This window comes from Castor canadensis, chromosome 2, assembly GCF_047511655.1.
Source record: "Castor canadensis chromosome 2, mCasCan1.hap1v2, whole genome shotgun sequence".
NCBI classification, from domain to species: Eukaryota; Metazoa; Chordata; class Mammalia; order Rodentia; family Castoridae; genus Castor; species Castor canadensis.
Window position 1 is genome coordinate 80,321,987 of NC_133387.1, and position 101,891 is coordinate 80,423,877.

At 36.3% G+C, this 101,891-nt stretch overlaps 1 protein-coding gene across 1 annotated transcript; it reads left to right on the forward strand.

Annotated features, from left to right (window-relative positions):
• Nucleotides 1-11,155: 11,155 nt before the first annotated feature.
• Itgb8 (integrin subunit beta 8) lies at nucleotides 11,156-95,075 on the forward strand. The gene is made up of 14 exons (XM_074065138.1): nucleotides 11,156-11,287; nucleotides 43,196-43,281; nucleotides 48,752-48,926; nucleotides 58,925-59,171; nucleotides 60,842-61,007; nucleotides 61,588-61,746; nucleotides 71,174-71,269; nucleotides 73,616-73,705; nucleotides 76,845-76,979; nucleotides 79,410-79,815; nucleotides 85,117-85,342; nucleotides 86,193-86,299; nucleotides 89,458-89,621; nucleotides 89,722-95,075. The coding sequence occupies exons 1-14, from the start codon at nucleotides 11,161-11,163 to the stop codon at nucleotides 89,842-89,844; spliced, it is 2,307 nt and encodes a 768-aa protein (XP_073921239.1). The 5' UTR covers nucleotides 11,156-11,160; the 3' UTR covers nucleotides 89,845-95,075.
• The last annotated feature ends 6,816 nt before the right edge of the window (nucleotides 95,076-101,891 follow it).

Here is a 101,891-nt window from a genome sequence, read left to right on the forward strand (position 1 = left end):
TAAGCAACTGCACACGAGGTTATAGTTTTACTGGGTCCTGGGGACTCAACACAGAATTAAATAAACTTCTACTCTTCTAGTAACTCAGAGACTTGGAAAACAGGATATTCAAAGGCTTGACTATGTAGTTAAAAATGAAGCACAGTAGAAATGTATGCAGTCCACACGGTTGGGAAGGGCAAATTCAGGACAAGCAAATATACCAGGAAGTCATAGTCATGCCATGAAGAATGGCTGAAGCTTACATTGGAAGTGAGAAGTTTGGGGCAGGATGTGAAGAAAAACATTTTCCAGAAAATTGTGTGAGTAAAAGTGGAGAAGTAGGAAAATCCATGGTGAATTTGGGGAGCAGCAAAGAGTTCTGTGTAAGAGGAGAGGCAGCCTTGTGATGTTTGGAAGGTGGTTATTCTTCAAGTTATAAGGAGTGGGCTGGGCTAGGTCTGATTGTGAAATGGGTGTGGAATTTTACTATGACTAATGGATTTCCACCTTTGCATTTTAAGTATAGGAAAAAGAACATGTTTACATTTTAAAATATGGTTTTTCTTTAACATCTAATTTAAGGTTAAATCAATAGTTGATGATAATAAGATCTTTATTATAGAAGGATTGGAGATGGCAAATGTGAGCTTTGGGCTTATACAACACATACCTATAAAAGAGGAAAATAATAACTGCAGTACACATTAAAAACTTGATAATCTTTCTTGCTACTTTACCTTGAAAAATGTTCTAATGAACAAAAATACTGTTTCTATCTTTTGTTGCAATTGTATATCATGCCAAAATGCACATCTTTGTAAATAAATTTCTTAGGTTTCTTCTAAATCATTAAAAGATTGACTTCTCAGACAGAATTTTATCACATCAACAACTGATTATAAGAAAGAGACAATTTATAGTTCCATCATAAATGAGTTCTTATTTCAATGCTTTATTGCTAGCATTAAGCATTATCATTTTGAAAGTCTGAGCATTTGATACATAAAAATGACATCTCATTTTTTTATCAGTATTTTTGATAACTAATGAAGCTGAAACTTTTCCCATATGTCTATAATTATTTGCATTCCTTATCATTCTTATATATTTATCTATTGTAGACGAAATGTTTTCTGATCTATTTCTATGAATATATTCTATGGTTTGCATTTTTACCCTTGCCTGTAATATTTAAACATAAAGTTTTATAAAAAATAATAAAATTTATTGATTTGTCCTTTTGCAATGGAGTAAATTATTTTTATATTTATAAAGAATGTCTATTATCAGTACCAAAAAGCAATATATATGGCCTTACAGTTTTACATTAAGCCATTTACTTCATCATAAGTGTATTTTGGTATGAAGTAAGTTTCTACAGTAAGTATCTTTTCCAAATAACAGAGAATCATCCCAACATCAATTATTAAATTATTTATCCTCTCTCCACTGATTTCTGAAACATGTTTTGTGTTGCACTGTTATTATTGATATTAGAGTCTGTTCCTGGAACCATGCTTTTTACCAATTTAGCAATCAAGTCATCTTTTTTCCAAGTCAGAATATATGATCTTTGAGGAAAAGGATTAGGTTTCACTAATGCTTTTATTTTCCACAGGGCCTATCACCTTACACATAGTAAATGCTCAATAAATATTTATATGTTTATTAAATGAATGCTTAAATTATATATCCTGTGACTAATTCACAAAGAATTTCCTCACTATGTTAAGAGGTCACATTCTTCAAGGTGAAACATGAAGTAATGTTGAAATTGGAGAAGGGGGCTAAGAATGGCAGTATTCCAAGTATAAAAATTCCATGTGAATTTGATTAGAATAATTTAAATTTTCGGGTGACTTCACTCTCCAGAGGCCATGTGATCATGAGAAAATGCTGAGAGGGAGAATTTCAGTCCCAAGCTCACTGAGTTATTCAGGTTCAGAAAGACCTTTAGCTGTGTAATCATGTGCAAATCAGTTCACATACCACAGAAGCTCAACAGATGAGCCATGTCAATGATGAAATGTTGTCTTTATAATGTCTGCAGATATTCTATGTGGGAGAACCAGCTGTGGGCCTTTAAAACTACTATCCATTTAAAGCAGTAACATTTAATACTTAATACATGTTCATTTATCTTCCTAACTACATATAAGTTTAAACATGTTAAATTTTAATTAAAAGGCAATATTAACTATACACATCCCTATCGTGGACATGTAAGTGAAGTCATCACATAACTGTACACCACACTGTATCAGGATGACTTCAGGCTGAAAAAATTACAGGATAATTTTGCTTGATTAAGAAGACATAAAACTAGATTATCACTAAGAATCCTAGGGGTACAGTCATGTATATAAAGACATGCTTACTGTATCTATTAGTGCGAGTAAAGAATTACACAGTTACTAGAAAAGGACAGTCATGTTTCAGCAAAACCCAAGATATTTGTTGCTATTGTTTGACAATATGCAAGTGTGGAAATAAGTATTTCTATATTCTCAATGTTGTGTATTTTTTGAAATTAAAATAATCCTAGTTACCACTGTAAAAATACTTGAGCTTTGTTAGTGATCTCCCTTCTGATTTTTACAAGAATCTTATTGGGCAGTTTTATGTGTGGAATGTGTATGTTTTTTATAGCCTAATTCTTAGATCAGATTTAGATTCACACCAAAATTAAGGAGGAAATACAGAGAGTTTCTCTATATCCTTGCCCCCATGGTTTTCCCTGCTATCAACATCCCACACTACAGTGGTACATTTGTTATTGTAAATGACACTACATACCATCTCATCACCAAAAGTTCATATTTTACACAAGGATTCACTCTTCCTGTTGTATAATCTATGATTTTGGACAACTGTATAGTGTTATCTACTCACCATTGTAATATTGCATTGGAGCGTTTATTACCCTAAAAATGCTTGCTTTCTCTTCTGCCTATTCATCTTTCCAGCATGCCCAGCCTTTGCCAACCACTGATACTTGTTTTTTCTCTATACTTTTGCCTTTTCTAGAATGTCATATAATTGGAGTCATACAGTATGTAGCCTTTTCAGGTTGTCTTCTTTCACTCAGTAACATGCATTTAAACTTCATCCATGTCTTTTCATAGCTTGAGAGTTCATTTCTTTTTAGTGCTGAATAATATTCCATTGTCTGGATATACTGTAATTTCCTATCCATTCACCTATTGAAGGACATCTTGATTGCGTCCAAGTTTGGACAATTATGATTTAAAATGGTATAAACACCCATATATAGGTTTTTATGTGGTCATGGTTTTCAACTCCTTCAGATAAATACCGAGGAGTATGATTGCTGGATCATTTAGCTTCTTAAGAAATTGCCAAAGTACCTTTCACAGTGGCTGCATCAATTTGCATTCACACAGCAGTGAATGATGGTTCCTGTTTTTCCACATGCTGGACAGAATTTGGTGCTATCAGTATTTTAGATTGTGGCCATTCTATCTCATTTTAATATGCAATTTTGGCAGTCATTTTAATATCATCATTGCATAAATAAATAAACCAAGACCAAGGGAAATTCTACAGCCAAACTTAATTTTCTCATACTTCAAAGCCCTTCTTTTTATTCTCTGGTTGCCTTATTGCTAGACAAGAGTAAAACCCAAATTTGCATATGCAAGACAGCAAAGGTTAATTTCCAGTCACATTTATTATTTGCTTTGGTTTTGGTTCCACCCAAAGAAGACCCTGAGACAAGGAAATACCAGAGAGCAGTGGGGAAATGGAGGAGGGAAAAGCAGCCCATGAGATATATTTGGATCCAGTTATCATTGTATGCAATTACAACTTGTTCCTATGGGGGAATTTGGGGGAAAAGTGATCAAAATTACTCAAAATGTGATGTGTGACAAGACCAGTTCTTCTACTGCTTCAGACTGGTCCAAGAAGGCCATTCTTCCTGGTTCAGAAAGAATCTATAAAGATTAAAAGTATTCCACAGCAGGAATACATTGAGAAATCCCTTTGAACATCAATTTAAATATTAGTAATGAAAGACGGGACTATAAAATTGGGAAGTACTAGTGAAGGGGGAAGGGTAAATGAAGGAGATTAAGGTAAGGGTATATGATTGGTGGACTTTATATACTTACATGAAATAGAACAAGAAATCTCTTGCAATTGCTTTAAATGTTGCGGGGATGGGGTTGAAGGGGAAAGACAAGGGGGTGATGTAACTAATGTACAATATAGATCTAATTGGAATTGTCACTACGAATGCCCCTCCTGTATAAAAAATACATCCTAATGAATTTTTTTATAATTAAAAAAGTGAATGTAAAAAATTTAAAGTATTTAGAAACTTTTATAGCAATTTGACATCTTTATGGCTTTTATGTTTCTACTAATTCATTTTATGTTATTTTCAAAGAATCAATACATAGAAAATAGATTCAAAAGGTAAACATATACACAAAAAGAAGCATAAACAAACTCATATATAAAACACATTTGTAATAATGGAACTACTCTGTGGAACTCAGGGAAGGAGGGAAAGGAAAAGAGAATGACAGAGCATCAACAATATTGTAAAACATAACATCTGTCAAGGTAGAGGATGTAAGGATATGTAGTGAAAGCTGTTGAAAAATGAGGGGTGGGAGGAAAACAGGTAAAGGAGAGTAATGGAAGGGTTTTGAACAAACCAAAGTAAAGTATACATTGAGAAAGTCCTCTGAACATAAACTTAGATATTAATAATGAAAGACAAGACTGTAAATATGGTATAGTGTGTATGGGGGTTACTTGTGGGAGGGGAGAGGGTGAACGAAGAAGATTAAGATGAGAGAATATGATTGTTGGGCTTCATAGACTTATCTGAAATAGAACAAAAAAACCTCTTGCAATTGCTGTAAGTGAGGTGGAAAGGTGGTTGAGGGGAAGAGCAGTGGGGGTAATCTAACCAATGTATAATGTAAGCCTATTTGGGATTGTCACAATGAATCACGCTTGTACAATGAATATATCCTAATAAAAATTAATGGAAAAAATTGTGATAGATTGAAAATAAATACAAACCTAGACCAAAAATGGTGTAGCATATGAGGTCTAAAGTAATTCCATACAAAGAGAAAGGGAACTGGGGTATTTTTATCCCTCTCTCCATCTGATTAGCATGTCATTGAGGCAGCATCCAGGAATGTTTATTGCCCAGCACTTGAGGCTATGTGCAATGAAGTAGGGGCTGGCTCAGATGACATAATGCCCTAAAAGCATCTGCTACAGACTTGGCTCAATGAAGAATTTCACAAAGCTAAGAAATTAATTCAAACATCATTACATCTCTACAATCATTGTGAAGATGAATTAAAAGGCTAAGTAAGCATCACAGTACACCTGCCTTATTTGAGGATTTATTATACATAATTTTGACCAAGACTGGTCAAAAACTAATAAATAAAAAATCAAAAGGAATTTCAAAATCAAAATTTTTTAATTCCTGTATGCATTCCACAGCATAGTTGATGCAGAGAGGCTCTTGGTCATTACCATCCCTTTCATTTAAGTTGTTGTGCGATCTGTTGTTTCCCTGGCCTTAGTTTTGTAAAAATATGCCTCCCAAAAAAGCAAATGTTGCCAACAGAGAGCAAAGTAAAAGATAATGTGTTTAATTTAAATGACACGGTGAGAATTTGAGATTTGTTGACAGGCCATGTGTCTTTAGTAGGAGTTGGGCTACATTATAGGAAAAATGAATCAAGCACCCGCAGTATTTCAAAATATACAACATGAAATAAGATCAATTTTTGGTGAGTAATATTATTGTGTACAACAGTAACTTTGTGACAGTAACTCCATGTGGTTCCAAGTTATGGATGCTCAGACTTATTGTATGACTGGTCTATTTAAATTTAGAGTAATTTTAGAGTACTGAACTCTGTAAACCCTGAACATTCTCAGTTTTTCCTCGGCAAGGGTCTCCTTGGAACCACATACCCAAGTCTACTGTAGTGGGTTTTGTACTATGAAAGGATAAATGAAAGCTGGGGTTACAGTATGCACAGATAAATGTCTCATTCAGAGGACCCATATTTTTCATGGAGGAAGCCAAAGACTACTACTTTCTAGGCTTCCAATAAGCAAAGTTCTGAAAATTAGATAATCCCACCAGGATTCTGAACCTTGATCAAGTGGTCCAAAGATGAAGAGAAGATTACAATTCATTCTTAAGAACTAGATACTTCCTCTTGGGGTTTATGCCTGCTTTGTTTTCCGGTCTTATCCTGGTCTCCTTATTCAATCCTGCTGATTCTGTGGGCTCCCAATTCCCTTCCAATAATTTTTTAAAACTATAACAGCTACAATAGGACTCTATTACTTGAAACCAAAAAAAAAAAATCATTGCTGATATGTAACTGTTGAAGATAATCAGAGATCTGATTCATGCTTCTCAGGATTTCTCTTAAAGTAAGGCTGCTCTCTTTGTCAGTCTGAACCTCAGTTTTCACATATGTAAAATGGGACCATCTTAGATGTGTAATTCATGGAAAAATTAGCCTGTGAGATGTTCCATGAACAAAGAAACGGTTCTTCATGAGACTCTAATTAATGTATGTTGGCCTGCTTGAGTTTCTGGAAATTTCTCCAGGAAGGGACACAATTTAACTTTAATCCAGTATTTACTAAGCCTAATCATGCAGGTCTTGTTTCAGAAAACATCAGTATCTCATAAACTCAACCATCCATAGACTATCTTGGCAAGAGACATTGACTCCAACAGCACTTTTAGAAATATTGCACCTGACACTGTACTTTGTCAGTGAACACTCACGAAGACTTGGAGAAATCTCTGTATTAATCCATTATTGTAGGGAGTTCTTATACTTCCATACATGTAAGAAACATTTAAGGAGCTTGTGATAATGCAGGTTGCTGGGCACTATATAAGACCTAATCAGAATTTCCTGGAATAATGACTGAAACTTAGATCTCAGAAGTAGGTGCTTATGTTGTAGACAGTCTTTATTACATGGTATGATGAAAAACACTATCTTATAGAATACTTCAGTGAAAAGTATCTTTCAGTGTCTTCTGTTCTTCATCACTGAAGAACAATAATATATAGCCCACTTGTCTTGTCACTCCTCATCTCTTACGAGTTGTAGACGAAGCAAACTCATAGAAACTTATGACCGTCCACTAAAAAGCTATTGAGTAGTAGCTCTGATCTCAACTTCAGAAAGTCATATTAAAATGTGAATACTACTCTAGGTACAACTATGAAGTCAATACTGTTGGCAAGATCAGGTGAAAGTGTGCATATTGAATAAAAGAAATAGTCTCTCAGATGTCTCTGTCACTATAAATTGAAGTAGTGAAAAATCAAGGTCAAAGAAGTAGGGAAGAAAGAAATCATCTAATTTTATGATGTTATTAGCTCAAAGAATCTAATGAGAGTAAGGCTGAAATGAATACCTAAACTGTTATTTTTAGACTATCTGGGAATTTCATTTGCTGTCATTACCACAAATGATGAAAAATCAGCTGTCAGAAATTTCAAAGCAAGACAGCAGAACACAATAGAAAAACAGAAATTAGTCATCATTTTGAACTTTTTTTCTCCATTAAATTCTCTAGGTAATATGGTGAAGATAATACTGTAAACTTTCACAATATTTTGTACATTTCTTACAGAAAGACAGATGAGTTATGGTGATCAATGACATTTATTGGAAACAAGCAAAAATTTTGTTCCTAGGTCACTAGTTATATTTACTGTAACAAGACCCATACATGAATTGCAGGATTTCAGGTACATTTACTTTTGTCTTTATAGCTCAAAATGTGCAGATAACTTGTTGGTAGATAACTTTTAGGATTCTAGTCTAACATGTAGAACACAGTATCTTATTTTATTTTGAAAACCTGGGCTACAACCTCTCCCTAACTTGGAAGTGGTAATAAACAGTGCTATGTTTATTCTTCAACAATTCCACAAAACTGGCATCATGACAGTTATTCCCTTGCACTCCACATTATTCTAAAAAGGTTCAAATTTTCCTGAAACAGATTTGTGACCTTCATTTTCTCCATCTCCCTACACAGTTGTTTTGACTTGGTATATAGAACATATCAACACCTAACAATACAGAGCTCTTAAATCAGTGCATACATCATCAATTTTATAAAGTTTCATCTGTTCTTATTTTCATAAGCTTATATTTTATTTAATATTGTAACTGCCACTTAAAATCAGCATCAAAAGTTAAATTTCAAAATATGTCATGAAACTTTGATGTGATAGTCACATGACAGTGTGAGTGGACTTTGATACACATCCTATGGGAGTTAGGGATTTATTTCTGTTTATTTAGTTAGCTAGTTTTTTGGTAGTACTGGAGTTTGAACTAAGGGCTTGTTAAGCAGGTACTCTGCAACGAGTCACACCTCCAGCCTTATTTATTATTTTTCTTAATGGCAGTACTATACTTTCTCAAGGGTGACTGCACTCTTTAGGCCTATGACATATCTCTGGAAAATACACATGCTGCCCAAGTGTAGAGGCACTAATCAGATCCTGAATATGCCACTCTTGTATTCAAGTTTTCAAGTCCTCACCCCCATCCAACTACTTTTCATGCCCTTCCTTTTAAACCTCCAAAAACAAAGCCATAGACGTTTGAACTCTAACCAAGGAAAGACAGTTTTTAAAAGAAGCCCAGCGGGACTGAGTTCTGTTTATTTAGAGTACATTGCCTGTGGCAGAACTGTGTTACCAGCATCAGTTTGTAGATCCAGGGCCTTCTTCCAACTAGATTCCTAATTTGCTTACCTTATTCTGTGCACCCCAATGCATAGTCCACACCTGTAAAAAAGGGGAGTTTTGATGCTGTGGTTTATTAACCAGGTACTTTCCATTTAGTTGGTTAATAATTAGAAAACAGAAAGAAAAAAGAAGAGAGCCTCCCACTTGTTTTGTTTTGTTTTGTTTCTTTCTTTCTTTTTTCTTTTTTAACTCCAGATAAGAAGATGGAAACTATTGAATAAGGAGGGAAACTCCTGCATATTTCACCTTGACCTGGTTAGACTGGTCTGATGCCTGCAAGAGGCGAGTGCTCTATTACACACATCGGGTAAGTTACTAGTGGAAAAAATAGGAGGTCAGACTTCAAGACGGGGAAATCACCCCTGCCCTGAGAGGAAAAGGGGAACCACTATCATCCTGTTTCAAATTGGAAAGAGTGTTGGTTTCCAATCCAGGGGACTGGGTTCCCTCCCTCGGTTTACAGTGGTAGTGACAGGACTCAGGGAGGCACACTACTCCCTCAGTTGCCCAACACAGCACTGCTCCCCGCCTGCACCTAAGTTTCTGGGTGGCAAGCAGGCAGAAATACCTCCTCTCCTTAGCTTCTCGCTCACCCCTTTGCTGCAGTCTGTAATTTCTTTGTTCCTTTTACTGAATGGTGACGTTTAAGGTCAAAAGACCCACTGCAACCAACAAAAGCCCAAAGCCACTACCAGACCCTGGGAAAAAAAACTAGGCAGTCCAGCCTAGGGTTGAGGCTCTGCGACTCGAAATCTCGGTCAGTGGCTCTGGGATCAGCCCCTACGGACTCGCCCAAACTTTCCAGAGGCTTGGGAGAGCCGGGACAGCCTTTGGATGGGACATAGGGCAAGATCCTAACTCTGCAAAGTGGTCAGTGCACACCCCGGGAGCCAAGAGTGTTGGGGGCGGGGAGAGGACCCTGGACTCCACTTTGTATGCAGCAGCTGTGGGGCAGTGAGTATCTCTGAACAAAGGAGCGCCTAGTGTGGGGGTGAGAGATTGGGGTTTGCTCACAGCTGCTACTCGTGCTGAGCGAGTCTCCCACCACACCCGCTAGGCGAGCGTTGGGGCGCAGCGTTCCGGGGAGGAGGGAAAAGGGAACTCAGCTTGTGATTCCTGTTGCGCAGCTACGCACCAGGAGTTCTTGTGAACGGTGTTACTGGCAACATCAGATCCAAGGGGGAGAAAAGGAGCTGGAGTGAGCAAAACAAAGAGCGAGTGTGGGCCGCGGTGACTTCATGCCTCACCAATGTCCCGCCCACGCTGCTCCGCGATCTTGCTGCTGCTGGGGTAGCCGCGGCGCCTGCAGGCTACCAGGGCGAGGCGCACTATAGCGTTGAGCGGTTTCCTAGCAACTCGAGGCTAGGAGCTCCCCCAGTTACCAGCAGGTTGAGAGCCCCCGGGGGCAGGACCAGGACCACCCCACCCCCGCCCATCGCCAGCCTCGCCCCCCCTCGTATCCTTGCCGAGTGTAGCCCAGAGCTCGCCAGCTGCCAGGGCTCTGGGTTACGGGACTCCTGAGTCGCGCACTGGAGCCCAAAGGACCAGGGCACGAAGCCCCCGCCCCGCAAGGCCGGGCTCCCGCACCCCAGTGGAACCTTCCCTCCTGCGCTAGCGGCCGTGCACTCCACTCCTGGCCCGGCAGGGAGCTGCGATGCCTCCCTCCTCGCCCGCGGACGTCTAGGGCGCTCCAGGAGCCGCCTCCCCAGCCGCTGGCACCCCAAGCCTCCTTCCTCGCCAGTCGGGACGCTGTTGCCTGGTCCTTGCCCGCTGCTCCCCGATGAGGCTGCGAAGCTGCAACTAAGTGGAGTTGGCCTCCCTGTCCACCTGTGGAAGAAGCTCGCGCTGATTGATGCGCCATCGACTTCCCCCACCCCCACCCTTGACTTTCTAGGAGTACCCTCCCTCAAATACAGCATCACCCAGTGAATTACATGAGGGTGACTTTCTCCCCAGCTTCGGGCTTTGTTTGGGTTTGATTGTGTTTGGCTCTTCGCTAAGCTGATTTATGCAGCAGAGCCCCATCGGCTGGAGAGAAACAAAAGCTCTTTTCTTTGTCCCGGGGCGGACTCTGGAGCCCTCGCTCGCGTCGCCGCCGCGGGCCATCGGCCGTCTGTCCGAGGAGGTGTTTTTCGCCGAAATCGCAGGCACCGCGGTGCAGAGCTGGAAGGGCCGCGGGGGCCCTGAGATGCGGAGCGGTGCCCCGGCCCGCATACCTGCACTGCTCGCTCCGAGCTGCGGGGGCCGCCTGCCGGGCCTGCGGGAAAGGTCCTAGCGACTCTCGGCCCGCGGGCCCCGAGGTGCGCCCTGAAAGCGCGAACGCGCGCCAGCAAGCGGCCAGGCGGCGGGCGCGGGGCGGGCTGCTTTGCATTATGTGCGGCTCGGCCCTGGCTTTTTTTACTGCTGCATTTGTCTGCCTGCAAAACTGCCAGCGAGGTCCTGCCTCGTTTCTCCAGGCGGCCTGGGTGTTTTCACTTGTTCTTGGACTGGGCCAAAGCGGTAAGTTATTTTGTTTTTTGTTTTCTTCTCTTGGCCCAAAGACTTGGGCTGGCACAAAGATTCCTGGCCAGAGCATCTTGGGACAGGTAAGTGGCAGATGTCAGTTTCCATCAGTCCTGAGACCAGGAGGGTGGGTCTGTGTGTGGCAGAGTTAGTTCTCCATCGCAGGGGGCCTCAGAGAGTCCAGGTGTCAAGCATTTCCGCTCTGGGGTGACAGCAATAGCTAGCTCTTTAGGACACACTGTCTGTTGCTCCAGGGTGGTGGGAAGGCAGTGCTCGAATGAAAGTTTGGAATAGAAGGTGTTGAATTTACAGAAGCCAATTTAGGGGTTCCAGTACATCCTTGAGGACATTTCTGCATCTTTCTAGTATTTGGGTTCTCAAGCCACTAACTTGCATTTGACCCGAGGCTATGGATAAACTGGTTTATAATGGGAACAAGTCTTATTTTTTTAGTCCATGAAAGGAAAGAACAGAAACATACAAGTTTCTTCTATCATAGGGTTCAATCTGAATGAATTACATGCTATTGAAGAATATTTGGGTTTTAAGTCACCATCTTAAAAAATTTTTTTTAATTTTAAAAAATTTTAAATTAAAAAAAAAATTGATCCCCCATTGAACTCAATCTGAGAAGCAGAGAACCCTGGAGCAAGATTGACAGGAAGCCACTTTTGTGAGAGTTACCTTGATTAGAAGAGGTTACCTCTTTATAAACTTCAAAGTCCTCATCTGTAATATGGGGATAATACCTGCCCTCCCTAAGTCACAAAAGAAAGTTCAAGTCAAAGGCTGTGTAAGAAGGGCTTCAGGTACTTTTTATTTATGTATTCAAAGTCAAATGTAAGGTGGCAACGATGTATTGTTAGCAAGCCATAATACAAAGTAAGTAATGCTAATAATTATCAATTTAGGGTGGAGTTTTCCATATACGTCAAATATTTATTTTTGCAAATACAGTGACTACTGCCATACTTTAAAAATTTTCACTTTTTCTCTGTTTGGTTATCAAGTCCTTAAATTCTTTTAGAGCCTTACTTTAACCTCTCCAAGTCTAGGAGAATTTAATGAATAATGACAATTCTTTTGTATTCTAAAATTTATTCCCATGCTTTGACTTGACCTATCAAGTCTCTACCTGAAACTAATTAAAATAGTTAAGTCATAACCTTATAAATAAGGGTTTAGAATGGAAACAACCAGCTAATTCCACTTAATTGTTACATAAATAGTTGTCTAATATTTGTTTCAGAAAAATTTACCTAGTTATCTGAAACAGGGTCAATTAGAGTAAATATTTATCTTGTGGTTATTTTGTGGCTTACATATCAATTTCAAAATAAGTGAAACTTAATGCAAAGGAAAAAGTCACATTATTATCATTTATCTCTTAAATGGAACATGTATTTGTGCAGCAGATTTTCCACCAAGCATAATTCCATCCTGTTTGAATAAGTAATAGAATGTTTTTCTAGATTTAGTAAACATACACTTAAGTCAACAGATATTTTGTTCCTAATACACAAAGAAAAAAGTCCCACTTGCCTCTAGAATTTGCTCATAATACTTTTTTTTTAATTCGCTGTGCTTGTAAGGATTACTTGGGTTCTCATGTACTAGCATTGTATTTTCATCTGGCAATCTAACTAATTTGAGGCAAGTATTATGAATGGGCTGCCTTGCACCTGCAGACTTGAAAAGGGAATGCTTATCTGAGATGAGAACAAGGCATCCTTTTCCCGGTTTCTGTCAATACGCAAAGGTTTCTGATGCATACTGATTTGCATGGCAGTTTAGAACATGCAAAAAATTTAAATTATAGCCAGTAGAACTCAGAAAATTAGAGATCAGAGTAAACCATTGTACTTTTGTGATATAGCTACAAGCCTTAAATTACATGTCTTTACAGTACAAATTAGATGCTTAAAGCAGAACAGAAATTTAGGTATCAATTACAAAGGAAATCTTGTTCCCATGCTCAGTAGTTTACACCAAGAAAATGTTGAGGGCAATAAAGCCATGCACAAGAACCCATACACTTCAAAAGAAAAATATAACTTTGGATTGAATTTTTGAAGTAGAATTAGATCTCCAATACATAGGTTTCAAATACATCGCAGACTTTTAGTAATTAGTCTATAGTGAATGACAGGTGTTACGTATAAAATACAAAGATTTCTTGTGTGCAAAAACATTATTGCAGTTTGTTTTTTTAACTTTCCCTGTTAGAAATGGTCAGCAATTAGTGACAACTATAGTGAATGGAAATAACACTGTAAAATCATCAGTGAGTAGTTAATAAGCAAGAATACCTATTCACTCTTACTTGAAAAGTTAATGTAACTGTGCTCTTATTTCTACATTTGCTTATTTTAAAAGCTTAAGAAAGACCTTTTGTTACCTAAATTCTTATAGCAGAATAGAATGACTCAGTTTCTAAACAAATGTAACTATTGTTGAGTGAAATTTCATCTTCTATTTACTGAACTATTTGTTCTCTTTTGGCAGCACTAGGGTTTGAACTCAGAGCCTCACACTTACAAGTCTTGCTGGACAGGTGCTCTATCACTTGAGCCACTCTGACTGCCCTGTTTTGTATTGGGTTTTTCCAAGATAGGGTCTCTTGAACTGTTTGCCTAAGACTATCTTCAAACTGCAGTCCTCCTGATCTCTGCCTCCTGAGTAACTAGGATTACAGGAGTGAGACCCTAGCTTCTGACTAAGTATTCTTTTAGATTACAATCCACTGGATTAGCATTTGCTTTGTGACTATAGTGACTGTAGTATTACTTTCCCTCAAATTATATTTCAAAACATTACATGTTTTCAGAATTCTTCATGCTTACCTAAAATGACCAGATATTTAAGAGAACCAAGGGTTCAGTTAAAAAAATAAATCCAATCTTCCAAATTGCTAACATACAACATATCTGGATCAATCCTATCTTAAAGCAACAGAGACACTTTGAGATCTATTAAAATGTCATCAATGCTTGCCTTGTTTATGAAAGCAAGTAGCTGATATGATTTGAAAAATGTCAAAAATTTTTCTGTGCTCCAAAATAGCTCCTCATCCTGATATGAAATTATCTGAAATTTTGCCACCTAATGGATTCCTTTGGGTTAGGCATAGTATTATTTCTATGCTTCTTTTAATCTTGAACATTGTATGGACATTTTTGGAAGCAGGCAGAATGACTTTAAGGAGCTATCATAATAACAATCACATGGCTTTCTCAACTATCAACTCAAAACCACCTTCTCTCGTCCTACTCCCACCTAACTAAATTATTTTGAAGCAAATCTCTCATGTCAATTTATCCAAAAATCTTTCAATAAATATCTCCAGAAGCACTACCAAAGGAGAAACACGCTGTCAGTAATCCCAGAGCATGAATTTTTAAAAGAAATTTAGGGCCATAAGAACGTTCACAATCTTTTCCTCTAAGGAGGGATTGAGGAAGAGTGGTACAAGATATTATTCTTAAAATATATACATATGTAACAGTTTTTTTATGTACATCTGTACATGAAGAGGAAAAAAAATCACATGAATCAATGTACTTTCAAGACAAGCATTAATTGCTTTAGTGCAGCTGACTCACAGGAAGTATACTTCCTAAGTTCTGGCTAGCAATGTGCATCTATGCTAGAATATCTCTCATCTTCTACTTCTCACTTGCCTTTTGTTATAAATCTGTGGGAGAGTTGTCCATACTTTTCTCCAGTTCTTCACTTTATCTCTCTGAATCTTTGCAGCTAGACTTTCTTTGTCCCTCTTGAGTTCGCTCTGTTCAGATCAGGTGACTTCCCCATTGTCAGATCTTTTAGCCCACTCCTAGTCTTCACTAGGTTTGATTTATCACCTAGGTGTGAGTTGGCACCATGGACTTTCCCTGCTTGGAAATGCTTCTTCCCTTAAACAATCTCTTCGCTTAAGCTCTTTCTCTATCTCTGATGTTGTTTCTTCATCTACTGAACATCAAAGGTAGGAGTGGCCCAGAATTCACTCCTTGGAATTCTTTTCTCTGTGTATACTGAGTCTTCAAGTGGATTGATCCAGTCTTGGATTTTAAGTACCATGTCTATGCTGAAAACACACAGTCTTGACCTCTCATCTAATCTCCAGAGGATATACGAAACTGCCCTTTCACACTCACTATGTGTTGAAAAGCAAAATTGGCCCTAACGTATTTAAGGTATTTAAGATCAAACTCCCTACCTTCCCCCCCTAAGCTTGCTCCTGTCACACCCTGTCAACCCAGTCAGTGGTGAGTCAGCCTCCAGTAGTTCATGTGACACTTTGGTGGCATTCTGGATTCCTTTCTTTCCCTCACATTCCACGATCCTTTTACCATCTCCCTGCCATCACTCCAATCTATGCAGCCATTTTTTCTTATTTATTTATTTATTTTTTGCCCATAGCCTACTTTATGGCTTCCCTGTTCCAGAGCAGTCAGACCTACTTTTCAAACATGCACATAAGGTCTATCCTATCACTCTACCACTCATAACTGCAGAGCTTTTCATCTGCCTCAAAAATATCAAAGCCTTTAGTCTATAACCTTCACGATCCTACATGAGCTATTCCATGCTGACTACCTGGCATTATCTTCTTACCATCTTTCCCTCTCCCATTTTGTTCCAGTGATACTGGTCCTTGCTGTGTCTTGGATGAACCAAGCATGATCTTATCCCCAACCTTTTTTTTTTTTTGTAGCTAATGAGGTTTGAACTCAGGGCCTTGTGCTTGCTAGACAGCAGTTCTACCATTTGAGCCATGCCCCCATCCCTTTTTATTTTAGTTATTTTTTTGGTAGTATCTTGCATTTTTGCCCAGGACTTTAATCTTCCTACCTATGCCTCCTGCCTCGTTGTGATTACAGGTAGTAACCACCATATCCTACTTATTTGTTGACATGGGGTCTCGCAAATGTTTTGCCTAGCTGGCTTGAACCATGATCCTCGTGATCCTGCGTAGCTGAGATTGCAGGAGCTCACCACATTTGGCCCTCTACCTCCAATCTTGAATGTGCTGTTCCCTATCCCTGGAATGCTCCTCCCTGAGGTGTATTGCTGACTCCTTTTCCCTCCTTACATTGCCTTACAGGAGAGGGCCTCTCTGTCTTCTCTCCAACCCTGTCTAGCCTTTTATTCTCTTTTTCTTTCATAATTGTTACCCTTCCCTGGTATATTATGTATAGGTTTGCTTACTGTTCTCCCCTCCTCCCAACTGCAAAACTAGAATGCAGCTAAGGAGGGAAAATACTTTGTGCTCTTTGAAAAATGCCAACCATGTAAAAAGCACTCAATAAACACTTATTGAAGAATGAGAGAGTAAATAAACAAGTTTCTTATGGATTGAGTCTTGGGTTGATTCCCTGATCTTTTCAAAACAGAGCTTCATTTACTTTCTCTCTATCTTTCTTCTCTTTTTGACAAACCAACAAACTTAAGTATTGAGGTCTATTATATTTTAATAGAAAGTAACAGAATCTTTCAAAAAATAATAAATGCATTTCTACATTTAGTATAAACATGGAGAAAAAAGATTTCCCTAAGAATGCCAATTTTGTTTTGACTGTTTTGTCCATTTAAATTTAAGAAAAACTGAATTAAATTCTGTTTTGGAGAATTAAGAAAAGTATAAGATATTTTCATGGATAGAACCAAATAGGGAATCCTACAAAGCAGGAGGACTGATGAGGTAAAAAACATTCTCAGAATAATTTTACCAACTGATAATTTTTTTAAATGCATGTTTAAGTTTGGTATCATTTATCCATGGGAGATAAATAAATAAATAAATATATATATATATCTGCCAAGTTAATTATGCCTTGATTATAGACTGAAAACAAAATTAGTTAGCATTATAACATACCAAGAAAATTCAGATATAACCCTGAAAATGAGGAGAAAATTTTAATGATCTAAGACAGGAAATTAACAAGATATATGTGATAGTTTTCACTCCAACTGAGCTTTTAAGAAATCTGAGAAATATCATGACATAACACTGTATTACTTTTCCAATTGTCCCATGCATCTTTTAAAATGAAACTTTTTTATGGAAAATATGACACTTGAGGTAATCTCATCTTGTCGTTTAACAATTTAGAGTCTTCTCTGCTTCTACTGACTAAATTGAATATATCCAGGTATAAATAGCTCGGTGTTAAGTTCCTCACATGGGGAATTCTCCCCAAGGCCATTTTATGGACTACTGAAATGGATGTCAGAGAGTACTGTTTTGATCTAAGTTTCTTTAAACTTTAACAAATAGGACCTGACCCTATTCACCATTCAGTTTTCTTAAAAAGCAGCAAACTGTTTGCCTTTGATGCAGTCTTTATTGTGTTTGTACTTATTAAGCAAAGACGCTCACAGCATCCTTGTTAAAAGTGACCATTACCCATCATCCTCAGTCATTGAAATGCTGTCCTTTTTGCTGGCTTGACAAGTCTTATAAGTAAATAAGTAAATGATATAAAAACTGTGTTTTTTCTGATATTCTTGAATCTTGTCTTGCCAAACTAACCCAGGGAAATAGTGTTTTAATATGTTTATTGAATAACCTAACAACCTCATAGCCATTCTGTATTTGCTCAATCTTTCCTGTCCTCAAAATTCTAGCCTGTTGCAGTGCTGATGACAGTCTGCACCTGTCAAATTTTGTCATCACATGATTTTGAGACCCTTTGTATGTTCTCCAATTACATGTGAAATATATTCTATAAACCACATATTGGCTATAACAAAAGGGTCTGTAACAAATGTCATTTTATGCCACTTGCAATAGAATGTATCAAATTGAACTAAATCCTGAGCTTGTAAAGTAAGTGGCCTAATTGTTACTTTTTAAAAATGTAACTTTTGTAATTATATACCAAAGATGTAAATATGACTTCTTGGCTCTTGTTCTATGCCACACATTGACCTAAATGATGTAATGTATTAATTTAATCTTCACAATATCACAATGAGATAAGTAGAATTAAAATCAGGTGGGGTTGTGTGTGTGTGTGTGTGTGTATTTCACTACTCAGCATTGAATCAGGGCCTCAGGGTTGCTAGGCAAGTGTCCTACCACTTGAGCAACACCCTTGTCCCCTAATCACTATTTTAGAAATGAGGAAACTGAAGACCAGAGCAGATAAGCAACTTGCCCAACATTACATAGCTAGTAAGGAGGAGAGCTGGGATTTGAACTCATGTATATTGCCTCACAATTTCTTCAAGTCATTTCTGGATGTTGTAGTCAGTGTGTCTGCCAGATGACAGAGGATCTTGCCACATATGACTCACCTGATTATGCCTGGGCTCCCCCTATAATGTAGGTAATTGTAGGAGCCTTGTTGCCCAGTCAGAGTAACCACAGAGGGGAGGATTCAGATTTGTGAATCATGGGTATGGCCACGTCATGGAAGCCTCCAGAAACTCTCAGCTCACCTTACATACAGCTCCATGTGGAAGTTTTCACATTTGAGTGAGAAAGGAAGAGAAAAGGTGTGGCTTTAAGGGGAGCTACCCGGGGAAATCTCTGCCTCCCCATAGCATACTGGATTTCCAAGGTGTCATCAATGTGTATGACTTGTGGTTATGAGAGAAAAACCAAAGGAGGAAGAGACCAACTAAGTAGCTGGTTACAAGTTCAGTCAAAAGTGCTCAAAAGGAAAATTTATGATCAACATATGGCTACTCATATTCCTAACTGCTTGGAGCCTCTGTATTATACATTGAAGTTCTGTATTTTTAATGAATGCATGATTTTTATCCCAGACATTTTTTATTAAATTAAGCATTCCTTTGATTGTTAAGTATTTGCAATGATTAGTCATGTCTAGCTGGATGTGTTACTTGAAGCCTGGCATTTCCAGTATATGCTGGGCTAAAGACATGGTACCGTGCCTTCTTCAAGCTGCAGCTTGATGCTAAAATATCAGCAGCTCTGTGCCCAGCACTGGGAATACAGCAAAGAGCAGAACAAAGTCCTACTCTCATGAGACTCACATTCTATTTGTGGAGGACAAGTTTATGCACACATGCATATATGTATATGTGAGTATGTGTGTGTGTGTGTGTGTGTGTGTGTGTGTGTGTGTGTGGCAAAAAGAAGAAAAAATAAAGCAAAGAGACTGAATTGACATGAGAAGGGCTGCTATTATAGATACAATAGTCACAGCAGAATATTCTCATAAGATGACATTAACCTTCTTTACCTTTTGCTTCTATGGTCCGCTTGAGGCATTTCACAATTTTTCCTAAAGTTTAACTTCTTCTGGAAAAGGAAGGTGGGGAATATACATTAGAATTTTCAAGTTGATAACTATAATAAGATTTACCCTTTCTTTTGCTATTAAAGATAGTAAAATTTAGGGGTGACAAAACAATAAGGCAGAGGTTAATATTAGATAAAATTATTAGAGTCTTCACATGTATCTTAACATGAAGGTTTTTTTCCCCACAAGTGTTTTTCAGATCTACCCCTGCCTTTTAACACAAAAACACCAGACTGAGACAACTTGCAGTCCCCCTCATTATATAAACTTCCTAAGCAATCTCCTCATTTCAAAGCTTTGTCCACATTTTCCCTCTCTATTCAAAATCTGCCCATGGCTTCCCTTTGTCTTCAGGGTCCTCATCACAGCTTCCAACTCCTTCCCAGGGTCCCAAATGCCTAAGCCTTATCTCCTATCTCCATACCCACCTGTGACCTCCTTAAGGGGAGACACTGTGCCTGTTGTTTTTGTGTCTCCAATGCCTGGCACACAGTAGGACCTAATAAATCACTTGGAGTAAATGACCTCATGAATGATGTGAGGACAAATTGGGCAGCTAAGCAAATAAGCCTAATCAGCTCTAATCCTTACTGGAATTTGAACATCAAAAAATAGTTTTCTTTTAAAAGTGGGTTGCACCATGAAAGGCATTTGTTTTTGCTCTCCATCCACTCTGGAAAGCAGTCCCTTGACTTTCTAAGGCAAATCATGAATGAAGATCAAAAGCTGAGACTTTGCATTCTTGAATCTCATCTTCTCTAGTGTTGCTTTGGTTCAAAAAATATCTGTAATGATTATTTCCATCGTTGGCAAATAAGCATGAAAAGTAATTCTGATAGTGGCCCTCAGTGGTGATTTTAAAATGATTTCTATTTAGAATACATAAACTGGAACTATAGTCATTGAAAACCAAATATTAATAAATAAATACTCAAGCTTTTCAGATTCATTTAATCACTATTAGTTCAGGCTTTCTTGACTTTATGACAAGCTCTGTACTAGAATTTACACGTGAGTCTTCAAGGGATCTTTCAGATCGAAACCACAAAAAACTCATTTTACTTAATGATTTCTTAGCCTAGTTTGTAACTGTTAAAAATTTAGTCATGTTTTGCCCTTTGCTATTTGTACTCTTGCACTTGGCCTTGAAAAAGAGGGCAGTCTTGTCTACAAGTTTAAATATTATTAGAGGATAGGGAAGACAGACAAGAAGCATCAGTAACATTTGAATAAGGAGAACAATCTTGCATCAAGGAGCTTTTATCTTTCAGTAAATAAACTCCAAAATGTGAACAGATTACACTGAGTTCTACCCTCTTGTGTTATAATGAATACTAGTATATGCATAGTCTTATTTTAGGTTTTCTTTTTCTTTTTGCCACTGATTTAAAACTTGTCACAGGAGAAAACATTTTACTGACATTAATGAGCTAAATTTGGTCAAATTATTTAACTGCATATATTTAAAATCAATAAGTGAAATAATATGTAGATAAACACCTAATACTGCCTCCGTGTAGTAAAAGGACTATTTTTCAGTTTAAAAGTCAGTCCTTATGTGACCTTCTTTCTACTTTCATAATGAGTAATTAGTGTCATTTACACACCAAAGAAAACTGTAATGAAAGTAAAAATGGTTTCCACTGGCATTTTATGATTTAATTAAAACAATTTCACCCTTCAGCAAAAGTGCAGGGGTCAGTTCTCAATAGGAAATTATAATACTAAACAGATATATTAAAATTATCTTCCCTGCATTATTTAGAAATGTTCTCAACTAAACTTAATTTAAGAAATACAATTAAGATAATTAAAACAATGTCAAACTAATGAAGTCTTATCAAATGTATACTCTTGAGATGATTTTAAAAGATGATCTTATTTTGAGTGCTGCTATCCAGAGTAAAAAACAAAAAGATCATATTTTAAAACAGAATATAAGGTCTTAAATGTAGTCTTTCATGCCCACCTTAGCAGTGAGCCACCTGTCATTATTATAATGGTTTCAGAATGTGTTACCTCTCTTTGTAAGGTGTTTCATGATTTTGTTTTATTTTACCTGACAAATTCTGTTATATTTGTCAGAGTCTGTTATTATCCCAGATAGTGTTGGTATAGTTTAATTAGAGTATTGCACAAAACATCACAGTAAGAAACAAGAGACACTGTCAAGGGCTAGTCTGAGCCAAGGCCCTGAGAAGGATTGTGTTTAGACAAGAGGATGGGAGATGAGAAGGATTGTGCCAAATTATCTTACTGGGTATGTGATACGTGCACTGAATTTTGTCCAGCAATGTTTTGATGTTTTACGTAGCTTTGGACTCCCACTGATACTTCAAGATAGAACAATATTAATTGAAGCCACAGTGGAAAATACTGCTGATGTACATGTACATGTGCTTCTAAGGTCGTTTTCTGGGAAACTGAACCACAAAATTTTCCCAGGTACAAGCGTTTTACCTGACTTAAGGGAGGATCATATGTTCATTATAATTCTTTAGTTAACTATTGCAGGTGCTTAGTAGAGAAAGGGTCTGGATGGAAAGCTTCATTCTTAGGGAATGAGGGATTACCACTAGGCTGTAAAGAAGCTTTAGAGTATTCTAGAGTCAAAATTTCTTTACAAGAACCGGGTTGACAGAATGTACCTTAAGGAGTGCCAAACTAGGGAATGTCTTTCCTATTTGCCTGCTAGAGAGAAGCTAAAAGGTCAGGCTGGCTATGCCTAGTCATGTAAGGTATTTATTGATTGCAGTAGAACAAAGAGGCAAGAAAGTTGTGGAGTGGCCAGCAATTGCTGTAGAACTGGATGTTCTACTTGGAAACAAAGAAGTCATTGTTGCAAACTGCATTGTTGGCAGAAAAACGATGGAGTGGGTCTCTTTCTTAGCACACGGCACAAGGCATACCTCCCAAGGTATTGCTCCATTGTCATTTGGTGCATTTGGTTTGGATTTTTATAGTGAATTGAACACAAGTGGATCAAATTTGCACAAGAGAATTCTCTAAAAATGATGGATGGACATAGCCCAATTTCCAAGAAAATTCATCTGGATGGTGGTAACATTGAAAGCAAGCAAGCAAACAAATAGTCTAGAAAGAAGTCACAGCTTCAGAGATCTTGAGTTTTGTATAAAAAGATCCCTTTTGATGAGCATTTTTATTACAGCCAGCTGGAATGAGAGACCTAACGTGAAGGACAATATATACACCACAGTGCTGGACTTCTAAGGTTGGTAGTAGAAATGTAAAGACTAAATATCTATTCATACCAACTTTAGTTCAGATGCCTTATGAAGACTCAAAGGCCACATGGTACTTGGTAACATATACTGGAACTGTGAAGTTGTAGAAGAGGAGGGGACTCATGAGTTCTGTGTGGATCCTTTTGAAAGCAACATAGTAGGACTGGAGGAGGAGGCCCAGCACCCCAACTAGGGTGCTTACGTCCAGGGCTGACCTTGTCTGCCTGGGGGTCAGTGTAGCATCGATGGCGGAGCTCACTGCTCTGTGAGGCCAGATTCTCATATCAACATTATGAAAAGTCAGACATCAGGGCTTTGGGACAAAATTCTGCCTCCCAGGGATGTGTATGATTTTAAAACCAAAAACAGACAAGAGCTACTTCTGACTGAACTTGATAGTGTAGAAATCTTTGGCCACTTAGAACTGTCACTGGATGATACACTCCTCTTCTTCACATATAAAATGCTTTAATATTGCCCAGAAACATGGAATTTTTTCTTGTATATTAGATAATTATACTTCCTTTGGGTTCAATTTTTTCCAAGAAAAAAAAATTCCATGTGCCATCTTGCCTTCTGTAAGAACTAGATATTTCTAGCCCTATATTAATAAGGAGCACACAGCTACAAAATATACCAGAATTGGGCCTTAAATTCTGTAAAAGTGCCACGGTGGCAGAAGACCTACTAAATAGTCAGTCCACCTGGATATCTTCATTAAGGGTGCTTTTTGGAAACTAGGGCACTAAACACTTCTGAAAAATTCCAAGAAAATACTAAATTCCTTCAATATTTGAAGGCTTTCCTTTCCAACATAGTGTCGCTCTAGTATATGACTTTCCTGGGAGTAATTTGGATGCCCAAGAACTTTATCCTCAACTGTACAAGCTCACCTTTCTAGAGCTCACCTTTGTTTGGGGATGTTGTATAGTAAGTGGTCCAGGATAGTCCAAAATGAATTGGGCATCAAAGACCAGGTTTTTGAATGTTGCCCAGATATAGCAACCTCCTCCATCGAAAAGATGACAGGAAATGCAGCATGATGCTGAGATACTGGCAGGAAATCCCGAAATCTGAGAGGACCCTGCCAATCATGTACACTCCCATGGCATTTTTGGAAAGAGGTCTTTTATCCGTATCTTTTCTAAATCGTTGGCATACGAAAGTGAAGCATGGTGGAGTTCTGGATGCTTCTGGGTCTTTCAGGAGGCAAGGAATCAATAGTCCCAGGCACTCATGCTACATGTGAGAGTGCGGAAGCCTAGAAATGCTGTTTGGAGTTGGGGGTGTCATGTGTTTGGGTATAGAGCAGAAGGGGTAAACACAGCCATTTCTGCATGGATCAAATGACCTGCTAGGTGGTTCTGAAAAGGTGAGGAGGCATCCTGTAGCTCCAGTCATGGTAAAAGAGTCATTCCTATATTGCCATTTAAATATGATTTGTTTATGTAGTTTTAAAAACAGTTTGGACTCTTTAGCAAAGCACTGGGCTTGAATCTGAAAGGGGTCGTTAAGTGTTAGGAAACAAAAAGACTTGAAGTCTGAGGTGAATCTTAGTAGGAACTAGAGGGGTTCATGAATCAAAGATGAAATTAGGAGTGTTGGATGTGGGCAATGATTTCCTGTCTCTGAATAGGTCACTGCTGTTTTGTCAATTAGTACTGATCCAGCTAGATGGACTGACTCTTACTGGCAAGTTAACAGTATGGTATGATTTTTCACAGACAGCATGTATACTGGGAGCCAGGGAGATCAGAGGTGCAATCATGTAATAAAACGCCCAGGACATTACTCAAAGAAGTTTTCTCTCACCCTTCTTATCTCCCCTTGAGGTGACATCCTCCTGTTTTTTGACCCCACAGCACCCTGCCTGTTTCTTTTCATGGCACACTTTTTAAAGTTTTGCCTTATATCAAGTTTTGCTGTGACCCCATAAGCTTCATGCAGGCAGCTTATCCTGAGATCTTATCCTGAGATCCTGCACAGTGCTCTGACTTATTGGTAGGTATTAAATAATTATCAGAAAAGTCATGGATGGAGAAATGACATCAAAATCATTACAACTCCAAGATTCCTAAGGAAGTGGAATTCTCTGCCCTCTATACCCAAAAGACAATGGTATTCCTCTTTTGACTAGATCCAGGCCCATTTGTTACTTCTAATCAAGAAGCTTTTAACAATACTAACAGAGCTGCCCACAAGAAAGTCAAACCAGTTTTAGGAAAACTAGTTAGTTGGAGTACATGTGAAAAGTGGGTCTCTTCATTAAATTCTATGGTCATTCATAATCTGACTCTTTCTTTTGAAAACTTTTTTCAGATGTATGTATGTACATACTCTTTCCTGTCATGGCAAATACATCATTTAAATTTCCTTTGCTAACTGGGAAAAATCAGTCATCATTAGATCAGATTGGCAAAATCACAGGGTTACCACTTAATAAGTCAGAAAGTATCACTTGAATACCTTCTCAGTGCATGTGGCATTGGACTAGCTGCTGTATGGACAGAGAACAGTCCATTCAGCAGGACAACTGCCTGCCCAGAGGGTCTGTGTGTGCACACAGTATAAGACAGTGATGTGAAGCTGGAGAGGAGTCTTTGGTTCTTAGTGTTGCAGCACTTCAGATTTCTGAATCGGACAAGATATAGGGAAAATGTGTTCTGATTGCAAGACAGAACCTCAAAGTCTCTTATAAATAGTAATAATTAGTTTTAGTTTTCCCACTCCTTTAGCAGAAGAAAAAATATTAAAGAATCTTAGTTAATGGAAGGTTCCAAATATTTCAGTTTTGCAATACATACAGTCTACCTTTTTAGGTGCAGTACATCCCTAGAGACTACCATAAAATACATCAACATTAAGTAGAAGTGAAGTTATACATCCTGTACCCTAAAAATACTCACGATGACTTGCATTGCTTTTATCCATTAGAAGAAACTGTTCAATGTGTGTAAAAATAGAAAGAACAAAAGTAGGAGGATTAATTTTTCAAATGAGTAGAGTAGGGATGTCAAAAAGACAAAATTTAGGGACTACCTAAAGAAAAAAATTATGATGGTGTGTGTGTGTGTGTGTGTGTGTGTGTGTGTTGGGTAGCAATGCACAACAGCCGGAGGGGCAAGTGTAGTGTCCAGACAAAGCTTCTCCAAGGCGGGCAATCTGAGTTCCTGAGTTCCTGAGATGATTGAGATATGAGGACAAACTTGGAAAAAGTTCACATGTATGACACAGAAGTAAACATATCAAGTGAAAGAGAGAGTGTGTGTGTGTATGTACACAAAGAGGGCATTTTCATCATCCATTCATCCTCTCATTCAACAAATATGTACTGAGTCTTTGTAATGTACCTGATATTTCTCTAAGCCCTGGGGATGAGGCAGTGAACATAATGGACAAAATTATCTGCCCTCTTGGAGGTTACATTCTCTACAGTCATGACTCACATAATGGACAAAATAAAAAGTTAGAATGTACAGTACACTAGAGAGTGTAATACGTCCAGCAAGTTCTACAGAGAAAAACAAATCCCAATGGGGAGTACAGAGTGTAGGAAAGGAGGTGGTTAGAGAAACTCATTGAGAGGCTGATATCTGAGTCAGCACTTAAACATGCCTTATAATCTAGGCAAATCCTATAGTTTCCATTGAATATAATAAACTAATAATTTAGTAGTAGTTTTTCAACAATGACTGTGTACCAAGCACTGTTCAAGGTACATTAAAAAATTAGGAAATGAAAGGGCAAAAGCCCTGGTTTTATATATTTGAGTTTTATATTTTGGGAAAGGGGAGAAAAACTTAGCAATAGACATGTAGTTATAAGTGATTATCTACTATGTTAGAAGGTAAAAAGTGCAATGGGAAAAAATAGAGAAGGGTTGGGGGACTGTTAGGAATTGGCATTTCAAGAGGATTAAATTAGGCTTTCCTCATGAGTAAAGGTGACATTTGAATAAGGACTTGAAGGCAGTGAGAGAGTTATAACAGGAAGAACAGGGAGAAGAGGGGGTATCAAGTTATGTGAGAGACATTCAATAGGTGGAACAAATAAAGGAATGGAGGTGGCAAATTGTTGGTGTCTGGGTGCTTGAGCGAGTGAGTTAGATTGAAAGAAAGGAAGTGGTGATTGGACAGGGTGATAGCAGTTACTGGTAATCTAAAGTTCTAAAGCTGTGACATGGAGAAAGTGACAAAATCAGGGAAGTAGACAAAATAAGTAAAGGAAAAGAGCACAGGGATGAAGGCCTATAAGTATTGCAAAGATGGTCTGCATATATACTGAAACTACTAAGATTTTCAATAGGGGTAGTTTAACAGAGAGGGAGAGTAAGCAAATAGTCACAGTTTCCTGGAAATGAGATGGGGTTATGTTGGAGTCAGTGAATGCCTGCAACAATTGAGGGTAGTTGATGACATAACTTGACTTATAAGGGTCTAAGTTGGGTGGGGTGTTTGAAGGTGAGGAAGGGAGAATGCTCTTAAGTGGTGATGAGGGAGACACCTCCATCTCCAGGCCTGGCCTTGAGTCCTATTGGAGAAACACCAGTCATTGCTAATGAGGTCACAGTGGTCAGCAGTGGAAGCTGAGTCCTCAAGGAAGAGCTAGGATTCTGTTGGAAAAAGAAGATAAAGGGAAGAGTCAGAGAAGAAACTGAGATATAGGCAGTTCTTCTGGAAATGCAGTATGAATTTCAGGGGACCCAAGGGATGGCTTTTTGGAGTTAAAAAGGAAATTGGGGAGAGGGATGGGATGGTTCAGAGCCTTATGGGGTTAGAATGTGGTGGGTAAGGGCAAAATAGGGAGCCCTGGGCATCTTGTAGGGACTGATGTAAACAAGGATCAGTGAGATTAGCATTAAGGAGCTTAAAGTAGATAGTGGTGATGTTCCTGTGGGTAGCAAGGGGGAAGAGGAGGTCTGGGGCTTGCTCTTGATTCCTGTACAAGAGGCCTAGGGATACCTGACTTTATTCCACTATAACAGGTTTACTCCACCCTGTCTTGTCCCTATGAAGAGATGGGTTTTCTTTGGGTGTTATGGACTGCTCAAGTCCAGGTGGTGAAGCTGACTGAGGAGGTGTACAATACATGAAGTTATAACTGAAGGTGGTACAAACTAGTAGTACTTTGGGAATGAAGGTATCTAGGAAAGACACTCCAAATATTGTCTTCTCCCTTGAGGAATTTGCTACTTGATAAATATATGTATATATGTAAATTACAGACACATACATAATATATAAATGACTAAATAAATAAAACACAAATACTAAATAGCATACATGCAATAACTATGCAGAATTTAAGGATTACAATTCAAATTCTATAAGGATTTCAAAGTGAAGAGGTGAACTATACCTGAAAGGAAGAGAGGTGATTTTGTGGTGGAAATATGATAGAAGGGACATAAGTGTCAAAACTGGGTGCTGAAGAACTGGCAGGATTGTAACAGATGGAAATGCACAAGATGGTTCTGCAGGCAGAAAAGAATATTGACCATGACCTAGGGCATCAGAGCAGTAGTGAAAGTAATAGATAAAGAGTTGGAAATAGACTTTTTAGAATTTTATGCTGTGGTCTGAATGTATCCTTATAAAATTCACATGTTAAAATCTAACCCTCAATATGATTGTTTTACAAGGTGGGGGCTGGGTGTAGTGGTTCATGCCTGTAATCCCATCTACTTGGAGGTGGAAATCAGGAGGATGGTGATTTAAGGCCAGCTCTGGCAAAGTTAGGGAGACCCCATCTCAACCAATAAAAAAAGCTGTTCGTGGTAGTTCACACTGTCATCCAATTATGCTGGAAGCATATAAAAGATCACAGTCCAGGCTGGCCGGGCATAACCGTGAGACTCTGTTTGAAAAATAACTAAAGCAAAAAGGTCAAGGGGTGTGGCACAAGACACTGCAAAAAAACCAAGAGATTTGCCTCTGGGAGGCAGGCAACTAGGCTGTAAGAGCAGAGCCCTTGTGAATGGCATCAGAGTCCTTATAAAGAGAGATCCAAGGAAGCTTGTTTTCCCTTTGTTTCTTTCCTTCCGTCCAATGAGAAAATAGCAAGAAGGAGCCATCTGTTAGGCAGGGACCTCACTAGACACCAAATCTGTAGTCACCTTGATCTTGTATTTCTCTGCCTGTAGAACAGGGAACAATAAATTCTCTTGGTTCACACATTACCCAGTCTGAGATATTTTGTTACAGCAAGTTGAATAGACTGGTATACTTTACTACTTCTCTGGTGGTGGGAAATCATCCAAAGTTTTTGTTTTTGTTGTCATTCATTTGTTTGAGGTTTTTAAAATTATTATTAAGTAGGATAATAATGTAATCACACTGCATGAGGAAGTAGATCCGGCAGCAATATGTATAATGGCACTTAGTGCAAATACTGGTTTTAAGAGACTTAAGAACGTTGTTACAGCAGAGCAAATGATAAATAATGCACTTGTGGGAAGAGGGAGAAGTGAATGCTAAAGATTTGAGGTAAACGCAGAGTCTCGATTACTGATGGGATTATGGTAGAGGGAAGAAAAAAAATAGACTGACCACAAAGATTGCAATCATAATAAATGGGGAAAATGGGCAATTAACAGAAATAGTTCACCCAAGTCAGTAGAGAACACGACCTTTTTTGAAACTTGGGGATTTTCAAGATATATCAGGAATCTAAAAGAGATGTCCACCAGACTGTTGAAAATCTAAGACACAAACTTGGGTGAGTTTGGAATTGAAAACACTAATTTGGTGGTCATGTGTGAGCAGGTACATCTTAGTCTTGTTAGCTCACAGAACCTCAAGGTGTGGAGTCTAAAGAAAGTTGTGGAAATAGACAAAGTCACAAAAAGAAAAGTTGTGAGAATTGGACAAGTGCACCATTAAACCATTGGGTGCTGGTGGCTCACACCTGCAATCCTAGCTACTTAGGAGATAGAAATCACCACGAGGATCGGGTTCAAAGTTAGCCCAGGCAAGTCCCTATCTGGAAAAATCCATCAAAAGAAAGGGTTAAGATGTAGGCTCTGAGTTCAAGCCCCAGTAGGGGAAAAAATAATTGCTAAATGCTGGTGGCTAAACACAATTGAGAAAATATTGTTTATTATCTTTAAAGGAGTCATTCACTAGATGAACAGAGGAAATGACCTTGACAAGGAATAGAGCTCTTATTCTTCCAAAAAAGAAAACAAAGAGATTTTGAGTTGAGAAGAAGGAAAGTTACTTACATATTCTCTGTTAAACAAACAAGAGGTTAGAATCATACCTTAAATGAGAAGACTGGGCAAAAATACCTGGGGTTTAAGTAGAAAGAATCAGAATAATGAATGTGAAAAAAAACTACGACTGAAAATCAACCAAAGATGAATAAAAGAAGGGTATAGGAGATAGGTGAAAGAAATTTGTAGGGGACTCAGTCTTTCATAGACTCACAGACCCATAAAGCAGCTTCAGAAACTAAGATTGAAGCTGTTGCTTGGGATGCATTGCCCCACATGTATCTGATCTACTTCTATTTACTTTCAAGTCCATGTTTTAGTGTTCTTGACTCAATAGCCTGACCCTGCCCCATCCTCTGACTCCTCTTGAATTTGTCACTTATTCTGCTTCTCTTTAGTTTTTCATGACTAAGAGCTCTTCCTGCTTTCGTGTTCCATTGCCCCTCCCCCAGAGCCCATGAGATTCTCACTGTGGTCCCTGCCATCAGGGATTTCTAATGACTTGTTGGAGGTGATCTGAATAAGGCAAAGCAAACCTTGGGCAAGGTTTGAATACATTGCAAAATTTAGAAAAGTTTCTGGTGATGATAAAGATAGTGAGAGGTTAAATCAGAGCTGTAAACCTGAAAAGAATAGGAGTGTTGGGAGATGGAGCAAAATTCTGTAAGTAGCCAGTGAAAGCAAAGAGAATATTAAAACCCTGTTTGAAACTTTCTCCAAGGAATGGTGAATTCTGGGTGAAACTGAACTACGATAAAGGAAAAACAGTAGTTGGACTACTTTTGGGACATATGGGGAATATGAAATAAGAATTTCAAAGGATAATATGGACATAGTCCATAGTATCAATAATAAATTTCCTGACTGTACCAACTCTACTATCATCTACAAATATATGTAGTTTTATATATGTATAGTTTTTTTCAAATCCCAGCCAATCAAATTAAATTGAACAAATAATAATTGAAAAGTTTAAGTGTTGGGGGCATGGTTCAAATTGTACAGTATTGTCTAGCAAGCTCAAGACTCTGAGTTCAACCCCAAGTAACACCTCCAAAAAACAAAAAATGTTTAAGGTAATTTAAGAATTATAGAAGATTAAGTATCTATTGTATAAGATATAGTTAGGTTAAAATCTTTTGATTACAGTTCAGAATTTCCTTTTGCCTGAGCCCCTAAATAAAATGAACTTTAGAATTTAGAATCATCCTTGGCGTTGAGGCTAGAAGAGAATTTATTTTAGAGAACAGAATATAATATGTTATTAATGTGCAGTTCAAATTATATTTGTATTACTAGTGATAATAATAGTAATAATTTCTATGATAATCTTACATTGGTAGCACTATCAACTATGCTGCCAAGAGTTTGCAAGAAATTTCAAGTAGAATATGATTTTTTTTAATTTGAAGAGATTTGTATCATCTCACCATCTGAGTTCAAGCTATATAAAGGAGCAGTAGAGTATCTTAACTAATACTCTGAATGAGAGAATACATAAATCAGTCAAATACCATGTAGGGATAAACAACTTTAATTAACCACTAAGTATCTGTAAGCCAAAAAAACCATGTGATGTAGCAAGTGCTTTTCTGTATACTGTCAGGAGAAAAACTGTATTTTTTCACTAAGGCATGGATTATCCTTTATCTAACAAGTAATATTCATCTAAGTTAATTTACAGTGTTAATTGTAAACAGGTTTTATTGATATAATTTAATCAATAAACCATCCTTTGAAAGTGTCAGTGCACGGGTGTTGACAGAACATACCTGTGAAACTATTGCTGCAATGGACAAGCAGAACCCTCCCATCCCCCAAAAGTTTGCTCCTGCCTCTTTGTAGACAATGTTAAAACATAAAACACAACCATTCCTTTTATGGACAACTGTTATAGCTCCAAGTATAGGGATTTTGGTGGCCTTTTAAAATAAATCTTGCATATTATCAATAGGATCTTAAAACAGTCCTGTAAGTTAACAGAATTGTGCATGCTGTAAAGCAAATGCTCTCCACTGATTATGTCATTTTAACTCAAACTCTGCTTTTTAAAAAGTTCGCAGCTCAGTGAATGAGCACAGGCCTGATGAGGGAGAGCAGTTTCCCTTCTCATCAATAAGGAAGCAGAGAGCCTCAGCAGAGTTCAATTACGAAGTCAAGGTCAGCAGAACAGCAGGGTTAGGACAAGAACAAGTTGCCTTCTTCCCTGTTCCAAATTTGGCTTCCCAGGGCAGAACTGGAAATTCACAAATGGAAATAGCCAACATGAACACCATTTTAGGTGCTTCTTCCTAATTAACATGCAGCTCGGAGCCATCTCCTTTGTCCCCTGGCAAGACTTTGAGAAAACACAGTTGTAAAAGGAGCCACTCTCCCCCAGCTGAGCAAGTGCCAGCCAATCAGATTCACGCATTCAGTGAGCCGTTCAGACCTGGACTTTCACGCTAAAACCCAGCGTTTCCCTGTACATAGAAATAACATGATTTTTGAAAAAGGCACTGAAATATTTAGGGAGATCTTTGGCCCTTACATAACAAAATAATCCTACTGGGGAGCGGGAAAGTGAGATTATTTTAGCTGGATGATAAAGTAATGACATGCTACTTGTATTAAAGCATTATCTTGCTGGAGGTGTGGCTCAAGAGGTACAGTGCTTGCCTAGCAGGCATGAAGACCTAGGTTCAAACTTCCAGACTGCAAAAAAAAAATTGTCTTGAGGTTCATGTCAATCATAATTGAGCTATCACTTAAAGACTAATCACAGCACTAATAATAACAACAGGAAGGGGTTTTCTGTCAGACTTTGGAATAATTGTCTTTATGCCATTCTCTATTATGGGTGGGACAGTGTTCATAAGAAAGGACTCTAGTCAGAACTTGGACCCTACACTTACCAGACTTGGTCTCTAAATGTTAGTTCCCCATCTGCAAAATGGGCACAGAGGTGTTTTCCTCAGAGGACTTTTACAAACTTCAATGAAACAATACATTATAAAGTGCTTTGTATGAGGCCTAACACAGAGTAATCTTGTGATAAATATACGTTTTTAAATTTTCCCTTATTTTATCCTTTTGGGTATATGGATTTGATTTTTCAAGGGGCAGTGTCAAGTTTTTCAAACATTTTTGAACTTTAAAATGTAATCCAAAGAAAACCAATTTCTAAGTGAACCAAAATTCATCTTGCCTTTTATTCATTAATTTATTTTACTTAAATTAAATCTCTTACAATTTAGGCTATCTTTTTGTAGCTCTAATCAAGTACACACCTGTAAAAGATACAGTGTAAAAGAATGCCTTAACTAAGGTGTATAAATTTGGGGGCATGAAAAACAGTGGGTTTTGTTGTTGTTTTGATGTTGTTGTTGTTTTAAGTAGAACAAAGGAAATTCCTACCTGCCAAGAGTTGGAGAGGAAAATAGGAAGAGCCTCTGGAACTTTCAATCTAGTATGTTAAATTGAAAACATTATTTAGAGGAACAGACTGGGAAACCAGTGAATACTTTGGCTTTTATAGAAAGGGAGTGTGCCTCATAAACAGGACAGTTGGAATGTATGGAAAGGTTCCAGTTAAAACAAGACACAAAGCACATGACTAATATTGCTTTTCCAAGTTAGACAAATGCAGCTTTAAGCAGAATTTACCTCAGAGGGGCCTCAGGAGTCTCCTTGAGTCTTGAGACATCGATGGTTCTTGAAGTCCAAGTCTAAAGTCAAAAGGCTAAGCTTAGAGATGCTGTGGTCTCCCTCACCGCCACCCCCATCTTTCTTCCTGAGCTCTCTCATTCCCTCACAAATTTCCACCAGATGAGTGCTAGAAGATAAGCTGATGTGCTCAGGTAAGCAACCAGCTGCAAAACTGAATTGGATACTCTTATGTGTTGGGTGTTCACTAGGCCCACCCAAGAAACTTCATGACCTAAGGAAAAATAGGAACTGAACAGTCATTTTCAAGGGCAGATGACGGTTATTCTTTATGCTCTTTTTATCTGCTTTACACATCAAATAATATACATCAAGATGTACATTGTATGTGATCAAAAATTATCAAAAAATATTTCAGATTTCTACATTTACCTGTTCTTCAGAACCAGCTCCAGGCCAGCCTATATATAGAGAGAGCTTTATCACTAACATCTGAGGTTCTTTTTCTCCTCTCAGATTTTTTTTAAGTCAGTACATAAATTGCCTTGTTTAGTGTTTTCATTTCGCATTTCATACCACCAAAATGCCATGCATTCAGGGCGATGCTGGCCTTCAGCCTGTCTGAGGAGTTCCAGTCCACATTGGTTATACTAGTATAATGAATAGTGCCTCTTTCAAGGTAAAAAATGACCAGGATAAAGCATAAATTATCTAGGCAAACAATGTGTACTACAGTCAGAGATTTTTCTAAACAAGATTGAGCATACTGTGCATAAATGAATTACAACAAAAAGTTCTGATATGATCCCATCTACTGGGCTTCTTGTGGTTGCCAGTTTCAACACAAATGAATGTCATTCATGGCTACATAGTGGTCCTTTTTGCAAAACCCATCATGAACGAGAGTTCTGAATTATGCCATCCCAGTCACTTAAACTCTGACTCATGTTGGGAGTGCCCCAAAGAGGGCAGGACAGACAAGAGGAATGTGTAGCATTGCCTTAACATTTCCTAACCTGCCCAAAATTAAAAGCCTTCTTTTGTTTTCTCTTTTACTCTCCAAAATGTTTTATGCCAGCAAGCATCCTATTACAATCACATGCATTATTTGCCATAACAGAGAAGGTTGAAATTTGTCCCTGAAACATAAAGGGTATATATAATGAAACCCTAAAAAGCCTGGCTTAAAGAAGCAAAGATATCAGAGCTATGTCCTAACACTGCCGTTATAAGAAAATTTTACTCAGTAAGAAATTACTCAGATTTAGAAAGGGAAAGCAACATTTGCTGGATTAAGATTTGGTTTAGATCTGATCAAGAACCATGTAAGTGAATAAGTGACTTTGCATCTGATGAAAGTAGCATTGAAAAGTGCTATTTCAACTTAGTGTCTTTTCAGCAAATACTCAGATATTTAAAAAAAAATGTGTGTAAGGCCTGTGTTCCCATAACTTATGATGTAGTAATCTTACCATTGCCAAGGAAAGCTAGCAAACAAAACATGAAAAATACATCTCTTCGATGTGGATGGTTTATTTTATGTAGAATAATCTTAGGTTTAACAGTTCTTTTAAAAACATTTGCCTGAATTCTGGTTGTCTTTTTCTTAATTAATCTTTCAAAGCTCAAATGAAAATTTATTAGTTAATAATTGTGTTCATCTTCTAACAAGAGGATTTTTTTTAAACAATGGATTAATTAAGATTGGGTTAAATTTCTTTTCACCATTGGAAGCACTTCTGAGAATCCCCATGGACAGGCCCACCAAGGTATGGTGAAAGGCTTGGGCCTTTTTCTTTCTACATGGGTTAGACTTGACATGAGACAAGTTCCCTCAGATCTGAATATAGCTGCTGCAGGTTGAAACAGCACATCCACGTACTAGGCAGAAAGGAATAAGATAGACAAAGGGCAAATAGCCCTTATTCCGAGAAGCTTTTACTGAAGCTCCATTAAGCAACTTACAGCTTCGTCCCAATCATTGGAAATAGCCATACAACCATCATTATCACAAAAGAGACTGAAAATCATGGCTTTCTAATTCTTTTCAATGCTGTCTTCAACAAATCTCAGATACTGTTATTTAAAAAAAAATAAAAAAGAAAGAAAGGAACAGGTAGGCAAATAGCAACCTCTGCCACAATAACGGATCATCACTCTCCAGGGTAGTGCATTATAGTACATGTGGGTGTCTCTCACCCAGATTTCTGGATGGAGCCCCTGATCCCAGCTCCTCTGAGTTCAGGCTGTTTGTGGCCCACAGCTGCCACCTCCTCAGAAGAATTGCTCTCCACCAAAAGGAACTACATTGTTCAGAAATGTCTGGGAGGCCAGCCCACTCCAACTCCACTCTACTATCCAATGGGCTGCCTCTAGCCTAAGCCTATCTGATAAGAGTTGAAAATCAGAAACCCTTGTCTCAAGGTGGAACAACAATGTAGCCTAATTTTTGTTCATAACTCTGGATGGAATAGAGATGAGGCCAGATTTCAAAGGCACTAAAGTCTTTGCCTAACTCCTTCGCCTTCTCCTGATGGTCTTACTTTACTTCCCTTCTCAGTAATCACTTGGCAGGAGTCTCTATCTCAAGTTCTTCCTTTGGGAAACTAAGATGACTATTTCTTCTTATGGCGTCCTTCTGCCATCATCCTTCCTTTCCCTTGAACTACTCTGTAAGAACTGAACGTTATCATAACATCTCTTCGTCCAAATACACCTTCAGACTACCAGACTTAAAAACTGAAACAGGTAACAGAGAAGCCAAAAAAGAAAAGAATCCAGTTGTGTTTTCACTAAATGTACATACTATTATAAGTTTTCTCAAGTAAAAAAAGAGGAAAAATTATTTAGATAAAATGATTTTCCCTGTTATGATACTCATTTTTCCTTGCTATGATGGGCTAAGTGTTTATTTGCTACAAGTTTGAAACAAACAGTACAAGAGAGAAAAAGGAAAGGAATTTTCTAAGTGATACTGCTAGATAGTATTTTCTGATTCCATAACTTAGAAGCAACCTACAAACATTAAAGTGAATATGGGCACAAGTGAAATATTCACTTGTTGCCTGAAAATCATTTCGGTAGTTAAAGCTTTGCCACAGATACAATTCTTTTAATTATATCTGCTTCTTAGTCTATTCCAATAGTAGAGTTACATTCCCTATATTCTAAACTCTAAGTAAAATAGCAAATGAAAAAAATGCTAGTAAGTGATGTGATTTGTACTTTGTATCTATAAAGTCTAAGGATAAAGGTAGAGGAAAAAGAGAAATGGAAATAGCTGTACGATTTCCCTGTCCTCCTTATTTTGAGATAATGTGGCACTAACTTGCTCATAACACATCTTTAGTTCCTTAGAGCTTCCCCATTCACATCTGCCTTGTCCAAAGAGCTTTTTGTGTTTTCTCCTTTTCTGTAATGCCCCTGTTAAAAATCCCTATTAAAATTTTGCTTCTGTACATTCATCTTCAGAGAAGTAGGCTGAACTACCCACTCCCTCCTTTTATTTTTGGTGGAAACTTTAGCAAACTTCAAATTAAACTTTGGAATAATTAGATAATTGCATGATTAGAACACCAATTTATTTCTTTTTTTCTTAATTTTTATATTGAATGATAGCATATATTAAATTTTTGTGTAAAAGAAAGCTTTACTGATCAGTTCTGTATTTTGAAGGTAGCTATAGCATTTATAAGACCATTATATAAGATCATTGTACATATGTATACACATATATATACAATGTATATGTTGTTTTATATAAAACAAAAAACCCCTAAAATTGCATGTATTCAATTTGTCTGGTTTTGACTGTTATCAAAGTAGAATATATATTAATTATTGCAGTGTTTACTTTGCTTTTTTTTAAAATGGAAGTAGTTTTATATAATTATCCAAGTTTAATTTAATTTGTTCAGTAAATGCAACTAGGAAAAAGGATACTGCCTGGAAAAAAAATGCATTTCTCACAAATTATTCTGCCTAAGAGAAATAGGAGAATCTAGAATAATAAATTCTGACTATCAGGGACTATAGTCTTTTCAGTCTTATTTATTCTTTATGCCAGATAATGTTTATAGACATCCTTTCAATCATGTTGGAAGTTGATGTAAAGACTTTATACAGAAAAAAGCCTGGAGTGTTTCTTATAATTTTCACTTGATTGGTCATTTGACAGGGAAAGATCCCAGTATAAGCACAGAAACTTCTGTTGTTATGTTTTAGATTTGGAGAGGTGTTTTGTTATCATTGTTATGTTTTATGTTGTGTTGGGGTTTTTCTGTCCATGGGTTTCTCCTCAGCACTACAGACTAACTATTCATAAAATGAAATGAATAAATAATATCATCTAAAACAAAACATACCTAAGTGAGTGTGATGAATATGAAGTTTCCTGATTTTTGTGTGCTCTGTCCTGTTGATGATGGATATTTATTACTTTTTATGGCAGGCAGTAATAGAGGTCATTTCACATGTGTCACTGGCATTTAATTCTGGGAAATAATTCAAAAATTATTCAGCTTCAGTCAATATTTACATCACAAAATATGAAGAAAATGAAGGTGTGTGAAGGGATTTTCAGTAATCCAATTCATTGTCATGCCAAAAATTGCGTTTGTAATAGATTAGACAGATATATGTTTGTTTAACTTAGAGTTACCATAAAGAACTAGACTAAATGCAATAACTTTTTATTTAATAGCTATTGTTATGTATTAGTTACATTTTTTATATTTTAACTTTATGACCCAAGAGACTTTCACAATGACAAGTTTTATTTATTGCAAATTTGAAGACACATAACATCTTCTGTGTTTTGAACCTAAACTAAACAATCAAACACACATATAAAAGTATACATGCATACAAGTATATATGTGTACCTAATATAACTAAATGTGAATTACAATAACACTGTAACAGTTCTTCTGTTGAATGTCTGCATACGCTGACATGCTTCACCTCACTCCATCCTCATGTAAACAATTGGACATGGTTACAGCTTGCGCTGTGTTACAGTGGAGGAAATGAAGGCTTGGAGATTGTAAGAATGGCCTAAGGCACATGGCTATTCAGTGGCAGTGCTATGAAAACCTGGAGTTCCCTCCCAGTAACCATTCAGTGATGTTACCTCATCACATCTGCTACCCACAGCATAACTTAAATGAGAAAAAGTGAGACTCCAGCTTATGCTCATAGATCAAGGAACAGAATTATTTAGAATGTGTGCACTTATTGGAAATAGGCTATTGAAATATTTACTGACTTCTGTCAAGGCAGCACATTTTTAATGACATGGGGTTCATGAAGACTAAAACAGAAGAGCACAAAAGAAGGATTTGAAATTATGCAATTTAAAACACTATCATTCTGCTTTCAGCGGCTTACTAATTTTCATTAGGATTAATAAAAATACTATCCTTCATAAAAACTCAATTCTAGAAAACAAAGAATAAGATGTCTAATGCAACATCCCTGGACAAATGACAAATGACTGAATAGGCAGCCACCACAATCATAGAGTAGGCAGAAGAAACACTGAGGCCCACGCTGTAGTGAGATGTCAGGGCAGGGCGGAGGGCTGCTAGGAAACCACTGCTGGGAAAGGGGCCTCCCTGCATTCTTGCATCAGGGATGGGAGGGCAAAGGACCTGAACAGCCCAGGAGATTGATGACAAATGCCAGCGTCTATAAACGGCAGTTGTGCATTGATCTGTGTGCAGTGTGTAAAGATTTCTTCTCTCATAGAAGGATGTGTGTGTGAGAGAGAGAGAGAGAGAGAGAATGCCTGGTACATACTAATAGCATTCATAATATAATTTGTCCATTCAGTGACAAGAATTGCCATAATTGGTATGATATTTGCATGCTGGGTATTTTACTCACTTGCATATTTTAAAATTACAAAGAAAACCCTTAAAATTCTGCATGTCAAAGTGTATCTGGCATGTCTTCTGTGAAGTGTAACCATGACACTCTCCAGAAATAATGTTTGACACTGTTCCCATGGAGTTCAATTTATGGCCTTCCTCTAGTTCTGTGGAACTGTAAGGCTACCTCCTCCAGATACATTTATGGGATCTGTAGTTATGTAGATGCTGAGAAATGTCAGCCCTTGAAACTGGTAATTATTGACAGGTCCAAAGTCCATATCAAACATTTAGGTGTCTGAAGTTTGAGGCTGGCTCTGGAACTTTTTTGAAAAAGAGGATACAGAGAAAAGTTTGGTTTGTGAATTTTTTATGTACCATGTGTGCTGTGGAAACAAGATCTTGACTTGAGCTTGAATCTGGGCTAACTTAGGACAGAAGCCAACAACCATCAGAAACAAAAGCCAGAGTCCTAGGCTCTGCAGCTTCCCTCCCATAATTCTGCAGTCTTGATAGGCAATGCACAAATTTTGCCAGCTGAGTGAGAGGCTTGTTCACATCTGAACTGAAATCGACTTCACTCCTTTTTCCAGTGGGATCAAGACCACCAGCTAGTAAATGCCAAGTTAGGTGTATGTCATGGTTCTATCATGCTGTAACAAATTACCAGACACTGAACCATCCACAGAAATTTGTTTCTTACAGTTCTGGAGACTAGGAAGACCAAGATAAAGGGGCTGGCATCTAGGTATATATGGTGAGGACCTTCTGTGTTCACATGGCAGAAAAGCAGCAGGTCATAAAAGGCCAATTGCTGTGTGGTTGCTTCTTTTATAAGGGCTGAGTTCCATTCACAGAAAAGGAGCTTCAGACCCAACAACCTCCTTTTAATACTCTTATAATATTGGAGATAGGTTTCAACATATGAATTTCAGGGACACAGTCAGACCATACATTCTGCCAGTGTGCTGATTTCCAGACCTACATTGGTTTTCTTTCTGGGAACAAAACTGAAAAGGTCACTCATTCTTCCTAGTATTTTAGGCATAAGCAGTTTTTACTTTTTGCAGGCTATGCCAGATGGAAGAGTTTTAGGTTAGGGAGTCTTCGTATTTAGGTGGCCAAGCTGGTAGTGAAGGGAGCCCAAAACATAAGTTATTTTTAGTTCCTGAAATTCTAGGCCAGATCTGGAAAGATCAGTGAACAACTTTTGGATACTGCATATAGAAATTGTTATAAAGCCAAGGACAAAGGGTAGGAGGGGACACAGACAGTAAATAGACATCAGGGGTGTTAGGAAAGGATGTGTTCAGCTTAATCCAAACCAGGCCTTGGGACACACAGGGAAGGGAGCTCACTGCCCTGTATCTCTACTATAGTTCTCTCTCTCTGTCTCTCCCACCACTGCCCACATCCAAGTGATAACTGTCTTTTCCTGGATTCCAGAATATTGGGGAAAATTGAGAGAAAAGAAAAGAGAAACCAATTAAGTAGGAGTTTGTGGTCCTGCCCCTTTAAACTAACACATCTGTATGTGATTGTGTACACAGATGCACACACTTTTCTTTAATGCCCATTACATTTTAAAGGGAGAAACACAAGTCAGATGGCACTCATTTTAGGGAGCTATCCTTAATGATACCTTTCTTACCCACCTCTACTCACTGTTCTAAAGCAGAATTAGAAGCATCTTCCTCAGTATTCCCACAGTGACTTGGGGAAATCTCTCTAATGCTTGTCACACAGTATTTGATGAGGTGCTCTCCTCACCTGGACTGTGAGCAACTTATAGCCTGGATGTCCACTTCATTTATTGTGTGAGATGAATGGAATCACACTGTGATTTCCAGTGTCCTTAGGACATCTTGTGCTAAAGGATAAACTCTAGAAATATGTGACTGATCCACTAAAATATGAGTAAAAATGATGTTTGACTTATTCTGCATTGTAGTTTGTGTGTGTAAGTCTATAATACTGAATCTTGTTTTAATTGTTTAAGGAGTCAGTAATGGAAGGGCAAAGGTAAATAATTCCCAGGTGTACCTATGCTATTAAAATATAGTCTATTCTTAAAAATCTAAACATAGACTTGCCATTTGATCCAGCAATACCACTCTTGGGGATATACCAAAGGAATGGGACACAGGTTACTCCAGGGGTACATGTACACCCATGTTTATTGCAGCACTATTCACAATAGTCAAGTTATGGAAACAGCCAAGATGCCCCACTACTGACGAATGGATTAAGAAAATGTGGTATTTATACACAATGGAATTTTATGCAGCCATGAAGAAGAATGAAATCTAATCATTCGCCAGTAAATGTATGGAACTGGAGAACATCATCCTGAGCGAGGTTAGCCAGGCCCAGAAGACCAAAAATCATATGTTCTCCCTCATATGCAGACTTTCGATCAAGGGCAAACACAACAAGGGGATTGGACTTTGTTCACATGATAAGGCAAGTGCACACAAAGGAGATATGAGGATAGGTAGGTAACTCCCCCCCCAAAAAAGATAGCATTTGATGTCTTCAATGCAAAGGAACTAATGCAGAAACTTTAAAGCAACAGAGGATAATAGGAGAAGGGGACTAAGAACTAGAGAAAAGGTTAGTTTGAGGAGAATCAAACTAGAAAGTAACACATATGTACATGGAAGCAATACTAGGAATCTCCCTATATAGCTATCCTTACCTCAACTAGCAAAAACCGGTGGTCCTCCTTATTATTGCTTATATTCTCTCTTCAACAAAATTAGAGATAAGGGCAAAACAGTTTCTGCCTGGAAGCAAGGGAGTGGGGGGAAAAGGGAGGGGGTGGGGGGAAAAGGAGGGTGGGGAAGAATGGAGGGGTTGGGAGCAGGGGGAAAGGGAGGGGGCGGGGGGGGGAACGAGGGAGTAATGACCCAAACATTGTATGTACATATGAATAAAGGAAATTTAAAAAAAGTAAAGTTTTAGGGAGATGAAAAAAAATAAATAAATAAAATATAGCCTAGCATAGAAATATATGGAAAAGGGGATTGTTCATAATCCTAATGTGATACAATCTGAGAAATTAAATTGGATTAATTAAACAAATCATCCAGTTTAACCACTTTACTTTTAAAATACTGAAGTTATGTCTTGTTTTGTTGTTCTTCATACCAAAACAATCAACATTAACACAATCAGAATTTCCACTTTAACTATTTTAAAGGTTTGAGAATTCTCAGAAACTTCATTCACTATGACTCCACAAAGCTTTGTACATTAAGTTTATGTCTGTATATGCTAATTTTTACAGGAAAAACTTTAGAACAAAAAAACACCTACTTGGCTCAGACAATATGAAATACAAGACTCCAACATACTAAAAAAGTTTAAAGATCCCCTAGTGTTGCAGCAGAATTCAAGACAAACTAAAAAATCTGACTAAAATCACATTTTTCATCATGCTCCTTTCTCCCAACCTTATAAAACTAGTAGCTATCTAGGTTAATAATTAACCTGCTATGAGCAGATTTACTCTAAAGAAATACATTTGATGCCATGTACTGAAAAAAAGGTCATTTTGTTTCAGTTTTCAAAGTGTATTTTGGTTAGAATTGTATATACCTTCTAAATTGAGAGTAAAACGTGACAATGGCTTATCTTATCCTCCATTTCAGAAGACAACAGATGTGCATCGTCAAACGTAGCATCATGTGCCAGGTGCCTTGCGCTGGGTCCGGAATGTGGATGGTGTGTTCAAGAGGTGTGCCTTTTTTGTTGTTGTTATTTTCTTTTTCTCATGCTTGACTTTCTCTCTGGCATGATTTCATTGCACCAATATTCTGTGCCTTGAAGGTGCATCAGGGAAAAAAAAGATAGCACTGAGCGTAAGGAAAATTTTATTTGGTTTTTATGCTTGGAAACAGCAAAACTGGCTGAATATAGAATCAAGTATAACTTTTTTATTAGGAAAACTATGGTAATTTTGAAATGAAGTGCAAGCCATTTTATGTTTTCCATCTGTTCTATAGAGAACATTGGCAAACACAGAAAGTAATTTTTCATAGTTCAGTAGGCTTTGGCGTGAAATTCTTGCTGCAGCTTGAGCCATAAGGTATATATCCCATCCACTCAAGTTGGATTGTTCTCTTATACTTGCTTATTAAAGAAAGGCAAGATGATTTATTGGGCAATTTTATTGGTTTTTATTTTAAATACTTGAAGTTGCATGATTTGCTTCACTTCCTATCATTGCACAGCAAATTTTCACTTACATATAAAAAATGTGAGGCTTTTCTTTTGACACCTTACGCTGTTAATGAGAAACTGTACAATTAAGTTCTACGGAATAGAGAATAATTCAGAATATATTTGTTGTTCAAAATTAGTGTTTTTATATTCTATGAAGAGAAACAAGTTCTAATGACAGTATTCTCAGTGAAACAATTATAATTCATTCCTTCTTTTTTGGCTCAAAACTTGTGAGGTTTTTTTTTAAAACAATAATCTTCAATCAGAGCTATCTGTACATAAGTCTCAACGAAGAAGCCATCTACTAAATTGGAGTTCCTTTTTAATGAGATTCTCCAGTAATTTTTCCATTACTCATGTAGCCCCTGGAAATTGAAACAGATAGGTTTTTAAGGGCTTTTTGCTTGACATAAACATAAATTCCTAGCTTTTGTATCCTCTGATTTAACCAATAGCTGCACTTATATCTCCTTTCCACCCTCTCTTGTTACTGCTTGTCTTAATGTATCCCTAAGGACAAAAAAAAAAAGCTGAAAAGTTGCCAAGGATGGTGGGCATTAAATTCTTCTATGAAGTATGTCAGGGTGGAGACTAGGAAGGGATTTACCAAACAGTAGCCATGTCTGGAAATCAACCTTTCTCACTGACAGCCTGAAACTCCCTAGAAGGGTACAATGTTGTAGAGAGGAAAACTCTAGACTTCTTAGGTCAAATCCCATCACTTCCTTTGAGTCAAAGATCAGACAGAATTAACTCCATTCTTCAAGCCTCTTTTTAAATTATCTCTATAATCTTCAATTTGGAGTTTACCTGTTGGTTTCACTATGTCAGGAATGTTTCCTGGATTGCTATTTCATGATCCTACACCAGTACTTCACTTTAGATCTTGCTGAATCACTGAGGAAAAACCCTAGAGCCCTGCAATTTGTACCAATCTGACCTTGGCTAATGAGTGCTCTAGTGAGAACAGTTTGGAGGAACTTTCAAAAGATGGTTCAGAAGCCCAGTTATCAAGCAGTTGTAATATCAGGTTCTACCTTATAGTTGTGACTGTCAGGAAAGTCACAGCTCGGGAATAACAGTCAGTCCTGCCACAGAAAGAGGGATTGTTAATATTCAGAGGGATAGGTAATCAGATGGAAAGAGATAAACCAAAGGGAAAAAGGTGGCTACTGGAAGGGCAGAGGCAAACCTATTTCAACTGATGGTAAAATCCTTGAGACAGGGACCCTGAGGAAAGCATTGAAAAATTCACTTAGCTATTCTTGTCCTAAAATATTCCCTCACACACTACACTGTAGTACAAGTTATGTTTTGAAAAACCAGGCTCTGAAGAGAGACAAACTGGGATTCAAACCCAAGTTCACCAGTTTCTAAGTGTGTGAACTTGGACATATTAATTCCTCTGAAACTCAGTTTTCCCATTCTCTAAAGTGGAAATACTGATTATACCTCCCCCACATTACTGGGGAGATGTAAAGAAGCAATGTGTGAGACATATGTGACACGCAGTCATTGTTTAACAAACAGGAGTTTAACTGTAGAGAACTTTGGGGAGATTTAGGAAAATAGGAGGAGTTAATAGCCCAATCTCAGGGAAGCAAGCAGTGTTACGTCTTGGCTACTATCCCTATCACCAACAGGAGGAGCAGTCCACTCTCTGCAGGCTGACCTGACATCACAGGGAGGCAAACTGTCTTGTGGAGTTTTGGAAGCTCAACAATCATGTTGGCACAGATACAGCTGGTACTCCTGAGTTCTCAGGCAGCAAGGCTGAAGGAAAAGGGAATGATGAGGAAGGCTTTTCCTGCTCATAATGAAAATAGATAAGTAGTAACAAAATAAACCTGACTTATAGAATTTACAAAACTGATCAAATGTAAAAAATCAGTAAAAAATTAGACAGTGTATACCCAGCTTGCTTGCATTCTTATCTAGCATGTTAATCTGTCATTCCATGTCCATTCACTTTCTTTCCATGTTATGTAAAAGTAATTAGGATAAAAAAGGCTTTATCAATATTATCAAGTTTAATGACTTATGTTTCTTGTTAAAATCTATGAAAGACATGTTAAGTTTTGAAGACTTCTCTTCCTCTTCTAGCTGATATGACTGACACAGGATATCATGGCATACACAGAAGTTTAGAGGCAACCTTGGATCATAGTTATCCTAAAACATGATATAAAGAGCATTCACTGTCCAAAGGACTAAGATAAAATTTGCTTATTTCTGTTCAGATCGCAATTTTGGAAGTCAAAAACAATTCAGAACTTTTTTGTAGGAGAAAAAATTGTTTTAGATATATACCCAGAATATTATATCAAATGGATGGAAATAACGAATGGTAAAAAGCTAGCTAGAGTAACTTCAGCCCAGATTTTTTATTCTCAACAGGTTTTAGATGCAGAAAGTTGGAATATGAATTTGCTGTGATTTTCTTGTAGAAAAAGGAAAACATAAGGATTAGAAGACATTAAAATGACACAAAATACCCCAAATTAAAAGGGTGTGGTTTGAAATTGCTTTTCTTTCATACAAAGTAGAAAGTAGGCCACAATGGGCAGAAACAACATTCCATTCTTGATTTTGATGCTTCGGCTTTTTCTTCCCTTTTCAAACCTAATTGGCCAACTGGCAGTGTTTTTCTGACTTAGTTTTTACAGTGGGGTGAAGAGAGCCATGCTGATTCAGTCATTGCAAAATAATAGAATATTTTACCGATTTCAGCAAAACTATTTGACATTTAAAGGTCACGTGGCAGATCTTGATGTATAGTTACAGTAAATTAATCACCCTTCCTTCTTTATTGCGTATAAACAAATTATAGACTCCCTGGCTGGCTGAAAAGAAAAACTAGAGCTATTTGTACTTTATTTCCTTTCTATGATTTGAAATCTTGAATTTTTTTACATCTATAAAATGCAAGTGGCCCTTTGTAAAAAATTGAACAAACGTGTACAATCCTTATGTGCTCTCAGTGTTCCCCACACTTGAAAGAAGAGGGAGGGAGTCTGGGGGTAAGGGAGGGGGCGGGGGGAAGGAGGGAGAAATGACCCAAACACTGTATGCACATATGAATAAAATAAAAAAAGAAAAAAGTGGGGACCTCCACCTGGCCTGGAGCTTTCTGAAAGAATAAGACCACATGATAGCAGGTATTTGTCATGACGTTCTCTGAGGCACTCCAGTTTGTTTATAAACTGCACCTTACCTTCAGTACCTCCAAGTTTTACTAGTAGATAGGATAAATTTAGATACGAGAAATTAAGGCTTTGATTATTTTAAACATCTGTTTGAAATTTAGATGATTGATCACAAGGCAAATTTAATGTTTCTGTCACCATGTGCCATTTACCAAATGACACCTGGAAATTTTGATTGGAAACAGGGGCTCATTTCCTTTTGCCTTTTATTTATGCTTGCCTTACAAGTGTCACCTGCACTCAAATTCAGGCTCCATACTGTAAAGGATCACATAGTAAACTTTTAGCCTTTGCAGTCACACACTGTCTTGATTGCACGTTCTTCCTCTTTTTTGTTGCTTTATAGCCTTGTATGATGTAAAAAGTACTTTTTGGCACTCAAACCACATAAAAAGGCCAAGGGCTGCATTTGTCATGTGGCCCCTAGTTTTCCAAGCCCTCTGCTTTGTACATTGAGAAAGGAATAAAATGTTTTATATGAATATTACTTACTATCAGCCTATCTAATTATTCACTATTGTCACAGGTTAATTAATTATAATTAAATAGTGGCCTCATCTTCAACATTAATGTCCACTTAAACTTGATAGTCCTCTTTCCCCATAACCCTGTGACTTTCTGTCTTCCCCTGAGTTTTTGATTCCCAGAATGATTATATTTGCTTGCTTAATAACTGAATTCACCTGTGCTCTGTTGACTTTGATGACAAAAACTCTAGCTGCCTTGTTCTATCCATATCCCCAGCAACTAACAAACTTACTGTCCCTGGATAAGTATTCAGTTAAATGGATGGTGAATTGATTAGAAATCTAAACCTCTGAGTCATGTGAACTAAAGGAAGAATGATTAAATGCTGGGTCAAAATAGCCACTATCAAGAAGATCACTGAGAAAACATAGAGCTTATATGTAAAAAAAAAATCCCAAGTAATTCAGAACATTATATATAATGAAACATTTTGCCATATTTTTCAATACATTTTCTGTCCACAGGAAAAATCCTGAAAAAGTAAAAGTATAATTTTTTTCAGCTAAAATAATTTAAAGTTTAAATTTATTCTATTAATTTCAAGTTTACTGAATGGCTCTTAGACAACTATCAACTATTCAATGCTGAATGATAGTGAAAGTTTTAGATTCAGTTACAAAGTCAGGAGAATTTGAGCTGCAGTATTTCTCCATCTCATCACAAACATCTTTCTTGGTGTATTGACTTATTTTCAGGCTGTTTTTGTATAAGAAGTAGGTTGGGCAATTTTGTGGTCTAAGAAATTAGATTTCCAATTCATTATTTTATGAACTTTCAGTATTTAATTAGGCATGTGATTTCTAAGTTGTTGCTTTCATATTCCAAGCACAACAGTATATAATAAACACACCGGTTGAGCTCTCTGAGACATGAGTCTCACATTTGGAACCAATGAATGGTCCATTTTGGTTAAGTTTTCTCTTGGGTCTGTCTTTCCAAAGTAAAATATTTAGAAAGAATTAAGTTGGTATGGTTTTACAGTGCCCAGTCAACATTTAAATTGTTTGGTTTAAATCTCCTATTTAATAATTCATTTTCTTCTTTTTAAATGAGATTTGGAAATTAAAGTTTTATTTATGACAATTTTCCAGTACTGTTATTGGAAACATGCAGCTATTTTAAACAGTTGCATAATTTGTTCTACATTGGAATGGCTTTGCTATGGTATTTGCTATGTATAGATTTTCTTTGGTTGTAACTGAGAGGATATGCATGAAATACATCAGTGATTTTCCTTCTTTTAAACAGGATTTCATTTCGGGTGGATCAAAAAATGAACGTTGTGATACTGTTTCCAATTTAATAATCAAAGGCTGCTCAGTGGATTCAATAGAATACCCACCTGTGCGTGTAATAATACAAAGTGAAAATGAAATTAATACCCAAGTGACACCAGGAGAAGTGTCAATCCAACTGCGTCCAGGTTTGGTGATTTTCAAATAAATCTATGATAATTCTTCATTTGAAATTTCAACTCATATTAACTTGTTAATATTTAATATTAAGTAGTAGGCAATATTGTTGGTAGTAGAAATCACAGAGAGCTCAGAATCGAGGAAGCAGAATTCTAGTCTTTGTAATGCTCATAGCTAGCTGTATGACCACAGACTCTGCAAACCTGACCACAATATATAATAATTATATGTTCTCCTCACATAATCTGATCATGCTGTGATGCAATTGTGTTCCTGCTCCACTGCAGCTCTGGGGAAAGGGAACATATTTTATTACATTCTTTCTCCAATGCCTAGAGCAGTGCTGGCATGTATTAAGAACTCCATAAATATTCATTGGCTGAATTGATTAATAAGTTAGGAGGTATGAATTAAGCTAAGTACTTAGAGCCTTTATAATGAAATTTTTTTTGCCAGTACTTGGGTTCGAACTCAGAGCCTATCCCTTGAGCCACTCCACCAGCCCTGTTTTTGTTAGGGTCTCATGTACTATTTACCTGAGTTGGCTTCAAACCACAATCCTCCTGATCTCCTGCCTCCTGCTAGGATTATAGGTGTGCAATGAACTTTTAAACACAAAACTACAATTCAGGATTATCATACTTACCTTAGGCAGCTTTGAGTTGGCACTGGAGATTAATATCTACCTTTCTTCCTGTATTTCTTTTATACCTCCTCTTCTGTCATAACAAATACCCCAGTTTGACACATGTATATGCCTTGGGAAGGTATTCATTTCCTTCAGGGTTAGAAAATCCCAGTTATGAATTAAATACAGGAGTACAGGTCAAGGTATACAGATATGCACCCCTCAATTAGATGGATCAATAGAAAGCAGTAGGAAATTGCTTTCAAGTCTGTGTTATTTCATTGTAGGTGGTCTTGTCTTGTCGTTAGCTTTTTAAATGACCATTCTTGACATACTCCTCAGTCCATTCCAAATGCTGAACTGTTTCTTCCAGACACTGTGATTACCAGAAAAATAAAATCCACTCTTTTCTTGACACTAGCCATCATCCCAGCTCCCAATTAAAGCTGTGCTTTTCACCCTATGAAGTAATGATACAGCCCAGTATGGACATATATTAGCAAAAGTTGGAAAGGTAGACACAAAAATCAAACTAATTAGGTATATAAGATTTTGTTTGTTGTCACCTTCCTTTGTTTGTTGCCTTAGATATTCCTATAGCTCTGCATTTACAGCCTTTCAGTGTTATGAATACCAACCTCTTTTTTTTTGTTGTTTTATTTTATTTTATTTTATTTTTCTTTTATTATTCATATGTGCATACAAGGCTTGGTTCATTTCTCCCCCCTGCCCCCACCCCTTCCCTTACCACCCACTCCAGCCCCCTCCCTCTCCCCCCTACCCCCTCAATACCCAGCAGAAACTATTTTGCCCTTATCTCTAATTTTGTTGTAGAGAGAGTATAAGCAATAATAGGAAGGAACAAGGGGTTTTGCTGGTTGAGATAAGGATAGCTATACAGGGCATTGACTCACATTGATTTCCTGTGCGTGGGTGTTACCTTCTAGGTTAATTCTTTTTGATCTAACCTTTTCTCTAGTTCCTGGTCCTCTTTAATGATTTTTCTCTTTATTTCATTCTAACAGGTCCATTATCCCAGGTTTTTGATCTTTATGAGCCTAAGTAGGTTTTCTCATAGACTACTTCTAAAATCACTAATTTCATATATATTTCCATATCCCAGCATCACTTGTATCTAGTCTTTTCCACTAGTCATCCATAAGAGTCTTGCTGTCACCCCTTTCAAACTGTATTAACATGGAATAGTAAGATACATGTAATTCAATTATACTTTGATTTTTTTGACTCAATTGTGGAGAGGGGATAATCCTCACAGCACACTGAGTTTGAGGGCAAGTTTGTTAATATCATCTTTTCTAAAAATCCTTCTTTGAATAATCTAGATTCTTGCCTCTCCACTCTGTTTTCCTTCAACAAATTCTTCACATTCCGAGAATTTTAAAACACGCACCATGATATTTACAGATGAATAAATAGGAATTATATAATACAATAGAACAATTAGCAATAATCAATAAACTTGATGTCTTAGTCTGTTTGGCTGCCATAACAGAATCTCATACACTGGATAGAAAAAACAACATAAATATATTTTCCCACAGTTCTAGAAAGCTTACAAATCCAAAAGGCTAAAATGCTCAACATCAAGATGCTGTCAGATTTTGTTCCTGCTGAAGGCTATATCTTGCATTTAGCCATCTTCTTTGATGTGTCCTGATATGGCAGTGTGTGTGTGTGTGAGAGAGAGAGAGAAAGAGAGAGAGAGTGAGAGAGGGAGGGAGGGAGATTGAGACTATCCAGTATTGATTCCTAGAAGGCCACTAATCCTATCATGAAGACCCCACCCTCATGACTTCCTGTAAACCTAATTATCCCTCAGAGGCTCCATCTCCAAATACCACCCACCACAGGGGAATACAATTCAGTCCATAGCACATGATATATAAAATACTACTTTTTAAAATCCATGAAATATTTTTAGAAATTAATCCTATCTTAGACAAGAAAACGCTATTCTAAAATATGAGAAACATTTTATAGGTAAGCATTTTTAAGCACAGTGCAATAAAAATTCAAATCAATACAAAAAGATTAAAAAATCAAATAAAAGCAAAATTCATAAAAATCTCCCTTAAATAATTCTATTTCCACAAAAATCCAAACTTTAGCCATAAGCTAATAAGAGTAACAAAATACCTCAAAATATATGGAATGAGATTTAAGTTGTTCTCATGAAAATTCAAAACTTTAATTTTATTATTTGCTTTCATTTATTTTATTTTTATTTTATTATTTACTTTTAAATAACAGTAAAAAAAAAAGCCATCAAGAAAACAAAGAGAAATAAATACACAATTTTTAAAAAAGCAAAAAGAAGAAGTTCCTAAGTTTTTAAAAAAACAACAAAATTAATGAAGTGGAAAATAAAAATAAAAAACCAAAGTGGATATACAAATTCAAGATTTATTTTTCTTTTTTTCAATCTTCAAATTTTACCCTTTTTTTTTCTTATTTTTACCTATTAATCTCATGGAAAAAATCATATTGATCCTAGTTGATGTTCTTTAAGAACAAGGAGATTAAGCCTTTAGCAAGACAGAAAAGAGAAAGGAATTCTCTACTTTTAATTCAGAAATACAGTATGCTTAATAACAAACAGTCCTAAAGGACAAGAATGAAAAACAGGTCACACTAAGGGGAGGACACTGACAAGAGGGGGAGGGTAAAAGAAGGAAGTAAAGAAAATGAATATAAAATCTCTTTTGTTTTTCAAAAACTGAGAACAGGAATGTAAAACAGGTCTTGTCTGGGGGTTGGTATCAGTGGGAAGGGGAAGGATATAACGAAAGGGTGTAGGAGGATGAATTTGGTAGAAATATTATGTACTCAGGTACGAAAATGGAAAAATGAGACCTGTTGAAACTATTCTAAGAATAGGGAGGAGAGAGGATAAAGGAGAATGATGGAGGGATGAATTTATGATAGATTTTAAGCATTTTTGTAAATGTCACAATCTACCCCAGTACAACAATAATATAATAAAAAGAAAAGAAGAAATAGAGTACTTGATAAAAATGAAAAAAGCCTATATTTCACTAATTTAAGAAAATGTTTCACATGTGGTTCATTTTAATATTGCAAAGAAAAATTCCTTTAATATAGTGTAGTTTAAATTTAAACTTTTTCAAATATGCCTTATTCTTCCTTAATTTCAAGATTTAAAAAAATAGAAACTTGCCCATATTTCCTGCAATACATGAAAACATATTCCCATTCAATTTCCTACAAAATTTAGAAACATGCTGGAGTCTGTGTCTTGCTATTTTAAACCAATCCCACTGGGGAGGGGGTACTTCTCCTGCTCAAATGTAATGAATAGACATTGGCTTCTCTTTCTTTCTCCTACAGGCTCTACATTTTCTTACGATTTTCAATTTCAACTTATACAGAACATTTTTCAGTTTTCTAAGTGTTCCACCATGTTTGTTGTAGCCAGAACATCAGAGACACTCACATGACAATTGGAGTAGTTTAAAACTCATTCTAATCACCTTTGCTTCTTTGATTCATTCAAATCAACAGTTCTAAGGCAACAGTTTTAAGTAGGACTTTCCTCCCAAGTCCTTTCATTCCATGTCACAGACCTATTTCTTCCCTTTTAAGTTAACTGAAGGAAATAAAGGCCTGACCCTTTAGAACCACAAAAGGTATGAAGAAAAAGCTTCCCTGGAAATAATACATTTAAGTCCATGGACATTTTGGACTCAGATGATGCTCTCCCCTACCCCCTGTACAGGGGATTGAACGCATAGCCTCATGCTTGCTAGGCAAGTGCTCTACCACATGAGTCAATGTCCCCAGGCTCTTCTCCTCTTGAACTCTAAACTCTCCCTACACTGAGAAAGAAGTCCTAGGAACCACCTTCTTTCTGGGCCTTTTGAAACACTGAGCCAAAATGTGTTTTCAGCATAGTGTAGTTATCGAACATTTGTGAGGACTGTACACACACAGAGGTTTCAGAGGTGACGAAATAGTTCTTGCCCTAATGTTGCTTACAATCTAGTAGTAGTAATGGTAATAATCAGTGACACATGCATACATAAGCCATATCCTTTAGTAACTTTCAGCCACTAAAAGAAGATAAAGATATCTAGTCTGGAATCTTACAATTATATGGTAAGCATTATAATGGTAGTATAATCCAGTCGCTGTGGTAACACAAGGGAGGGATGCTCATCTGGGTTCAAGGAGGAGCAGATTCCTAAGCAGTATCTGGAAGCGGTAATTATAAGAAGAAAGGGAGGTTAGACAGAGGAAGAAACATAAGCAAGGCATGGGAGGGTGTATTGGTGGAGTGTACATGGGGACTTACAAGGAGGTTTATTTTGCTAGAGCTGAAGGTGTAGATAGACACAGGATGATGAGGCACTTTAATCTGCTGTTGTTGCCATCTGAGCTAACTTGGGCATTAGCCACCTGGCAGTGAGATACTTACTAATTCTAAGCAGAGAGTGACATAAGCAACTTTCAGTTTTAGAAAGATGGACCCAATGTTTAGTGGTGGCAGGAAAGACTATAGAGGAAGACAATGAAGAGTCTCAATAATCCAGGCAAGGCTAAGAAGGGCTGGAATAGACAGGAATAAGTCACAATGTTGTGGCATATTGGAGAAGTTCATTTGAGAATTTTAACTTAATAAATAGTAAGTAAAGAAATTGACCAAAGATAAAATACCACATTATCAAACCTTAAACCTTAAACAAATGTGTCAATAGTAATGAGTTTGGGCTACAAGATTAAAATCAATCTGATTCTACCTTCTTCTTGATAATTTTAGATTCAGCTGGGCATGGTGGTTCCACCTGTAATCTTAGCACTTGGGAGGCTGAGGCAGGAGGATCTCAAGTTTGGGCTACATAGTGAGATGCTGTCTCAAACAAAGGAAGGAAGGGAGGGAGGGAAAGAGGAAGGAAATCTAGATTCATAAAAAAATACCAAGGAAATGTTATGGTCAGCTCCAAATTACAATCAATTATAACTACTTTCCTCGCAGTTGACTTTGATTATGTTATATAGTGGGAATGGACTATAAATAGGAACTATATATAATGTAGGAAAAGAAGAATCCAAAGCTGCTGAGAAAAACTGATTTTAAATCCCATGAAAGGAAAGGAAAATCAGCCCTGTGTCCAAGAGAATCTGATGATATTTTAAAAATATTCACATAAATACACCCAAACAGACTCTTTACATCTATCTATATTCCAAAAACAGAAAGATATTGAAAAGAAGGAAGTATTTGCATCATAGCAACGAAGGATCTGAACAAGGAAACTACTTGTCATTACCCAGAACTTCATGTGATTTTAGAAAATTACTTTTTACTTTTTGAGATTAGTAAAGAAAGGTACCTGAAATTTAAATAATCATTTTTCTTTATCATCAACACCCCAAATTCCTAAAGTAACAACAGTAGCTATAATTAACTTTGTATGAAATAAAAAAGACACATTACTTATATTTTCTATTAAAATTCAATCTAAATATTAACCCATCGTATCTCATAACTAAAAATATCTGGCAGTTTGCTTCATGTCAAGTTTATTCCTATTTATATAGCAAATACAGTTGAATGCAACTGTTTTAGTAATATCGAATGCCTTGAAGAGTTCAAATAGTTTTAAATAATAGAACTGTATTGAACATGGATCATGAAAAGTAAGATAGTTCTTTAGATAAAATTGTCTCAGAAATATTTGCTGAGGAGGAGAGAGTGTTTGAAAGGTTATGCTTGTAGAAATAAAGATCAAAAATGGGGAGCACTCATTCCCTTTTCTTCCCCAATATTACCAGTCTCCTTGTTTTACACCACTGGATGTAACCAGTAGAGGTTTTACATAGGAACACAGTATGCACATTGCCATGAAGAAGTGTTACTACTTCTTACTATGGAGTACTGAAGGTGTGATCCCCTTCAAAGCAGAGTTCAGTGATCCATCAGGACAGTTCTGCTGTCATTTTCATGTGCTTCCAGCACCATGTCAATTATACTCCCTTGGTAGCAATCCTGGGACCACTCATGGGAAGTAAAGATTTACCTGAAAGCCTCAAAATGGCTTATAACACTTCTTTAAGTAAGTAATTCCCAACATCACATGTTCCACACTCATCTCAAATTGTATCTCTGTACCTTGTCAGATAAAATTTATACATGGTTCTATAATGACACTACATGATAACCTTAAGGTATTTTTCAAATAATAAAACAAAACTTTCCCAGATTGCAGCAAAAAATTCATATCATTAACTTCCTAAGAAATTTGAAGTTCAGGAACTGAATTTGTTGTCTTAAGTTAAAATTCAAAACATATCCAACAATTCTTAAGTGGAAATTCAAAGGAATTAAAGCCTAATATCCAATGATATGTAAGTGCAATTTCTTTTAATTCAAGCCCAGAATTATCATCCCAACTTTTTGATCTGCCTTATCTCAGGGAGGTAGAGTTTTAGTGACGGGTAGAATTGGGGATTTTTCTCCGGCTCAAGGCTTTTTTGTTAACAGAACTGGTATAGCTCCTTCAAGATTTTGACAGTTTATTACAATTTCAGTTCAGCAAAAGGTCTTATGTGTCTTACTTTTTAAAGATTTTATAGATAATGGAATACACAGGATTATCATAGCACTGGTCCATATCAACCTCAATTTCAAAAACAAGACAATCCCAGGCTCAGGGTTTCCTCTAGACTAAACGCTGTTCCAAGAACTGAGGACGGGCTGGCAGATTCAGCAGTATTTTAAGAGAAGATTAATGGTGGATTTTTTTCTTGGCTTTATCAACTAATCTATGCCAGTTTTGTGGAATCTATGAGTGTAATCCGACTTTGCATAGCTCCTCTGTCAGAGCAGCATCAAAGACATTGTTACCTTCATTAATGACCTGACAATGGTGACAGTCACAAATCTTAAGTCATATATTTAGATGTTTCTCTCTGACCCAAAATAGTCAAACTCTATTTCATGTAGCCTTTGAGCTCCATATGAACTAAGTAGAGGTTTTATGTAGGTACACAGTGTCCACATTGCCACGAGGAAGTGTTTCTATCGTCTCTTACTATGGAGTACTACAAAACCTGTCTCCAGGATTTTCCTCCCTCATATATAATTATCCAATGCAAAGCCAACTTTAGAGTATATTATGGGGAGTGTGTTGAGCTCATGGGCAAGAAGTGGTAATCCAAGCTTGACCCCTGTGTTTCCTCATTAAGAAGCAAAGTGGAATTTTGGGGTCAGCCTTTCTAGGGCTACAAATCTTGAGCTGATACTTAAAGTCAGAACTTCATAGGACGTTAGGGCCCTTCCAATGTAAAAGTAGACATTGTTCTCTCCAGCAATGACTAAAAGGCCAGTGTATGGAAAAAATTCTCTTTTCCCTTTATTGACAACTTGCCTTACTGAGGACTTCAACTTTCCCAGGTACCAGCATTGAGGCCCTGCACACCTGACTTTTTCACAAGGCTTCCTCACAGCCTCTTCCTTGCTGAGTCCAGTGAGATCAGATACTACTGGTGAGGCTATCAACAAGTGGTGTCTGCTGAGGTCCCTGTGTGGCTGCCATTTGGCTGGTGTGCCCTGAATAGCTCAGGCCTCTAAGAACTGTGCCTTTGCTGATGCTCCAGAGACACAGCCTTTTTGCTGAGCTCACAAACTCATAATTTTGCACAAGATGCTGAATAAGTGCTATATCTAGCAATGCCTCTGTGGAAACAGATAGCCACTCATCTTTAGACAGGGCCACTGTAAACTCAATGATTCACCAAGATAAAAATACCACGTGATAAGCACTTAAGACCGTTAGCAATATGCCCAAGTCAATAGCTTAAAAAACAACTACACAATTTATCATATTTAAAATGCTGACCCACACAAGAATGTTCAAGCCCCTCCATGTGAATTACATTCTACAATCTTACTCACTGATCTGGCCCTGTGTACCATTTTCTAACATTCAGCAAAATTTAATTTCTCTACCTAAATTGCAGAGCACTTCCAAAAGGACAGGTCTTTCCACCAGAGGCTCAAGAGCTGAGTGGAATAAATGTTCTCTGAAGGCATTTATTCCTAAAGGAAAGGAATGAGGGAAGGAGTGAAGGAGTGAGCTCTGCATACCTGATTTCTCCTTCCAAACTCCTGTGCTACAGAACTTGGAGCACTACCCTAGACAGGTTTCGTGTACATAAAGCAAATTTGGAATGAACAAATTGCTCCTTTATTTCAATATTATTTTTATATGCTTGTAACTCTTTACTATTTTATTAGGTTAGGTAATTCAATTGAAAAAACACCTAATTTGTGAAATAATTTAAAGAAAAATACTTTTAATTATAGTAGGATTTGATCAATTAGAGAATTCCTTTAATAAGGAAGTCAGCTTACCAATTATGCCTATAAATTATAATTTAGTTTTAAAAAATACTTCCCACTTGCAATATTCTCCATGGATAAATAATGACTTAAAAATCACTTGATTTATTGTTTAAAATAAATCAAATTGTTTTATTTGTAAATGGTTTATTTTCTAATATATTTTTACATTACAATCAGACCTATCAACTCTGTGGGCTGCGAGGGGAACAACCTACATCCTTGTATCAAATCATAATGTGACAAAGAACTAAATAAAGCACATTGCAGATAGTGGCCTTGGGAAACTACCCACATTTCTTCAGTGTGACTCTTCCAAACCACTTATTTTGCTCAACACCAGTGCCTCATCTCTGTGATCCCTTTTCAACACCCATAGTCAATCCACCAGCAAATGTTAGGCTAATATTTTCTAGTCTTCAGTGTGGCACTGCTGGGTACCATGCATTAGCTCACTGTCTCACTCACTAGCTGATGACAAGAATCTTATGGACTGAGTCATGATGACAGTATCATTATTTTGAAGAACTTACTGGTACCAGAGATATCACATCTCATATGTACATATGCCTTAACCCAAAAGAATGAATTTGCACCTGCCCCCAATAAAAGGTAATATTTCTGAGGATATCTTTCTGGTTTGCTTTGAAGCATTCCCCAAGCAGAGCCTCCTACATGCTGCTTTTTCCTTGGCTCTGCGCTAGTCTAGCTAAGGCAGGCAATGGGCAGTGCAGCGCAGGTGATGAGACCATGCTACATTTAGGTTGAGCTGGTCTATGGGCTCATCCATAGAATTCTGAGAAATACACTGTAGAATTAGAGACTAAGCAACTGGTTTCAAAATGCTTTATCAATAGATTCCCAAATATTCCAAACTTCAAAATGTATGGACTTTTGATAGTGGTTGTAGATGCTAAAATGGACTGACTTACTGACAGCTTATCCTGAGATATGTACAATGAAGACTGCATGATGCTTTTCTTGCTTTGAACTAGGAGCTGAAGCTAATTTTATGATGAAAATTCATCCTCTGAAGAAATATCCAGTGGATCTTTATTATCTCGTTGATGTATCAGCATCAATGCACAATAATATAGAAAAATTAAATTCCGTTGGAAATGACTTATCTAGAAAGATGGCATTCTTCTCCCATGACTTCCGCCTTGGATTTGGCTCATACGTTGATAAAACTGTTTCGCCATACATTAGCATCCACCCTGAAAGGATTCATAATCAATGCAGGTATCTGTTGTTTGATGTGACACTGATCAATGAATTTCTCTTATTAAATCTCATTTTGGTTTTTTGTTTTGTTTGTTTTATGCAGTACTGCAGTTTGAACTCAGAGCCTCATGCTTGGTAGGCAGCGGTCTTTCTGCTTGAGCCACTCCACCAGCCCTTTTGTGGTAGATTTTTTTCAAGATAGGGTCTCCTGAACTTTTTGCCCGGGCTGGTTTCAAACAGATATCCTCTTGATTCCTGTCTCCTGAGTAGCTAGGATTACAGGTGTGAGCCAGCAGCACCAGCTTGCTTGTTCTTATTTTGCAATTTTTTCTTATCAAGTAAGAATCAAAATATTTGAGGAGGAAGTCTGAAAACTTTTATCTGTAAAATGGATTTTATATTGTATACTTCTTTCAATAGTTTTTATTTACTTTTTATCACACAAAACAAAACCTACCTAATATTAGTAACTTTGGATAAACTTCCAATAATCAAGCTGTGGTAGATATAAGTCCCTTTTTGAAATGCTGTATTTCTTCCTTTTGGTTGCTCCAAATTTGGTAAATCAAGGTTTGACACATTTCAAAGTATTTATTCTGCTGGTACTCTTTGTACCATTCCATTAATGCATCATGATTGTGTATGATTATTAGGCTTATGAAATGACCACAGAGAAAGCTCAGCTTTCTCATAGAGATTGGGTCCAAAGATGAGAACATGATAGTTTAGAAAAAACCATTTTTCTTATTATTTTGGAATTCTGATCCTAAATAGAACTTGTCCCACCATGAAAACAGAACTTAACCTTAAATATACAAGTTCTCACATGATACTACCTTCAGTGTGTTGAATTTCTAGAAAAATAGATCTGTTTAGTTCTTCTATAAGACATTTTATTTTTAAGGTGTTTTCCACTGCCTAAATTTCTCAAATATGTTGTGCTACACATTTCAATTTACTAAAACAACTGCTATCATACCAGAATAGGCCCAGTTTATCTCTTCATGCAGTTCATGAATTTTATCCCTTTTTTTCTTTTTTCTGAGGTAGGGTCTCACTAGGTAGCCCAGGCTGGCCTTGAACTTGTGATCCTCCTGCTTCAGGAGGTATTACAGGTGTACTACCATACCCGGCTGGAACCTTCTTGAAGATGAGAAATGGTTCTCAGTTTCTAAGATATCAAGAATTATCAAAATAATGTTCATGAATTTTGATTACTCACCCATGATTCCATACCAACCATAATTTAAAAAATTAATGTACTATTCCTTTTATACATCAAACAATATTATATTTCAGTAAATTCACGAAAATATTTCCCAAAATGTATTTCTCTGCTGTTCTATGGTCAACTGTGATAGTAAGTTATAGAAAATTCTTTTATTCCTCTTAAAAAGTCACAGTGCCTTTTAGCATATTGGAAGCCCTTAGTTGTCTTTATTGGTGAAATATGTTTGACCTTAATTTTTGGAACACCAAACATTATAGCTCTATTTCCTATTCACAAGGAAAAGTTCACCAATATTAAACTTCTCTTTAATTTTGCAGATTTTTGTGTTATAAGAATGACCTTGACAAAAATTTCTACTTCTTTCTCATACTAACTGCATACTTTTACTGCTAGTTGTATTGTGGAACTTTTAAGGCAGCATAGAAACAGACTTTGCACTTCTCTGTTTCCCATGCAGTGACTATAATTTAGACTGTATGCCTCCCCATGGATACATCCACGTGCTGTCATTAACAGAAAACATCACTGAGTTTGAAAAAGCAGTTCACAGACAAAAGATCTCTGGGAACATAGATACCCCAGAAGGAGGTTTTGATGCAATGCTTCAGGCAGCTGTCTGTGAGGTAAGAAGTTTCATATTACCGGTGTTTGAGTGCAACACTCTCAAATAATTTAAAATTTTTATTTTCTCTTTGAATTATGGAGTGAAAACATAGTATTCAAGAACACGTTCTTCTCCTATCTCATACCAATCACCAATGATTCATTTTGGTAGGACTTTGGGACAGAAGAACTTAGTTGAGAGAGGGATATAAATAGGAAAATATAAGAATGATAGCTTGTGCACATGGATATAAAGCTATTAAAATGTCTGTTCTCTTGTGCCAAACTCCAAGGAAGAACCAGAAATAGTCTTTTTTTCCACTCACATTACATCATTGTCATACTTCACAACCTGGCTTATTCTTCCTCCTGTGCAACACTGGCAATCTCTAGCCAGGAAATGGTGTGGTCAAATGACTGTGGTGAAGTAGAGGATATACAAATAAATGTAGATGCTATTTATGAAGCATGTGTGTACTTATGCACATCATTCAAGCTTGACTTACTGTTTGTCAACTCAAACATATCGTTTACTTGAGGAAAGACCACAGTACAGATCTATGTTATTGTACAAGGTCTAATTACATGTTTATTTTTAAGAGTCACATTGGATGGCGAAAAGAAGCTAAAAGATTGCTGCTGGTGATGACAGATCAGACATCTCATCTTGCTCTTGATAGCAAATTGGCAGGCATAGTGGTGCCGAATGACGGAAACTGCCATCTGAGAAACAATGTCTACGTCAAATCAACAACCATGGTAATGTAGCAATAGCTCCTTCCTAGATGTGACTCTTTGGGTTAGAGTACAAGCTGAAATTGGCAATTCAGCTGTTCTTGTTCAGGCACTATACATTTTTTTAAAAATGAAAGTGATACAAGAGCTTTGCTGTTTATGCAATTCAAGGAGTTTGAAAAGGGGTAGAAATGTCCTTTGCTTTGTTCAAATGGACTAGTTCCATAGGGTTGATATTTACAAACATGTTAAAAATGGCTAAAAGAAAACAAACAAAAAAAACCCAACACATGTAATTGGTCTGAGGAATCTTCATAGTATAATAAGTAGAAGCTAAGTAGAGACCAGGAATAAAACAAGTCAAGTTTTGTCTACTTTTGTACCTTGCTTCTTCCTCTGAAACTTATCTTTATGGAAATCTGCTTTTATATCTGAATTGCTTCCTGAGACTTAGTATAAGCTCTGAATCATAGAATTAAGTACAGTTTTTTAGTGTTACATGTTTCCCAGCATTAGTTAATTCTAGATATGAAAATGAACAACAAAGCATCATTTATTTCCGATGTTGACACCTATTTATACATTCCCCAATGTTAGAACAAAAGCTGTCAAAATCTCACAGTTCCTGAACCCTCCTGTCTCAGAAGTTTTTTTCCCAAGTTACCCTTAGACCAAAAGAAATACCTAACAGTTCTATTTGTTCAATAATGCAGTCCAAATACCTGCTTATTCACTAACAACTTAATAGCCAGTTTAAAAAAGATACATATGAATGAAATATTTAGATATTTGTTTATATCATTTTAGTAAATTACTTCTTTTTTTTTGTGACAGTACTGGGGTTTGAACTCACACTTGCTAGGCAGGTGCTGTACCACTTGTGCCGCCTGGCCAGCCTGGTTTTTGTGCTGGATATTTTCGAAATAGGGTCTTGTGAACTATTTCCCTAGACTGGCTTTGAATTGCCTTCCTCCTGATCTCTAACTCCTGAGTAGCTAGGATTATAGGTGTGAACCACCGGCACCCAACAGTAAATTACTTCTTAACGGAAACTTCCCAAACCTTGTAAACAGATTGGACAGCGCCACTCACATGTCCTATTCCTGATTTTTCATGTTGACAAGCTTGGCAAAGATATGATGTCATTTAGAAGAATAGAGTCAAATGTAATCTTAAATCCATGACCTACTTCTAGCTAGGTTTATGGGTACCTGAGAAATGCAATAGCTGTGTTTGTTTCCCTTGAAAGCTTAAAATATTTTGTGCAATCCTTGTGAGTGTGCTCTGGTACTCAAAGGCACTTTACACATGGTTTGGGAGCTACAGTATTAGAAGTATATATGTGATATTGAAATTGGTGTGGTTCCCATATATAAAATTCAAGTCAATCTCTGGTTAATCCAGACCACCCTACTAGACTTGTTGAAAATCAAGGGGAGGGGGAAATTATATTACTATATAAAACACGTTCAGCCGTGTTTAGTGTGTTTAAAACCTTCAGATTTGGATTTACTTCAATAATGTCTTTCTCCTTGTTAATTCTCATTTATGCAGCCTCGTTTCACTTTGTCAGACTCACCTACTTCTACTTAATTATTTCTTATCTATCCTTCTTTCTAGTTAACCTCTTTAAGTCTCTGGTAGTGTCCTAATTTGTTTATTGGGAGTAGAGGAGGAGACAGGATGAACCTCTCTGTTGAGAGACAAAGAGAAATGGTGTTTCCTCTAAGGAGAAATAACAACAACATAATTCTCAAAATGAATTATTCTTTGAAGTTTTGCCAAATCACTGAAGTCATCATCTCTCCATAAGTACATTTGAAAGGATGCTGTGCCTCATCTAGGGAGGATTCCCTGGGCGAAAATAAAATGCTGTCATAATTTAGAACTATATCATATCATAGAACCTTACAGAAATAAATGATAGTTTTGGTACAGTCTATCATACACTTCTTTTACCTTTTTTGGTCATTGTTCCACATATTTAAAGGAATGATCCTTACACATGTCACTAGTTTGATACATTAAGGAAACCAAAAAGGAACGTGCTTGTTAATAACTTAGAAGAATACTTTTATTTCGGTTATCTCAGGTCTGTTTTAAAGCATCCTCCTCCTAAGAATTTTCAATTCCCTCATTCCTAGGGACCTTTCCTTAAAACAAAAGATCCCTTGGCTATGCATTCATACAAACCAGATGTACTAGTGCTTTAAAACCTCCTATATCTAAGGCTACCTTGCCCTGACTCTTAGCACAGCTACCTGCCCATTTTTAAATGATCTCCATCCTCTTCTACTAGGCTAATAGGGAGGAATTTTTTTTTAATTTGTATGTGCTAGATAAGTAATTGAACAATCTGCTTCCTAGTTTTATTTTCAGCAGTCAATAACAGTAATGGTACAAAGTTCTTTGGTCCAAGATTCTAGTTCTTTTATTTATGCAATTAATAAGAAAACTTTTATTATTCTAAATTTCAGGGGACAGAGTTCCACTTGTTGTACACAGAGCTATTTCACAAAGGTCAAAATGAACTTCACACTAATAGCAACCATCGATATAAATATGCATTAACTGAAAGAACTATAGCCAGCCCTTGGAACACAGAATCCAATTTATTTGTATAGCAACTCTATAGAGTAAATAATTATTGCCCTTTCACAAACAGAAAGATTGAGGGTCAGAAAAGCTAAGTTAAAATTGCCTGAGAACAAACAGCTAAAAATTGATAAATTGCAGATCTGGTGTCAAATTCATCTTAATCTTATATAAAAAGATGTATTCTTAACCACTCTGTCACAGCATCTCTCAACTGAAAAGCAGAAGAAACAGAGAAATGATGGTCTTACTGTAATTTCTGTTTAACATTCTAATTGCAGTCAATCTATGGAAATATAAACCAGATGATTTGGTTTATATAAAATGAGATATACTTTAAAATAGTTTCTCTTTAAAAATTGTTTATATTTGTACATGGCTGTTGGAATATGATGCTGTACCACTGAATAAATGCCATTTTCTAGATTAAATTTCAGTATAAGAACTCTGAGTAGTAGTGAAGCTTTATAATTTGCCTAATGACAGTTTAAAGTGTGTTATTCCTTCTACAGTGGTAGATGTTCATACAAAATTGTTACTGGTGCAGAAGATAGGTTATTAATACCAAGGGGTTAGAATTCCATCCTATCTCCCCACCCAGCTCCTCCAGGGTTATTCTGAACCTCGGTCAGAGCCCTCCCAGAAACCATTCACTCCACCCTTGGCAGAAGCCAAGACTAGCACAAAGCTCTTCAGTCACAATGAAGAGAGAGCAAGGAGCAAATATGTGGCAGTCATCCAGCGACCCTGATCAATGGGATTTCCAGATGTTGTATGATTCTCAGCCCTGAATAGAAAGCTCCCAACAGGCAAAATCCAGCTACATTTTCCCTGTATTTATGCCTGCATAGGGGATGTATTTACCAGTATTTCCTAGTTTAGGTTTGATGTTTCCCTTTCCTCATAGCTTTTCATGGGTTTCTTCAATCTTTCTCTCCTCTACCTCCTTAGAATTCCCTCCTGCTGGCCACTTTGGTCATTCCTTTCCCTGTAACCTCAGTGGACTAGACTGACTGTTGAGTGGTCAGCATCCTAGATGACTAAGCTAGAATTGCTGGAGGAGAATCAGCCATTCCTTGCGGATAAAAGTGGCCAGAACTGTTTGCGCCTCTTCTCATGCAACTTCATTTAGCCTGTACCTGACCTTAATTTTGCTATTTAGGAAGTTTTCTTTTTACCATGGATTACATTTAATTTTTCTAGAACTGCAGATAAAGAGATCTTACAAACATACTAAACTAATTTAATCCATAACTTTGCCATGTGAGTTAACAAACTTTTATAAAATTATTGCATTTATTTCAGTGCTTTTTTTTTTCTAAAAGGGATATTTTTGGTATTTTCAAAACCTGGGAGACATTTATAACTAACAATTGGTATCAGACAGAGTTCCATATATGGAGGTAATTGTAATCTTTTAGGACAGAAATTTGTTAATTATTTTTGCTAGTTTTTTACTTAGAAATAACCTCTTCAACTTCAAAAAGAGTTAAATATCTATTTTTCTGCTTCTCAGATTTTTGGGTCTTGGACACATACTAATAAAATGCTAATTCATGGAATACACTTTTATTCCAGGCAATGAATGCAGCTACAAAGTTTTAAGGCAATGTGCAGGCTTTTGAAAAATATCATTACATCTTTTGAGGCTTTAAAAGACTAACAAAAATCCCTTTTTCAGCTCCTCCTTACTGATCTATCTGCTTTAAATTGTAAACACCATGATAATATTTTTACAGTTATTTTATGAAAACTAATTTGAATGCTTTTCTATGTTCTCATAAAAGTAGCTAGGAAACAATCTCTGCAAACAATATCTAATTGAATTTATTTTTAATTGAAAACAAAAGTTGCATGTAAAATCACCAATAGCAGCTTACTGTTGCTTCTACAGTGCCTCTGGAATGGGATGAAATGAAAGTTAGGAAAGCTAGCACAATTAAATTCAAATTCAATGCAAAAACTTATGAACGGAATATGCTAATTAAGTGAGATGTTTCAGTCAAATCACATTTAAGCAGATTTTTGTTATTATCAAAAACTTACAAAAATTTTTAGCCCATGCTCTCCTTCAGAAAGTAGAATGTCATGGTTACAATTAATGCTGTTTGGGACAGGGGCCACAAATTCAAGCAGAGGGGATGCAGGAGTAGTAAATAAGACCTGTAAATTAAAGTACATCCAAGAATATACCTACCATATTTATTAGTGTCCTCCAATTGTCTATTCCTTTATAAAAACTGTCCTTTACTCAACAGTGATTTGTGTCCTTTAAATACCACCCAACATCCCAGGGAGCTAAAGAGGTTGCTAGAGAAGTTGTTTTGTAAATGAAAAAGTGGAGGTACTAAAGCATTGTACCTTGTCTCCTCCACAGCAGGGCCTGCAGCAAGTGCCAGGCAGTGTGACATTAGGACATGAACTCCTACTCATCATTAATTTGGACTTAGTGATTACAGAATGATAGGGAACAGCATTTACCCATTAGCTCACTTATCCCTGCCATAAATCTGAGAGGCAAATACTATTATGTATATCTGTTTTACACATACGGAAATTGGATCCCAGAATGTTTAAGATTACTGCCAAGTTACATAAAGTGTGTGGTCAACTTTCCATGACTACAATAAACACCTGAGACAATCAACTCATAAAGAGAAAAGGGTTATTTAGATTCATAGTTTTGAAAGTCACAGTTGATAATAGGTTGTCCCTTTGGCTTTGGGTCTGTGATCACACATCATGGAACAAAACCACTTACCTCGTGGCCAGGGAGAGTAAAAGAGCAAAAAAAAAGGGACCAGAGTTCTACCATCTCCTCAAAGGACACATTCCCAATGACCTGAAAACCTTTCACTACATTCCACCTCTTATAGGTTCCACCACCTCCCAGTAGCTTTGAAGACTGGGGACCCACTCTCCCATACACGGGCCTTTAGGGGACATTTAGTACATGGGTTGGAATTGCAGAGCCAGCAGATCAAGTCCCAGGTGATCTGTATCCAGAGCCCCTGTTCTCGGTTTGATTCTTAGCTGGAGTGATTTTCCCCTCTTGAGAACATTTTCAGGCACAGAGACTAATTGGGTTTCCACAGCTAAGGGAAAGAAATGCTACCTTCTAGTGATTAAACTTCCTGGACCACACAGGGCATTCCTTACAACAAGGACTATCCAGCCCACAATGTCAGTAGCACTGCCTTTGAGAAACCCTAGTTTATGCACTTACCACTGTACCACCATGTAGTTAAAAACGAAGCTATTGGGACAGATGTGGACTGACAAAATATACTAAAGTTTCCACCTCTAAATAAATCTCTGCTATCTGATTGCTCCCATGTTATCTGTCTCTTTCCTCTAAAAATTGAGCTTAAACTGTTGGTGCTTTTAAAATACCTTCTTACGGGTGGGGAGAGAGGAGAATGATGGAGGAGTGAATTCAAATACAATATATTGTAAGAAATTTTGTAAATGTCACAGTATACCCCCAGTACAACAATAATATAATAATAATAAATACTGCTTATAATATTTAATACTACAAATTCTAAATTATCCTTTTTGACTAATTTTACTTAAGATGACGAGAAACTTAAACACTTCTCTTTTGTCCACCCAGATATACATGCTATTAGAATTCCACCATACATCTCTGCACAATTATCTCTTTAGCTGAAATTTCTTCCAATGAATCTTTCTTCTTCCTCTTTCTTTCTGACATTTATAAGTTACTTCTCACAGCCTTAATTACTTAGCAGCTGTCCAGGCAGACTGCTTTCCTTTCTCCCTTTTGCCTCTGAAATGCCAGTTATCTCTATTAATTATTTTCAGAGTTTAGAGAAATAATATGTAATGGGTAAGACAGAGGGGGTGGTTAAAGTTGAGAAGCAGTAATGTCATCAGCACAGTACAGCTGGCTGAGAGGGAGTGCCTTCTACTAGCAGAATAAAAAACATGAAAGATAACATGCTTAAAAGATGGTGTACTTCATGGAGGAAAGGGGAGGGGGTTTTGGAAAGGGCCATAAATTCATAGGTCTCTTGTCAACGGTGGTTTATTTAAACATCTGTTATACATTTGTAAGTTTTGAAAATCTGCCTCAAGGTACTTGGAGTTTTCTTTTAAACAGACTTCTCTCTAAGGTTCAAAAATGTGTTCTTTTAAGCTTAAAAAAAACTCTGACTAACCTTCTTAATGAGCTGCTGAACAAACTAGAGCATTCTAGATTTAAATTTTAAGCCAGGGAGGTCCATGTGCCTTCCTAGTTATGGAAGAGAAAAGAGATTTTAAACATTAAATTGCATAAATTTTCTACTGTTTTCCATTGATTTTGTATAATATAGTTAAAATATATGGATAAAAATTGTCTTAAAATATGAATGTTTTTAAAAATTAAGAAAAGTAAGTGCTTGGCTAGTCGTAATTATTTGTTGGAAAAGCAAAAATATTTGCAAAGCAGTTGTTGCCATTATAAGAATAGTCCCAGTACAGGTAGATTTCCCTTGTCTTTCTTTGTTCTCTCATTTAATTATGTTATGCAAACTGTTATAAATCTATTTTAAAATTACGTATTTTATCAGAAACAGGAATAAGACTTTCGCTGGCAAAATTTGTATTTTGAGGTTTTTTTCTTCTATTACTTTAAAATTACATTCTTAAGAATTGCTCTGGGCAGAAATTTTCTTATGCAAATAATGCTTTTCAAGCTTCTTCATAAATTGGTTTCATATCACACGTAAATGCAACTCATGAAAATTTGAATTGTTTCTACCACAATAAATGCAGACAATCTAGAAAGAAAAGAATATTTACTATGATTTTTCCTGAGGATTGAGTCCAGGGCCTTGTGTATGCTAACCATGCTTACCACTGAGCTATATCCTTATCCCTGATAGCATTTTTAAGCACAGTGCTGTGTGTCTTATTTCTGAACATGTTAATTTAAAACGTGGGTCATAGAACTGAGGTTATAAATGAAACTAGTTAATTTAGGTACTTTATTAGGTTCATGTAGTTGCCAAAATACAGGGATGTTAGCCAAGCTGATTTAGCAAGACTTTCCCTTGAAGAAAACATGGAGTGCTGGGGGGAGTAGCTCAAGAGGTAGAGTACCTGCCTAACAAGTGTGAAGCCTTGAGTTCAAGCCCCAGTGCCACCAAAAGAGAGAGAGAGGGAGAGAGGGAGAGAAGAAAACACAGAACTGAGGGCATGATTCAAGTGGGAGAGTGTTGAGTTTACTCCCCAGTACTACAAGAAAGAAAGGGAGGGAGGGAGAGAGGGGAAATACAATCAACATTGGACAGTGCAATGGGGAACAAAAACGATGAAGTAATTAGAACTTGAATCACAGATCCTAGTTAGGCTCGCTCACATAACACTTGTCTCATGCCATTAGGCATCAAAGAGCAGGCAGACTCCTGCACATGGACCTTATCACCTCTTTGAGAGATGTCTAGGTATGAATTTGTTACTTGATACAATCACTTTAATTCCTAGAAGAGTTTATAGAAAGAAAAAAAATAGGACCAACTATCTAACTTCAAATATCAATTTCTGAAGTTATCAGTTCACTCTCTCTCTCTCTCCCTTACCCTTATCCCTCCCTTATTGTCTATACCTCCCCATGTCTGTGTGCTAGGGATTGGACCTAGGGCCTCATATGTGCTAGGCAGGTACTCTACCACTGAGCTATATTTACATCTCTAAACTAAATTTTATTCCCTTCCACTGACTCATTCCTAGCCTTCTCACTACTACAAAGAATACTACAATTGGCTCTGCATAAATTTTATTTATCAAAGTAAAATAGGTTTATAATATATTATATGACAAAAAGAGTAAGTAAAAGAATAGTAAATTGAAAGATGTTTAAAGAATTTTGCTTCAGAATGTGATTGTCACTAATGTGTCTCAAGGATTTTTTGTGTTTTGACAACAAAATAAATTACTTTGGTTCAAAAATCTTAAAGTCACTTCAATTTTCCTTATTTTCTCAAGACAATCTATGGCCCACTTAAAATTAAGGAAAAACCAAACCCAACCAAAATGTTCTAGAATCTAGGAATTTGTAGATTTGCAACCACAAACAAATGCTTTATAATTCTAAAACACAAAGTTCCTTTATGTTCCATAATTATCATCATGGAGCATAGCTTTTATGTGCTGAAAAAATTAATAATGTGTGGACAGATAAAATTAAAACTTTACCACCAATATTTTAAAGTGGAAGCCATTTAGTCAGTATTGTGATTCTAGAAGAATGGAGTAGTAAATAGTCAATTAGCTGAGATGACCTCAATGATTTCATGAAAATAGTCACAACATTTATCTAAGAAGAATCAACACATTAAATTATCTTTTAATCCAGTGGTAATCTAAAGAGGTTCCAATCACTTTTTGTACTGCGCAAAATTTGGCCATCTTCATTTGTCTAAATTATAAGTTTTATGGAGTTTTGCCTGTCAAATACATTGACGTTGATTGTATATTTCAAAAGGATTTCAGTGGCAACTGTGTGCTATGGCTCACACTTGCAATTGCAGCTGAGGTCTGTAGGATTATGATCCAGGCCAGCCCAGACACAAATGCAAGACCCTATCTCAAAAATAACCCAAGCAAAAAGGGCTGACTGGGGGAGTGTCTCCAGCACCTGCCTAGTAAGTTCAAACACCAGGACTGCCAAGAAATTAAAAAAAAAAAAAAAAAAAAAAGGAATTTCTATGCCTCTAGTAAAATCATAACCTTTCCCAAGTAGGTACATTGTTGCATAAATTACATGGTTTTCTGCAGAATAGATATTTGGATATGTATAGGATTGAGCAGCTAAATTTCACTCCCTTCTCTTTTTCATTACTCGCAGGAACATCCCTCGCTAGGCCAACTTTCAGAAAAGCTAGTAGACAACAACATTAATGTCATTTTTGCAGTTCAAGGAAAACAGTTTCATTGGTACAAGGTATGTTAATCCCCAAACCATAAAAATTTTATGTTTGATTTGGTGGTTATAATTAGAATACTTCTTAGAACCAGAGGTAAGAATTCTGGAATATACATTGCACAATCTAAATTGAATACTATATTAACTAAAATGTACTTTATGGTACCTTAAGTTAGTATTAAGGTATAAATTGTGGGCAATAATTGTCATTTGAGAATTATATTCTGTGTACATGGGCATAGCCTGATACTTAGGGTGGTACTGAATGTGACAGTACTAGGGAACACTTTTTCTCAGTTAAAAAGTATTTCACACTCAGTCTCTACACCTTTTATGTCCTGCTTATACTCTGATCCATGGGAATATCCTTATAATAAGCTATCAGTTTAATTTACAATAGCACTAGTATACCTCACTTAGACTTAGGTTGTACCAATAAAGGAACAAGAGGAGTCATAAAAGTGGCTAAACCAGCCAAAGCCTTTGTGCATAAGAATAATCTTGGTGGTGCCCAAAATCCTTTGAGGCAGGAGAGACTCACAGCAGAATAAACATTGTGCAACAGTGTCACACTAGGGGTGCATGGAACCCGCAACAGAGAACTGTCTGGCTGTTGTTTTCTTTCTGTCTTTGGAGGGCGGGGCGCGGGTCTCTATCTCAAGAAACTGTTTTTTCTTCATTTCCATGACTCTGTGATGCCCTCATTTTCGTCATCCATCACTCATCTTCCTCTCCTTTGACTAGCTTGGCTTTTTTCTACTACCCCTCTCAGTGGCCACTCTCCAGTGCCCTTTAGTCACTTCCTTATTCTTTAGAGGAATTACATTTTCTTTTGACTTCAACAAATACTTGAATTTGTTTGCATTTGCCATAGAGCAGGTGTTTCCTTTGTCAATTCATCTCATACCTAATTACTCTGTTTAACATCTGACAAAGTTACTTTAATCAGATCACTTCTTCCCTTAAAAATCTATAATGAGGCTTTATTTAATTCTCCAGTCTCTCAAATTTGTATGTCATGGAACCAGATATACCTTCAGAAGTAGGGCTGTAGCCCAAACTAAATGGCCCAAAACACGTTAATAATAACAGGAACTGTTTGCACTTACTAAGCACCTAACTATTGACAGACATTGAGTATAGAAACATTAATTCTTCTAGCCCTCTTAGCTACTCCTAACAATGAGGATAGCATACTTAATATGCCCACTTAAGAGGATGAGTACTCGCCCAGAGTTTTCTAACAACCCATATCTTGTGCTCTTAACCTCTAAGCTTCAGAGTTGACTTTCAAATATTGTGTAGCTTTTCAGAGCTTTTGCTTCCTCTTTCTCTGCTCCTTTTATTTCATCATAGCATTATTGGCTCTAGCATTTTCTCCCTGCTCTTTTGTAAATTTGTCTTTGACTTGTAAACTATAAAAACAGGTTTTTTATTAAGTGAATTATGTGCAGAGTGAAAATCATCAGGCTCCCAAAACCTGACCAACTCTACTGAGAGTGCTGTGTCTTGTCTTTGCAGCCACCTACTTGACTGTCCAATGATAAGGTTGTTTGGGTGGGGGACATTTGGGGAGTATTTTTTTCTCTGTGTGTGTGTGTGTGTGTGTGTGTGCGCGTGTGCTGTGGTTTGAACTCAAGGCCTCCTGCTTGCTAGGCAAGTGCTCTACCACTTGAGCCCTCGGCCCTTTTTTAGTTATTTTTCTGATGGTCTCCCATTTTTGCCAGAGGTTGGCCAGCCTCAAACCATGATCCTCTTGCTTTTACCTCCTAAATAGCTGGGATAGTTGTTCAATGAGGCTCCCACCTATGACTTTTTCTCCTATCTCATCCAAAATGTCCCAAAGGTCATTCCATAGAACAGTATTTATGTAAAATATTCACCTATAACACGAGAAAAGATTTTTGTAACTAAAGACATGGAAATGTTGCATTAAATAATATTAGATTTTTCCAAATTGTTATGGAAATAATTATTCCAAAATAATTATAAATTTTGGCCTACTCTGAATGTGTAAATGTGCATTTTGAGTCTCTAAGTGGAAGAAATGATTTGCAAAACGTCAACTTATTTTCCCTCAGAACCATTTTCACATTTAAAATACTTTGGGAAATGCTAGTCTAATTGGATTTTTAGCTCATCATGTAAAGCACAATGCACACACACTCACACACATATACACACCACCATTTCACAGGTATATGGGTTGGTAGCCGTCCTAGTTTGATTACATTTTTGTGTCATGTTTTTCATTCATATAATGACTCACATTACACTGATAACTACAAAATATTTAATATTTGCTGATTACTGAATGCTTGCATACTATTGTTATTATGTAAATATTACTGATATGTTTTATAGGACCTTCTACCCCTTTTACCTGGTACCATTGCTGGTGAAATACAGTCAAAGGCTGCAAACCTCAATAATTTGGTAGTAGAAGCTTATAAGGTATGTATATGTCATACACAATTTTTTCCAAATTAACTTTTAACCTCTGTTTTTGCGGGAAGGTACAAAATAGTGCTTTATCATCTTGAGAGGAGTGATAGAAAGAACATTAAGACTAGGGACTCATATAGGAACCAAGAGTTTAGCCATGACTCTACCATGAGCCACAATACTTCGGAAACTCACTTCAACTTTCTGTGCCTCATCATCTCATTGACCATTAACTAATAATACTGGGCCAGAGGCTATATAAATTTCTTCCCAAATCTAATGCTCAGTGGTTCACCAAGTCATGGCTGTAGAATATATTTTATTACCAAGAAGTTGCAAAGTTTCCTAAGTCATAAAGTAAGAAATGCATACTGTTATTTAAAACAACCTTCTGCCAGAGAAAATGAGCTATTTGAGATATACAGATTACTAAGAGGACATTGTGAACCTTCACAGATTGATCTCTGTGATCAATCATGTGTTTGATTAGTGAGTTATTTTAGCACTTTTCTCAAAACAGTTTGACTAAAAGAATCTCCTTAATAGATAAGAGTATTTTACTGAATTAATGGTTGTATGCTGTCATCAGTCCTGTGAACAGTGGATGACTGAAGGCAAAGAAACATCTGTTCTTTCAAACTGAATCATGCCTGGATGTAATAAGCATGGTTAAGATGTTGAAATAGTAGTTCTTTCATGCCTCTAAAAGCCAGGCACTTTCCATATATGACTTCATGGAATCCTCACACCTGATCTATAAGGCAGGTGTTAGTGCTCCCATTGCGTATTTGTAGGAATAGAGAAATGAGGTAAATTAACCAAAGGTCACACAGCTAATATGTAGAAGAAGCAGGATCAGAATCCAGATGTTCAACTTCAGGCCCCAGGTGCTTCCTGCTGTGATATCACCTGTTTTTCCTTTTTTTAAAAACACAGTGTCAAAAAAATATGCCTTAGTCTCCCTTGAATTTATGGGCCAGTTATGGTCTCACATCCCCAGTCCCCTGATTCTCTTTTCAACATGCAGAGCTTAATAGTGTAAGAGAGTAGCCAAAATGTGAAAAAACTTCAGGCCTCTTCTCTAATTGTCTTCAGGCAGTACCTGCCTTCAACTTGGGTACAAAAGGGAAAGGCAGGAAGTAGACACAGGATATGAAATGAAGAACCTGTTTAAACTTATTCTTTTAAAAAGAAAATAAACGTTGCTAGATTTGAATTTGCCAAGGATTTTTTTTCTGCCTGAAAACTACTTTTTATTGAAGTAAAAAAGAACACTTTTACAAAAGAAGGTTAGTACCAGGGAAACTTTTATATAAGAAAATCAAACATGTACACAATTCATTTCCATTGATAATGTTTCTAAGAATAAACACAAGAAAGTTCCCAAGAAAGAAAACTTCACTGGTAGGAATCACCTTGAGTTTTTATAGCACAAATTTTTTATTCTCCTAAGCAAGGTATACAAACCAATAAGTTTTACCATTGTGTCACACTGTACCAATGGAAAAGAAGGCAGCAGTATTCAGTGTCATGGTCTTTGGGTATGCCTTAGCCCATTGAGATCTTAATTAATCCTTCAATGGAAGAGTACTAGCAAATTCAACACTCTAGATAACTAATCTCCTTAAGTTCAGATTCTGTTATTATTTTTATGTGTCTGTATTTTCACAATTCTCCTGAAATTTCACTGCAGTCCAACAAAAATAATGAGCAATTCATTGGATAATTATATACCAAAAGATCTATTTGCTATTAAAATCTATTAGCTCAATATCTATTAGCTATTAAAAAGAGAAATTTAAGATTGGGTAAGAAGCTTAATTTCTAAATCCCAGAACTAGGAAGCGTTTTAGGTATTTGGTTTCACACATTACTTGAAAACCATTGACCTGTCCTAAAGTCTTAACAGAAGTAGAATTTCAGAGTAAGCTGAGAACACTCATAATATTAAATCCTTCTGATGTGATAAATTAGTGCACATCAACATGTGTATACCATTGGAAGTTTCTATTGATTTGCCAAAATTATTCAATTAATGGTTGCAGTGTATTAGCTCTCTGGAGATAAAATAAATGTATGGGCTGAAATAGTCTTGCCTAATCCAAATAATATTCATAAATTGGAGGAAAGTATCCGATTCTAAGGATATACAGCTAGAATTGCATGAATTATTAATCAGTAAGCATCTCTCTCTCTAAATGATTACTCTTAAAGACGTAAAATACTCAAGTAAAGAATAGAAACGACTAAAAATTTTTTCTTCATACATTGCCATATACTCTCTTTCTTTAGATACCTCATTTTACCCTTCCTTTTGTTTGTTTTGGAGGACAAAATGCACACACATGTGAAGGATATATTTAAAGTAGCTAGATCCTTTGGAACTCAAAGGTTGAGATGGGACAAAATTAGTGAGCACCTGATACATAATAGCCATTAAACGGGTGTTTGCTGAATGATTATATAAATGAATGAATAGTTTTCTTCCCCAAAAGAGACCTTAGTTTGCAATTACAACTTGAAAAAACAATTGATACAAGCAAGCTTTAGGGACTTTACAAAAATCCTGGGCCATTTTGGAGAATCTTAAAGGGCCATTTCTGTCAGGTCATTCTTGTGCCTACAGTGTAAACATAGTTTTCCAAACTGTACCTTTGAACTCAGTATCATTTGGGCACTTTAGCTTTCATGATAATCTAAAGTGTTTGAAATTAAAATGCTCCTTTAGTGCCTGTATACGTCAGAGGAACGTTCCACGTTTTGGGCCACGAAAATGTACCTTTTGTGATGTGTGTGCTCAATGCTGTATTTAAATTTTGTCATAAAATGTAAGTAGTATTGGATTTTAAAAGATTATATTTGCAACCCAGGCTAAGTGAAAAATATTTTCAAAATGACCAAAATTCAGTCATAGATATATGTAGAAAAATAGAACCATTTAAATGTAGACAATCTAATCAACTAGTACTTCTCACACATTTCAAATGTAATTGGTCATTATGTGGAAACACTGTTTGTATTCATCCTTTTATCCAGACTTTGATTAAGTTAAAAATTAAATCTAGAATGATTTAATAAGCTTGACTCTGCTTTGTTGCTTACATTTGAAACTAATATGGTGTGTCATTAAAATATTATGTCTCTGCAGAAACTCATTTCAGAAGTAAAAGTTCAGGTAGAAAACCAGGTACATGGTGTCGATTTTAACATTACTGCCATCTGTCCAGATGGGAACAGAAAACCAGGCGCTGTGGGATGTGGGAACGTGACAAGCAATGATGAAGTATGTGACTGTGTGTTTTTCTCATTTAAAATAAATTAAGTTGTTTGGCATGCTTTCTTACAGAAAAATCAAACCAGTCTCAAAAGCTTTACTTACTGCTGACTCCAAGAATCTTATTTATACTTCAAAGTAACTTTTTTTTGTCTCTTTTCAAGGTTGATTTTTGTTTTAACTCAATTGACTGTTCTTTCCTACTTTTAAAGTTAAAATAAGTATGTATTATATAAGATACTTACTGAGTATCAGTAACTTTAATCTTAGGTGTCACAACTTGTGTAGATGAGGAAGTCCTATCTCTTCAAAGAAGTGTTATCTCTATGATAACGATGATAATGCCTTTTGGTTTCAAATCTACTAATTATCAGAGTAAATGTGAAATTGTAAGTCATAAGCCGCAGAAAAGAATGAAGCAGTTGATAAATGCTTAGAATTTCAAAATCTTTCACTTTGCGATTGCCTCAATACACTTACAATGGGGTAGGGAATTGGTTAGGACCAATCCAAAAGGAGACGAGGCATCACTTATCTAGAAAGGGATAAGATGTTAAGAAGATAGACCCAGACTACAGCAGCAGTAGAACCTGAGGGCATAGGGATTCTACAAAGCCCACCCAACAGAGAAGCACATAGAACAGAACGTGCTGTTAAAAGGAGTCCTTGTAGATAAGTTGATTTTCATTGAGTCATTTACCTTTGGAGACATCAATTAACTGATTTTTAAATGAATTCTTGAACTAGAAGAGTTCTAATCATTCTTCCTTCTAACTCTAAAGTTAGAGTTATAATTTTATTAATTGTAAATCATAATTTTATTAATTTGCTATAATTTTATTAAGTACTTCAATGTCATGCTATCGAGAAAAAGATAAAAGATCCTAAGAGTCTAAGATTGAAAAAAGAGAACTTTCCATTTTTTTCCTCTTGGGAATTTAGAATCTGTGGACAGTGTGATTGTGCCTACAACATGTACATTTTAAACTGAGTTTTGCAAGTTTCTCATTCTGTAAATTCCTCTATAGTCGCTCCTTAGATTTTGTTCAAAAGAAATCATTTACTACTTTACAAAAGACATACTTGATGTCCATTAAATAGAGAGAAAACATTTTTTAGCAAATATAACACTAAATTACTTTCTGGGAAAAAAAAGTAGTGATTTCTTTCAAAAATCTAGTTTAGAAGAATGATTTTCCTTTTCACATTTTTTTCTTTCTTTGCCTACATTCCTTTTTTCCCTTTACTTTCAACCAATTCATATAAACAGTTTGACTCTGAGGAGTAATCATCTGACCTCTTAAATACATAAGCCCCAAGTTTTACTCTACTACTAGTAATGGCAGCGATCACATTACCATACACATCTGTCAGTCTTTAACATCCTAAAGGCAAAAATATTTTGAATATAATACCAACTGTATTGACTTGAATATTATAAAACTGATTCAAATTCCTAATTCATATATGTAAGCCTAAATTTAGGTTAGATCCTTTATATCACACAATAGAATTCTGAACCAAAAAGCCTCACAAGAATTATTATTAAAATATAATGAATTTCAGTCCAACATGATTAAGGGGAATGTATATCTATCTATCTGTCTGTCTGTCTATCTATCTTTCTATCTACAAGTCTTGTTAAATACAAAAGCACCCAAAGATGGCAAGGTGAGTCAACAAATATAAATAGACACATTACATCAATCATATTGCCTAAAAACAAGAAATGGAGAAAAAGGAAAAAGTTGGCAGAAGAAACAAACTACATAATTTCATGAAGGAAATCAGTCTTGCCATCTTGAGGTCCATTGTTCTGGATTAACTTCTCCTGCTAAAACAAATTATGTCTCTGCGTTGAGGTCCTAAGATTTGAGGACAAGAGTCCTAAGCCTCTTTCCTTGAGAAACATCCACTGATAGCTTTTATAAACTAAAATTTAACTCTGAAATTTTACTCTAACCTCTAGAAAATAGAAAAAAAAGAAGAAGAAAATTACTCATTTTGAACATGTCCACATTGATTGTAAACTAGGAGATCAGAAACCTATCACTTTGGTTTATCCATCCCCAGTGCCAAATATTCAATAACCTCACATTTTAAGGACTGAATCCAGGATTCACATTCTTAAGTTTTCTAAGAAATTAATCACCAAAGATGGTGTAGATACTTTAAATAGGGACATCTGCTTTACTTAATGCTGTAGCATAGTCAATTTGTAATCATTGGTCATTTCATTCTTTAATTCATTGATTAAGAAATAAATGATATAAAAAGTGAGTTTGCATCTACATACAAGATTGAGCAAGTATTTTATAAACACTGTTAATTTCCCCAGGATGGTATATTATCGATTCAACTATTATTAACAGGTATGACATTAGTAATAAAAATATAAAAAGACAGATAAATATATCTCCTTTTCCCTCTTAATTTTAGGTTCTTTTCAATGTAACAGTTACAATGAAAAATTGTGATGTCACAGGAGGAAAAACATATGCAATAATCAAACCAATTGGTTTCAATGAAACCACTAAAATTCATATACACAGAAGCTGCAGCTGTCAGTGTGAAGACCACAGAGGACCTGAAGGACAGTGTGTAGATGAAATTCTCCTAGATCCCAAGTGTGTGCAGTGTGAAGAGAGTAAGTGTCATTTTGATGAAGACCAATTTCCATCTGAGAGTTGCAAGTCACACAAGGATCAACCTATTTGCAGTGGTCGAGGAGTTTGTATATGTGGGAAGTGTTTGTGCCACAAAGCTAAGCATGGAAAAGTGTATGGGAAATACTGTGAAAAGGATGACTTTTCTTGTCCATATCACCATGGAGATATGTGTGCTGGTGAGTATAATATACATAGTTTCACTAATTGCAACTATAGTAGCTATATGTTAATGTGTCTTTAAGTCACATGTTATAAATTACCGCCACTCATTCTCAATTTAATGTTTACAGTAAGAAGAGAAATTAGATCATGGCAACATATCTGTAGCATATGATTTTAAAGTTTAAGTTTGTAGGATATACTTCAAAATAAAAACCTAAAATTAATTGTTTTCCTCACATATTCCTTGATCTAGGAAAGATTTATCTCAGAAAAGGAAATTACTAATAATGGCTGACACGTTTTCCAGAAGAATGAGGGTATTCTTCTATAAAGTCTGATTCATTCTGGCAAATGGTCACTCCCTCCAGCCTTTCAGAGGATTTTATTTCTGTCAGGATGAGGGGAAGTGAGCTATAAAAATATACTTTCATTCACTGGAAAATTCTTAATGCATCATTGTGGATGGTATTGTAAGTTTGCAGTAATTTAAACCTCCCCAGTTTATTTTTGGAGCACCAACAGCAACGGAATTGCCAAAGGACAGCATTCTTCAAGAAAATACTGGATCTGGTAATCTAGAAGATTAGTCCTGGTGGCCACACACAGACCAAATTGTAAAGTGAAATAAAATAAAAATATTAATTTTACTTTTGCCACCTACAGGTTAGAACCCAGAAAATCTAAGCAAGCTTTAAAAATTAAAACAAAATATCGTTTTAAAACAAATTAAATTACCTGTCATTTGAGTTCCTTGAGAGTTTTCCATGACAGTATAATAAATCAGTGAAAATAAAAACACCCTTTTAATACTTGCATTTTACTTTAAAAAATGCTAAATTATTGATGAATGGAAATATTTCATTGTCATAAAAGGATGGAAAGTATAAAAGCACAGAAAGTAAGAAAACTATAAAAATATTCTGCTCTGTGTAAGCTAAAAATTTGGCCTCTATTACATAAATATGCAATGGAAATTGTCTCTTTATTCTATTACATACATACTATATTTATCTAGCTATATCTGCAATTGGAGTAGGATAGATTATAAATGAGCCATTAGTTACTGTATTTTACAGGGAAAAGAAACATTATTTTACAGAGACAAGAAAGAATTTTCTGAGATTATTCTGTACAACTATCAATCTCTCAGAGCAGTTTATAATACATTGAGAGTTCCAGTCTCTGCAGAGAAATATCAGAAATGAATGTGCTGACCCTGTGTATATGATCCACAGGAATTGAGAATCCGCTCTGAATTGTTTGTGTATGAATGCATACCATAGGACTGACATGCATTTTCTCCACTACTCTCCTTTAGGAATAAAAACACATGCTCATAGGTCAGCTGGCTAGAATTCAGCATGCATGCTGCATAGGGAAATAGGATTTGGAAGACATTCCTTTGGCCTGGACCTCATTAGCTTTACACTTTGCAAACTAGCTGATCCAATAATAGAGACTATGAGACAGTTAACCTGTGAGGTGTGCAGCAATAAGAGACAGGAGAGAAGGAGTGAGAAAAAGAAAGAAAGAAAGAAAAGGTGAAAGGGAAGGATATAGGAGAAGAAAAGATTGATTGGTCTATAGTCAAATATGCTTGAGAAATGCTACAAAACCCTGTAAAATGTAACCCCCCTGAAGATTTCTAGTTCTCATTAACATATTAAAGTTTGGACACTTACAGTGTAAAATCTATTTAATTAATTAACCAATATTTCCTCAGTAGTGGGGCATCTTAGCTGTTTCTGTAGCTTGGCTATTGTGAATAGTGCTGCAATAAACATAGGCATGCAGAGGCCTTTGTTGTAATCTGACTCACATTCCTTCAGATGTGTCCCTAGGAATAGCATTGCTGGGTTGTATGGCAGATCTATTTCTAATTTTTGAGGAACCTCCATACTGTTTTCCATAGTGGTTATACTAGCTCACATTCCCACCAGCAGTAGAGGAGGGTTCCTTTTTCCCCTGCATCCTCACCAACATTTGTTGTTGTTGTTTTTGATGGTAGCTATTATAACAGAAATGAGGTGGAATCTTAATGTGGTTTTGATTTGTATGTCCTTTATGGCCAGGGATGGTAAGCATTTTTTCATGTGTTTTTTAGCCATTTGGACTTCTTCCTCGGAAAAGGCTCTGTTCAGTTCATTTGTCCATTTCTTTATTGGGTCATTAATTTTGGGGGAGTTTAGTTTTTTGAGCACCCTGTATATTCTGGTTATCAGTCCCTTGTCTAATGTATAGCTGGCAAAGGATTTCTCCCATTCTGTAGGTAACCTCTTCAATTTAGAAACCATTTCTTTTGTTGTACAAAAGCTTTTAATTTCATGTAGTCCCATTTGTCAATCCTTTCTCTTATTACTGAGCCAACTGAGTTCTACTGAGGAAGTCTTTGCATATGCTTATAGCTTCCAGTGTACTCCCTGTTCTTTCCTGTACTAGCTTCAAAGTTTCAGGTCTCATATTAAAGTGCTTAATCCACTGTGAGTTACACTTCTACAGGGTGACAAACATGGATCTAGTTTCAGTTTTCTGCAGACAGATATCCAGTTTTCCCAGCAACATTTGTTGAAGAGACTGTCTTTTCTCCATCATATGTTAATGACACCTTTGTCAAAAATCAGGCAGGCATAGCTGTGTGGCTTCATATCTGGGTCTTCTATTCTGTTCCACTGGTCTTCATGTCTGTTTTTGTGCCAGTACTATGCTGCTTTTATTGCTATGGCTCTGTAGTATAGTTTGAAGTCGGGTTGTGATACCTCCAGTGTTGTTCTTTTTGCTCAGTATTGTCTTGGCTATTTGTCGTCTTTTGTGCTTCCAACTGAACTTTAGGGTTGATTTTTCAATCTCTGATGAGTGTCATTGGGATTTTCATGGGAATTGCATTGAACATGTAGATTGCTTTTGGTAGTATAGACATTTTCACTATGTTGATTCTGCCAATCCGTGAGCACTGGAGATCTTTCCACCTTCTGTAGTCTTCTTCAATTTCTTTCTTCAGTGGTTTGTAGTTTTCCTTGTAGAGGCCATTCACATCCTTTGTTAAGTTTACTCCTAGGAATTTGATTTTTTGAGTCTATTGTAAATGGAATTGTTTTCCTATATCCTTTCTCAATCTGTTCACTGTTAGTGTATATGAGAGGCTACTGATTTTTGTAAATTGATTATGTATCCTGCTACTTTGCTGAAGCTGTTCATGGTGTCTAAGAGTTTTTTTGATCTTTTAGGCATAAGATCATGTTGTGTGCAAATAGGGATAGTTTGACTTATTCCTTACCTATTAGTATTCCTTTTATTTCTTTTTCCTGTCTTACTGCTTTGGCTAGGAAGACTATGTTGAATAGGAGTGGAGAGAGTAAGCACCTTTGTCTCATTACTGACTTTAGAGGAAATGGCTTCAGTTTTTCCCCATTAAGTATGATGTTGACTATAGCCTTGTCATACATAGCCTTTATTATGTTTAGGTACATTCATTTTATTCCTAGTTTCATCAGAGCTTTATCATGAAAGAATATTGAATTTTATCAAAGGCTTTTTCGGCATCCATGATTAAGTGGTTTTTGTCTTTGCTTCTATTAATATGCTATATTACATTTAATGATTTGTGTATGTGGAACCATCAACATCCTATTCCTGGAATGAAGCCAACTTGGTCATGGTATATTATTTTTTGTTATGCTGTTGAATTCAGTTTACCATTATTTTATTGAGGATTTTTGCATCTATGTTCATTGATGAGATTGACCTGTAATTCTCTTTTTATTGTAAACTTGTCCAATTTTGGGATGAGTATAAACTGGCTTCACAGATTGAGTTAGGCAGTGTTCCATCCCTTTCTATTTCATGGAAAAGTTTAAGAAATGCTGGTATTAGTTCTTCTTTAAAGGTCTCACAGAATTCAGTGGAGAATCCATCAGGTCTTGGACTTTTCTTTTTTGGGAGACTATTGTCAATTTCATTGTGTGTTATAGATATGTTTAGGTGATTAATATCCTGTTGGTTCAGTTTTAGATGGTCATAAGTATCTAGAAATTTGTTCATTTCTTCTAGGTTTTCCAATTTATTTGAATATAAGTCTTCAAAGTAGTCCCTAATGATTCCCTAGATTTCCTTGGTGTTTGTCATTATCTCCCCCTTTTCATTTCTGATTTCATTAGTTTGAGTCTTTTCCCTCCTCATTTTAGTCAGGTTTGTTAGGGGTTTGTCAAGCTTGTTTATTTTTTTTCAAAGAACCAGCTTTTTGTTTTGTTGATTCTTTGTATGGCTTATTTGGTCTTTATTTTATTGATTTTGGCCTTTAGTTTTATTATTTCTCTCCTGCTTGTTTTGGGTTTAGTTTGTTCTTGTTTTTCTAGGAGTTTGAAATGCAGCATTAAGTCATTTATTTGAGATCTTTCTATGTTGTTAATATATGCACTCATAGCTACAAACTTTCCTTTTAGGACTGCCTTTGCCGTGTCCCACAGGTTCTAATAGATTGTGTTTTCATTTTCACTAAATTCCAGGAACATTTTTCTTTTCTGCTTTATTTCTTCTATGACCCACTGATCATTGAGCAATGTGTTGTTCAACTTCCAATTGTTTGCATATTTTCTGCTGCTTCTTTTGTTATTGAGTTCTAGTTTGATTGCGTTGTGGTCAGACAGCATGCAGGGGGTTATTTCAACTTTCTTATATTTGTTGAGACTTGCTTTGTGCCCTAAGATCTGACCCATTTTGGAGAAAGTTTCATGGGCTGCTGAGAAGATTGTATGTTGTGCTGTTGCAGGATGGAATACTCTGTAGACAGCTGTCAGATCTATGGTGTCATTCAGTTCTGGAATTTCTTTGTTGATTTTTTGTCTGGATGACCTATCTATTGGTGATAGAGGAGTATTAAAGTCTCCCACTACCACTGTGTTAGGGTCTATCTGTGATTTTTAAGTCTATTAGTGTATGCTTAATGAAGTTGGATGCACTAACATTGGGCACATATAAGTTGATGGTTATTATTTCCTCTTGATGTATTACATTTCAGCTTCTTTATAGTTATGTGTTTTTAATTTAAGACTGACTTCATAATGACATTCAAATAATTTGACAGCCACCAAAGTAGCTTGATACTTGTTAGCACGCTATATTAGTATGAGGCAGTTATATATAATACAAAACAATAGGTACGCCTAAATCCTGGCATTATTTCTGTCAGACAAGTAGAAAGTCTTCATTCACTTAACCATCAGTTTTGCCATAGTGATGGAGGAGGGAATCTGTATTTAGAATCTCTTTGTGAAGTCAATGGTGTGGGTAACATAGGCCATGTTGCATCTTGCTTACAGGTCACGGAGAGTGTGAAGCAGGCAGATGCCAATGCTTCAGTGGCTGGGAAGGGGATCGGTGCCAGTGCCCATCAGCATCAGCCCAGCATTGTGTCAATCCCAAGGGGCAGGTGTGCAGTGGAAGAGGCACATGTGTGTGTGGCAGATGTGAATGCACTGATCCCAGGAGCATCGGGCGTTTCTGTGAACACTGCCCCACCTGTCACACAGGCTGCAGTGAAAACTGGTATGGCTCTCTTGTCTCCAGAACATATAAAACAGTTCTTTATTCTGTCTTTCTGCACCTTAATAGTTGCCAGATAAATTGCTACTATTATGCAAAAAAAAAAAAATGGAATGGGTAATCTCTGGCCACTAGGTAGCTGTGGAAAAATCAGAATAAATCCAGATGTTCATTGCCTTAGTTTTTTTAAAAATAAATTTCTGAAAACAGAATAGTCACTTGTATGATGAAGCACAAATTGTTTAAAATCCTCTGCATTTCAGCTTGAAAATGAGGATAATAATAAGATAAAATAATAGAAAGAATTACATTAAATAAATTGTGAATAAAAACACCTTTGTATTTAGTGCATGGTGGTCATAGAACAAATGTTAGATGTCATTATTACTGTTAATTATTACTATCAATATTTTAATGATAAAGAATGATGGTAGCTATGAAGTACTCTAGAAATTAGTGATACATAAGTGATAATTAGTGATACATGATGAAAGATGAGATGTTAAGTGAAGGTGACACTGTTTTGTGCTAATAGCTAATTTTTTTATAATAATTTTAGGCTTGCTAAAAAAAGTTACCAAACTAAATACCACTGTACCTTCTAATTTGATTTATTCAAATCTTTTATATATGTACTTTCTGAAATCACTAACTCAAGAATTTTGGAATTATACATAGTAATTTATTGACATCTCTTGGAAATGCAATACTTCAACATAATAATGGATTTATTTCTAGTGGGCCTAATCAAAATTTGAAGTGTCTCTTATTATTCTGATATTTTATTTCTCACAGAAAAGATTATAGTCTTCCACCCTTGAAAAAAAATAAATGTTTTAAATTCCCTTCACAGGAATTGTAAGCAATGTCTTCACCCACACAATCTATCTCAAGCTGTACTTGACCAGTGTAAAACCTCATGTGCCCTCACAGAAGTGCATTATATGGAACAAACACCAGGTAAACCAAAGGCGCATAATCAGCGCACCAAAGGGTATCTGTAAAGGATCATGTTGCCCAAAAGTCCCCACAAAAACCAAGCAAAAGAAATGATTAATAACTTCAATTTTGATTTCATTATGAAACATTGCTTTTTTTAAAATAGCTCTATTAAGGCATCATGAACATACAAAAAACTGCATATATTCATGGATACAGTTTAATGACTTTGTGATTCTCTTTTTTAAATCTCCTAGAGCTGATATGCTTGAGTAGTTAGGTTTATCATCTCACCTTCACAGCTCTATTTCCATGTCATATATCCCCATGGAGGGGCATCCGAATGAATTGTCCAGAGAGACCTCAGTGGGCCAAAAAGATGGGTTCCCCCTATAGACTCATTTCACTAAGAAGTAGGATCTCTAGAGCCATTAGCCTTTAAACCTTAAACTTACTTTCAGTTCTGACTTTCCTCCACCTAGTCAACACTTACTCTCATGTTCCAGGTGAGGCCATAAAAATCTAAATAGCAGTCATTCGCTTTTGCAGTGTAGGCAATTCAAAATGGCTAGCCTTCCTGGTACTGATTCTGATATAAAGGCAGCTTAGGGGTGAGTAGCTATAAGTGTTGCAGGAGGAAGAGGGTGTGGAAGTTTTAGACTGAAGATCTTGGCTTAAAGCCCTTAGCATTATTAATTAAGAAATATCAGCCTTACTACAAAATTTCCCTGAGCTTCAGATTTCTTATCTGTGAAACTGAGATCCATCTCAAAGGGATATATGACATTAAATGACCCAGTGAACATGAAAGAAATACCTAAGGTAAACAATGGCACATAAATAGGAAAAACGTGAGGACTATGTTCTAAGACTATTTTTAAGCTGATAAGAAACAATAATATACTTGATTTAGCCAAAAGGCAGGCTACAAAGTAATTTTAAGGCTATTTTTTAAACAAAACTGTATTAGAACCCTAAATCTAGAACCCCACTTTGAACAGGTATAAGTAAGGTACACAATAAATTAGAGATTAAGCTTGAGATGCGATCACCATTGAAAACATTCCCACTGCTTCTACTGTTGCCAACCTCTCATCCAACCTGAAGGAAAAATTCCTACTCTTAGAGAGACTGTAGAGATGAATAAACTCCCTCCAGAGTTTTGTTCCCTTTCTCCCTTGCATCCACATTGGTCTTAACCTATAATGAACTTGGCTCCAAAATGAACCCCATGTGCTGCCAGCTGGGGCTGCAGCAATCACTTTAGAAAGCCAAGTGCCTTTCTAATAAATGGGGTCCTTATTATCAACATGTCATTTATTAAGTTAAGTAAACACTACTCTGACTTAAGTGTTGTTACAAACAGTATTTCCTTAAAACTCCTAAAGAAAGCCCTGGCCTGACTTAAACTAAAAAAAAGCATGGGCCAGACGTGTTTGTCCATCCGTAACATCACTGCAAAGTGCATGCAGATTTGAGCCTTCAGGATGTCCTCTATGCTAACCTGTTAGCAACACCTCTTAAATGTACCTCTAGCTAGAAGGCTCCTCTCCCCTGACAGCTATTGTGCAAGGAGAGGAAAAGGGCATTTGTTAGGCACCTCTATTATCTGTCTACTCAATCACACTTAAAGGGTCTTCTTTCGGTCTCTCTGGCTAAGCTCCCACCAGGCAAAAAGCCAGGAAGTGGGATCAAGCCACGTGCCCCTTCTGAGGATCTGCCTTAGTTGATTAAGTGGACTAAGTCAGCCAAGGGACATGACAGTCTGTCAGGACAAAAAAGCATGAGGATAGTTAACCTGAAGGCAGCTGCAGAAGATCAAAGGGCAGCACCTCTGAACATAGCATTTCAGGCTCTGTCTTCAAGAGATCTGTAACCATGCATGGCTTGCACTGGCATCTGGTATATCCATTCCAGTGATTAGCCTTGGTGTCTGCCTTTGACCTTCTTTCCAAGGTCCCTTATCACTGACCAAAAGTGAAATTTGACTCAAATAAATCTTCACACTTGGAGAGGGTCCCTTGCCCTTATCACTAAGTTCTTGTCTTTCTCAAGAGAATGGTTGGTCATCACTAGAAATTCAGACCCAAATCATCCATGATGCCCTGTTCTTAGTCATGGCAGGTCACCTCCCTAGAGGCCTTCTCCAGGAAGACTTGAACATTTAGATGAGGTCCCCAAAGTCTGCAGAATGGGTCAAGAGCAAATGCCTCTTTAGGCCAGGAAGTGATTTATGACTCTAGGGCAGCTAATGAGTTCTGTGGAATACCCACTATTGTGCAACATCATTACTCTAAGATTAGGGTAATACCTCTGGCAAGAGCACAGCCTGCAGATTTTCCAGTGAGAGTTTTGCCAAAGGTCTTGTGCTAAAACAGAGGTCTAACATGCCTCTCCTCTTAACACGGCTTTTTTTTTTTTTTTGCTCTAGTAATTATTTGTGCTTAGAAAAATGCAGAATGTATTTTTGGAGGCAAGCAGAATAGATTTGGTTAATGGACAAGTAAAACTTTAATTAACAGAAAGTGAAGTGAGAGATTTGTGTATTCTCCCAATTTGGACACTCCTATTTCCTAGAGAAGTCATGTATAATAATAGTGAAATCTTACCCTGTGATTTCAGAGGAAATATTTATTTATCTATTAGAGTAGTGCTGATTTTAGCTTCTGCAGATGTTTACTTTTTTCCCATTGCTGGTGTGCAGCAAATGAATAAAAACACAACAAGGGAAACATATGCTAATGCCCAGAGCTGGTAAATAATTTTTTAAGTACTCTCTTCTACTTAGTGTTGAAAAGTATACACTACAAAAACCTGCCCTCTCACTGTAATGTATAAAATTGCATTTGTGCAAAGGTTTGGGCATATTCCAGCTAGTACAATTATAAAATCAAGCTGCAAAGAAATAATGTTATTAAATACTTTCATTGTGGCTATTCCCCAAAGGAAGGTTTTCTTTTGAAAATGTTTAATAACAAATGTGCAATAAAAATTAGAGTTTACTATTTTGAGTCAACAGTAATGTCAGTCCCCTATTTTGGAAATACCTCTGTTCTGTTAATTGAGTTATAAATGTCTCTGGTTCTGTTATTTGAGTTGTAAACATCATTTACTTAATATAATCCGTTGATTTACTCCTTCCAGCCTTTTAATCTCCTGCTTTGTTTGTTTTATTGCAGAATGTTTGTCTAGCCCAAGCTACTTGAGAATATTTTTCATCATATTCATAGTTACTTTCTTGATTGGGTTGCTTAAAGTCCTTATCATTAGACAGGTGATACTACAATGGAATAGCAATAAAATTAAATCCTCATCAGATTACAGAGTGTCCACCTCAAAAAAGGTCAGTGAATTCTAAGAAAAGAAAGACTATCAATATATTTCATCTAATTAATAGAATATCTTAGGGACTTGATTAATAATAATATTTCTTCTCCATCAAGGACAAATTGATTCTGCAAAGTGTTTGCACAAGAGCTGTAACCTACCGGCGTGAGAAACCTGAAGAAATAAAACTGGATATCAGCAAATTAAATGCTCATGAGACTTTCAGGTGCAACTTCTAAGCAAAGATAAAAAAAAAATTTTATGGAAAACTGGATTTTTAAAATAATTGCTCCTAAAAAATATAATTTTAAAAGTCACAGGAGGAGACAAATTGTTTGAGATCATGCCATTCCTGGTTGCTTACTGGCAAACATCCTCAATGTCATGTGACTCACACAGCTGCTGAATTTTCCAGAGAAAAATGTGTCTTACTACTGTTTAAGACTAGTGTCATTGTAGCACTTTACTGTAATATATAACTTATTTAGACCAGCATAGAATGTAGATCATCTGAAGAGCACTGATTACACTTTACAGGTACCTGCCATTCCTATGCTTCCCGTAAAGACAAAATGCGTGAGACAGGTTAGCATTGTGTCCTTACAAGGGTGCAGTAATAATTCCTGCACAGAACATGAAGATGAAAGTAATAGTCCAGCAGTTCCATACAAAAGTTGCCGAACAGTTTAACAATTGGCAGTGACTAGACAAGAACAACCAGACGAATAAATTATTAATGCTTCACTCCTTCAGGAAGTGAACAGATAGACTCTTAATATTAAGGGATATTGTTTCAAGACTGTGTAGTTTGATACATGTATATGTTTTCTTCTTTTTACAAAATGGATACTAATTCCAACATTCGCTCCCATTTTCATTTATATTTTGTTTTTTCCCTTCCAGAATAGTTTATTATATATGTGACAAATGACTGGACTAAATAAGTGCTAAGTTACTACTGCCATAAAGACCTATAATATAATGTCACTTTATTATAATACTGGTTTTAAAAGTTGAATGTTAATTAGGGACACTGTAAAGTACCATCTGAACCTGAATAGCTTCACTGTTTGAAGATGTGGAGTTTTATATCTTCTTACCTGGGAAACTGGATGGATTGTTTCACCATTTTATTTGTTTAATCTGTAAATTGAAATCCACAAGATATTTAGAAACTCTGCCTCAAGCAAAGTACCACATTTTTAATGAGTTTTCTTAGGTTTTGACTCCAAGTAGATATCAACATTTTTTCAAATGAAAAGCTATATTATTTTTGCCCTCAGTGCAGCCTACAAACATTCTTCTCCTGAATCACCCCAACCCTACTCACCAGAATTCATAAAAGGATAAAATTGGAGGAGAGTACACAATACCTTAAAATAAGCTAATTTTCCTCTTAGTTAGCCAGGGTACTGAGCCTCAGAAAGTTTAAATGATTTCTTAAAAAACACTTGAGTGACAAAGTGGCAGCATTAGAAAAAAGCTGTCTTCTAATTAGAGTCCAGTGTTCATTGTACAATATCATGCTACCTCTTGAATCTTTAAAATATTCAATTGGCAAATAATTTAAATGTGATTTATTAAAGTCTTAAGTATATGAGCATGAGATAATTTAAAAGCAAAGTAGAGAACAGTAATTCAAACTATATTGTCCACAATAGGCTTCTAGTTTTTTCTGCCGGTCACCTTCTGATAAGAGACTGCTGCATCATAAGGACAGGGAAATCCCTTCAAACTATACCCTGCATGAACAGTGCCCCCTAGAGTCATGCACACTACTCAAGTAGAAGCCAGTGAGTTCTAATTTCCAACTGTCCTGTGTGCAATACAGAGTTATACTTACTACAATAAAGGAATTTACTTAATATATCATCTTATTATTAATTCTGCAGAATTTCTGTCTTTTAGCACTTGGGTGAAAATTCTAGGTATTTGAATCTTGATGAAGACTGACCTCCAACCTATGTCCTACCTAAAGAGAACAGAAAAACATGTAAGTCATTCTTGGGCCAACAAACACAGAAAGTCCATTAGCAGTCTTTTAAGGCAAAGCAGTTATGATGCTAACTTGAATTGCATCTGAATCCCCAAAGAAAGACTGATGACATTAGCATAATTCAGAATTGTGACTCACTTGTGTAAGAACATTGGTCACTAAAGATAATGTAAAAATTATATTTTGTTGTCTATTACCTGCAGCATCCTTTTATAAATAAATAAATAATAACTGATGCCTTGACAACTCCCCAAAAGGAAAAAGTGGAAGACAAGATATCCATTAATTAAAATACTGACAATGTAAAAATGAACATGACAATGTTTATGAATAATAAATTAATTTCCATATGGAATGAGCAAAAGAGCATAATTAAAGCGAAGATCTTCAAAACAAGGATTTATAGTTTTTAAACTCTTATTAGTTTGCACTAACTTCAAAATGAACCAAGGCTGTTATCACAGGAAGGGACAAACTTCCTGGTAGGCAATTCATTACTAAGTGATGATACGTAGTTACGTGTGGGATGTCTTGTGGTTTCTTTTTCTTTTCCTTTTTACTTAAAAAGCTAATTCTTAATGACTTAGGGCTTATATTTTACTTGAATAATTAATATTTTTCTCTGTAATGGTTTGTGAGAAAAGAATTAGTATTTGACCAGTTAGAACTTATTAAAAGGTAAGGGGAAACAGGGTATCCTTAGATTAAATAACATATAAATAGAGCCTATTTTCAACTCCTGTAACCACAGGAGCTTTTCAGACTCATTGATATTAAACACAATTAATTAAATTTTAAATTATTAACAAAATTAAGAACTTGAGCAACACTTTTGGTACGAAAGCACTTTTTGTGCTCTGAAGTATATAATGATTAAGAAATGTGCCATACATACACTACGACAAAACTGTATGCAACCTGTTTCTCTGGGATATCTTTACACTGCAGTGCACATGTGTTTATAGGTATTTGATATATTTTCGGAATTTTCTACTATTTATTAGGCCATAGACATTCTTTGGAAGACTTAAAAATTACCTAAAACTCTAATTATGTCCTAAATATTCAATTTAGCTTTGATTTATTAAAAAAAAATCTAAATATTTATGAAGGCAAATTTTTCAAAACTGAAAAAGTTAAAATTAGTGGATGTATCATATGCAACATTTCACCAAAAAATAAATCCCAAATATTTATAACATTTAATCTCCACTGAAAATATTCTTATATATAACAGCAGACATCTATGAGACACTGAAATATTTTATGCTAGAACTATGAGGATATAGAATATTTTATGATAAACTATGAAAAATATGGAATTATATTCCTCTTAGTTCCTGGCAGAGTAGATTAAACTTCAATGGCTTTCTTTCCTTTCCTGACTCCTGTTTTTTCCACTTACTTTTCCCAAGCTATTGCCCAAAAGCTTCAAGCTCAATAAGCCTAATTGTGAAAAACAACATGTAATGATACAATTAAGTTCTTCATTTCCAAAGTTCTCTTGTTGATTTTAACATTTATTTGAATCCATGTCCCTGAGAAAAGACAGATCCATTAAAAGCTAAGAATATTTAAATTTTCACAACTGTTTGAACATCTTTCCATTTTGAGGGATTTAAGATTCATATGTTTTCATAAAAGTAGCAAATGAAATGTAATTACTTGGGAGCTCAGTCATGTGCATATTATATTCTCTTTTGTTTAGTCTTAATTAATTGACTATCCTTATCTATATTGACCTTAAGAACTCCATTTCATGCAAAGCAAACTTTTTCAAAGTGACATACAACTGCTCTTTCAAATGATTTTTTTCTTTTGTAATTCTTCCATAGCAAATTTACTATATGTGGCTGATATTAACATATCTATACATGTGTCTCCTTGATTCCAGAGCACACATCTGTAAAATTGTGATGTCTCTTGACATTGTTGACATTTTAGGTGCAGTGTTTAAAATTGTGCTTGAATAAATGTTACACTAATTCAACTTTAACTAAACATTCATAGGTATAGGGATATTCTTTTTCTTATAAATGTTTGTGAATTCAAATTATAGAGCCATTTTTCAGTGCAACTGAATCACATACAATTCATTGTGGAGCCTAACTGTCTGTCAGCTCAGATCCTGCGTATCAGTAAGTTATGTAAGCTCTTTTGGGCTCCTGTTTATATTTTATGTAATGGCCATCACCTCAGCAAACTTAACTGACAAGAATGGGTGGGTTTCTCCCACCTATGTTAATAAGTTTTTATTCTTCCTATTGCTTTCTAATGGATCCTTTGATATGATCATCTCACTTTTAAAAATTTAACTGGAAAAATTTACATGAAGCCATCATAATTAAATTTTACAACATTTTGTATGTCTCATATCAATGGCAGGAAAAAAGTGTAACACAACAAATCAGTCTTGTGGAAAGCAACTTCCTTCTCATGTCCTCCTACTATTTTATTTGTCCTAATCCTTTCTGTTTAGTTGATATTGTCCTTGACTCTGGTAAACTTCCCCTCAAGCCCATGTTGTAAAACTGCATATTTTAATTTTGTGAAATGATAGTTTAGCTCTCTGGGCAGCTTTTAATGAAATACCTGAGAGTAATAACACTACTCTTGTATCTACCTGAAATACCTTTCTACATAAAGTTTATCTTTGTAAGCTAACTCTTTTAATCAGGTTTCTAGCCTCTATAACCAACTTCATTTAAAATTGTCTAACACGACAGTATAGTAAAACCACTGCAATCATCAAGGATGGAAAGTGTGTGATTTGTGTAAAGAACTTTTCCCAGATTTACACAATCCCACATAAAATGTGATTTTGAGACAAATATGGTACATAGATTTTATTAAAAATGTTGATTATAAATATTGTAATTCTAAATTATAAGAAAGTACAAATTTGCACATATTAATATAGAAACTCATTTTGTGTATATTTAACATACCTTTAAAACTATTTTGCATTTGCCAGCTATTTTATTTAGGTTTTTTAAACCTCTGAAAGAAATTAGAAATGCTTTTAAATTATTGGTAACAAAACCTTATTTTGTTTCACTTAACATGTGCTGCCTTTGTAAAAAGAAATTTAATATAGAATGTACTTTTAAATTAAAATATTTGAATATAAAATAGCTATAAGAAATAAATTCTTACTAAACATGTTTTGTATTATTTCTGGCTTTGGATTATACATAAAGTTAAATTGCCTTAAATGATACAGGAGATTGAGAATATGATAGTGTCATGTAATGTACTATGAACCTGTTCACATGACTCTGATTGACTACTAACTTCTGTTTTATGTATTTATTAAAGAGCTGACACTGTAGATTGTTGTGAGATGTTTATTTTTCTAACAGAGCTTATAATAGTTATGACAAGGCATTTAATTAATATACCATTCTGTTTAAATGTAGCTGTTAATAGATATAAAATTTTATGTTTTGAAATAAAAATGTAAAGTTCTAAGAATATGCAGAATGTTTCTTTATTTACTGTATGTGTCATGACCACCAAGACTGACAGACAATGAGAGTTGCCACTTGAGAAAATGTAATAGCATCCAAACATTGTCAGTGGCAAAGCTTGTTACATAATTAATAAAACCTACTTCTAGACCTTGTAGGGCCAACGACGAAGAGGTTGGGCCATGCTTATCACCCATTTCCCTTTTGATAGCTACTCAGTACTGGGAACAAAAAGAATATCCTACTGGCAAAGAACTGAAAAATTATCTAAATGTTAAAACAAATTTTTCTACCTTCAAGAGACTTCTACCATGAAGTATGGTACAAATCTTGATCCCAATATAGCACGTTTATACTTGAATTGTACTTTCTAGAGTCATACTTAAACTCTCATATGTTACAATTTTGCTTTATTTAACCTAGGGGAGAAAATAAAGCAAAAGGGTAGGGGATATGGTAAACATTAAATAAGATATTTAGACAGAGTCCCTGTCCTTAAGGAGCTTTTAAGAGTTTGAATAAGAGTTGTACAGGAAAGGTCAGACAGAAGCTGTCAGAAAGGTGGTCACACAGGCCTGTATTTTTGAGAACTCACTCCAGTTGAGTGTAGACTGCAGTCTTTCAGGTTCAGAGTACTGATTGTGACTATTGTTTGACCTCATTTTCTCCCTCTCCCTTTAGTAATAAGATCTTCCTCCTGAGTTTCAGCAAAGTACACAATTGAGACTGAAATTCCCAGACTCCTTTGCTGCTAAATGTAGATACAGTGAGGCTGAAGAAGAAGTGATAGTGCAACTCCAAGTCTCACTTCCTCTTTCCCCTTTTTGTTGACTTGGCAGTGGAAGTGTTGTGCTGAGGCTGTCAGAGCTTCCACTTTACCTACTGATGCTCACCTCAGGACTGATCCCTGGGAGATTAACATTCTTAACTAAACCACTGCATCTGATGCTATAGCAAGAATAATCTGAACTCTAACTAGTGATAAGGTCTTTATAGAATTGTTGCACTGAGTCCTCAGCAGCACAAATACTATTTTCCTTTATTTTGTAAATAAGAAAAAGGAAGGTACAAAGAGATTAAGGATCTTATATAAACACATGCAGCCAGTAAGTGACCAAGGCAGGATTCATACCCACATCTATTTTTTTCTTCCCATCAGTGACTGACCACATGCACTATGAAGCTAGAGGTTCTACTATCAGAGGTAAGCCTTCGTTCCAATCTCCCACAAAACATATGCAATACTCAAGTGGAGTTGACATACGTGTACAAACACTACACAGGAAAAAATAATCAGGCTTGAAAAATGACAAATGAAATCTATGGGCACTCAGAAGCCAAAATTAGAAGTGTTAGAATAGAAAGCCCATGAAGTATAGCATTGACCTTACAGGAAAAGTGAGTGTGGACATTCAGAAAGAGGAGGTAAAGGGAGACCTAGGAAGTGGTAAAGTACACCTAAGGGCAGGAAAGAGTTGGGACTCCATCTGCAAACACTGAATCTTGCTGAGACACAGTGTTCTAATGAAAGCCAGTAACCTGGTGGTTCTAGGGTATGGAGAGCTTGGTTTCCAGGCTGACAATATCAAGCTTTTTTTATTAAGGAGAAAGCACTGAAGTTTTTGAATAGAAAATTGATATTATTAGAATTAAATATGATTGTCATGTGCATATGTAAACTATAATTTTTAAACAATTTAATAATCTAATACTAAAAAATACTATTTGCCACTATCAAATATTTATTACTATTAAATTCTTTTTAATATTAAATTTAATACTGGCATGAAAAAAAGTTGAAAACAAACAAAAGTAGGAAAAATTCTGTTGGCAATCACTTTCACACATATTTTTTTCTTGATTGCTGTGCTGGGTAGGTTACATTGTGGTGTTTACATTTATAAAGGTTGTTACAATGTATTAAATATATCATTTTTGCATTTGCATACATGTGTACACATTATTTGCATCATATTCGTCCTTCTGCTCCCTTTCCCCCCACAGAAACTGTTCTGCCCTCCTGTTCTCCAATTTTGTAGAAGAAAAAAGATAAAAATGAAAACATGACATTGGGGCTGGTGGAGTGGCTCAAGTAGTAGAGACTGACTAGCAAACAATAAGGCCTTAAATTCAAAATCCCAGTAGTTCCAAAAACAAAATATGAGACAGAAAAATGTGATGTTCTTACTAGTTGAGATAAAGATACCTACCTACACAGAGAGTTTCCTTGTATTGTTTCCATTCATATATGTATTACAGCCCAAACTGGTTCATCTGTAGTCCTCTTCACTCCTCCCTAGTCCCCTTTCCATGGTGGCCCCAGCCAGTTTAAAATTCCTGTATTAATTCCTTGTACAAAGAGCACATCAACCACATTCAAGATTTTAGTTTCCCTCCTTTGCTCTATACCTCCTGTGCACCACCTCCCCTTAGTGTGACCCGTGTCCCCTAATATTGCTGCATTTGTTTTAGGTCTACAATCTGCATATGAGGGAGAACATGGGGCTTTTGGCCTTCTGAGCCCGACTAACTTATGATGTTCTCCAATTCCATCCATTTACCTGCAACAATAAAACTCTATTCTTCTTTGTGGCTGAGTAATATTCCATTGTGTAATACACATTTTCTTAATCCATTCATCAGTAGTGGGGCATCTTGGCTGTTTCCATAGCTTAGCTATTCACATATTTTTTTTACTTGTTTTTCTGTCGACTTTATAACTGTTGTTATACAGATAGTACATATTTATTATAAAGCATCAAAATGCCTAGATATTAAAATTAAAATAAATATTACTCTGATCCAACCATGCAATTGGGTGGATTGCTATTTGTTTTCCAGGAACACAAACACACCCACACACATTTATAACCAAGAAATAAAAAATGCTATAAATAGTAGATGCTTTCTGTTCTTTCTGGGATTTGACCTAGTAAGAAAGTTTTTTTCTTCAAAAATATATCAAATACTTGTTCTTGTCAATATTTAAAATTGTAATAGGTGAATAATATTTCATACTTATATTTAATTGAGAAAAGAATAAGCAGGATATGTTACCAAGAATCAAAGATTGGTACCAACCTCAGAATTCAGCAAAAGGAAATGGTTAAGTAAGTTGTTTTGAATGGGATAAATTTGAACATTTACAATGAAGGGGAGGAGAGAGTGTAGAGAGAAATATATATGTTGGAAGGTTTGGATAAACCTATGGTACTATAGGAGGACATATCAAACTGTGATGAAGAGGACTCAGTAAGATGGGCATGAATATTTTTCATGAGAAGTGAGATGTAGTCAAAAGTAGAGATGGAGGGACCGTGAGCTACTGCTGAAAGACCATGGGTACTGGCTCGTCACAGGCCATAAAGAAAGGACTTATTCAAAGGGAATTCTCATGCCAACTGCAAGAGTCACTACAGGCTTCTATCCAAACTGCATAAAACTCCCAGTCTGCTCTCACAAACCACATTGCTCCTGCCAATCCATGACTTTTAGACTAAATTCTCACTTTATCAAAATATTTGGCCAGACAAAACTAAAGCTGGGAATTTTTAAATCATGTCAATGATCATGATTTCAAATATTAAAATAAACCTAGTGGAAAGATAAGCAGTATCCCTTTTAATGTATCTGCTTATATCTGAATATTGTGGCCATAATTGGAAGCAGCGGTGGTCCACCTGAAACAAAGAAATGGCACCTTGTGTTTCAACACTGCAGTCCTCTAGCACGTATTTGGCTCATGGATTGTTTAGAATTGAGAGCCTAGTGTTGTTCAGACTTCTTCCTGTGAATTGCCTTAAGATCTAAGAAATATCTTTGGACTAGATTGGTCAGACAAAAGCTCTTTGTTTGATGCTCTTTGGAATGCTCTATGCTATTTTATTTTTCTTTGTTACGATTACAAAATTCATTTCAACCATCATTAAAGTCATGAGAAACAATGATCTATTTAACAAAATCTTAACTTATTGCCAACATTTTTTTTCCATTTTTCCTTAACAAGTACAGAATAATCTATGAATTCATGGTTTTTAAAAGCTCATTGCTTAGCTTGCAGCATCAGCATCACCTGAAAACCTGTTAGAAAAGCAGGTTTTTGGTCACCAGCCCAGACTTTCTGAATCAGAAACCTTGGGAATAGGGCCCAGAAATGAGCTTTAATGAGCTCTCTAAGTGGTTTTAATGCCCATGAAAGTTTAAGAACCACTTCTATAAAGAGTGAAAACTAGCATCAGGAGACCATAAGGTATAGACAAGTTTTATCTGATTTTGAGGAGGAAAGATTGTTCTACAAGCAGACATTCAAATTTGTCTCTATCCCTCCAGTTTTCTCTTACTTATATAGTACTCCAGCTTCAATATGGGCTTGAAAATGGGGGAAGGGTTCTTGAGATACCAAAGAATCACAAAAGGAAAAGAAATATGTATATATGTATGTGTAATGGTCAATCAGACCAAAAGAGTATGTGAACCACCACACACACACACAAAAACAAATAGTCTGTTTCTAGTCATTGGATAAATGAGACCAGGACAAATACTGGGAGATTATTTGTCAATAATTGGGAGAAGGAGAAAAGAAAGGGGACTTGGAATGATGGAAATTATAAATCTAGAAAGTGCAAATTTGTCCAATTTAACACTCTATGACACTCCAACTTGAAGATAAGTATTTAGGCACCTACCATATTGGATTTTGCCAGCTCTGAGATTTTGAATATTCTGTTTTCCTAGTAGCATATTAAATGGAAATAGGCCAGAACATAATTTAGGATATGCATTGTTTTAGTGAAAGATCCCATCTTCACTTGGCCAATTAGCTGAAGAGAAGGACTGATTCTTATTTTGAACAGAAATCTAGGGTGGCCTATAGTAAGGGGGAGCTACAAGGTGAAGACCAGGACTCCACCTTATAGAATACTCCTGAAGAATTAAATGCAGACTAGGAGTGCCATTCTAAGCACTGTCAACTTAATAAGTCACAGATGATTAAGCAGTACGTGCTTTCTGTTCTTCCTTAAGACTATTTGTCGGAGACAAGGCTCCCTTTGTGAGCCATTCTGTCTTGACCTTGCCCTGGAACATTTTGCGGTTGTTTGTCCCAACTTCTCCATTTCCAGCACAAGATGGCGCCGTCCCTGCTTCTCTTCCGGGAGTTTACCTTGCCGCCGGCGCGAACGGGCACCCTATAGCAGAACCAGCCAACCAGCCTGCACCTCCTCATACCCCTCACTCCCTCAGCACATAAATACCCCTGTGTGAACAATAAAATTTTGCAGCTTGATCAGAACTCCTGTCTTGCTGTCTCCTTCGTGTCTCTTGTCCCTTCATTCTTCCCCTTCTAGGTTCGCTACCCACGCTGATGTGTCCTGCAGGACGGGACAACTATTGGGTTCTACCAGATTAATGTGAGTGACAAATTAATGTTCCTTCCTTATTTATCTTAATAATACACTGTTCATTTGTTTATTTATTTAGTTTAAAATGTTAATTACCATAGAACAAGAATTTTATACAAACTTTCTCACAAGTTCTTTTTTTCAGAAAGTATGATTTGCATATATTTTGATGAAGTATTTAATGGGAAAGAAAAAATTTCAATGCGTAGAAAGTTGCAATAAAATTCATGTTGAGCCTGTGAATCAGACAGACAATAAGAGTGCAGGAGGTAACACAGGTGTCCACCTATACCAGTCTGAACTGGGACACCTGCTAGTGGTCTTCAGAGTGAGTATGAGATGTCCATCCAACATTCCCAGACTTTCGAAAGAAATGGTATTGAGAAGTTGTTCTGAGACTCTGGACCCCTCAGGCTATGAAGAATTCCAAAAAAGAGAAAAAAGAAGAGGGAAAGAAGATAGTTTAAATTTTTTGAGCAATTCTTGCTATGAGTTCCCCTCTACTTCCCTTTGGGATAGGACAAAGGATACCCTCTGCAATCTGTAGCCTGTAAGGGCTTTAGAAATGAGTTCCCTACATTTCAGATACAGAGAAATCTGATGCTTGATTCATGTCAGAAAAAGTCTTTGTCATAGATTAGTGCTAATAACATACAATGCAATGGGCTGGGCTGTCTCCTTTCAGGAAGACTGAGGGAGAAAATGACTAGTACTAGTTTGGGCATATTTTTCCTAACTCTAATTAAATGTGTATTCTCACTCTACAGGTCAGTATATCATTTGCAACAGAATAAGTAAGTACCATTTTCTTTCAAATATCAAAACAATAGTGTCCAACTCTTCAGAAACAATTTTGAATATAATTTACATCTATCTCCTGACCAAAGAATCTGAAAAATACAAGAAGCATTTATTGAAATTTTTCTCAATAGAATAATGGCTATTTTCTAAAGTTCTTTAGAGTTTACATTTTGGTATATTTCAATTTAATAACATTATTTTGTATATAAAAATATTTACCTTAATCTAAGATTGATTCATCAAATATGATTACTTCTAACTCAACAATTTCTTAGGTTCATTTTTTTAGACTGAGCACTTTTTTTAAAAATAGAAAACTCAAATTCTGTTTCAGTATTTAAAACCATCCCCAGCTATGCATTTGTCCTTGCATAGAACTGTAAAAAAAGGCCAATTACTAAGCTTAAAGCTTCTGTTGCCTTATCCTCTGATGACACGAACTCCATCTGGGAGGAAAATTATGTAAAACTCTGGGTAAAATTAGATTTCTAGAATGGTGGCTATATATGGCATCTCTTTAATTTTCTCCATTAATAAGAGATAAATATGCAATTTAAGTTTCTTCCTATCTTCTAAGTTATTTAGTAAGAATATTCAGGAAAGGGAAGCTAATGGTC

Coding starts and splice junctions, on each gene's coding strand:
- Itgb8 (XM_074065138.1), top strand. CDS start 11,161: ATGTGCGGCTCGGCCCTGGCTTTTTTTACTGCTGCATTTGTCTGCCTG. Junction 11,288..43,195: donor TCTTGGACTGGGCCAAAGCG/GTAAGTTATTTT, acceptor CCTCCATTTCAG/AAGACAACAGATGTGCATCG. Junction 71,270..73,615: donor AACAGTTTCATTGGTACAAG/GTATGTTAATCC, acceptor TATGTTTTATAG/GACCTTCTACCCCTTTTACC.